Source organism: Sinohyriopsis cumingii, chromosome 18, assembly GCF_028554795.1.
Source record: "Sinohyriopsis cumingii isolate HCF-2022 chromosome 18, ASM2855479v2, whole genome shotgun sequence".
Taxonomy (NCBI): domain Eukaryota; kingdom Metazoa; phylum Mollusca; class Bivalvia; order Unionida; family Unionidae; genus Sinohyriopsis; species Sinohyriopsis cumingii.
Genome location: NC_142978.1, coordinates 48,141,445 through 48,285,623, shown reverse-complemented (window position 1 = coordinate 48,285,623; position 144,179 = coordinate 48,141,445). Strand labels below are relative to the sequence as shown.

At 35.4% G+C, this 144,179-nt stretch overlaps 2 protein-coding genes across 3 annotated transcripts; one reads left to right on the top strand and one right to left on the bottom strand.

Annotated features, from left to right (window-relative positions):
* Window positions 1-45,421: 45,421 nt before the first annotated feature.
* Window positions 45,422-81,864, bottom strand: LOC149776579 (sacsin-like). The gene is made up of 9 exons (XM_089941317.1): window positions 81,861-81,864; window positions 80,954-81,069; window positions 73,497-73,610; window positions 72,741-72,888; window positions 66,757-68,340; window positions 54,539-65,547; window positions 51,493-51,674; window positions 50,148-50,253; window positions 45,422-46,824 (listed from the first exon to the last, which is right to left on the bottom strand). Exons 1-8 carry the CDS (start codon window positions 81,862-81,864, stop codon window positions 50,151-50,153), a joined length of 13,260 nt encoding a protein of 4,419 aa, XP_089797443.1. The 3' UTR covers window positions 45,422-46,824; window positions 50,148-50,150.
* An 8,267-nt stretch (window positions 81,865-90,131) lies between these two features.
* LOC149776578 (rac GTPase-activating protein 1-like) lies at window positions 90,132-142,630 on the top strand. Of its 2 annotated transcripts, XM_089941059.1 has the most exons (21): window positions 90,132-90,236; window positions 95,177-95,259; window positions 98,492-98,633; window positions 98,964-99,024; window positions 99,836-99,969; window positions 101,634-101,817; window positions 103,190-103,343; window positions 104,584-104,668; window positions 105,214-105,313; window positions 106,167-106,212; window positions 107,180-107,277; window positions 108,920-108,973; window positions 111,935-111,999; window positions 115,337-115,400; window positions 116,742-116,853; window positions 119,495-119,600; window positions 121,968-122,100; window positions 123,428-123,536; window positions 126,768-126,861; window positions 132,503-132,612; window positions 136,650-142,630. In XM_089941059.1, exons 2-20 carry the CDS (start codon window positions 95,178-95,180, stop codon window positions 132,570-132,572), a joined length of 1,893 nt encoding a protein of 630 aa, XP_089797185.1. In that variant the 5' UTR covers window positions 90,132-90,236; window position 95,177; the 3' UTR covers window positions 132,573-132,612; window positions 136,650-142,630. The 2 variants fall into 2 exon arrangements, with proteins under 2 accessions (XP_089797185.1, XP_089797186.1); XM_089941060.1 differs by lacking the exon at window positions 132,503-132,612.
* Window positions 142,631-144,179: the final 1,549 nt, after the last annotated feature.

Genomic DNA, 144,179 nt, shown 5'->3' with positions numbered 1-144,179 from the left:
ATATCACCTCCGCTTTTTTTAAAATAAATCTAAATTTTTTTGTGCCGCATCGTTCACACTTACCCGTGAGCGCTTGTCGATTATTTTTTGTTGTAATTGTTGTCGTATCCGTAGTTGGGGTACGTGCTCGGCATTTCACACAATATAAATCCATATTATTTTATGATATATCTAATGGAAATCACTGACTTTTCCGCGACAAAGCGACGAGAGCCAATCAAGCATAACTCAGTGCTACCAAATTCTGTTCGAATGATTATCATAGGTCCATCTGGGTCGGGTAAAACACAGCTGTTGTTGAATTTGATAATGAAGTGGGATAAATTATATTTGATTGCCCCGTCTGTGGACGATCAGCGATGTTATCAAGTGCTAAAAGATTTTAACGAGAGTGCAAAAACAATCACTGGAAATGCAAGCATTTCTGAGACCGACGAAAACGTAGTTGAATTCATAACTGACATAAATGATGCACCCGGCATTGATGACATCGATGGATCAATTAATAATCTAGTAGTGTACGATGATGTCATGCTGGATAAACAAACAAACCCTGCGAGAATATTTTCCCGTGGGCGTCATAAAAACACTGATGTCATTTATGTGACTCAACGGTATACACAAATTCCAAAAGTAATCAGAGATAATTGTAACGTTCTTGCGGTGTTTAACGGAGTTGACGCACACACGCTGAGAAATATTCATCAGACTTGGTGCAGTGGTGACATGGACCTCAATAAATCTAAAAATTTCTTTAGTCATGCTCAACGAAAACCACACGGGTTTGTGACGATAAATTTACATGATCCTCGGACACGATACCGAGTTGGGTTAGATACATTTTTTAACTAAAAATCCTAAAATGATTAGCAGCAGAGGGACTACACCACCGACCGCAGTCGACGTCACCCCGCGAAGAAACTATTTTTTATAGCGGGGGTTATCGTTGTCGAAATAACCCTTCCGGCCAGAAAAGAGGATTTAGTCATCATAGTTTCTGGCTAGAAGGGTTTATTTTGCGAAATAAGACCTTCTATCGGAAAGGTTTTTGATAGATGGTCCTATTTGACTTTAAGGTTGGTGGGCTCAGTCCCTCTGCTGCTACAGTGTTCATTTTATAATGTTTTCTTGTGTGTACTTTGCTCACTGGACCTAAAGGTAAAGATGCTTTTCATGTAGGTAGGTCAGTCAGTAAGAAACGACATGTGCGAGTAACAGTAAACGTTAGCCACTACTCGATATTAGTAAATAAATGTGTTGAAATCAATGTTTCTCTCTATTATTGCGAAAGAATGATCTACAAATGCTACTTTCTGTACACTATGCTTGCAGTAAATGTTCAAAATAGACAACGAGTCAGGATGAAGGTCAATATAGTTCTTTGATGTTTGTATAGACGGCCAAAATGACACATTACATAAGACTGGAGCTCTAATCTCACGTTACACTTTATCAGCCTTGAATCATTGCCAGTTTTGTGTAGGTACGTCTCTTCCTTGTGGTTGTATATTATGTTTGTGTGATGGTATGGTAGTGTGTCCATAAATACTCCTACTCTGATATGATAGCATGTTGGTATGTAGGTAGGTATGGAGTGCATAAACACTACTACCCTTTTGATACTGCTCCGGTGGCCTAGTGGTTAAAGCGTCCGCCTTGGATGCGGGAGGTCGTGGGTTCGATCCCCGGTCGAGTCATACCAAAGACTTACAAAAATGGTACTAACAGCTGCATCGCTTGGCGCTCAGCATTAAGAGGTTAGTGTTAGAACTGGTCAGCCTGGTGTCAGGAAAATGTGACTGGGTGGGACATCATGCTACATGTCTGCGGCATGATGCCCCAGTGCTAGACATCACTATAAACTGTCACACTGCAGACATCGTAGCGATATGACTGAAAATTTTTTAAAGCTACATTAAAACTCCGTTTGAAGCTATACATTCATAGGCTTACAGATCTCTAGAAAAGAGAGATACAACTCTCAGTTGTAAAAACATTGTTTATGTGTGTGTGTTTGTTGGTCTATTATGCTGACAACTAAAACTTAGAAACCCTTTACCCCTTCCATTTTGACAGTGGATGTTTGTATATAAAGGTATATTAGCGTTTCTTTAAACATTCCCAACCCTTGTGTGTGACGATATGTGTGCATGTAAATGTGTCTATCTGTTTAATTCCCTTTTGCTACATTCTACCCATTTTATGTGATAATATGTTTGTATGAATATGTGTATATAAACGTTCCTACCCTTTTCGTTGGATGATAGGGATGTGAGCATAATAATCAAGAAGCGGGTGCTGGATTGTATAGGTAGTGTATTGGACTGTAATCAAAGAGCGGGTACGGGATACCACCATGCTGCGCGTCGGAAATTCTGCGCAAAGATACGTCATTTCTGTAAACATTGGACCACGTATTATTTTGGGTCAAAAATCCATTTTGTATCAAGAAAGAACGATCGTACTTTAATAAAGAAATGTGATATGTGAATTCATAAAGTCTACAAAAATTATCCCACATTTCGACTCGAAATGTATATGAAAATGTGATTTCTAAATGTCAACATGAAGACCCACTCTATGACCTTCTTAAACCTGTAACCCAGAAAATCATATTTACTATGTATCTTTAAGAATAGTACAAATAAATACATTATATAAAAGATGGAAATGTATACCTTCAAAAAATTCTGCATCTTAATCCAAGTTTCCGATTTTGCAAGAAGTTGCCCCATACCTACAAAATCGTCTGCTTCCCAACGTGTCAACTTGCCGCTAGAACGGGGTTCTCAAGAAATTCCCTGGCGTATAGTCTGTTTCTAAATTATTTAGTACTTTTTCCCCATAAACAAGGCGTTGTAAACACATTACATCCTATTCGTTGTTGTTTCTCTTTCACATTATAGCTTATTTTTGTATAAAATGTCGAACTTCACTACTTTTTTACAAGATCGGTTTAGTTTGTATAATATCTCTTGCCATTTATTGGCATTGTTACGTTGAATTTTGTAAAACTATCTATAAACCTGACCTAATTACTCGACTGAACTGCTGACAGAAACAGTCCAAAGTAATGTATTTCATTTCTATAGTCCGTTGGATAAACATTACATATTTTGAAGACCGTGCGCAGAATATGCCGACATATCGCGAGTCATGAAAACAATGGGGTGGTATCCCGTGTGTCCAAAATTAATAATATTTTGAACAGAATATCCTGGTGACAATTGCCTCATTGCTGTATTTTATTCTCATCAATCGGTCGAATTCGGTAAGCGTTTGTCTTTAATATTGGCGACGGAAAGCTTACGTGCACAGAAATACCCGTCAGTATATATATATATATATATATATATATATATATATATATATATATATATATATATATATATATATATATATATATATATATATATATATATACAGTGGAGCCTCGTTAATCCGGACACATTCGTTCCCAGCGAATATGTCCGGATTAACGAGTTTTCCGGATAATTGAATCATGCACATTTTTTATTTTACGATATCATCACACCGTATATATGTACATGTAGTTGTTGTTCTAGGGTTTAACGCCATTTTTCAGCACAAGATAGGCTATACATGGCGGCCAGTATAATTGGTGGAGGAAGAACCCTGGTAAACCCAGGGAAGAACCACCGACCTACGAGAAGCTACTGGCAGGCTTTCCCACGTACCCACGCTAGCCGAGCCTTGGACTCGAACCCACGCAGACAGAGGTGAGATGGCAGTGATCCGGAACGGCGAGCGCTTTAGACCACTCGGCCACTCGGGGCCCCTGTACATGTATATGCTAGCTTTAAATGTAATGTACTGTATATTCAATAATGGTTGAAATAAATTAATGAATACATCTATTAATTTGTGTTTATTTCACATTGTTATAACATGGCTTGTACGTACATATACAGTAAATAGAAGTTTAGACAATTAACACATCGAACACATCACACTATGTTCATGTACATGTATGTACTGTACATACATTTATTATGTCAATTTCCTGAAGAAGTCTGTATCCTTTGTTTGCCTGGATTCTTTGGCGGATCTATCTGCATTGATTACGGATAGTGGCCATAGATTGTCAAGGGCTTCGCTATTTAATTATTAACACCCCCGTCGGCGACTAGCTAAAACAGACATTGTTTATACAATCGCTGGTTACAATATGGTCACGCTACTTAGTTATTGATAGTGGCCATAGATTCTCAAGGGTTTCACTACTGTGTTTTATGTATTATTCTTCTGATTGTATTTTCACATACGATTTTTCGAATTTTCTTATTTTTGGACAGATTATTTCCGGATTATCGAGACAAGTTTTAATGTAATTTTACACTTTGGTCCCCGATTTTGATTTCCGGATCCGGAACGCGGATTTCTTGATTAACGGAGCAAATTAACGTTTAGGAATTCCGTTCCCGTTGAATTATGTCCGGATAGCGAGGTTTCCGGATAAACGGAGTCCGGATTAACGAGGCTCCACTGTATATATATATATATATATATATATATATATATATATATATATATATATATATATATATATATATATATATATATATATATATAAACCAAAAACTTTGTACTATAATTGCTATTCATCTTGACATTGCTTGATAGTTATTTGATGAAATTAACTGAATAACATCCAGCATTAATTTGTCATTACAAAAATATCTTACCTTTGAAGGAAATAGAATAGTGATTGATAGCACTGGACAACAAATTTTTACAAAAGTCATGTTACTGAAATAAAATTAGTCAATTCTTATCAATTTTTATGTGCTGAACACGAATATGACAGTCAAATTGCAAAATTGGCTCTAGTTTTTTTGTAATCTGCAAGAAATTAATGTTTACATAACGAAATGCATTCCAATAGTAAAAGGTCAACTGTAATAGCCTACCTATAAAAAATCAAGTCATTGACTACATCTTAGATTTCTTCGCCTGTCTCTTGTACAGCTGTTCGGGAGCATCTCTGAGGAGTGTCCAGCAGTAGTCAGCCAGCATTGTAGTGGACCATTTTCCCTGGTATCTTTGTTCCATTGTTGCGATATCTTGATGAAAACGTTCGCCGTGTTCATCACTAACAATACCACAGTTGCTAGGAAAGAAATCCAAATGGGAATGAAGGAAGTGAATCTTTAGAGACATATTGCAGCCAAGTTTCTTATACTTCATCAACATGTCTTCTACTAGTTCCTTATAGTTTTCTGCCCTAACATTTCCGAGGAAGTTTGTAGAAACTAGGCGAAAAGCATTCCATGCTTGTTTCGCGTCACCTTCCAGCAAGTTGTTGAACCGGTCATCTTTGAAAAGCTCTCGAATCTGAGGACCCACAAAAACTCCCTCTTTAATCTTTGCTTCGCTGAGTCGAGGGAATTTTTCATGCAGGTATCGGAATGCTGGCAAAGTCCGGTCAATGGCTTTCACGAAGTTCTTCATCAAACCTAGTTTGATGTGAAGGGGTGGTAGCAAGATTTTCTGAGCCTCAACCAGAGCTGGGTTTTGGATATTCTTCTCTCCAATGGCTACATTCTGCCTGTGAGTCCATTCCTTCCTCATGTAGTGCATTTCCCTTGCTCGGCTATCCCACTCGCATAAGAAACACATGTATTTTGTATATCCTTGCTGCAGTCCCATTAAAAGGGCAACTACCTTCAAATCACCACAGAGGTGCCAGCTGTACTTGTTATACTCAATGGAATTCAGTAGCTGCCTTAAGTTATCGTATGTCTCTTTCATGTGGACAGCATACGCTACTGGAATAGATGGAAGAATGTTTCCATTGTGCAAAAGCACAGCCTTGAGACTCAGTTTCGAAGAGTCCACAAATAGTCTCCATTCTTGTGGGTCATGAGTGATTTTTAAAGCATTCATGAGGCCCTCAATATCGGAACAGAATATCAGATTACTTTCCTTTCTGAAGAAAGGCTCCAATTGCTGGTGGCGCTTTCGATATGCAGTAATTGTGACATCTTCTTCTAGAAGATTCCATTGTTGGAGTCTTGATCCTAGCAATTCTGCCTTGTTCTTTGATAAGTCCAAATCACGAATCAGGTCATTTAGTTCTTCCTGTGTTATTCTGTGTGGGCTTGATGATGCACCACAGTGAAAATCTGGATCACTGCATGCTGATGGACCAGGAGAAGAACAGGTCGACTCACCTTTGTCTTCGTCAGATGAATCAAGAGAATATTCTGCTGGAGGTTCTGGAATAGGAAGTCCCTCACCATGTGGAACTGGTCTCAATGCAGACGGAATGTTTGGGTAGACTATTCTCGACTTCTTTCGCTTCGTTATTCCGCCGGAAAGAGGAGGAACCAAGCAGAAGTAACAGTCATTTAGGTGGTTGCTTGGCTCTCTCCACACCATTGGGACTGCAAACGGCATTGATGACCTTTTGCAATTCAACCACTGTGAAAGCTGTGTTGTACATGTAGCACAGCATATATGCGGAGCCCAAGGCTTGTCTTGGTCACCAACCTTGCATCCGAAGTAAAGATGATATGCCTTCTTCACTTGAGAATTGATACTTTTCTTCTGGTTGGCAAATGTCACTTCCCCACAAATATAGCAAAAATTGTCCGCGGTATTAACACACTTTCGAGGCATTACTGTTCTTTATTGTACGTAAATGGATAAAATAATAAGTTTTATGTAACAGTAGCTTGAACTGTCTCGCACAACGTCTAAAATATTTTAAATGCTGAACCTATCTGATTGGGCTTTATATAGTACACTGCTTACGTCAGCTTCAGCAGCCGCCTGGCATTAGTATAATAGGCCTACACATGTATAGTACACTGCTGACGTCAACTTACTTCAGCAGCCGCATGGCATTAGTATTGCATTGCATCAGAAAATGATGCAATCAACTGTGGATGATGTGAGCATGATGGTATTATGCAATGTTACATCATTATTCCGGATGTTGCTGCAGTCCTACTGGAGAAATTTACACAGTGAAACATAGAAAATGAGGTATATGAATATCTTCAAAACGAGAGCCAATACAAATTTTTCACGGTTATATTCGTGTTCGGCACACCAAAATACTACAGATTAGGGCCTTTTCAAGTCAGTAATGATTTCACTGTTGACCAGTGTAGCCACAGTCATATTTGTAGTAGTAGTGGTCGTTGTCATCGTCGTTATGACCATTATAGCAGTAGTAGCAGCAGTCGTTGTCATCGTCTTTATGACCGTTATAGCAGTAGTAGTAGCAGTCGTTGTCATCGTCGTTATGACCGTTATAACAGTAGTAGTAGCAGTCGTTGTCATCGTCGTTATGACCGTGACCGTTATAACAGTAGTAGTTGCAGTCGTTGTCATCGTCGTTATGACCGTTATAGTAGTAGTAGTAGCAGTCGATGTCATCGTCGCTATGACCGTTATAACAGTAGTAGCCGCAGCAGAGGATGCACCAACAATAGCAACGGCAGCCTCGTTCATTACCTTGACCGCAGTGTGAAAGTTTTCAGAAACTTTGTATTTGGTATTTTTTCTATGCCTTGTGCTCAACTTCAGGTAAGCAGTGTAGCTGATGAGGGAAACAGTTGCTATTACAAAAATCCTGTGGGGCACACAGCTGTCACATAATATTTTAAAGTTTCACGGCGGTTTAAATTCATAATTAAACAAGAGATCCAAATGGACTTGATGTCACTCAACTGTCTCACATAACGTAACAGTTGAATGTTTTACGAAGCAGACTAATGTAGTAATGCAATGCTGTCCAACCCACGGCCCGCGGGCTGATTTTAAAAGGCCCGCCAGAGCTCGAGCAGCTATACAGTCGTTGCTTTTCAGTTTTCTGCTGCGGCCCTCGGCTTCAAGAAAAGCATTTTTCAGTGGTCCGTGGTGTCAAAAAAGGTTGGACAGCACTGTAGTAATGTAAGTACACGTGCTCTGTAAACTGTCTCCAAAACTTGTTATCATGTTGATTTGATCTATTTTACTATATCATGATTAAAAAAAAATCATCTCAAAGGATAAAGGTATAATTGATATTGTTTATTCATAAATCCAACCGATCAATCATATGGCTTAAGAAGTAGAGCCAATTAGATGCAAGATAGCCTAATGAATAATGTACCGATCTCTCTCATTAGTAAAACACTTCAAGATACTAGTGATAAATGCACATATTCCAAGTCTAATCGAAATCAGATTATAAATAAGGCATCCAATGTAGTAAGTTCAGCCAATGGGATGCAAGCTCATTAATATGCGTGGATCTTATTCATTATCAAACTGAACCAAAGTTAAAGACCTAAGCCAATATTTCAAGGTGGATAACAATCGGAGTGTTGACGAGCTCAGCCAGTCAGGTGCAAGATCGACGCATTATTAAGTAGCATTTCATTCACAATCAAAATTGTACAAGATGTCGATGATACCAACATATATTCAAAAATTAATATGAATGGGTAACGCTCATTATTAAATCCACCCAAGATCTTGATGATATAAATCCATATTGCAAGTTGTGTCAAGAATTGGATCAGAAATATCATTTCCGGAAGGGTAACAAACTTATGCAATCAGGACCTTAGTATTTTGCATCGATCTAGCTCAATATCGCTATAGCACCTTATTAGTTTAATGGATCTAGCTCATTATCGATATATCACCTTATTAGTTTTAATGGATCTAGCTCATTATCCCTATATCACCTTATTAGTTTTAATGGATCTAGCTCAATATCGCTATATCACCTTATTAGTTGTAATCGATCTAGCTCATTATCGCTATATCACTTTGTTAGTTTGAATGGATCTACCTCATTATCGCTATATCACCTTAGTAGTTTTAATGGATCTAGCTCATTATCGCTATATCACCTTATTAGTTTTAATGGACCTGCCTCATTATCGCTATATCACTTTGTTAGTTTGAATGGATCTAGCTCATTATCGCTATATCACCTTATTAGTTTTAATGGACCTACCTCATTATCGCTATATCACCTTATTAGTTTTAATGGATCTAGCTCAATATCGCTATATCACCTTATTAGTTGTAATGGATCTAGCTCATTATCGCTATATCACTTTGTTAGTGTGAATGGATCTACCTCATTATCGCTATATCACCTTATTAGTTTTAATGGATCTAGCTCATTATCGCTATATCACCTTATTAGTTTTAATGGACCTGCCTCATTATCGCTATATCACTTTGTTAGTTTGAATGGATCTAGCTCATTATCGCTATATCACCTTATTAGTTTTAATGGACCTGCCTCATTATCGCTATATCACCTTATTAGTTTTAATGGACCTGCCTCATTATCGCTATATCACTTTGTTAGTTTGAATGGATCTAGCTCATTATCGCTATATCACCTTATTAGTTTTAATGGATCTACCTCATTAGGTAACTGTCTGACATTATATACATATCAGGTAACTGTCTAACTGACATTGTATACATACCACTAGGTAACTGTCTGTAACATTGTATACATATCATTAGGTAAGTGCCTAACTGACATTGTATACATATCATTAGGTAACTGTCTGTGACATTGTATACATAAGTAGTAACGTGGGATACCCTACGTACAATGGGAATTAGCATTAAAAACACCCCTGGGACACTCTACGTACAATGGAAATTTAACATGGCGAAAAATCGTGGGACACTCTACGTACAAGGGAAATTAACATGGGAATAAATCGTAGGTCAATATACGTACAAGGGGAATTTAACATGGGATTTTTTTTGTTAAATATGGGATTTTTTTTTTTTTAAATTTTTAAAAAAGGGGTAGGCAATTGAAAAGTCATTCTCTTTTCGAGAAATATGGGGGCCCTCAAAAGGGCCTTTGGGTTTTTCTTCTTCTTCTTCTTCTTCTGCTTCTAACTCCTTAACTTCTTCCACTATCCTCTTATTTTTTCCATCATTCCTTTCTTCTTCTTCCTTTCTGTTTCCGGCATCCAGTCCGGGTGACCCATGGCTCGGAACTTGTTTTGGATTTTCATCCAATTGTTGTTAAGCCGCTCAAACTCTTCTTTTTCTTTTTGTTTTCCACATCTTTTCTTTCTTCCCTTCATTTCTTTTTAATCTTCTCTACTTCTTCCTCCATTACTTTTCTCATCAGATCTTCCCCTTTCTTCACCTTGTCCAACCCCCATTTTACATTCCTCCACTCTGTCCAGTATAATATCTTTTCTAGGAAGCACCGGACTTGGATGACATTATCCAGTGATTCCTTCAAACTTCCCACTCTGAAGTAAGGTGGGTTAATGAAGCCTCTTGACTTATTGACTTCTTCTTCAATCATCCCTGCTATGATATCTCTTGCTGTCTTTAGGCCTTGAACTTGACTGGTTACAAAGTCTTTCATATCTCCATGCCTCCATTCCTCTTCTATTCTTCCTACAACATATTCTACATCCATTATCCAAAAATAGATGTCTCTCAATAGATTAAATAGAACTGATACTTGAGTCATTTTCTCTCAGTTATTCCTTAGAATGGTTCCAACATCAAACTTTGTGGGTTCTTATAGTGAAAGCGCGAACGTGAAGGAAAACATCCCCCTAAAACATAAAATTGATCTTACCTAGATCATGACCAAACAACGCGCGGACGTGAAGGAAAACATACCCCTACTTTCTCATTTCATATCATAAAACCCTAACTATACTCTCCACATACGCTAAGAAACAATAAAGAAACCCATAATCTACCATTCACACAAACTTACGCGAGCAGTTACAAACACAAACACACAAACACATACACTCTCACTATGAAAAAAGAGTTAGTCTTTATATTCACACTACTCTGCCTACACACATTGGCAAATTGATGGTTATTTCTTTTCTTGATTATTGGGTAGCCCTGAAAAGGGCTGTTTTTTTTAACTTCATCGACACCTGGTTAATGGTGGCACCTTCCAGGCCTGGCGCCACATACACATCTTGTTCCCCAGTTACTTTTTACTTTTTTGGGGGAGAGAGCAGAGGCAGGATATGTGGCTTCAGAATCCCAATTTTCGGTTTCTGGGATTCTGAAATTTCTTCTTCTCTCCTTTTCCTCCTCCTCTTCTTTGTTTCTTCTCTCCGCCTCTTCTTTGTATCTTCTCTCCTCCTCTTCTTTGTTTCTTCTTTCCTCCTCCTCTCTTATCCTTCCCTCTTCCACAATGGCTTCCGCGGCCAGTTCATTTAATATGCGCCTGGCATATTCCAGATGCACATGAAGTTCCAACAGTTTAGACAGTCTCGTGTTCATTTTTGGTGTTGATTAATCAACAAGGGTAGCTAGACTGCCGAACGAGTTTCAATTTATAGTGAAAGGGCGGACGTGAAGGAAAACATCCCCCTAAAAACATAAAATTGATCTTACCTAGATCATGACCAAAAACAACAACGCGCGGACCTAAAAGAAACACTCACTCACTTTTTTATGCTACCCATCACTATTTTAAAATTTTTTATAAATCACTTCAATAGACTATTTACATACGCAAATCAATCCAATCTTACCCAAAATCTACACCTCAAACACCAAAAATAACATTATTTTAATCTACTATCCATACCAACTTACTTGAGCACTTACAAACACACAAACGCATACCCTCACATTTTTTAAAAAAGAGTTAGTGTTTATATTCACACTACTCTACCTACTCACATTGGCAAATGGATGGTTATTTCTTTTCTAGAGCATTGGGTAGCCCTGAAAAGGGCTGGTTTTTTTTGTTTGCTATGGCAATCTTTTTTAGTTTCTAAGAATGCGATGTCCTCTGAGGATAGACTTTCTGGCGATAGGTCTGCTTCTTCGGAAAGAGAAGAAGAACTCTTTGGTGTCGATACGACAATCGACAAAGCCTCTGTCAGCTTCAGGTTGCTGCTGCTGCTGCTGCTGTTGCTGCTGTTGCTGCTGTCTCTGAAGTCTGTACTTCTCTGTCCATTCTTCTTTTTCCCTGTTCATTTCTTCTCTGAAGAGCTCTTCTATCAGGTCTTCAGTGACTTTTAACATTCTCACATTCTCTATTTCTTCTGGCTTCGGTATCAGACTGTGTCTGACCCTATGCAAATTCACGTAGGCTTCGTTGAGCTTAGCTAGTTTGGAGCACATCTTCTTAGGAGGATGAGTCGACAATGGATGGTTAGACTCGAAACAACCCCGGTTCTTAAAGTCAAAGCACGGACGTGAAGGAAAACATCCCCCACACGGTTTTCGAGCCGCAACGTTCAGTGAGTGTCATGAGAGGGATAGTAAGAAATGAAAGAGCATCAATCCAACATTCTTATGGCTAAACAAAAGACAAAGGCATTTTTTTCAAAACACAACATTTTTTATTCAATAATCACTTAACACTAAACAACAACTCTAACATTTTTAACAATAATCCAACATGATGACATCAAACAATTTTTTTTTTCAAATCACAAACATTTTTTTTTCTCAATTTACAGTCCACTTTAAACAGGGCTGGAAACGTTGTGAATGAAATTGTGATTTCCACTGTTGGAAATCATTAGGCCATTGATGGACACTACGTTTCCTAGCTTGAGAAAAAAGATAAGCATAATGGTCACAAAACCATCGATCTACTTTCACATCGTTTCTAGCAGAAGAACGAGGATCAAAATGAGTCACTAAATGTTCTAAGGAATAGCCCAGGCTGCGATGATGCAGAAAATACACACAGTACTGTCCACACACCAAGGAATCTGTGCCTTGTAATTTCACGTTATTGAATCGGGTAGTCTGAGCATTTCTTCTCATAAAGTCGATGATATCGTCTTCCAAAGGTGGCAATCCGTACGAATCGAAATATTCCACACATCCTTCTTGAGGAAAGTAGACGGCTACCCAGTGGGTTCCTGGGAGATGACTGTCGTCCGTGTTGATCACGTAAGCTTGATGGTCTTTAGGTTTGCGATGAGGGAGTTCATCTTTAGCACAGACGACAGGATTCCAAGAAGCTGTATACGAACTGTGGTTCAAAAGGTAATAAAGTTCCCAGGTATCCATGTTTTGTGAATACTTTTTTTCTTCTTCTTCACAGGTAATAATAAGTCGTCAATTCGATCCTGACTTTTTGCTTGAAAATGTCTGACGAATAAACGGTTATTCGTTCTGTTTCCTCACTCTGATTCAGGAGAGCTTCGATACGATGGATCTCTTGAGTGGTTAATGGTGGACAAGAATGTTCACGCAAGTCTTTATACCACTGATGCAACACGTCTTTGTTCGAGATGAGACTCAAAGCTTCGTCCAGATACTCGTCCAATTTTTCTTCTTGACTTAACATTAGGCATTTATCGTGTTGAATTTGACTGGGATGATCGTTTTGACATCCATAACAATTTTTCTTGATCAATTCCGTCATTTTGTCGACCAAGTGTTTGGCAAAACAGGAGACTAAATGGGCTTCTTGTTCTGGCCATCTCGATTTCATCATGATCACTTCTTCTTTTTCCACGGTCTCCTCACATTTCATGTCCAAAGTTTCTCCACTAGGTAAAGAGGGATAACAGTCTTCCATGGCTTCTAATAATCTAGAATGACTTCTCTCAAACTGTTGATTTCTGTGGTATTATCGAATTCGGCATACAGGATGACGTTCACTGTCGCTGGTAGTTCTTTTGCAAACTGAAGTTCCACACGAATCTGGCCAGATTTTATAGGGTGGAAATGTCCCTCGTCGCTGCCCTGGTCTGGAGTGAAATCGAAAGCCCACAAAGCATAGCCTCCTGCGTAATCGTCGTACGTAATTCCGTGACTGGTGTTGGTTCCTAACTGGCCGGTGGCTTCGTACAAGGACAAGTATGATCTCAAGTAATTCATCTTCTTATCACTAAAGTCAGGTTCGAAAGGTCGGGTACACAAGGTCTTGCCATCGCGACTGACTTCGATTTTCTTCACGTTGAAGTGTTGAAAGTTGAAAGGATTTTCAGCGGAGGCTCCGTTGAAGGCTGAATTCGAGACCATACCAAGGATTAAACGCTTGGGTAACTGTCCTTGAAACAGATGATCTTCGATCATAGAATGCTGTCCCTTGGGAATGGTGAACGTTTTCACTTCCACACGTCGGATGGGATACTTGGCGGTCGTTCTGCTCAACGTTTGACTGATTTCGTTTCCCACTTTGGGTAACACTTCCACGCGTCGTACGTAGAGTTTGGCCTCTTCGATTTTGCTTTTAGGAGCCTTAGCAGGATCAGCCAACAAATGGAAAGCGGTACTGCTGCGATTCAGTCTCAAGCGAACATTGACCCCGTTCAGCAAATATTTCTCTTGCAACCACATGTCCAAATGCAAACGATCCATCAGTTCTAAACTCTTCTTATCTACGATTTTGCTTTCTCTTTGCTGAAAGCCGGAATTGCTTCCATCCAATGCGTCAAACTTGGTCGCTTCGTCAGGTTCCCACAGCACACAGGCATTGAGATGAGTATCCTTGGCATCTATTCCGTACGTCAAGAGATTTTCCAGGTAGGCACGGTAAGGGTAAGTATCCATGCTGCTGCTGACTAGTTTGTTATTCAAGTACAAATCCACTGAGCTGAACAAGGAATGCATGAAATTGTTGACGGGAGCTATATTCTCACTGTCATCTACTTTATCATCATCCTTATCTAGAACTTGAACTTTCAAGTACAAGTAACTGCTATTCAGATCGATGTAATCTTCGGGCTGTCCTTTGATTTCAAACTCGATGGGAGCGGAATCGGTCAATGAGGAGACGGGGTGAAATTCCACCCACTGGGATTCTTGCATCGTCATCATGGTGGGGGGCATGGCAAACAGATCCAGTTCCGTCTTGGAACAAGCGCAAGACTCTCGGTGCATCATTTTGTTCTGTTCTTTCTAAATAATCGAAAACGTCTAAGTCTCGAACGGTTCTTCTTTTCTTGGCCTTTCTCGCTTGAAGTCTGGTGAAAGGGTGTTTTCTTCGTCGTCGTCTCTTTCTGCCTTGTCCTTGCTGAATGCCTGACTCGGTAGCGTGCAGGGCATTTATCGGTGTGTCTCGTCGGCTTAAAATGTCTTTACCCGTTTTCAGCAAGACATTTTTGCCTGCCCTCATGAAGGCTTCTTTAGGGTTTTGTTTGTCGATGATGACATTTTGGAGAAATTCTTTGCCTTGCGTCAGTGACGCATCTTTCAAGGCGTGCAATCCGCGTGTCAGCATCGGTTTCAACACCGGGGCCACCGAACAAAAGGCCGATTTTAACATGTCTCCTAAACCGTGTCCTCGCTGTCGAGCAACCCCTCGGTACACTGGATACATGACTTATGAGTCGTGAGAAAACCGTTTTCGAAAATGGAGTTTCACCGTGACTTTTCCTTTGGTGAATCGAATATTTTGTCCCAAATCTCCTTTTATAGTAATGTTGACCGTGTCCAAATACGACTTGCTGACACGCAAATAGTGAGGATGGACAAATTCGCGGTGGACGTGGTAAGTGTTTCCACCTTCCTCGTCAGCGTTCGTGGCAGAATCCACTTTGAAAGGAATGACACGCAGTAACGGCACGGAGGTGTGTCCCACCACGTTGTATTCCACCACATCGGAATACACAAATATCAAATTCAGTCCTTGGTTCAGTTCTACCGGGGTACGAAAAAACTTGGCAAAAGACTCGTTGTCGTAAATGATTACTTGCTCACCTTTTTGATCAAATTTCTTTCTCATCTCCATGTCTCCGCCCAACATGTCAAACAATTCAGGACAAAATGAAATGGACATGATTTTACTCCGGTCAAATTTCATCGAGAAGCGACGAGCTACTTTGTGGTACTCCATGGTGACACTTTTGTTGTTGACATGCTCAAAAGCTTTCCCAAACACGCCATTAAACCTGGAGGCTATGGTGCTGACCAAATGATGACCACTAAAATAATAGCCTGGGAGAATGGACAAGTGGTAAGTCCACGTTTTAGTTTTCTCATTATAGGTTTTAATGTCAGATATGGTTCTCTTATTCAATTCCTGTTGCAATTGCTCGTCATTAACTTCCACCTTAAAAAAATTTTGATTGGGAAGGACATTGAGGACTTGGGTCGGGTGAATCATTTCTACTAAAGCCACTTCCCAATGGGCTTCGTGATCTAAGGGGATGGCCTGAGGTAATTTGGCCGTGTAACAGCACAACGTGTTGTGGGGAAACACCTCCATGGAACTGTCACTGGGTAAGGTTAAGTAAAATTGGTTTTCGTGACTCATAATTCCAGAGTTCTGTGGCTGTCCGAGGGGTTATTACTGGACGTCAGAGGCGTGTCTCCGCCCAAAATGGGGTTCTGGTTGTTGTTGGAGTGGTGACTGGCACTGGCACTGGACACAAGGTTCCCGTTCGAGGAGAATTTCAGGGAGGGATTGGGAAGCAGGTAACCGATGCAACTGCTCAATAAAATGGTCCACAATTGTTTGTCTCCTTGTTGCAAACTCAAATTGGCGATGGCTGCCCCGATGACACAATACACCACGAAGATTTGGCAGAAAAAGACGATTTGCGTTTTAGGCACACGTTCTCCACACCACACCCACAAGGGTTGTTTTTGTAAATCTTGCACAGAAGAACCGGGTGAAGAAGGAGTGGTTGACGTAGCTGCGTCTGCTGTGTGAAAGGGCATGATGGTCACTTCTTTTTATAGTCGATGACTTGCGAAGCGTCGATCCAAGAATCAAAACTGGGTGGATATCCTTTCCAACGTACTTTGACTTCTTTGACACGTCGTTTACCCACTTTACGGGGTCTGCGTTCGAGAATGCTTTCGATGTCGTACACGTCGTCTTCTTTTTGGTGACACGTTGTAACTCGGGCAAATAAAACGTTCCTTTGAGCACTTCTCCGTTCATGTCTTCCAATTTATAGACGGCAGGATGACGACCATGCACTCGTCCAGTGACGCGAAACAATTCGGTTGTCCAGTTAGGTAAGTAACCTTTGTCGAAAGTGCGTTTGGTTTTGCCAATGCGCACCCAATCTCCTACAGCCAACTCTCCACTTTTCTTGAGGACAGCCCTCGTCGGGGACGTACCGAACAGACGCTCAAACACCAGCACTTCGTTCTCGGGAGTCAAGTCTTGCGGGGCACGTCCGATGCTTCGATGGTAAGATTGGTTGTACGCTTGCACCAGGTGCGGTAAGATGTCGATGTACTTCAGAGCGTGGTGATGCGTAAAATATTTCCACATGCGTTCTTTCAAAGTGCGTTGAAAACGTTCCACGATGCTGGCTTTGGTTTCGGGATTCTCGGTGGTAAAAAAAATGAATGTTACGTTTCTTTAATTCTTTTTGGAAAGCTTGGTTCAGAAATTCGGTGCCTTTGTCCGTTTGCCATCGAAGAGGGTGACGACCGCTTTGTTTCAACACTCGTTGCAGGGCTCGCACTAACTCGCTGCTCGATTTGGAAGTCAAGGGCACGACCCAGGCAAATTTGGAAAAGACGTCGATGACACAAAACAAATATTTGTAGCCACGATTGTAGCTGGCCAAATGAGAGACATCGGCTAAATCGGCTTGCCATTGATGATCGATGCCTTCCACTCGGGTGCGACTTCTGGCAAACTTGCGTCGAATGGGTTTGTGTAAAGTGTAGGTAGCTTGTTCTTGTAACCATCGTTGCACTTGAGGTAACGGAGACTTTTCAGTCGAGTTTTGGCAGCACGATACAATTTTTGAACTCCTGCGTAACCTGCAGGATGGGAGGGATCGTAGTAAATGCTGGCTAAGACTTTTTCCATTTTTTGTGTTTGTGTGTTAATAAGACACCCACTCTTGGAGGATGCTACTCTTTTTCTCTTGGGGTACTTTCTTAGATTGCAATGCTTTGCGTGTGCGACCGGCAATAGGTGTTGAAGAGGAGGATGTCTGAGCGGGGGATATCGGTTCTTGTTTCACTTCTGTCTTCACTTCTGTCTTCACTTTCTTTTTCTCTTGTGATGAAGAAGGGGTGGCCATCATCTTTTTAATCCATCCAATTCTGGAGGTAGGTGGTGTTGTTAACTTGCGTACTTTTTCTGGTGGAGTTTGAAACCCTTCTTCTTCTTCTCCTTTTTCTGTCTTGGTCACTGGTACTGGTACTGGTACTGGTACTGGTGCTGGACTTTTCATCAAGGTCTTAAAATCTTTCAGAGTGGGTAGAGCTGTTTCGTCTAAAGCTTTCTGGTGAAAGAGTTGCAGTCGTTGCAAGAGTTGACCGTACTTTTGCGATTTTTCTGTTTCGGACAAATCTTGGCGATCCATCAAGGACTGCAATTCGTGTTGTAACTGGGACATCTCGCTCAAATTGGGATTGGGAGGTAAATGCGGGGTGTGTTGTTCTTGCCACCGATGGTATTCCATCCATCGTTTGTAAGGCACTAAAGCTAGTTTTCGTCCTTCCATGGGGTTGTCAGGGGTGGATTCTGAGATCTTGGGACTTCCGAAGGCCTTTTTATCTTGCTCCCACCAGTCCTCCCAACATGGTTCCCAAGACTCCTTTCAGTATGGGACCTAACAAGAGAGGCAAAATGCCTCCACGTTGAACCAACATCTTCTTTTTTTGACGAATGGGAATTTTCTTTCGAACCATTTGGCGAAGAACGTGACGATGCTTGCTTAAGCATTGTTTCTGGTGTTTGGACAAAGGGATCGTGCCTTTCAAAACGTTCAAACAACATTCGCACACGGTATCGATGACCTCTTTGGAGGCCGTTTGAATGAGTTTTTTTCGTAGGGGTGGAGAAGCTTTAGACAGGACAGATAACATGTCCCCATGTTTGGCTAAACGTGGTGGCAGTTCTTTCCTTTTCTTTCCTTGGGGTTTTCTGGAGGGTGACATCTTTGAGTCTTCAGGAGTACCAAAAAAACACTGATACCCTACTTGGTCACAGGCCTTTTTTATACTGGAACGCGTCGCCACTGATTGTCTTTACGTCGTATCAGTTTTAGGACAGGCATGACACGTCGTGCAGGGGTACGCAACGGACTAAATCGAGCCAGTTCTTGCTTGGACAAATCCAGTAAACTTTGTAACATGCCCGATCTTTCTTGGACTTTGATTTTGGGAGAAGGTACTTTGTGAGCAGCAGCCACTGTCACTAAATTGGAGGGTCCTGCCACTGGGGAAGTTCTTTTGGGGGTCATCAACGGAGAAGTTCTTGGTGTGATCAATGTCTCCAAGTACTCTTCAGTTCTGGGTGTCATTAACGGAGAAGTGGATAAACGTGAGGCTGCCGGAGACGCATTCACTGCCGTGACAGGTCGTGGTTTGCGAGTGTAAGGTTGCGTCCTGGCCGAAGTGCCTCTCTTGCGACTAGTTTTCTTCTCTGGACTTTTCTTTTTCTGGGGACTTTTTCTCTGTTTCTTTTTCTGGGGGCTTCTTTTCTTTTTCCGGGGTGGTGGTGTCTGGTCAGAGGAGAGTCCTGCCACTGGAGAAGTTCTCCTTGGGGACCTGGTCTTTTTCTTCTTCTTGGGACTTCGTTGGACTTTTTTCTTGGGTATAACTTTGGGGGCATTAGGATCCCATCTTAAGAGTGAGCGAATGATGACCCCTCCTAGAGTACCGCTCCCTCCAGGTTTCAAAATTTGTTTTTTGGTTTGAGTGTCGATGCGGGGATCGGCCAGTTGGACCAAAGCGACTTTGTTTCGATCGAAAAAGCGTTTGGTTTGATGAGGAATCTGAATGATTCCTTGGAGTATTTGACGTGCCGTCACCGTGAACCATCGTAAGACTTCTTTGAGACTAGCTTCTAAGACACGAGCTCGTGTTTGTGGATCTTTTTCTCGACTGATGCTATACAAGGCACGAATCAATTTGACGGGAAGATGCGACTGAAGGGACGTCATGTTCACACTGTGTGAGACAGACGAAAAAGGGTCTGAGGTTTTTATAGATTTTTTTATGGGGAGTGAAATGAAGTCGAGGACGGAGACGTGTACAGGACAGGCCCTCCGTCTTGGCACCGGTGGTGAAACAAGTGGGTACGAAATCGCAAATCCTCGGGAGTCGTAGGTTTCAAATCGACGAGTAAATAGGCGTGTGGTGTTTGAGTGGCATCGTCGTACGCCTGAGTCAGCCAAGGCGTTCCTAACTGTTTGGCTAAGACTTGCACTTGCGATTTATCTCGAGGGCTTTTAAACAAGACCACGTAATGCGCATTGAGACTGATGGTGCGATGGGCTTTACTTTGTTGAAACAAATTTTGGGTGATGTAAACGACACTGGCATTACGGTGATGCCCTTTGCGCGTGAACCACAATTTAATTTCTTCTTCGTCTTCTCCTAACATGTCGTCGAAAATGACCAAATGGGTTTGACGGGAGTAATGTTCTAACCAGTTCTATAGTAGGGGGTAAGGTCACACAAGTGTCCTCCCGAAAGGGTCTTTCAGGCCTGTCCACGACAGTCCCGTCCTGGGTGACGGGCTCTTCTGGCACCGTCACTAACACGGGTTGAAAAGTAACTTTTTTCCTTGAACAACTCTCGTGCATACTGGGCCACTTCTTGGGTCCAAGCCTCAAAACCCCATTCTTTCCAGGCACGGACATCTGTGCAATGGGGATGTAAGCCACAAGCTACACACACATCGTCATACACGTCTTGGGTCGCTAAAAGTTGACGAATCTTTTTTTCCTGTTGAGGTCGAGAAGTATCCAGATGAAAACGCAAGGCTTTGAGCAAAAGGAGTTTTTCGTGACCATTTAAGGCCATTGAGGTGGTAAGTACTGATCGTAAAGAGTCCACAAAGAATCGGCTGGTAAACGAAATCCCAGAAAACAAGTCACTAAGACACACACCACTTGTCGTCCCAAATTGAATGGATACAGTTCTTGTAATAATCGATGGTAATGATCCACGGTTTGAATATGGTCATTGAGTTCCTTCCACGGAATCTGTTCAATAATATGTGACATAATCCGTGGCATGGCAACTTGATTTTATAGTGTCTTTGTTTCGGAAGCAATAAAGGTAATTTCTAACCAAACATGTTCGTTCTCCAGTAGGGAATTTAAATGTTACATACTGTAACTGAAACGTCAGAGTTTGTCTAGATGTTTCGTCTTTTTCTAAGCAGATTCCATGTAACAAATGTTGGTAATCCTTTAACTCGTCTTCCTCAATACGTTGCAGTAAGTGAATCTCGAAGTAACCAAAATTACGAACGTCTAGTCCATCATCATCCCCAAACTGACAGTGTTCAACAAGGTCTGACCACTGAAAAAATTTCTGACGAATCAGTCCTCTTATACCATTCAGGTACCAGTGGTTAAAGATCTGGTGACGTAACGGATGCAACTGTTCTTTACGTTTCACTTGTATTTTGACCAGCTCTCGGTAAATGCGTTCTCTCAACTCCACAGGCAAAGCACGAATGTTCTCTTGTAAAGTATCCATGAACAGATTATGGTAAGTTACTTCAATGTCTCGGTCCCACTAAGGGTAAGTAATGACAATTCGGTGACCATCGAGCATGTTCAACGTAGGCCGAATCTTGCGGTTCCCAGTGGTGAAGTGACACACCGCAACTGAAGCACTTGACTTTATCTCCTTCGCCCAAGTAGAAAAATCCGGCTCTGGCTAATTCTTCGGGGGTCGGTCCTCCCAGATACTTAGGCCATTTTCCTTTGAACGACTGAAGACGATTTTCAAAGTCGCAGTATTCCGACAAACGGACAGGGAACGAATATTCGTCTTTCACAGGTTCGTTTCGATGAGGGTTGGGTGACATGGGTAGGAGTTTGCTCAGGGCTGGATGACATCCGTAGGGGGGTAGACGTGAAGGTGAACATTCCCCTTTAAAACGAAACTCAGTAAATTGTCCAAGAGGACGAGCGGCATCACTTTCGCATCCCTCAGGTTTGACACGCACAGCATCCCTTTCCATGATAGGGGTAGTGACACTAAAGTTCCCATGATGCTTTACGGCATCGCTAAGGTCACAGCGTACAGCATCGTACCCATCGCAAGGCTCATAATCGCATTCCACTTCCGAAGGCTCACACTTGAATTGTGCCTTTCTAAACAAATTGTTCTGTGTTTCTCTGAAAGTATTCATCTTGTTCGCTCGGTCTTGGTAGTCACAATGAACTATCGATCTTGCCTAGGGTTCCTTTTTATATACAGACCAATACCGACGTGACCGTACGGCAACGTAAAGTGATTGGGAAGTCTCACTCGCTTCTGGTACACGATTTGATAGACTTTTTCCAAGGGTCGACTGACAATGTGGTGAGTGGGTAAACGTACAATCTTGTTCGGTTAATAGGTGGTCACTTTAAAGTGTCCATCCTCTCCCGATTGCAAGGCTTCTTTCAATACCCCAAAGTTGACCACACGACTGGTACGATAATTCAGAGTCAGTCCTTTTACTTTGCACATCGTGTGCACTTCTCCTTGTTTGTCCCGGTATTCGTAGCCGTAATTTTTGGGTCCGCCACTGACGAAACTTAGAATCTTGTCGTCGGGATGCTCGTCTGTCCAGGCTCCTAAACGGTCTCCTTCGATGTCAGGGTGATGTTGAATCGGGTGATGGATGTAAATGCAACTGTCCGTGTCAAAGTACAGGACGCGTTCCCCTAACAGTTCTAAAGCTTCGTACAATTTTAAGCGAGCATGAGCTGTCACGTAAGCCGCAATGATGACATTTCCAAAAGGGTCGTCTTGTACAAAGTCCAAATCTTCTTCGTAATTGACCAAGATCAAATTCTCTCGAACGACGTCCACGTATTTCATGTATTTGGTTTTGTCGTGAATCATCTGGAAGTAGCGGGAAGGTTGTGTCAAATATTCCGTCTTGGGTAAACACGGTCGTTGTGCCATTTTACCCCACAAGCAATTTAACATCACTTTGGCAAACGATCGCCTGCCTTCGTTTTTTTCGATGTGGTCTAAAGAGATGCCTTCTTGTTCATAGTATTTCTCTTTGAATTGTATTTGGTCTTCGGGAGTGTGACACCAGGAAGGATAGCCGCTAGCTTCTTGTTTCAGTTTCAAAAAGGCATCCACGTAGTCGGCGAAAATGCCTTTCTGACTGGGGTCACCCTTGTGGTATTGTTGTGTCTTAGGAAAGTGGCAAATTTCGTACACTTCTAACAGTTGGTATCCCATGTCCAGAGCTTTGAACAATTCTACGCTGACCCAGGTTCCCGTCAAGGCACGTTCTTCCTGGGTGTGCTGACAAGGATGGTCTTGGTTGCACGTTTCGGCACAAGTACGGCACAAGGGAAACATCAGTTTGCCTTGACAATGGTGAGGTAAGACGGGATGGTACAAGTCCTTGGGAGGCAAAACTTTGCACTTGATCAAGCCTTCGTATTGTCGAATGTTTTTCAGGTCGATGTGTTCCGTGAACAATTGCGGGTGCCCTACAGGAAAGCGACAATATTTGCACACGTAGGGATACAGCGATCACACGTCCAAGTATTTGATTTCTTCTCCTTTCTCTTCGTCGGCTTGGTACAGCAAACAGGTGGCATTGGTCCTTCCTCCGTACAAACTATCCCTCGGGTTCAACGGGTCCATGAACTGGTAACTTTCCACGAGGCGTTTAAACTCGGGATCGGTTTTCATTCGGTGATCGTACTCGTGTTCCCACATTTCCACCACTTGGTATCCTTGCTGTTCTAACTTTAGGTGCCGCTGACAAGTGTCCTGGTACAAGTCTTCCATGGTTCGTTGTAAAAACTGATTTTTAGTGCTACGGTCAGGGTAACAGACGGGACATCCGTGAAATAAGCAACCGTTAAACTCGTACACGATCTTTGGGTTTTCTAAGTCAAAGCCATCGACCGAATACGTTCCGATGGTCTTTTCGCCCCCTCCGTTGCGGGCATGCTGAATCCACTTGTCTTCCTTGTTGCACATGTAATGTAACCAACGTAGGGCTTTGACCGAGTATTGACGTTTGACAAAGTGGGTCGTTTGAGGACTGATGACAGCCACGGTGTTTTCAGGCATGAATCGTTGTCGATACACTAAGGAACACGCTTTGGCAATGGTGCAAGCTTCTTTCAAAGGATCGACCCCTCCGTGTTCCATGAACAGTTCTCGAAATTTTCCACAGCAACGCCGTAAAATGTCCACGTCGGAACGACAATACTTTAGCATTTCTTCCTGAAAGTCGAAAGGGTCCGAGGCGTGAGCCTGGTACCAAGCGTAGAAAGCTTCTCGTTGTTCGGTACGCATGTTGTCGGGGTCGTAATAGTGAGCCTCGGGTAAATGGGGTAGAACGGCGTGTTGATTGGCTTCCGTATTGAAAAAGTGTGGAAAGTACCCTTTAGCCATTTCTGTCATTCCAAACGTTTTAGGCATTCGACTCAAAGGCATGGCCAAATAGCTCATCAAATCTTTAAACTGTACTTGTCCCACTTGCATGAAAATGATTTTGGCTCCGTTCAAAGTAACTTTAGGACGCTCGGTGCCTTGTTCCGTATAGTATCTGAGAAGAAACTGTCCATCGTATCCGGAGAAATTGTGAGCCATCACTGTGGCATGACGATGACAATCTCCGTAACGTTCGATGTCCTCTTGGCTCCACGTCTTGTCGATGGGGTCTAAGACCCATCGAGCGAAATCGGCTAACGTGTTCGGTCCCCGAAAGATTTTTTCACGCCCTCCAGGAATCTTGCTGCAGTGAGGGCAATGACTGAAGATAGGTTCTTGAATGCACTTCTCGCACGCTCGATGAGCCACGCAGAAATTAGGAATGTGAATGCCGGTCTCTTGCATGCATTCGAAATCGAAAAAGATGAAATTGCCTTTTTTCTTGCGACCGTCCTCTTTCTATGGTGGGGGTTGGTATTTTTGCACGTAGCATTGGTGTTCCAAGTCCACGATGTGGTTACAAATGTGACATTTTTTCTTTCCTCGACATACGTGTGCCTTGGCATTATTGGTACGTAGGCCTTGTCCACAGGTAGGGCACAATCTCAGCAGTTGACAAGCACATTTCTGCTGTGAACCTTGCGTCTTCAAATGTTGTTGGTAACAGGTAGGGCTGACAAACGTGCGCAGACAAGTTGAACAAGGCACTGGTTCTTCGCTCAAACAGGGTGGAGAGGCCAAACATCCTGGACATTTCATTCCACAATACTTGTGTTGCTCTCGATTGTTATAACCATAATCACATTTCTCACAATAATAACCGTATCCCAGGAATGCAGTGATACTGGTAATGGTATCGAAATGGTCATCGTGATGATAAAGGTGAATGTATTTTCCGTCCTTAAAATCTTGGCCTCGAAACAACAGAGGCCCGCGCATTTCTTGAGGGTGCACTTTCAAGGTGTAGCGTGGAGCTAGGACATCTTGCAATTTTTGCATTTCAGGAATGCCACAGGGTGTGTCTTTGGACAGGCCAGCTTGTTGCAACAGGAGTTCTGCTTCGTTTCGTTGTTTGGCTCGATAGGAACGTTGAATAGTGTTCCAGATTCTTTTCCATTCTACCGTGTCGTTCTTGTTGGCATAGGTTCGTCCCACCACGATGGCACGGGCTAAACACATCTGGTCATGAGTGTTGTTAATTCGGACGAGACTCGTTTTGGTGCTGCGAAGATCGTCCACCAATAACATCCTTTTGCGTCCGGTCCCTTGAGGAGGAGAGACGTGGGTCATGTCCAATGTGGCTTTTCCATCGGTGATATCAAACTGGTCATTAGATTGTTGCACGTGTTGAATCTTGTCCATGACTTTGGAAGCGGTCAATTCTGCAGGGGTGCTAAACTCGATCCAAACAGGGGATTTCAAACCGTCGTGTTGTATGGAAAGTCTCAAGCGATCGTCTTCTTTGGGTTGACATTGTCGCTTGAGTGCAGTGAGCAGAGAATCCCACACCCCAGTGATAAACACTTCTGCTTTCTCTAACGGCACTTCAGCCTTGAAATCTTTAAACTTCACCGTGTATTTGTAGGCCGTGGTTCTAAATTTTCTAGAGGAGCGCTTTTCCGTCTCTCGAATGGAATAGTATTTTTCAGGGTTGACTAAGGGTGGCGAACTTGGTTTAGAGGTTTCAAATTCTGGTTCACTCATGTCCTCTTCAAAATCACTGGCATGAATTTGTGCCAAGATTTCAGCCCTGGTACGAGGCGATAGATCACGTTTCTGTCTCTTACTTTCTTCTTCTTCTTTCTTCTCAAATGAATAGGATCGTTTCATCTTGAGTGCAAAACGTCAAATGACTCAAGTTTAAACACCATAGACTAATTTATAGTCATGGCAGACCAGCGTATATAAAAAGGGTGTGTGTCTTGTCCTTTCACTATTCATTTCACTCTCAAGCAGAGCACAACGATGGAAGAGACTAACCAAATCGAACGTTTCGTCACAGCTTTGCGAGGGGTCATTAGAAAATTCTCTTCAGACCAGCCGACGGACTACTCTCCTTCCTTTCCAGATAAAAGTCAAGATACTTGCTATATCTGTCAGAAGAAAGGGCATTGGTCTTCAGAGTGTCCAGACCGTCAAAAAAGAAAAAAAACAGGGGCTAAAAAAGACAAAAGTAAAGATACCTGTTATTATTGTAAAGAAAAAGGACATTGGTCTCCAGATTGCCCAAAAAAGAAACAAGAGGAATCAGAAGAAAAGAGGAATTCTTCAGAAGAAGAGAGAGATTCTTCAGAGGAAGAGAGGGATTCTTCAGAGGAAGAGAGGGATTCTTCAGAGGAAGAAAGCAGACAGGTGAAGAAAAAAAAACAGGAGAAGAAAAGAAGAAGGGAAGAAAGTGAGGAGGAAGAAGAGGAAAAGAGTGTGACGGTGAAGAAATTCAAAAAACAGAGAGACTAAACAAGGAGACAGAAGAAGTCAATGAACTTTTAATTAAAGTTTTGTGTTGTGAATTGTGAATTGGATTGTAAAAATGGATAAAAGAATAAATTAATGATATAAGGTAAGTGTCTTTGAGTTTTGATTTTAAAATAAGAACGTACACTCATGCACTCATACAAAAAGACACGTACTATAAGGGTAAAATGGGTGGGTTATTTTTTTGAGTTATTGGCAAAATTGAAGGGCTATCTCTTTTCGAGAAATGTGGGTGGCCCTGAAAAGGGCCTTTTTATTTTGGTGTAGGGGTGAGTTTAAGCAATCAACTTTAACTGCCTTAAGCCTTTGCCACAGCCAAGGCCTACTTCTGGACTGCGTAATGATGATGATGATGATGATTGGGTTGAAATCACTAAGGGTGGTACAGTAGGCTTAGTCACAGGGTTAACGTGTTTAGCTCGGGAAGGTCGTATTCTCTTCGGTCGTAATAAAGAAGTCTGATACATTTGTTTAAGACTCCTTAACTCCGCTAAAATGTCCAACAGTACCGTGACCGTTTGATTTTCACCCTCTTGTTTCTTTGCTGCTACTTCTTCTTGCTGTTGTTTTTTTCTTACCTCTTCTTCTTGCTGCTGTTGCTGTAGGAGAAAAGCTTGTTCCGCTTCCTTTTGTCGTTGTATAAATTTCTCCAATTCTTCTTTCTGTCTCTGTCTAAAATTCTCCACTTGCGGTAATGAAGACGGTAACAAAGGTTCCAGAACAAATTCTTGCGAGGAGAGAAAATCCACAAAATCCCAATTCACCTCTTCTGAAAGTAAGTCCGGGTTCCCTTGGGCAGTCTCCCCTGTTGGTGCACCCCAATGGATCGTTTTCTGAGTTTCCGTCATGTTGAATCACTGTCGCATAGATTGACTGCACACAAGCGCTAGCGAATCTATATAGACTACGTGACGTCACAGACTGCTCTCTTCGGATTGGATGCGGGCTGACTGAATTTTGTAACGCGTGTTCGGATTGGTGAATGAACTCAATCCCTTTCAATCCTTCCTCTACCTATAAATAAGCGCAGTTCACTGCATTGATTCACCTGTTCTCGTCGCTTCAAGATGTGGACCGATGTGCAATCTTCTACGCTTGTGTCTTCCATGATGTTCAGGACGGACATGCTCATGTATGTCCGATCCAAGTGGACCGTTGTCCACAGGACAAACACCAGTCTGTGGATACGTAGGATCTACGTCGAAAGACAAGGATGCCTCAAAAGAGTGCTGATTTACAGGCCGACAGTGAGACGCAGCCTAAGGACAAGAAGAAGACCAATGCGGTGCCCTTTATGTTAATGGAAACATTAACATAAACCCAAAGGCCCTTTTCAGGGCCAGCCATATTTCTTGAAAAGAGAATGACTTTTCAATTGCCTACCCCTTTTTTAAAATTTTTTTAAAAAAAAATCTCATATTTAACAAAAAAAATCCCATGTTAAATTCCCCTTGTACGTATATTGACCCACGATTTATTCCCATGTTAATTTCCCTTGTACGTAGAGTGTCCCACGATTTTTCGCCATGTTAAATTTCCATTGTATGTAGAGTGTCCCAGGGGTGTTTTTAATGCTAATTCCCATTGTACGTAGGGTATCCCACGTTACTACTTACATATCATTTGGTAACTGTCTAACTGACATTGTATACATATCATTAGGTAACTGTCTAACTGACATTGTATACATATCATTAGGTAACTGTCTAACTGACGTATACATATCATTAGGTAACTGTTTAACTGACATTGTATGCATATCACTAGGTAACTGTCTGACTGACATTGTATACATATCATTTGGTAACTGTCTGACTGACGTTGTATACGTATCATTAGGTAACTGTCTGACTGAAAAAAAGCATTTTTAACAATGGCCACCATGGTATTAGTCTCTTAACCAGCTTCTGAAATATTCGAAAATAAAATTGTACAGAAGAAAATATACTAGTTCTAAGTGCTACCAGCAACTAGTTTAGGCTGTGCATAAAGTTTCAGGGTAAATCATAATGCTCAATCTATGGATAAGAGGACAGACTTGCATGTTCAGACAATAGAACAGAAAAACAAACAAGACCACTTCTTCACTGTCTCGGTGGATCTGCTCATTTTTTGAATCAGATTCTTCAAATTCATTTTCAGATTTACCCAACAGGATCTCTTAACTGATAAAAATAATATAGACACACTCAATACTGAATAGAAATATTCACTTGAACCTACCAGGATTGTGTGACACCAAAATCAAATATGGCTGACTATTCCTCTTCAGTCCCATGCTTTCTTAAAATCTAACATAATATGCAGAGTATTGCAATCACAGTTGACTCAAACAAAATTCCAACAATCAAGAAATTCTTGGATGAGAATCTGCACTTCCAGCAGGGACACTCAAATAATGGATTGATCTACAAATCCATTTATGTAGATTATGCCACAGTAAATCTCTATATAACAACTAGTAAACTGCATGTACATGGGACAGCCTATACAGAATGGGTAAATTATTTTATCAACACTTGTCAGCAAATGGTAGATAACATTAGTTTGAAATTCATTACCTCTCAGCCAAAGGCTTCAATACTCATCCCTGAAGCCCACATAACTCAAAATCCAGTCAACAGTAACACAGCTTTACATGTAGTAAGCCAGACTGCAAACAATGTGGAGCAAACCCCAGTACCCAAGTTTATGATAAGTGCAATAAATTATTTTTAGTTCCATGGAACCCATAACTAGACTTGCACCTCCATACAGTACACAGCAATTACATGTAGTCTCTAAACCCAAGTAGCAATGTTAGAACAGGTATTATGAGTCCTAAAATCAAAGACTCTATACAGTATTCAAATGGATAAAACATGTAAAAAATAGTGTGCCAGGAAACCTAGACAATACAATACACAAACATGTCAAAGGACCAAAACACAAGAACTTGTCAGGACACTTAGAACATACCAAAAAAAAACTGTTAGGAAAAAAAAAATCATTATACGCACAAACAGATGGACAGAGCCAAAATTCAGTTAAATCACACACTCTGAACACTGACAGTCATGTGTCCCACTCAATATCAAGTCCAGGCACAGAAGGAACTTCTCTAAAGACACAACCAACCTCGAATTACCCACATCATCAAGTTACATTAAATAAAGATATTAAATACAGTACTCGCAATACTTTCAGTCAGTCTATCATGGAAATGAAATGGTTGCAGTCCAAGCAATGCATCTGAATCCCCCACTTGTCAAAATCAGTAACATAAATGAAGACAGATCTCTTCTCATAGGATCATCAATAATCAAAGGAATAAGAACAAGAGGATTATATAAACCAATGAAACAACTCAAAGATGCGCAACTATTAATACTATTACAGAGAAAATATTAGAAATGGATATGTCTCCAAATCATACTGTAATTCTTCTCATTGGTGGCAATAATTACAGTAATGGCCAATCTCTAAAGGGCATTGAGAATGACAATGAAAGCTTGCTGTATGCCATCAGGTCAAATGCAAAGTATAAAATAATCATCTCAGGTCTACCACAGAAAAGGGATGTACGTATGACTCCACTAAATGATACCCTAAGTTGTGTGAAATTTCCACTTACTCTTTGTACAGCAATACAGGACTTTCTTCAAAGACAATCGGGTGCAGTGAACCTACAATTATACCAGCGAGACCAAATCCAATTGTCCAAGAGAGCCACTGCCTTGCTCCTTAAGAATACTGACCAGTACATAAGACTTATAAAAGGAGTTAGGCACGAGTCTGAAAATTGTTTGTATTGTGGAGAGCATGGTCATGTCACACAGCACTGTCTGCATGGAAAACATATTCTTTGCTATGTTTATACTGAACTTGGACATAAACAAAGTCATGCACACACCAGTAGGTAGAGGGCAATGATGTACAGGCCTATGCAACACATATCCAGCAACAAACTGAACTAGAATATGTGTATATTTTTCAATATAATTATTACAATTCATTAAACTGGTTTCCGGCAATATCTGATTTGTGTACAAAGTGCAACTTGTTAACATGTAGACAACTACGTGATACTGTTAGTTACTTTTCTCTCTGAGACTCCTCAAGTGTCTAATATGTCAATGCCTTCTTGTTCAAACGTAAATCGGTTACATTTCTGCAATCCTTCTTTAAAATGGTTTTGAAAATACCTAAACCAATGGTCTCAACAAGTAAGCATTGGCAATATTTGCTCACAAACTTGTACTATTCATGCAGATTTCCCTCAAGGCTGTTAAACGCCCTCTCCTCTTTCTTATCTCTGTAAACAATCTACCATTAAAAATGATTCCACAAATACAGATTTGTTTGCTGATGATGCAACCTTGTATACATATAGTTCTGATATTTAAGTTATCCAATTCAGACCATATTACATTTAAAAGTGGGGCACAACAAAATAGGAGGATAACTAATGAAGGTAAAACAAAATTTATGATTTTGGGGACATCACAAAAGCTACTCAGATTAGGGAACCCACAACTATCTCTTACAATAATCATCTGTTGGAAAATGTAAAACATGAAAAGCTTGTTGGTCTGTCTGAAGATAATAATTTACAATGAGATAACTATATTGACAATCTTTGTAAAACACTGTCATCCAAAAATTGCCCTGCTTAGCAGAATCAAGAAATATTTATGTATAGAAATTCGCAATCTATACTACAATTCATATATTAATCCAACAATGGAATACTGTTCGACTGTATCATGAAATTTTGCCAAATCTCAACAATCCAGCTTGACAGGATTTATAAACTTCAGAAAACGGGCAGCATGCATTTTGTTTATATGGCTCTATTGAGCATACATCAAAAGCTTTCTTTACAGAACTACAATAGTTCACAATATATGAAAGGATATATCTTCACAAGGCAGTACATAAATAATAATAATGAGGACTTTGTATAGCGCCTAATCTTTAGAAGCTCTAAGCGCTTTACAACATTTGACAATACCTATAAGATAAAAAACATATAATAATATAATAATGCATCTATATAAATGTCTCCATGGAGCTGCACCTGAGTAGCTTTAGAATTTATTCAAGCTTTTTCAACACAGTATCAGTTGATGTCAACATCACATGGAAACCTACAAGCACCAAAACCATGAACAGAGCAATTTTTAAAAAAATGATTCCTATGCTCTGGTATAGTTACGTGGAACAAGCTTCCACTGCATGTATAATCAGCTGAAAATATTACCATATTTAAGAAAAGATACCATAAGTATGTATGTGTTTCTAACAGATTATTATGGAATTCAGTATGTTAATACTAAACATGTTAAAATAAACAGTAATTACTCTTATCTTTCATATAATGATCAATGCTATAGTAACTCTTCTTAAGAGGTGGATCTAAAGAGAATTGTCCTTGACAAAATGAGTCACCTTCTAAAAATAAGATATTGTTATTATTTTATTATATCATAGGCTTATATGATGAGTAACAACTAAAACCCCAAATTAGATCTGGGTGGTCCAATATCTGCAACACCATGCGCCATATGGACCAAAAATATAAAGTTTGTGGGCCATTCATGAAATATATTATAGTAATTATACTATATTTATATAATTGACATTTGTATCAGTGCAGGCCACAAAAGATGACCTATGAGCCACATTTAGCCCATGGGCCTGTAAGTGGATCAATATGAATTAGATGGCACCATAGGTTCAATAAAAAATTATTTTCATAATATAAAATATTTTTATCCAAAAATATTAGGAAGAAGTTATGGAAACAGTGCTTCTTGCAATGAACAGTAATAATTATTCAAAGAGAAATCAGGTAGTTATTTTCAGATGTTACATATTTAATGACACAAACTCAAAGTTACTCTCAAAGGTATTTCATCACCATTATATTCAAAACTTTTACTATTGATAAAGTGGTTTGTTCTCAACCAAAGTTTTCTTTGTGAAGTCTAAAAAATAAATATTGCATCAACTGCCCCCTTAAATGGATTTAAATTAAAACAAAAGTGAAACATTTTGCATACCATTTTACAGATGACTGAAAAGAATAAGATGATGTCACGGACATTTCAGTGCCATATTCACGAGGGTTGTATGCACTCACTAATCGGTATTGATATTCATGCCGTACTACTTGTGTGGTCTTCACAAATTATGTCGTGTGTATTCAGCAAACACAACATATGTATACGGCGATATCATTTTTCAGTTGACTATGTCCTAATATGTATTCTAATAACAAATCATACTGGTCAAACATACTCAAATACTAATCGTCACAACAGAGGCTTAACTTTTCGCATTTAGTTAATGTATAATATTTTCATGAAGTGTTAATTATTTTCAATCTCATATATTTTGTAAATCATGATGCAAAGCAGACATTGTTGTGATCATTTGGAAACGGTAATTAGACCAATGACGGCAAAAGCTGGAAAAATATCAAGGCTGCAAAAATTTACCAGTGCACATTATTGTAACCCTACAGTCAGGAGGCAGTAGGGTCATTACTAAGGTACACCAGTTAACAATATTTTCTGTACCAGTAATATATCAGATGGAAAGCTAATGCATTGGACTAGTGCAGGAACTAACAGTATTAGAGAATTCAGTTCACTACTAAAAATGTTTACTCTGTGATATGTTAACTTTTTATGGAATTGTAACTGTACTGTATGTTGTTGGTCTAACAAGGTGGAGTTAAAAATATATTCTTTCCATTCTGTGTGTCATTTTCTTCCTGACATGTTGTCCAAAGGTATTTCGAATGAAAACAAAAATATATTGTGGGACAAGAAAAATCAGTGTGAACAGGCTTGTTTGGTTAGACTTGCCAAAATGCATATTAGTTCGCAATTCACCTTCCCAAGTTTTCATAACTGAAGTGGATAGACTTTGTTCACAACCACAACCAATCAGTGATCAAAGTAAAACATGTTCATGATCAACTTCACCAAAAACACGACCCAGGTCCAGGAATACCCCCAAGGAGAACCACCAATCTATGGGAAGCTACTGTCAAGCTTTCTGACATACCCACAGTGGTTGAGCTGTGACTCAAACCTACACAAGCAGGTGGGATGTCAATGTTCTATAAAGGCAAGGACCTCAGACAACTCAACACCTGGAACCCCTCTTCATACCTGTTTAACGAAATGCCTAAATTGATTCTCCTGAGAAGGATTAATTTCTGAAAAATAAACTTAAAATGTTGCTAAATTCATCAATTTCCTCAACAATTTATAACAGACTTTCCTTCAAGAGCTTTACATTTGATTCTACTCATGCTACAGATATAAAGAGTAAAAACGATACAAAGATACAATAGGGACACTTTTATTTAAATAAAAATTAATACAAAAAGGAAGTAATATTTAAATGTTGTACATTAACCTCAAAAAATTGTTTTACAAATGTCAGTGGGCTGAGATGCCTTTAATAAATGTTATGCTAACAGATTAAACAGATACAATTTCTGCAAATCATAATATACAAGGCAAAAGGATGGAAACAAGTTTTACAACTTACTAGTCCCTCTCCATTATACAATTACAGACCTAGCATGCTGGACTGATGTATATAAAATAAATTTAAACTATTTAATATCATGAAAATTTGCATGGTTAGAATGGGAAACAAACTATGATTAACTGCATAAATGGCTTTATAGTTGATTTTTGTCAGTTTTAATGACACTGTTAGCACATTAATGGCTTTATAGTTGATTTTTGTCAGTTTTAATGGCACTGTTGGCACATTAATGGCTTTATCATGCTGACAAAATAAAGCTAAGCATCTTTCCCGAGGACACACCAAGGCAGCCCACCAGAGTTGGCCTGGTCCAATGCTGAACCTGTGACCCATGGATTACAAATATGATGCTGAACCATTTTAGCTAATTCCACTATCCACAAAAAAGGCAAAAAAAAAGCTGTTAGATCCCAAATAGTTATAAATTTATAAATTTGTTTGTTTTCATTAAATGTTCTTGCATTTTCTTTTATAATGATATATTTTGTTCTGCAGTACATAAGCAATTTCTGAACAGGAGATCATTCAAGACTGTATCGACATTTATGAATGAAATGTCCAGAAAAGTTAATCTCTCATATTTTGTTGTGGTGTGAATTTCTTAATAATTTACCCTTGTATATGAATCTTAAGTAATCCCTCTCATATCGATAATCTGTCTTCATTATTTTCCTATTCATGACATGGTCTTAATACTACCATCTCCCCAATTCATATTTTTCCTTCCAAGTCTATTGAAATAGTTCATTTTCTGTTTAGTTGATACAATATCTTAAACTCATATTTGATTGTTTTATATGCTGGTGAGGAATTTAAAAGTTGTAATAATCTTACTTTCCCTCTTTTTATGCAAAAATAATCTAAAGCAATAAAACATACTTAAAAACCTAAATAAAAGATCAAACACTGTAATACTATTAATATCATTCAAAATATATTAATACCATTGAATATTTATTAAGCATCCAAAAATATTGCTGAATTTTGAATGTTTTAAAAAAAGATTTTGCAAATTTATCAGATTGTTTGACATTTTATATTCATAAAACACATTCACATCATTAGTTTTTATGCCTTTATTCATAACATCTGCATATTCACCAATAACAAGAATAAATAACATTGTCTTAACTAATCTTGAATGACAATTTCCAAATACTGTATTTGCTTTACCAATGTCCTGTCACTTGCAGATATTATAGTGCAAAATGAATCTCCTTGTCTTTAATAAATACAGCATAATATTAATATTCATTGGTACCAATGTATTTTGTGACCTTTCAATCCTAAATATGGAACAAATAATACAAAAGAATTACAAAAAAAACCAAAAAAATCTGTATGACTTAGCCAAATACAGCTTGCAAAAGATAAAGCTGCAATGAACAAAATATCTTTCAAAATTTACAGTAAATCTGACATATCCTAAACAATATGTCTGATACTGAATTAAATGGAAGTATGTTCATTTTTAACAAACCAGTGTAATGAATTTCTGATTTGTTAGCTATCAAAACTATAGGCAAAAGCATCTCAAGTCTTACATGTACAATAATTAATAAGTTCTGACTTATTTGTTACTAAAATAAAAACAATACATTGTCTCTCTATGATATGTTTACATTAATATTTACATAAACATGTTACAGATATGCCTCAGTCGACCTATATATGTAGTATTCCATTAAAGTGATTTGTTTTTTATTTCTTCACATGAAGTTCACTAGTTAGTACTGTATAGCAAGACACCAACAAATATTGCTTGATATTTTTTTCCCCCAAGTACAATCATCAATCTTCAATACATTCAACAAGGTTTTAACAATATTTTATATTGATTTTCATATTTACAATTAACTGTAACCTTACAACTGATGGGTAGACTATATTGAACCAAATTATTACTTACCCAAAGCTCTTGACAGCCACTGAAATTTATAAGACATTATGAAATCTCTTATAAACATTTCAAATTGTTTTCAATATAGTTTATTAAACATATCAAACATGTTTATGTTATCTGCAAAGTTAACTCCAAAAGCTAAACAAAATCTATATAAGATGTATTAGAAAGCATAAACCATAACACCTGCATATTCTATTTTTAGATTTTATACAAGTTGATTTAGATTGTTCTGTAAAATATCTTTAAGATATATAATTTACAGCATGTTTTAAAAACATTTTGATGATATCTTATATAAATATATCATGTCATATAAAGAATTCCAATACATATGCATCCATGTAGGAATATGTATGTAGCAATCACATACAAATGCATCCATGTAGGAAAATTTATGTAGCATTCACATACATATGCATCCATGTAGGAATGTGTATGCAGCATTCACATGTAGAGTTTTAAGAAATATAATTTACAGCAAGTGTTAAAAACATTCTGATGATATCCTATATAAATATATCATGTCATAAATAGCATTCCAATACATATGCATCCATATAGAAATATGTATGTAGCATTAACATATGTATGCATCCATGTAGGAATATGTAGCATTCACATACATATGCATCCATGTAGGAATGTGTATTTAGCAATCACATACATATGCATCCACATAGGAATTTGTATTTAGCATTTGCATACATATGCATCCACATAGGAATGTGTATTAAACATTCAAATACATATGCATCCACATAGGAATGTGTATTTATCATTCGCATACATATGCATCCATGTAGGAATGTGTATTTAGCATTCACATACATATGCATCCATGTAGGAATGTGTATTTAGCATTCACATACATATGCATCCATGTAGGAATGTGTATTTATCATTCACATACATATGCATCCATGTAGGAATGTGTATTTAGCATTCACATACATATGCATCCATGTAGGAATGTGTATTTAGCATTCACATACATATGCATCCATGTAGGAATTTGTATTTAGCATTCACATACATATGCATCTATGTAGAATAGGTATGTAGCATTCACATACATATGCATCCATGTGGGAATTTGTATTTAGCATTCACATACATATGCGTCCATGTAGGTATGTTATTTAGCATTCACATACATATGCATCCATGTAGGAATGTGTTTGTAGCATTCACATACAAATGCATCCATGTAGGAATATGTATGTAGCATTCACATACAAATGCATCCATGTAGGAATATGTATGTAGCATTCACATACATATGCATCCATGTAGGAATGTGTATTTAGCATTCACATACATATGCATCCATGCAGGAATGTTTGTAGCATTCACATACAAATGCATCCATGTAGGAATATGTATGTAGCATTCACATACAAATGCATCCATGTAGGAATATGTATGCAGCATTCACATACATATGCATCCATGTAGGAATGTGTATTTAGCATTCACATACATATGCATCCATGTAGGAATGTGTATTTTGCAATCACATACATATGCATCTATGTAGGAATGTTTATGTAGCATTCACATACTTTTGCATCCATTAAGGAATATATATATATATATATATATATATATATATATATATATATATATATATATATATATATATATTCTTAAATACTTAGTTTTTACAGTAAGCATTGTTACAGAGATGCTAAAAGGAAAATCCATCTTGCTTTCTTAAGAATGGGGCTTGTTTAATATTTACAATGTAGTGCAAAAGCTTTTCAAAATATATTTATATAAAAAAATACATTCTCTAATAAAAGATATATCTTTAGTCACACAAAAAAATCATACATGTAAACAATAACAAAGTAAATAGTCAAAGGGAATTAAAATGTAACAATCACTGCAAAGTAATTGCTTTTTAAATCCATATTGAAAAAGTTTAATATATAAGTTCTATCCTGAATTATTATCTCTATTCATTTAAATATAAACCAGTTTTAGGTCATCTTGCATCTGATTAGAACTTTTGTGGATCCATATGAAATAGTGTTTATATACTTTAGCTAAAAATCCATTAAGGTTTGGTTTTTGTTTTGGTTGGTTCTGTCATCACTTTTTTGCACACTAATGGGAGTTAAGTGCCTTTTCCATGGACATACCACAGCAGCCAACCTGGACCGGTCTTAGTGCGTATCTAACCATGGATCACAAGTCCATTTCTTTTAGAGAAAATAGTATACATTCATATTTTCAAATGCAAAACTATGTTACAACAAGAAAAAGTATAAATAGGGATTCATGGTTTTCTGTGAAACATACAGATAGCAAACTGTGAGGCATGTTTTCCAAATGACTGTGGTATGTCATGTGACCTTGGTTTGCACTAATTGTATTGTGCATTAGACCTTTAACTTGCTAAAAATTTTAAACAATTACAATGCAGATGGAAAATCAACAATTTTTAACATAATAGAAAATGAATAACCTACCTGATATATCCACCTTATACCTGATTCCAAATTTGGAAATTAGAATAAATATAAAAAAATTGATTGCAAGAATAGCAAGTGCTCCGATATTTGTAAAACAAGCATTTCTAACTTACTGATAGAATGTTCACTTAGATACAAAATGCATCATTAAATAAACCACAAAAACTCACATACTGGATTGTAGAAAAAATACCAAATAATTTACAAATAATATATTAAAAGAAAGTGTTTAAAAAACAAATGTATTAACAGGAAGTTTTGAAAAAATAAATGTGTTTAATGAAAAACTCTTGGAAAACTAAAAAACTGAAGAAATACTGAATGCTCTCATGTTATTAGTTTTAAATAAAGTATGCATCTGTAACATTTTTCAACACTGGTTAATCTTAACCATGGAGAAAATTCATGAGGCGAGTTAGACATATTCTGGGCAAATAGGTTCAAGTACGTTTGTTCAAGACCATATATAAATATACGTCTCTCTCACTTATTGATCCTATTCTATAAATCGCAATATGATGGTATAGGTGATGTAATAAAGAAACAGGTAATGTACTGTATGTCACAAGATATTAATGTCATTAAATCTTCACTAGTTTTATGCATTGTGGCAGATTACCTGCAAAATAATTTTGTGAATATATTGTACCAACATACTGTATAAAAAATGCAATATTTTCTCCAAAAGTAAGAGGTCATTGCTAAATTTGAAAAATGTTTGCAAAACTTTGGCTTACAGTATTTAAAAAGCATCAGAAAAATGTTTTTTTCGAGATTGTGAATACATAATGATTGGGTTCACAACTGATTTATTATAATTTATTATAATTCCATAAATCAACTTGAAACACATCAAGTATTGACTTTTGCAACTTAGAACTATAAGACCCATATCAATATGAACATTAGAACATTCTATCATGAAAACAAACTAGTCTATATTTTTACTGATATTTATAAACCAATCTCTCATATAAACTCAGCTAGGAAGATATTTTCCCTTCCATCTTCCTGTATCTTCTCTATATTTACTTCCAGCTAGTGTGAATCATTTAGTATAAAAACTTGCTCAAGAGGAAGATAATTTCTGGTCACATATTAAGTTATAAATTCCACAGATAATACAAAAGGAAAGAGCAAGAATCTAACTGAAAAATAATCTCTTTATCTCAGTACACGTTTTTCAATGGGATGAAGAAAACCCCACTCTTGCAATCATTTTAAAGTACATAACTAATCTGTAGAAAATGCAAAAGTCTCATCACAAAGAATATCATATAATGTCCAGGTATACTATTAAAGTAACTTTATTTACATGACCATATGCAGCGGATAACACTTAAATGTACACAAAAGTTTTTGTTGGTGTCATGTATATTTGATTTAATTTATATTTGATTTAATTTAATTGTTTGTTTTTTAGTTTTAATTTTTTTATTATTTCATTTCATGCTATTGTAATGTAACTTTATTTACTGGATTTGACATTTTCCAGAAATTAGTCTGACCTGACTTGTTTTGTAAACACTTAATAATAGGAACTTTGTATCAAATGCTGAACTAGTTCCTGACCTTGATTTAGAATCGGTAAGAGTTGAAGTAAACAACCTCTTTTTGTTATTTTTTTAATTCTTTCTCAGAGTAAAAATCATTGGTTTTAGTTGATGCCATATTGGGAGTACGTGATGTTAGGCATGTATAGCTTCTATTTTGTTCTAGAAACATGATCTTGTGACCCTCATACAGAAATCTGTTTTGTGTCTTAAATTAGTGTATAACCTTTCTCTGTAAAGAATTTGGTCAGTTGGGCTGTAAACCATTGACACTTAAAGGTGTTTTTTTGTGACCAGTATGAGTTGAAATTCTATTTTATGGAATTATTCATTCTTTTTCCTGAAAATATTTAAGTACTCATACAGAATTCTTAAACAAAGACATTTATTGAAAAATAATTGGGAATTCAAAACTGTAATATTTTTTTCTGTGGTTCAACAAGGAACTGTTGACACATCAGGACAACACTGCCCACAGCATACGTCATCGTCCTCCATCTTGGATTTTTTTTATCTTGACTCAGATTTATTTAGGGACTTTTTATTTCTAGGACTTCTACTTTTTAATTCTTAAATTATTTTTGGATTCAATTAGTGGAATTAAGTTCTTTTTCTCATTTTTTTACCTTGTTTTTCTAGGGAAATAAATTATTTGTTAAATTTTTCAAAGCTTGTTGTCTTCATGCTTTTCTTGTTACTGTTTTAAAGAGCCTAAAACATAACACTGGTCTTAAATCATTGAATTTAAATTAAAGTCCTACATTTTTAAATTAAACTCAACAGTTCTACTGCATGTTCCATATCACAAAGTGATTTTGTGACAAATACATTATTTAGCTGACTAAAGTCACTACATTTGTATTTTTGATTTTAAAAATATTTGTGTTGTTTTGGGAATTTAGGACTGCTTTCATAATAATAATTAACAGAACCTCATTTATATATGTTACATATAATGGTAACATACTGTGTGTGTGTGATTTGGATTTTTAACGTAGCTTTAACAATTTTTCAGTCATATCGCTACGATGTCTGCAGTGTGATAGTTTACAGTGATGTCTAGCACTGGGGCATCATGCTGCAGACATGTAGCATGATGTCCCACCCAGTCACATTATCCTGACACCTGGCAGACCAGTTCTAACACTAACCTCTTAATGCTGAGCGCCAAGCGAGGCAGCTGTTAGTACCATCTTTGTAAGTCTTTGGTATGACTCAGCCGGGGATCGAACCCATGACCTCCCGCATCCTAGGCAGGCGCTCTAACCACTAGACTACCGGAGCAGTCAGTAACATACTAATTTGTTATGAATTTGATAATGTGATATCTACATGAAACATTCAGCACAAAACAACTGTACAGTGTTTACATCCATACAAAGTGTTTATAGTCATACAATACAATATATAAAAGTGTGTTTATATACATACAACACTGTATTTATATCCATACAATAGTGTTTCTACTCATACAATACAGTTGTGCATATATATATATATATATATATATATATATATATATACACACACACACACACACACACAATACAGTATTTATATACATACAATAGTGTTTATAACAGAGTATTTACATCCATACAATACAGTTTACATGTATATACATACAATACAGTGTTTATATTCATACAATATAGTGTTTAAATACATACAATACAGTTTTATATCTATGCAATAGTGTTTATATCCATACAATACAGTATTTATATACATATAATACCAATAGTTTATACACGGACAATAGTGCTTATATCCATACATTGTTTATATCCATACAACACAGTATTTATATCCATACAACACAGTATTTATATCCATACAATACAGTATTTATATCCATACAACACAGTATTTATATCCATACAATACAGTATTTATATCCATACAACACAGTATTTATATCCATACAACACAGTATTTATATCCATACAACACAGTATTTATATCCATACAACACAGTATTTATATCCATACAATACAGTATTTATATCCATAAAACACAGTATTTATATCCATACAATACAGTATTTATATCCATACAACACAGTATTTATATCCATACAATACAGTATTTATATCCATACAACACAGTATTTATATCCATACAACACAGTATTTATATCCATACAATACAGTATTTATATCCATACAATACAACACAGTATTTATATCCATACAACACAGTATTTATATCCATACAACACAGTATTTATATCCATACAATACAGTATTTATATCCATACAACACAGTACTTATATCCATACAACACAGTATTTATATCCATACAATACAGTATTTATATACATACAATACAGTCTTTATATACATATAATCAAGTGCTTATATACATACAATACAGTATTTATATCCATACAATAGTGTTTACATCAATACAATAGTGTTCATACCCATATAATACCAATAGTTTATACACATACAATAGTGCTTATATCCATACATTATTTATATACATACAACACAGTATTTATATCCATATAATTCAATTTTTATATCCATACAATACTATTTTTATATCCATACAATACAGTGTTTATATCGATACAACACAGTATTTATATCATTACAATCCAATGTTTATATCAATAACTTGCTTTGCATTTTCATCTCCAAAACTGTTGACTAAACATCAGTGTGCTTAAAAGAATGAAATGAATGAATGAGTTGTTAGGGATTCTTCTACTCAACACAATTTAAATTTTGTATCTATATTACTGTATACTGTAGTCAATACTAATAATTGCCATAAAAATAAAATACTTTTTTATTTAATCCATGTTGAGTATTTCCTTTTATGTTATGCACGTCATGCTGATATTAGCTTTACAACTGTCATAGAATTTGTAATTGTTTTATACATGTATTCTTATGCGGCAGCAAGCCTAATGACCATACAGAGTTCTTCATTTAAATATTTTGTCAAAGATGAAACTAATAGATGAAAAATCAACTCAATAAATCCAAAGCATTCTTAACTGCCATGTTGACAGAAAGTGTCCTTGCATTAAATTCTCTTGAGAAAGAAGCAGCAATAAATATTAATCATTATGAGAGATATGATAAAAAATGTTTGTATAAAAGTCAGACTGGATCCTTACTGATGTAAAAACCTGATATATAATCAATTTTAATACTAGTAAAATCCACTTTACCCACAGAAAGTTGTCCTATTCACATCATTAATAAATATGCATACAAACAAGATGGAAAGATCTTTGTGAATAAAAATGTAATCATGTTTTTATTTCAGGTATATTTTATACATGAATTTAGAAAAGAGAATATGAATTATGATATTATCTGCTGACAAAATAGGAATGAAGATTCCAGGCTTTACATACAAACATTTATAACAACAGATCTAAAGTAAAATGAAAGTGCAATTTCCCTGACAAATTTTACAGCTTTAAAAGTATGTGAGAAAACATTTTTTTCAGACTAATAAGTTAGGAATGTGATATATGCAAGAAATGTTCAGTACCAAAATACAATTACAATGTAGATATTGATAACCTGAACTGCATTTTCAGCTCAAAAAGTACTGGTGTAACAAACTGTGACGAAATATGTACATAATAAAAAATAGTTACAAAGGCTTTTTCTACTTTACAATATTCAAGTATTCTCCACATGCAAACCTGAAATAAGTGTGCTTATAAACTAAGATTTATAAACAAGTGTTACAAGAATGTTATATCCATTACAAAATATAAACAACTGAATGTTACATCAGTGTATAAATTTAGCTGGCAGAAAAGCTGATAAATAACTCCCAAGTATTCTATACACTCATAGTTTGCTCTTAATTTATCATGATGTGAAAAATCAATCAGCTATGAGTCAGTTTTAAGTACACTGGATCTTAATATTAATTTATAATGATAGCAAGTACCAAATTATTTCAGTATACAGTCAAACCTGTGTATACCAAGCATTTTGGAAGTTTTCTTAAAGTGATATGTGGCAATGTGTCTTAGTCTACATATATATATGTATTATTAATCGAAAGTTACCTATAATTAGTACCAAGTGGCAAGACTATGCAAGTGGTCACTATAGCAACTTTGGATGTACATGAAATATCATCAATGAGCACTAAAATAAGAGCTGAAATGAGATCATGTGTACAGAAAAACACAAAAATGTACTGTATTTACAACAAAGCTAGATACTCTTAGATTTTTCAAACATTTTCTACCTACACTTTTTGAGCAATCATTAAACCTTATTGTATTTAAGTCATGTGACATGACATTTAGTGAATTTGTGTTTGCCTTAATACACCCTGTCTCACCTTATTGTTTTTAGCATGCAAAACATTTTCTGCAAGTGACAATTATAGCCATAGCCAGCAACATTTAATGCTTGCAAACTGTATCAGGCACATGTCCCCATTATAAAAGAATGTCACATGACCCCATTTTAAAAGACTGTGTCACATGTCCCCATTTTAAATGACTGTGTCACATGTCCTCATTTTAAAAGAGTGTCACATGTCCCCATTTTAAAAGAATGTGTCACGATAGGGCAATGAACTGCATCATATTACCTGAGCATGGCTTCTCTCAACAAATCTAGTATGAATGACAATTACTTGCAATGTCTAGAACCATGGCAAACATGACAACCTGCAGAAATATTCTACTTTTAAAACAAACCAAACTCTCTTTCCCTACAGAAAGATACGTCTATAAGTGTGATCAGAAGCACTGAATGTAAAATATGCCAGAGATTTGATTTCAGCAACATTTTCACCATGTCATTAAAATGTAAAAATGTTATGAGTTAATATGCAACGAGTAATGATTTTATCAGCATGAATATTTCTGACTATACTACATTGATATTTACAAGTTTTCTGAAATATATATAAATACCATTACAAGATATCTGAAATATATATGAATACTATTACAAGATATCTGAAATATATATGAATACTATCACAAGATATCTGAAATACATGCAAAAACTATTACAAGATATCTGAAATACATATGAATACTATTACAAGATGTCTGAAATACATGTAAATACTATTACAAGATATCCAAAATACATGTAAATATTATTATAAGATATTTGAAATACATGTAAATACTATTATACGGTGAACTTCCCTGTCAATTGATAAAGCTAGTGTTTAGGTTAGACAAAATGCTTTCAGAAAAATTGGTTATGAATGTAATGTCTGCAATAAATTTCAACACAAAAGTACAATGTACATATTGATAATCTGAATACATTTACATACATCTGTATGTACACCTTTGTGTTGAAATAAACATACTGACATATTAAAATGATTCACATGGAATTTATCTAATAAACAAAATTTTTAAGCATCATTAAACTGCATACTTGAAACAGACATTTATAAAAGCCAAACGTTTGCAGTAATTTAGCCTAGAAATATGAACAGCTTTATGAAATGTAAGGTAACAGTAATATATACAGAAACATTAAATGAAACTGTACAGTACATCAGATTTCATTGCACATTAAATAGCAATAAAATAAAGTTTGACTGTACACTGGAAAGCAATAACATCAGGTTTGACTGTACAATGAATAACAATAAAATCTGATTGACTGTACATTGAATGATAATTGCAAAGCCTAACAATGTCACTCAAAATATCAGGATGTGAACAGTACAACCCCAAGTAAATAGTTATTTACAAGGAAGCAAAACACTCCAAAGTTTATTGACCACTTTCCATGTATGCTTTGAGAAAAGAATAACATATATATATGAAGTTTACACAATGTTTAGAAATGTACTGATTGTGTTCAGGAGTGGAAAAAATAGGATATGTCTTCTTCCCATTGCAAGAAAGAAAAAAAGAAGAGTTTTGATTATTTTTTTTATTGTAATCATTAGAAACCAAAATTAATTGAAAGGAGTCAATAAGCTGTAAAAATAGCATGTTCATAACATAATCCTGAATATCTGAAAGACTGAGGCCAATACAGACATAATTAACATTTTACTAACATTGTCACTGCTCAACAACGTAGGTGTAAACAGATTGTTAACTGTGGCAAGTACACAGTCAAATATAATGAGATAACTATTTTCCAATAGCCAATCTGCCAATAGCAATTTGAAGTTATCTCTTATAATTACATCCATGTAAGGGTATGTTTAAGTGATTATATTTGCAATCCAAAATGATACATTTGTGATGAAATGGATACAAAGTAGTGACTCTTGAATATTTTCTATACAGAGATTGCAAAAACATATTATCACAAAAAAGAAAGACTGAAATTGTATAATAAAATGAGACCAGAATGTTTATAGAACAAGACAAAATATCTACAATTGTATAACTTGTATACATATAGTATGTAAATCTGAAGCACATGAAAAGCCACAAATATACAGCAAATATACACCAGAAAATTGTCAATGGTATCACCTTGACTTTTACTGAATGGAATGCATGGTTGTTCACATTTTCTTCCAGGTAAGAAAATTGCAACACTTTAAACACCACTAGGCCCAGAGAAATCCTGAAATAAACAAGATGAAAATTACTCATTTTTAAACAATCATAAGGAAGTTTGTCATAATTTCCTTATGTTAGGAAGAGCTGAGGGACATAGAATAAAAAACATTTCATGAATATTTGGTGAGATCTTTGACTTTTTGACAAATAAAGGTCCAGCGGTAATGTGGCAGCCCATAAACAATGGGGACCATACACACACTCTATCACAGAACACACAAAAGATCATCATCTGCATTAAGATGGATGGATCTTGCAAACTGCTGAAATCAGAAGACCATCCTCAAGGAAAGTATTTAGACACTCTCCATCTCTTCAATTTTGTTTGCTTTTATACCAAAATATGTAAGAGGGGCAGGAATATTTTGTAAAAGGCTAAAAAAGGACTCTTGGAAATACCAAACACATGCACACAAACAAACACAATGATGACTTCTCTGGTGGCCTAGTGGTTAGAGCATCCACCTTGGATGCAGGAGGTAGCGGGTTCGAACCCAGGCCGAGTCATACCAAAGACTTTTAAAACTTGTAGTAACAGCTGCCTCACTAGGCACTCAGCATTAAGAGGTCAGTGTTAGGGTTGGTCAGCCTGGTGTCAGGATAATGTGACTAGGTGAGACATCATGCTACATGTCTGTGGCATGATGCCCCAGTCCTAGACATCACATGACTATAAACTGCCACACTGCCACACTGATATGACTGAAAAAATTGTTAAAACTATGTTAAAAATCCAAAGCACACATACACACAATCACACATCAAGTAGTACGGTATTTAAATTGGCATACGAGTATAGTTATTTATGCATTTGTGTGCTTTTTTCTTGAACAATTGAAATGAGTTTCTAGTATACACACACACACACACACATAAGACCAAACAAAAATGAAAAACCACAAAAATTCTTTGAAAATCAAAAATTTCTTCTAAAGCTGCCATATCAATTACACACATCGGTGTATCATTAGGTTCTCAAATATACTATTAATTTAGCCTATTTCTATGTACTGAAAGTAAGAATGTTTGTTTTTCTTTTAAAACTTTTTTCATGATTTATTAATGTTACTGGTTTTTAAAACTCATATAATTGAAGTATGTGGCTTGATTCTATAAATAATATGTACTACATTTGAAGATTTATCATTTAATTATTGGTTGTTGTTGTTGTGGGGTTTAACGCCATTTTTCAGCACATGATAGGCTATACATGGCGGCCAGTATTAATGGTGGAGGAAGAACCCAGAAAAGCCCCGGAAAGAACCACCGACCCACGAGAAGCTACTGGCAAGCTTTCTCACATACCCACATTGGCTGAATCCGAGACTCAATCCCATGCAGACAGAGGTGAGATGGCAGTGATCCATAATGGAGAGCACTTTAGAACACTCGGCCATCAGGGCCCCTTAGTTATTTGTAAAATCAGGATATACAGATCATTAAATAATATATTTGGAGGCTGAAATGTCAGAAAGAATTTGCAATGATCTGAAAATGAAGGCCTCAAAGCTAAGAGAAACTAGGACCATCTATTACGATGTCAGAATCACAATAAGGATGAAATGAAAACTGCACAATGCAAAAATTATTGTGAATGTTTTGTATGAAATATTGACACAGTAAACTTATGAGCTGAGAGAACTACATTGGTACCTACTCAGTTTTAAAGAAAAAAAGAATATTTATTTCTTAATCCCCAAAAACAATGGTAAAGTGGTGCACTCTTAGTGTGTGTCATTCTATACTTAAAGGGGCTAATCATTGGGTATTCTCTCCCTTGAAGAGTGAGAGTATTCTAGAAACTTATCATATCAGAACAAAATGAAGAATAATGTTGTGCCAATCATGATGGTCTCTCACTAATAGTATTGTATATTTTTTTGCAACTTTCTGAAATTTTGTAATTTCTTGTATCTACTTTCATGACTTTTAAATATTTATCTATTTTAAGCTAATTCCCTGTTCTCACAATAGAGTCATTGCAACTTCTAGTTGTACAGTTCTAAATGAGTTAACCTTAACATTAGGATATACCACAGTTGTACAGCTTTGTTTGGGTGATTATTGGTGATGTTTTCTTATTAATCTGAGTGTGCTCAATGAAGGAGTCAATTATCTCTTCACATATCATGATTTTACTTGACTAAATTGTGTTGTCACGGGACAAGACTATTTCTTTTTCTGTATGATACTTAGTCTTTTCTATATGTGATCACTGAATGTTCATATTTCTCTTCACATATCACACTTTACAGTCACAAACAAGTAATAAAATCATCTCCTGTCCAAGATTATCAATCGTACAAATAAAGAAAATCCTTTCAATTATCCCCACCCCCTTTATTCACATACTTATATTAAGGAAAAATTACCCACACAGATATAGAAATTTAGTGATATTTTCCCCTTCACATTAGTGACTGCACTTAAAAATACAAAAACTTACCAAACAAGAAAAATACACAAATATCACATACAAAATAAAAGTTTTCATCTCCCCACCATGAAGAATTGGCCTGAATCAAGACAGTTGTTGATAATCTGATTTATCAATATAAATTTTATTTTCATTTTGCATTTTATCCAGTTTATTGCAATCAGGTTATAAAGAATAAAGGTGCCGGTATTGTCGGGTGCTGATGTATCAGAAGGTGTCAGAAAAATGAAGTACCATATGGTCTAAACCTTTACACACATACACACACTCAGACATATATAAATATATCCATGCTTGTTGCATTGGAGAAAAGTTTAACTTATTTTATTAACCAAGTAAAATGTATTGCCTTCCAAGTATGTAATTACTTGGAATTGCATTTTGGGACTGAATTATGGACTTGAAGTTGTGTATTGTTTGGACTTCTTACAGTTTACCCACTACAACCTAACTCTTCTCTGTTTAATAGACAGGTTCACATTATAGTTTACAAACCAGCATCAGAATTGACTTAGGATTATTCTCTATTAAATTTGAAATAAGATGCTGAGATTATGTTATTATGACTGTACACTTTTAGTCCATGAACAATTACATCCTATACATGAATAAAAGATGTCATTATAAAAACTTTAATGATCTCAGGTGACCACACAAAGTCTTGTCTGCACTAGAATTATACTAAAAGGATGATTGTAATGAAGTTCTAAACCCAAGTCAATACAGAACATAATAAGTTTAGAATATGTAAAATATACTACCAAAAACTCTCTTCTGTGATATTATAGTTGAGGGGTGTGGGGCTGATATTAACCATGAAAGATTACAAAAATTACATTATGAGATTAAGTGAAATGAAAACATTTTTAAAAGTCTTAAAGAAATATTACCTTTTAATTCATATATTGATCATTCACCAAATCAAGAACCTTCCTGGCTAAGCGCAGCATCTCTGCAGCATGTTCTTCTGTGTACAATTCTGATGGGATTCTTCGACTATTGTAAAGAAAGATTGAAAGTTACAAAACTTGTGATTAAATATTTTGAAACATTAGACAGTTTTAAAGTTTTAAAAGACAGAAATGTGCAAGCAAGTCTGTCATATGGGGTACCTGAGATGCCAAGCCTGGTGGGGGCACCATTTTACTGAGTGGGGATGCCAAAAGTGACCCTCACTCAGGACACCATTTCATCCAGCACAAAAAATGTGATGGTCTTGTTTGCAAAGGCACACTGACTGAGACAGAGAGAAATGTAGATGGGACTTTCTGCCATGCATAATCATAATGGGAAGCCTCTGAAATCATGTAAAATTCAACTGCAAGTTTCCATAAAATTACCTATTACATTCAAACCTGTGCATAACAAACACACAGATGACCACCTAAAAGTTTCATTTATGAGCAGGTCATCCTAATATTGAGGAAAACATAAATATATGCATAAATGGGACCAATGAACATGGTCTTTACATACAGATGGTCCTTAAAGACAGTGGAATGCTTAAGCAGGTTTGGATGTACTATTTTATTTCATTTAATGTTACATGTACAGTAAAACCTGTCTTGAAAGACTACTATGTTAGGCCACCTGCCTTGAGACCACATTCTTAGTGCACAAATTTATTGATTATATAGGATTGTGACCTATTATAAGAGACCACCTGTCTTGAGAGGCCATACTTTTTTGGCAAAAGAGGTGGTCTTTCAAGACAGGTTCTACTGTACATGCATTGTAATGAAGACATCTCCAAAGGTAAACATTTAAATAAAGCAAGCAGTCAGTCATGTAAGAGACTTTTAAATGTTTCATAAATTTGAACTTGTGTCTGTTGGAATAAAATATTTGTTTAGTTCAAGCATTTTCAATTTACCATTTCATATTAAATATATATGACTTTAAACTTAATTATGACATCACAATTTTTCAAGGTAGAACAAAGAGTCACATACATAAGTTCACTGATTATAAAATAACAGCAAATAAAACAGAGAACTCTTTATTGTAAAGAATTTATGAAACTCTTAAGCTTTATCATTGAAATTTTTGAAGTAATCCTTTCCCCTTAAAGTTAAATTAGATCTCATTTTACAATACTGATTAGTTACAATTTTCAAAATAAAATTTCATTTCGAGTAAAGCCTAAGATACAGTTGTCTTTTAGTAGTGTCATTTGATTGCAAAATTTTAAAAAGAGTCTTTTTTTAATTAATGATCACATTTTCACCTACTTACTTTAAAATGGAGTCGGGATACCTCATCCGTGTATGCTCCCCAACATAGTTCTGTATCTCCTGAGCAAGTTCCCTGAGATTATTACTCAATCCTGCAGCAATTTGGGTAAGTTGATGACTATGCCTTGGCACTCTGTTACCATCTACAGCAAATCCTCCTGCTTTAAGAGCCTTCTCTGTTGCCTACAGGTATGAAAACATAAGAAATACTTGTGGTATATATTTAACTCATGATTTTTAGTAGTAAGCTTTATGTGATAAATAAATGTATATGAAAACTCTCTCTCTCTCTCTCTCTCTCTCTCTCTCTATATATATATATATATATATATATAAGAAACTTGTTGTTTTGATACTAAGGAAATACCTAGTGTGAACCCTGTAACACATATGAATGTGAACCCTACATATTACAAACTTGGAAGGATAAAACAGTGGATAATAATATACATTTCCTGCACTTCAGATTAACATATCATCTGTAGCAGGTTATCATTTGCTAGCATAATATTTCATCATAAGAAATGTGTTTCAAATATTAACTTATGTCCTATAACATGCTAAATTCTGCAAAAATAATATATTCCCATAAAAAATTCGGCTTTTGACTTTGACAAGTTATATTTAAGCAATTCCAGATATGATGTTTAATTTAGCAGAAACAACCTGTAGTAATTCCTTCATATACCTGTGAAAACAAATACAATTTTAGCATAAATATAATTACTCTCAACAACACCAAACTATATAGTACAGACAAGAATGACATATACATGTACCTTCGAATGAAGAAACAATCAAGAAGGACAACTCATGCAATCAGTTTATGTCATCTAGCTGATATGGCTCTCATCACCATTAAAAAATATTTCAACAGTGTTCAATACACAAAAAGCTGCTGGATGGAATTAGAAATAAAAATTGTCACTACCTAAAACTGAGTACTGCAGGTTAACAACAGAACTTCCAAACATCACTCTAATTTTGCATAGTAACGAATTATTTGATTACTAATGGAGTGACCATGACCTGATTGTAAGCAGTTGGTCTCATTTTACATATTGTGGGCAGCATGTAGGAAATGTTCCCGGAATATATACTAAATTAAGGGATAAATATATTGTATATATGTATCTCAGCAACATTATACTGTCTTAGGATTACTAAAGCTCTGAACTTGCCTTTCATTAAGTTCAAGTCAAGTGTCATATTTTGGATGCATTAATTTTCTTATATCATGAATGTAGGTGAGGCTTGTATCAAAATTCCATTATTAGTCTAGTGGAGTTGCATGAACAGTCCCTCATAATGTACACAAATATGGATATTTTTTTTATTCAAGACATGTATGACTGCGAATAATTCCGCTTTTATATGATGTCATATCATCTCATTTATGAATCACCATATTGTCTGCATTTTGTGAATTTGGAGTAAGATTAGTAAGAATGTGCAAATAACAATAGTAAATTGTTAGCTGGTTTATAATGCAAAAATATTTTCATCTTTTAAGATGAACACTAATTATCTGTCCAAACAATTGAAAGAAGAAAACAATTTTATCTTTGGAATGATTGTATATAAAATCTTGGCATGTTAAATTGTTATGAAATAATAGGAAAAATGCAGTGTTACATTTCTCTTGAGGTCCCATGATTAAATGTAAAACGTTGTCTCCTTTCGATGGACCTGAAGTGGTCAACATGTAACCTACTGTTATGTTGACATGTGCCAATATTTTTAATTTGCCATTAACTGTAATTCAACTTATCAAAATTTTCATGAAATGGAAAAGGACTCATGCAGGAAATTTGCTACTTTTGTTGGACCAATATTTATAAACATGGTCACTGTACAAGTCTGAACTGATACACTACTCATTCTCAATATAAAGTTTTACATTAGATTCGTGTCTAATATATTTAATAAATTTTATAAATTGTAAATAATTGTATCTAATCTTCCTTTAATAAATTTTATAAATTTACTATAGATTTATTTATGTGATCCCAATCAGAACACTAAACTGCCAAAAAATATTTCCACTCCTAAACTAAAGAACATGGTTACAGTATATATATATATATATATATATATATATATATATATATATATATATAACAGACATCAAGGAATTAAGTTTTGTACTGTTCAGAGACAAACTTAGGCTCAGTGACTATTCTGAAGAATGTTCAACTAAAATTCTGCGACACAAACCAAGATATGATAGATGTATTTGTGATTCATGTTACTGATGACAACAAAAATATTTATATAAATTTTCTTCTGGATTTAATGAGCCAGGCAAATTTTAGCATCCCATATATAAGCCTCATTTACATTTGTAGTCATTAGTTACCCAAGTAATCAGACTACCCCGATTCAATTCTACACATAATTCAAAATGGAGTAACCATATGTATGAACGTAATCAACTGCTGCATCAAATGAAAGTCAACAGTTTCGACTCAAGAATGACAGTTGCAACTGTTATACAAATTGTAGAAAAGTAAAATGTGCTGTTGTTTGTTCTCTGAATTATAACTATATCTCTTGTCAGTGCCATATCTTTATATCCATAATCTTCTGAAAAAAGACAAACATTTCTTCCTTATCCCTACAGGATAGAATTTGTATTAATAAAACTTTAATGTGTTTGCTTTGTTAACTATTTTCATACATATAAAAAAAGAAGTAATTATAGCATGTGAAAATTCAACAAGATTGTACCCACCCTCCACCCCCCCAAAGAGAGACACTAATGTTACTGGTCCATACTGTAAATAGTAATATCATTTTGTGATTGTATTATGTAAAGAAAATTTTATGTAGTCAATATTAAGTCACACCTGTGATGAAAAAAACAAACAAAAAATTCAATGGGTGAAAATTTTGAGACTTGATTGTTATAGGGTTTTTGATGTCCTTCATGATACATGTAATACATTTTTATTTGTATGTCCTGGTTGTAAAACATATCTTTGTCTAATCTTCCTTTTCTTACTACATGCAAGCTGGTATATGTGAAGACAAGTGGTTATATTTACCTGGTGGCAAGTGTAACAGATCCAGTTAAATGCTGCAACAGACTTGGCTGAGGGAAGGAAGGCCTCTGCTGCTAAAAAATCTCTCTTTGCTTGTTCCATCCATCGCTTTGCTTCACCGGGTAAGGGCACAGAAAAGGAAGCTGCTCCTCCATGGAAAGAATATGAACTTCCCTGATGGCTGCCATGTGTTTGAGCAAAATATTCATAGTATTGGTCATATTCTCTGCTGTACTGACTTCCTCTTTGTCTCATTCGATTGCTCATTGTTTCATATCGTGTGCCTGTAAAAGTTTCCCTCTCAGTGAATCCAGAATTATAGCCATTATAACTGTCAAGTGATTGTCCTCTTTCAAGCTTGAGTATTGTAGCATTGATATAATTAAAAACATTCTGACAGTAATCCTCTTGACCTTTGTTTTTGTCTGGATGCCATTTCAGCCACAGTCGTTTTATGACCGATCGTCTTTCTCTCTCAGGGAGTGTCCAAGCATCACGTAAAATTGAATGAATGTTTCTGCAAGTTTCATCCAATGGAAAAGATCCAACAGACACTGCATCAGCAGGTATTACATCTCGAATTTTATTTTCCTTTCTCCTCTTGAACTTGTAAAGCTGGAAACCATAGACAACACTATTTCCTTGTTCCCCAATATCAATGAGATACCTTGACTTTATTACTGACAAGTTAGCTTCCTTCAACCCTACTGGCTCAATGATGTGAACATATATGAACACGGGATCATTTATCTGCAGATGCTGTTCATCATCCATCTCAACATCTGGATCCTCTACTTCAAGAGCAAGATATTGATACTCATGTTCCTGGAAAAAGGAAAATCCCTGTTCCAAAAATGGATGGAACTCTTTGGGAACATATGTGCCTGGAACTGGAAAAACTGATTTATGTGAAAGCTGCGTTAAGTTATACTGGTCAATTTTCCTTTCATCCAACTTGACTTGTATCTGTTGAGGTGAACTGAAGCATCGAAGAATTGCATATATTAATTTGAATGTAGTCCCATCATGTAGAATTCCTCCTGTACAGGCATGAATAAAATCCAAAATATCTCCATCATCTTCTAGTAGATCATCTATACTGTTTTCGGGTTGTCCAGTATTTTGAAAATAAATGGTGTATTGTGCATTATTTTCAATTTCAACCTTGGCCATGAAGCATTTTTTCTTTGCCTTTGACACTTCTATTCGCCTGCCTTTGAATTTTAGATATGTATTTAATCCCGTTACTTCTTTAATTTGTACATTCTGCAGATCATAAATCAACTTTTTTTCCATCTGTTCGGAGAACTTGTCTTTGATCGCATGTTTAGCTAATCTCAAAACACCATGGATAAAGTCTGAAGATTTGAGAAACATTCCAATTTTTCTTGCTTTTGAACTCTGTATTTCATTCATTTCTGATGTGTCAATCTCTTCTTCTACCACTTCTGTCAATAAAGATGGACGAAGTCTTTTTGGAAGACATAAAATGGTTTGTTTTACATCTTTCACATCTATTCCAAGATTTTCAAATCCCATAAAATAGTCAATGTCACTTTCTCTTGACAACCTGTTCTCAAAATAACTGTTGTCAGAAACAATCAATAATTTTGCATTGCAAAGCTTGTGCCCTCTGTTTGGAAAATAGAGAATGTCAATGTCCAATTCTACCTCTGTACCTTTGGTGCATGGCAGTCTTTTAATCATGTTTGACATTGCTTGACGAATGCAATCAAACTCTTTTGCATAAAGGGTTTCATCTCTGACCTCATTTTTTATCATAGTAAGTATCCTTGCATAGTGTATAATTTGTACCTCTCTTGATGCTCCAAGAAATACAAATAAATCATTGAATTGTCCATAGAAACTGGGCGCTTTGTACAAGTATGGCTCAATTGTATCTGCTTCTGTTACATCTATAATCACTTGCATAGATTTAACAAGTATCTTCTTCTCATCAATGAAAATAATTGGTGTGTTCTGTAGCTTTTGACACATTTTTGGATCTTCGTCCTTGTTTTCAGAGAGAAAAGCATAAATCTTTTGCATTATAATTTTAAAGTGTGAGGCTTCTAAACTGAGCTGTCTATAATCAGTAGATTTTGCACTTTGAGCATCACAGATATTTTGAGAGTGTTGAATCACTTTCTCCACTGGTGGCACTGCATAAACACCAAGTTCCTTTGCTACTTCATGAATATGATGACCAGAACAGGGTAAAAATTTGATTGGTATTAGATCCAAAGTGCTCCAACATACAACTTCAAACTCTGATGAAACTGAACCCGAGAAGCATATTAGCCTATTGCAGTCATTAGGCTGTTTGAAAATTTCTATCTTCTCTGGAGACATCCTATGTGGTGGTATAAATCTAATTTGGGAAAGTTTCTTCAAGGTTTCTCTGCTCCAGTTTCTTTTAGCTTTCCAAAAGTATTTCAAAAGGCATTCTGCTTTGCTGACTGTATCTCTCACAGTTATTTCTTCCTCATGTGCAATTTCTCTGGCAAAATTTAAAAGATGTCCATCTGACAACTCTGTAATCAACCCCAGTAATACAAAAAATTCTCTCCAGTCTTGCATCATGTAATTTTTGGGAGGAAATTCAGCCTCCTCACACAGGACAAGGAAGACCTTATTGAAGGGGTCATAAAGGTCTTTGGCTCGTTTATATCTTCCATCTATACACCTAAATAAGGGTACTTCCTTCAAGAACCTAAGGAGAATAATCTGCTTATTGTTGAATCTTTCTTCACTGTCGTATGAACCATGCAAGTGAAATAAATTGTCCCTTATAAATTCTAAGTGCCTCATATGACTAATCTCTGGCAATTTCAAGAATGAAGTTGCAATCTTATTGCAATAAATGTCTATTGTCTCTTCATATGTGAATCCAAGAAATGCATGCAACTTCTGTAAATTATCATTCTGAATCAACAAAATGTGATTTGTAGCTGTTACCCACTCTGCAATGCCATCCTGTGGCATTTCAACTGGCAGAACAAGAACACTGTCTGTTTGAGAAAAGCTTAAATGTTTACCATCATAAGTCACATGTATTGGAAGGGACCTTATGGTATTCTGAAGCCAGGTACTTTCCGATTCTTTTCTGAGTATCTTCAGTTTTTCAGACAGATAAATGAGGAGGGCATTACATTCATCAGATGAAAGGTTGCATTTCTTCATTTCATCTATATGGCACTCCAAGCACATGAGGAAATGAAGAGGTTTTTCTACAGTGGATACTAATTTTTTCATTGCAGAAGACACATCATTATATTTTGGGAAGATGCCTGTGTCTATACATGGAAACTGGATTTTCTCAATCGCTCTTTCAAAATCAGTATGAACAGAGTGATAATAATTCAACACCAAAATACGTTTACTGATAGGCATCAAGAATCGTTTTATTTTGTTGTTATTTTCAGTCTTGTTTTTTCTGCATGGCAGAAGACTCCAGTTATCAAACACTTTAACATTTTCTTCAAAGCATGCTTGGTCAACTTTACCACTTTTTTCCTTGACCATTGAATTTTCATGCAGCATTGTCCAAAACATTTCCATCCACACTGCATTTGGAACTTCTGTCGACTGCAAACTCCATTCTATCTCTTCTCCTGAAGTAAATTTATGAGGATCAATTGAATTTGGCAAGCAGTCTGAGAAGTCTTGAATATGCAGATCTTTAAATAACCCACTTTTTCGAAAGCTGACAGTGTCAAATGTATTCACAAGATCTTTGTGAACAAACAAATCTCTTGATCCTTGTAGCAGTTCACAATATTTTGACAAAAACACCGGGTTCTCATGGTCAAAGCATCTAAGAAATTCATCGTTTGTGACAAGCAATGGTAGGCCTTGTAGATTTTTATATAGTTCCTGATCAGCATTTAGATAATTTATCAAGTCATAGACATTCCTTGTGCTCTTCATATTAGTTCTTGATATGTAAAGATTAAATTCAATTTTACAACTGTCTTCATGGCTCTCTCGATATGACAGGAGAAATGAAAGAACTTTGCTTGGGCATATTTCATTTAATTGAAGTATAGCTGATGATAGTGCAGCTTGAACATCACGTGGAGATTTGATTATTTTCATGCCCATGGCCTGCAATGGTGCAATCAAATTCTTGTCTTCTTTGGATAAATTATCAAAGAATGATGGAAAATGGTCTGAAGATCTTTTCAAGGGAAACCATTTCAATTCTACATGATGCTCTTCTTGCTCCTTAATCGAAGGAAATATATCGATCTCCCGATCTGATATGAATTGATACACGTATTTCAGAAGAGATTTCCAATAATCATCACTGATGTTTTTCAGAGTTGGAAAATATGAGTTGAAAAGATCCAGCTTTGCCATAGTAAGACTCTGTTCATCACAAACTTCTTTGAAGATGTGGGTTTTCATGAAGGATAAGCATGAGACATAGGCATGCGATACAGTATCCCCAAGTAAAGCGTGATTCCAGTCATAGCTATAGCCTTTGTCTGCTTTCCACAATGACCGTCTTGACTCATGGTCAAGCATGAAATGACCATTTACATGAACTGGAAGTCCAGTTTTTAGTGGCAGGGGCAAGAAACAAAACGCACGCCCATTCTTCTTTAATAAATTCTCTTGTAAAAGTCCAAAAATAGTTTCAGGGGTTCGTTTTTTCCATGCTTCAAGTGTAAGACTTTCATCACTAGGTAAAGAAGCTGCAATTCCAGCTAGTGGTAGATGTCCAATAAAATGTCCCTTCGTTGCATTTGATATGCTACTAGGTATTTTAGAAACATCATCAAACCCAATTCTTTGCACAACATAAAATATCTTCATAGTTTTATCACTATCTTTGACCATCATGGTATATCCAACTTCCTGTGGGGGAATCTGAAGGAAACTCAAATTTTCATTAGTTTGATTTTTTACATATTCTTCCACATACTGAAAAAATTCATCTCTCCTTCGTTTATCATTCTCAGATATTATCACTTCTACAGCATATTCTTCCTTCAATGTACCAGATGTGATATCTGATATCTTTATTTTCGACACATGCCTAAGAAACAATAAGGATTCACAGATCTCTGTTTTACTCTCATTGAGGATTTCATTCAGTCTATTCACTGATATTTCTTCCTTACTGACAAGGGAAACTTCTGACATTTCTTTGTTTCGAAGAGGAAATCGAAACATTGTTCCACAATTGGATTTAAAAAAAGTATCATCTCTTTCATGATACCCCCTAAGCATATCTGTATCATACCGTCGCAGTGCTTGCATGTTGCATTTTATACCAGGGTTATCCTCATTTGCCATGGGGACAAATTTACACATTGGGTCAAATATGCAGAGTGTTTCTCCATTCTTAAGATCAGGTCCCTTTGTAAGAAATGAAGGAACATCAGTCAGATGGTATACAGCATTAAACCCAACACCATATTTACCTGTTTTTGATGGGTCACTGGATTTGCTTCCCATTCCTAAACTCTGGATACCTTGCAGATCTTTTTCTGTGAATGGTTTGTCATTGTACACACAAAGTGCAGGACCCTGAAGAGGTCTGCAATCATCCGAAAGGATTTTATCACACTCATGTGTTCTTAAGTCCTTTATGAAATGAATCTCATTTGCTCCAGCATCATCTGCATTCTGCACCAATTCCTTTAAAATACTCTCATCACATGGATAGGAACCAAGCAAACTTCTTATTCGTGTAACTAGTTTTTCTTTCTGTCCCCAAGGTATTCCAACTAAATTTTCTTCTAAATGTTTCAAACGTTTTGTTTTGATTCCAAGACTCGCTGCAAGTTCATTGGATATCTTGCCATGTACAAGTTTCATCTTTGAACTAGTACTGACGTCTTTATCGTCCATACAGAGGTCTTGTGTACGTTGTAGGATACATTCTGTATCTGGTGCATATATTTCGAGTGCCATTTCATTGCATTGCCTATCAGCTTGTTTCAAAGAATGTTCCAAAGCAAGGAGCAAATTACAGACTAGATCAGTATCCTTCTCTGACAGTGGCTCATTATTCTGTACTTGCTTCTTTTTGGTCAGAATTTGTGCAATTTCACCTGGAGAAAAAAACTCTTTTATTCCAATGGCTTTGAAAAATGCTTCATATTTTCTCCATTCTGAATATGAGAGCTGGAACAATTCAGGAGAACAATTGTAGTTGAGATCACGGGCAACTTGTGCAGGCACAACCATCAGGTTATCTATCATAATAATTTGTTGATATTTAAATGACTCAAGATAATTTAGAAGTTCAGCAGTTTCCACATTTTTAGAACTCTTCAAGCATTCATTAAAATACTTATATATTTCCTCAAGAGTTGGCTTGCAAATCTGTTGCTGTATTTTTTCATCACTGTTATACTCTTCTAATATCCTGAGCAGCTGATTGCCTACAGTTTCATAGGGAATGTCAGTCATATAGAATCCCTTCACACCAAGCATTCTTAGCACTGGTCTTGATATTGATGACAAACATTCTAATCTGGTCTCATCAATAACAAGCTCAGAACAACATACCAGTTTCTCCCTAAAGCCAAAATATAGCATTGTGGGTCTTGCCAGTTGAATAAGACCTTTTTCATGATTTTCTGAACATATGTTAGATGAAACTATGTTTGGTTTGTTTTCTTCAGCTTTCCAACTAAAATGCCAATTGGCTGGTTTTTGTAAAACTGGAAGAAACTCAATTTGCTGAAGAGAATTTAAGGTTGGCTGATCTTGTTCTAATTCATTCCTGACTGAATTATTTGACAAATATTCAACAATCCTTGTACATCTATTCAATGCACAATTGCCACAAACAGAAGTGAGTTGCTGGACTGAATGACATCTTTCCAACAATAAGTTATGCGGCAAGGTACGATGGAGCATTCCCAATTTTCTGAGTAAATCTAGAGTCTTGTCACTTCTGAAATTTTCTTTCCTTAGTGGAAATACCTCATCATTGTCATCATATAGAATACTAAGATCGCTTGAAGGATCAATTAGTTCTGATGGACATTTCAAAGTGCCACGTGGTTCAGTTGGGATGCATTCCACATTTGTAAGGGCCTCAGAAACATTTTCTATTGGTAGCATCAAAGCAAACTGTACCAACGTGTTTCTTTTGGATGCATTTTCACTCCAAAAAGGATCTTTCAAGTTTGGAAGAAATATGTGTACAAAAAATTGTTCCGTAGTAATCAGTCCTTCATTCAATACTTCCTGGGATACACTTTCAATGCACTGCTTGACTTTATCTGGCAGATCAATCACCAAATTTCCAGGTCTTTTGTTGAACTTCAAGAGAACTTCAAAGGCAATGTTCCCTATTTCAATGTCTTTTCGCAGTTCAGGGTCAAGGAATATACATTCATGGAAGCATTTCCAGATTCCATTCCTATGGAATACTTTAGCATTAGTTGAAACTATTCTCTTAAAGAACTCATTCTGAAGAGGTATTGTTGTCATTGAACAATCAAGAGGCCACAAAGTATGATACTCATATTCAAGAGGTACACCGCTGTCCCTTAGTCCCTCAAGAAGATATATGTATGCATTTACTAAGGCATCCTTCATCAGGGCTTGATTCCACTGACTACTTGTGGTACATTTGTCATCTTCAGTTGTTGTCAGCAAATGTCGTCTGTCTGATGTAATAGCAAAACATCCATTTATGTGCACTGGTAAACTGGTTGGAATAGGCAGAGGCAAAAAACAGAACACATGGCCAACATTATAGAAACCAAGAGGCAATTCATGTAGGGGTATTGGCCATAAGTGCTCCCCTTTTTCTTTGTAAGGTACTGCAACACCACAAAGAGGCAGTGCCAAATTTGCATTGACAAATTCATGCTGAAGTGATGTGTCTGTTCCTGTAGCCCAGGAAAGAATCCAGGAACAGTTCAGTTTTGTGCCAGAATGTTCCCTAAGCAGTGGAAAAAGCCATGGTGCATCTTCTATTGCCTCTAAGTTAATCGATATCTTCTGCAAAATCCTCATTGGGTTAAACCGTAAATCTCCAATCTCCTTGAGATTTGCTGCTAATGTGAGTACATTTGTGGTACAAATTGTAGACGAGTCTTGCTGTTCCCAGCATTCTTTGCTCAAAGAAAATAATGATGTCCGCTCTTGAGGATCTGTACAGTCTGATCTCAAATGGAAAATTGTTACTTTCCTGATATTTTGGGTAAACAAAAGCAAGTTTCCTGCAGCTTTGAATGTTAGCTCTAAAAGCTTCACACATTCTTCCTTAGAGTAAACCTTGTTGCTGATTTCACTTCGTTGAGCCTGAGAAAGAGTGCGAAGTGGGAACCTGAAAAGGGTACCATTGAATTGAATCCTGTCTTTGGATGGGGATAAATCACAGCCAAATATGTTTTGAAAAGGTCTGAACTGATTTTCAAAATAAGTCAATATTTTCAAGTTTTCCTTTCTTCTAAGATCTATTCTGATTCCAGGTTTCCCAAGATAAGATATATGTGGATCAAGCATGACAAAATTGCTACCACTAATGAAACTGGGTACATCTGTTACATTGTACACAGAACAAAATCCTAAACCAAACTTTCCTATCTTTTCCAAATCATCTTCTTTTGTTGCTCCATTCAGTTTTAGGATGTTCAGGAAGTCCTTTTCTTGGAACTCTGCATCATTGTAAGCCCAAAGTGCTGGTCCCTGGCATTCTGCAAGGCCTTCATGTAAAAGATTATTCCTAGCATCCTCATTTTCTCTTTCATCATACAGAAAATATACTACATTTGCCTTGGCATCATCAGCATTCTGAACTATCTCTTTTATTACAGAAAAGCCATCTAGGTATCCATCAGTGACAAGGTTATGAAGCCTCCTTGTTAGAGGTTCATTTTGACCCACAACTTCCATTTCAAATTCATCAGTTTTTGAAAGTAGCCTTCGTGTAACAGACATTATACCCAAGTCTTCAGCAATCTTGCCAGATACCTCTTCGTGGATATAATAAATTTCTTCCTCAGAGTCATCATAATTTCTGTCTTGCAATGAACGAGATTCACAGTATGTACATTCAGTTCCTGGTTTTAGCAAAAGCACTGAGGCACCTGCTTTTGTGCAAATAGGAAAAAGGATATTATGTTGCTGTCCTACTAATTGGGTCTTTTCTTGGCTAAGCCTTTTCAGAATACTAATTATTATATCCAGGTCTTTCTTTGATTCCTCTGCTGAATATTGGTTAGAATTATATTTGTCTCTGATCTTATTCTGTATCTCTAGAAGTGTGTCTATGTTCTGTTCTTTTTTGCACCCAAGAGCATAAAAGAAAGAATTCAGGTACAAGAGTTCGCTTGGAATTTTCCACAGATAAGGACTGAGATCTATGTCATTTGGTCTAGAATGAAGAAAAACTTCACTGGAAAGAGAAAATCCATCTCCATTCCAAACAAAAGCTTTGTGTGTGAGACTTTTAAACTTTTCATTAGCAAGTAGTTTGATATTTTCATATGTTGACAACTTGTGATAAATTTCATTGATTAGAGGTAAGAGATCTGCTTTGAGGTGACTTTCATAGACATCATTAATATTTTCAAGCTGCTGCACAATTTTATCTATGGGAGGGTCTTCATTCCATCTGAAGACAGATGCAAGTTTGCTGTCTCTGGATTCAATCAACGGCATCGTTGATCCAACCAATCTCGAAAATTTTGACAGGCGCAAATCAGATGGTTTGCTCAGAGCTTGTTGTGGTTGAAACCAGGACAAGGCACTAGAAAAGCCTTCACATTTTGTATGCATATGGATGATGCACCTCATGTCTTGCAGCTTTTTTCCTAAAGAAATTCCTTGTATTTTTTTATCAAGAAGGGAAGATTTGTCTTCCAACACCTCTAAGAACCATTTTGCTTTCAAATGCATTTGTTCTTCCTTCCCATTTTCACACCATCCATCAAGGACCCTGGCTGTTTCAAATAAATCCTCAGCGGTCACATCAGTATACGTTTTTAGTCCAAGTCTCTTCAGTGTTATGATATCTGACTCTGTGCAGAAATAATGCATCTCGGGAAACTTGTTTTCCTTTTCAAAAAGAGACTGCAATCGATGATCCAATGGATCAAAAAGATCACTTGGCTGAGAGATTTCAAGGGTTAAATTCGATCTTAAGAATTGTACACACTTGGCTGCATTCATGATCTTTATATGGCCCTCAAAATTTCTAATGTTTTGCATGAAGTAATACATGAATGTTTGTCTCTCAGTAAAATTGTAAAGCTCATTCTCCCTGTTTTGCATCATTTGTAAAGTCTCGAGCACTAAATTATTTTGATCTAATTCTCTGGCTCCAAGGATACGTGCAAGACGACATTCATCATAGCCTCCAAGAATGTATGGGTGGGGGAATTTTACTGGAAACTCATCTACTCTGACAATGGTCGAAATCTCTTGAAGCGATACTCTCTTTTGCGACCCACTTTCTGAGAATAATTTGAGGCATTTTACAAAGTTTTTGCTCTTCTCAGTCCAGGCTGTAAAAGCAGCCAAAAGTTTAACAAAATCTTTTCTGTCCTGATAAGCACAGAGATTATTAAAAGTTACAATCGCCTTTTCCCTTTCATATGTGCTGTAAAGCATGTCCATGAGGTTTATCACTCCCTTCTCTGTTGAAAACTGAACATACTGAAAAATCTCTAACCTCTGAAGCCATACAGGAAGAGAGGGAAGAACTTTGATAGATAAGAGCTCCAAACATTTGTACACAGATTCATTCCAGCTTGGCATATTTGGCATTTCTTTCACTATCAAGAAGTCGCTCAGATGGTACAATTCAATCTCCTGAACATGTGACCAAGAAGGAACCAATGGAATATGTTCAAACAAACTTACATTGTAGCCATGAGAGAAAATATTTTCCCATACTTTTTCAATCCAGTCTCCCATCAGAGCTGAAAAAGGACCAACCCTTTGTGGACAGGTTTGACCTAGATGATTTGTTATGGTTTCTTCCAGAAGGGATCTGAATGAAACAGCATCCAAATAGTGCACTTGGAACTGACCTGTAATAGAATCAAAGCAGGGCATGAATTCTTTAATTATAGCTCTATTACATGCTTTTTCAGCATATAATTAAGTGTACTCAGTTTTGATGTAACTGCTAAGGATTTCATCAAGACGTACTCATTACAAATATTTAAATCACACAAAGAATACTCTAAATTCAGGAAATTTTAGGAAACCAAACAAGGGTGACAAACATATTAGATACATAGCTATGAAGAATTAGATGAAGCTTAGGCCCATTTAACAGTGTGTGAGTAAAATACTGTATGTTATTATGTATATTTAACTTGCATTGTTTGTTTGATGGTTTTATTTTATTTCATTACATGCTATTGTAAAGTAACTGCATGTTGGACTTGACCTTGTCCAAAATTGAGTTAATTTCTGCTTGACCCAAATTGATTTTTTTAAAACTTTTATTTATCAACAACTAAAACATAGCAAAATTATTCTCTATGTGTATGGGTTTAAAATCAGTATTATTAGTATTAACAGAAGAAGTAAATATGTTGATCGGGGTCTAAGTTTTGGAATTTCCTGAGTGTAATCCAGGTTATGGCTATTGTTTTGTAAAGATCGGGATCATTCTAGAAGGTTATTTTCATTGGTAATGTTTTTTTGAGAAAATGCTAATTGTGACCTGAGGTCAAGTAGAGAACTATATATAGTGTAACTGAGAGGATTTTATCATTCGTGCTTTAACATCTAGCACTTTCAAATTGTATTATATGTTGTGGCCAGTAATTTTGGGCTGGAATCTATTTTCTTAAAATTACTGAATTCAAGTGATTAATTTCTCTGGAAATACAAAAGTGCTTTGGTAATATTCTTGGATAGAGACATTCACTGGAATTTAAAGTTTATTCAAACCTGGAATTATATTTCTGTGATTCAGCAAAAGACTGTTGGCACCTGAACACACTAGGAGCTATAACAGATGCGTCATCACCTTCATTTTTTGGATTTATTCTAGACTTTTACTGGATTTTATTCAGGACTTTAAATTACTAGGACTTGTGTCTGTAATTCTTTAATTATTTTGGGATTTAATTCGCAATACCAAAAGTTATTTTTTCTCATTTTCACTTTGTATTCTAGGGAAATAAATTATTTGTTAAATTTGACAAAGCATGCTGTCATTCAATCTTTTCTACTGTAACTTATTTTAAAACCACTGATTCATATCAATACAAAAATTTCCCTACCTCTGTTTGCAATGGCTTGCATATGTCCTAGAAACCTTTGTTTTCGCCAATCTAGATGTACAAATATGTTGTCAAGTCCAGGAAAAAGTTCCATTTCTTCCTTGCTGCATAACAGTATTTGACCATGTGGTCTGTGGCTGGATACAAAGGCAATGAAGGATTCATCATTTAGAGGAAGAAGTTCCAGACCATCCAGGATCTCGTATTGACCGTCTACTGTTAAGAACTCAAGGAGATCAAACTTTTCTTCCCTAGTCAGTGACCTGTATCTTGAGTTGTCTTTCAATATAATGGAAAGACTTCTTGGCGTTAATTCTGTACCACTGTTACTGAACTGGGTGAAAAACTGAACTACATGCAGAGGTACTTCCACATATTTCTTGTCATAAATCCTCAAGACTTTTGCGACTGTATTCTTTACGGAAGGGGTCAACTTTGGATATTGACTGAATGTGGTGAAATAAGCTTCTGCATAATCAATCCAACTTTTCTCTCCAAATTTATTGACAGTCAATAGAGTGGGCTTTGCGATGATTTTCCGAGAAATTTGAGGCAGTACTATTTTCCATATATCAACTACCTGATCAGCTTTTGGAATGGCTGCATAAATGCATTCAATAAAGCTATCTTGGTTTCCATTCTGAACTGAGTGACAAATCATCTCCTGTATAAGAATCTCATATACATCTGGCAGTACCTCTGTGAGAAGCTTTTCATTCCATGTCAACACTTTGTCCCTATGCAGATGCATTTCAACTTGATCAGCCGATGGCCATTTTATGTGGCGTCTATTTTGACTTAGTGCAAAATATCCATTGACGTGTACTGGCAAACCTGTCATACTTGTTATCTCCTGTGGCAGTGGTAGAAAACAAAATACATGGCCCTTGAATTGTTTAAAGTTTTGTCCAATAGGAGCAGCTAAACCAGCAAATGGGCTGTATCCCAGAGACTCGTCCTGAATAAGTAATTTCAGTTCATTGGACATATTTCCTCCCTTATAGTAGTTAATCACCATCCAGTCAGTGGTACTTTCCTTCACAGTATCGTCTCTTTCATAGGATTTTGTGCAGATGGATAAAAGGTATTTACAACTAATAGAGCACTGTGGAACTGTTTTATTTAAATTTTTGATCTTCGTCAAGAAGGCTATCCTTGCCTGTTGCACTTCATCCACATTTTTCACAAGCTCTACATTGAACTGCATGTGGATCTCATTAGAAATGGCCTCCCTTGTAAACAGGAATACTTTTGTTATCTGCTTCAAAAAGATCAATATATTTGAGGCTTCAGCCTGGAAGGCAGTGAAAAGATCAATCACCTTGCCTTTATCATATAACGTGTCTGATAGGCTTGAGGCCTGCAATCGCAAAGGAAACCAGAACAGTGTTCCATTGTACCACCCGGTCTGTAGAATTGCTTCGGTAACACCAAATGTTCCTTGAAGAGCTGTGAGGAGGTCCTCAATGTTTAACTTCTTCCATTTCTTTAATTTGGACAGTCTAATTGTCAAACATACATGATCGGAACTTCTATGGGGATCCATAAAAAGAATCCTGTCACCACTCAACACAACAGGATTGTCTGAAATTGTGTTTAAATATCAGTGAGACATCAAATGCATCCCATTAAAATCTTTGTATCTATCTTTTATTACATACCTGACTACCTATATATCTACCAATAGATAGATAGGTAGGTAGGTAGATATGGCTGGAAAGATGGATGAATGAATGTTTCTAACCTTCTATCCATCCATCCAACTACTGACCCACCCACCTGCCTGCCTAATTTGCTATCCAGCTACATATCTACAATTGGCAATAACAAAAATTAATCTTTTGTGTGTAATTAATACTTGTGATTTTGAAAATTAAACTGAAATAGTTGAGATTTCAATTTACTCTATAATAGTCTGACTGTATTGTACCTGACCTGATTTAAAATAAGGCAAAACTGATAAATTACATGTATATAAAAGATATGAAACTTCAATTTTATTGGAGCCTGTTTCATTAAATGATTACAATGAAAATGATTTTATTATATATTCATTTTTGTCTCTGTTAACTTTACATCATCAAAGCCATACAGTATTTTGTGATACTGAATACCTTGATATTGCATGCATGTGCACAAAACATGTGCCTAAAAATAGTATAGTGTATTAGGAACTACTTTATAAACAAACCATGTACACTCATGTAGTAGATGCTTTAGGTTTTAGTTGATTAAATTTGTTTCATCCATTTGAAATGTTAACAATGTGGAAGAGTTCATTGAGTCAGAAATGAAACTTTCAAAAAGCGCATGAATGAATGTGATATTCACAATGTCAATAACAAACATGCGAGACAGTAATTGAAAATACCGTTCTGATCATTTGAAAGTTATTTAGGGGAAATATTTGTAACGTTTCACAAACAGAATGGTTCATATTATGACTAGTGCTCTCTAGGGTCTACAAATATAGCATAGAAAAGTATACTGAGGCCAAGGGCTATCACATATCTATCAAAGATATACCATTTTACAAGTCTGTCAAAATACTAGATTCGAGAGAAAAATGCAACTGAAGGTTTTGGTAGGAAACTAAAAGCCTCAGAACCAATAAGCCAGGATGAAGAAACATTGCTATGGTCCCTCAAACAGTGAGATTCAAGTGACTGGGCATAAACATTCGTCTTCTTTAGCTGGTAATAAGAATGGTAACAAAAATATACTTATTTTTATGCATCTTGACTTTCCTCAAAATGTACTTTCATAGTTCTACAAATCCGAATGATATGTCCTGCAAAACTTAATACACACTGAAACTGCACTGAAACTTTGAGTACATCTCCAACTAAGTTCACATTCTACTTACTATGCTGAATTGACCCAATAATCCAGCCCATCATAATCAGAAAAGCAGAGTTGAGTTGGATCAACATAAAACTAAATTCCATCCATTTCAGACCAAATAGAAATGTTGTTGCAATGTGCATTTATTCCCATTATGACTATAAATTTCAATTTCAAATGGACCAAACAACAATTCTTTATGAAACTACTGTCATGTGTGCAATAAAGTTCGAAGGTCTCTGGGCAGTGTTATTTGCACATTAATATTGTTATTGTGTATTGATGAATCCACGGTTGTGTATTTATTTTTTAATACAGCATAAATTCAATTAGCTTGTCTTGTGTAGTGTTTTTTTTTTTTTTTATAATATAATTAAGCCTTAGGTAGAATAACAAAATGAGAACATAATAACAAGGTTACTGCATTTGTATGGGAAAATATGAACTTCTTTTCTCAGAATAATACTTCACTCCCAAAGGTCATGCAGTATTATTCAGAAAAAACTCATTCATATTTTCCCACACAAATGCAGTAACCTATGACTATTTCATACTCATTTTTGACTCCGTTAACTTTACATTGTCAGAATCATGCAGTATTTTACAATACTGAACACCTTGATACTGCACGACACCTATGTCTAAAACTAGTAAAGGGTATTAAGAACTACTTTGTAAATAAAATATGTATATTCATGTAGTAGATGCTTTAGGTTTTAGTTTAGCGGTATTAGGTTTGTTTGTGGATAAACCAAAGAAGCTATTTCGTCTGTTATAGAGTAGAGAGAATGAAGTGAACAATGTGGATGAGCTTACTGAGTCACAAATGAAACTCTGAAAGAAGAAATGAATGAGCATTGGTATTCACAATGTCCACATCAAACCTGATCACTGAGACAGTTATCTAGGAGAAATGTTTGTAACTTTATGTAAATGGAATGGTTCAGGCTATGAACAGTACTCTAAAAATAGCATAGAAAAGCATATTAAGGCCAAGGACTATTGCATATTTATCAGAAATGTACCATTTTATAAGTCACAGTACTAAATTCAAGAAAATAAATGCAACTTTAGGTTTTGGTAAAAAAGGTAAGGATCTCAGAGCCAATAAGCCAAGCTGATGAAGAATTCTTATTTCCACTGGCTAAATGGATTGTCACACACCTGCTGCTTATGTTATTTTTTCATACAATGTTTCAGATTTAGTCTAAAGAGAGATGCCACACATGTCATAACATAGCTGGGGTCCCTACAAAGAGCATGTAAATTACAAGGCATAAACATGTCTTCTTTACCAAGTTTTAAGAATGGCATACCCGGTAATATATACTTAAATTTTTCCATCTTGAATTTCCTCAAAATGCACTTTCTTAGTTCTACAAATCTGACTTACATGAGCTATGTCCTGAATTCTAAAACTTGATTGCAAACTGCAAAATTGTTCTGTAATTTTGACTACTTTTCAACTGCAATAACATTCTCCTTACTGCACTCAAACTGAAATGAACATGATATTCCATAGCATCTTTTTTGATAAATTCATATTTTCCCTACATCATGATTACAAAATTTCAATGACAGAACAGAAACACACATGCAGTTGAGTCAAGATGCATCCTTCCTTGCTCAAATCATATGTACTTCATGTGGAATTGACACAGCTAATAAACCGAGTCCATAACTGAGATTGAGTAAAATCAACAAGAAAAACGCCAAAATCCATCTATTCCAAACCAACTCAAAAATTGTTGTAAGTAGACCAAAACCACATTTCTTTTTTAAACTAATGTCAAGTACTCAATGAAGTTCAAAGGTTAATGGGCTATGCTATGTGTACATGTGAATGTGAATTGCTGAATCTATGGTTGTGTATTTATTTTGGAATACAGCATAAATGCAATTACTTTATGTAGTGTATTTTTTTAATAATAACTCTTAAGTAGACTAACAAAATGAGCATAACAATAAAAAGATTACTGCATTTGTATGGGAAAATGTGAACTCATTTTCTCCGAATAATACTGCACTCCCAAAGATCGTGCAGTATTATTCCTAAAATAAATTTTCATCTTTTCCCATACAAATGAAGTAATCTATAATTGCTAAAGTATACAACACAACCTAATGATCCAGTGCAACACCATTTTTAATATAAAACCTGAAATTGCCCACGTAGTCTGAGATGAATTTTGTCAGTCCAGCTTTAGAATAAGGGAAACTATCAGTGAACCACTTAGCTTTGAAACCCAGTTTAAATCTAATCAAACACATCCTCCATGTTGTATCATAGCTCAGTTTCCATCCCTAAAGTTCAACCTTTTGAAACCAAATAACAAATCAGAAACATTTCTTTTACACCTAGAAATGAATCCCAATGATGTCCAAGAATGAAAAATTTCAATCGAAAATGTATAGACGGGTGTATTTAATGACAGGTAGGCAAAAGCTATTGGACACATGCATACATTAATAGTTCTTTATCCATCCATGCATTTATTCAAGACATCCTTTTGTAAGCACTAGGGTAGGTGTTAAATGTGATCAATGGAATTCTATAAATTTGGGGTGAAATGAGTTTAAGCTTAAGCTTAAACCAGTTAACACAAAGAAACTCAATGTCTTTACAAGCTAGACCCGTATCTATGTATGTGCCATAACAAAGTATCAAACCTCAATTAACAATGCACCTGCATTAAATATACCCATGACAAGTGGTCTAAAGCACTCTCCATTACGGATCACTGCCATCTCACCTCTGTCTGCATGGGTTCGAGTCTAGGATTCGGCCTATGTGGGTATGTGAGAAAGCTTGCCAGTAGCTTCTCAAGGGTTGGTGGTTCTTTCCAGGGATTTCCCGGGTTCTTCCTCCACCATTAATACTGGCCGCCATGTATAGCCTATCATGTGCTGAAAAAAGGCGTTAAACCCTACAAGAACAAGAACAAGAACAACAACCTATACCCATAATTAATAAAACTGAGATTTTTTAAAAACTGAGTTTACACTCCTAGAAAGAGCTTTTCACCACTAGCATCCTCTGTGAGTGGCTGACATAACAGTTTGATCTCAAAGGCTCAAGCTTGGTAGTTTTGAGAATTCTAAAAATCACAAGAACAAACGTTTTCAACACTTAGCCATACCTGTAATATGGAAGACAGATTTGAAGCCCAGTCCAAATCGCCCAACTTTTAATGGGTCTTCCTCTTTTATACTGCTGTAAATCATCCTGATACCCTTCCAGTCTAGCTCCGTAAAAGTGGCATTGTTGTGGAAGCAAAGTGCTGGACCCTGAAAATGACATATTTATCTACAGCACTGACACAGCTGTGTTAAGCAAAACTCAACAGATTTAGGTATGCATAAAGTTCTAGCAAATGCAAGCAATGTGGAAACAACTATGATGGCAACAAAGAAAGTTTTCACATCATCATGTGTTTCAGGAATCAACTAAAAATCCACGAGCAACAGATTTTCCAGGAAACATCATTTTGCAGCTGTATAGAGTATTTTATTTGGATCTGTAACATATACTTGAAAATAATTTTTTTTTGAAAAAGCATGTTTGCCAGATTTGAGCGAGATTTGCTGACACCATCTCAGCAAAAGAATAAAAGTACACAGGTAATATTTAGAAAATGCCGCAACTTGAATGTATTTTGGGTATGAAGTATCTGCCATCAATTTCCAGCTAGTGTTTTTCAATTACCTCCACCCATTCATTTGCATCTAGTAAGCAAAATTCATATTTAGTATCACATTTTGAAGTGTCTTTGAGGGATAAAATTCAGCCAATTTTCCTGTCCAAGTTTACTTCATATCAGTATATTTAGCATCATCGAATCATGTTTCGAGATCATTTAATTAGTTGTTTCTTTGACTCAACAGCAATGACTGACCTGCAAGAACTTTCTATATCGGCTCTTCTTGTCCATTTGTGTATTAATTGATCTGTCATCGTAAAGTATCCTGACCTCACTTGCTCCTGCATCCTCTGCATTTTGAATAAGTTCCTGAAAAACAAAATCTTGTATACAGCCCATATCCTCATGAATGTGACAGCTAACAAAGATTTTCTGCATTCATAGCCGTTTGGACACTCAAAGAGAAATGGTCGGGTTATGGATTCATTTATGAAGCATTTAATCTGCATAAATTAATTCCATCCATTAAACAAACAGCTCAGATAGTTCTCACCCCCTCCTCATAACTGCTTCACAGTTTTAGAAGGAAATGATCAGAAATTAGCCAATCATAAACAAAACCATACATGTTTGTGCACTAGTAGTGCACGTCAAGTTGAAAACTAATCTGACAGCATGTAATTCTCTACCTTGCACAAGAAACTACAGTGTAGTAAATGAACAGAGTCAATTATAATGAATAAAGTAGTGCACTATTATGTGGATGGGATAAACTCATTTAATTTCAATTACAGTTGTGAGGGACATGTTTAATACTTTCATTCCCAAACTTACATATATTTTCATTTAAAATGAAAGTAGAAAGAATGAAGTTAAGGTGCCCTGTATAAAAGTAGTAGTTGATGTTGCTGTTGTTTTTGTTACTGGATTTGGTTTTCTTTTTCTTCTAAAAATCCCAATTATTTTAAAAAGTGTTGGGATATTGTGCTACAATTAGTTTTTCCGTCTATTCATTACTAACATCCTCTTAAACTGCTAAACTGGAGTTATTTTGACCATGTGGTATCCATGTATCAATGGGACATCATCTCTGACTCCTTCCTCTGGGTCCATGGGAGAGGTCAACTTAGTGGTGTACTGATAGTGATGGATGGTCTCACATCATCAAAAATCATGCATTTGATTCATACAAATATGTCCACAATATATAAATGTAAATTTCAGACACTTACCAGCCATTTCTCATGACTCTCAATGTATGGTCAGTTTAAGGGACCCTTTGACAATATGTACAGATTATTTCTGGAATTTGAATGCTCCAGTGGCTTAGTGGTTAGAGCATCCGCCTCAGATGTGGGAGGTTGTGGATTCGATCCCCGGATGAGTCATACCAAAGACTTATAAAAATGGTACTAACAGCTGCCTCACTTGGCGTTCAGCAGTAAGAGGTTAGTGTTAGGACTGGTCGGCCTGGTGTCAGGATAATGTGACTGGGTGGGACACCATGCTACATGTCTGCGGCATGATGCCCCAGTGCTAGACGTCACTGTAAACTGCCACACTGCAGACATTTTAGTGATATGACTGAAATATTGTTAAAGAGACATTAAAAATCCAAATCACATCACACATATTTATGGATTTTAAAAAATCCAACAACTATTATGATGTGAATTTCACTTATTCGCACATGTAAAAATTTTGGTTGTTTAGGTCATGTGACTTGACTCAAGAGTTTATCGGGTTGTCTTGTGCGCTTTGGAGGGAAGCATCTGTGTATAGCGTAAAAAGTATTTAAAATTACCCATTACAGTGGAATTCTAATTCAGTTCATTTAACACATAATCAGACAAAAACGTAAAAATATATACCGCCACACAACAGATTATTTAGAGCTGTGTTACACAATGCTGAACAATCAAAAAACAAAAGCAATTCACATTCAATAGACTTTCAATTAAACTTTTTGCTTGTGAAATTTGAGGTCTTTGAAAATCCTCATTTGATTACAAAAATGTACAAAATGAATTCCCCAGAATATAACCAAACTCAAATAGACAGAGTGTAAATTAGACTACAGTCATAATTGATTATGAATTCAAAATCAATCAATGTTCACATTAAATCTCACATGACTGGATTATGGATCTCAATTAACTTAAAGAAGAATGTTTAAAAAATCCAATATGAGTCTTAATTAGAAATGGATTAATGCATCAAAATTATTTTGATCTTGGGCGGAAAAATTGATCTCATTTATCAACATTCTATAAATAGCACCTTCAGCTACATAACTAGATATAATCAAACCTTGTAAATTCAAGAATGGAATGTAGAAGTAGCTACTTCATCCAAAGGTAAGAATTGTTTTCTTTTTAAATAGGATCTTAATTTGTAAGCAACCATTTATTTATTTTCAAATTAAGAACCAGAAATCACAAAATTCCAAGAGATACAGGTCTTAGGGAAATCATAAAACACCATGACAGAATTTGTAAGCTTTGCTGAGAAAAACATTAATGATGATTTCAAATATATTTGTTCATCTGTTCATTCTTTTGAAGTGAAAGAGATCTCTTTCGAAAACTTTTCTGAGTTGACCAAGTATCATGAAATTTCAAACACTGTTTCAATGTGAAATATGTTTCCACTAGTAAAATTACTTTGTAACACTAAAATAATCATGAAATTTCAAACAGTTTCAATGTGAAATATGTTTCCACTAGTAAAATTACTTTGTAACACTAAAATAATCATGAAATTTCAAACACTGTTTCAATGTGAAATATGTTTCCACTAGTAAAATTACTTTGTAACACTAAAATAATCATGAAATTTCAAACACTGTTTCAATGTGAAATATGTTTCCACTAGTAAAATTATTTTGTTACTAAAATAATCATGAAAATGTTAATGAAAAAGTTTTTTAAACTGACCCTTTAGAAACAGAGATATTTAATGAGTTTATATACACTAGGGGGTTTGTGTTTTTTTATACATACATGTCATTTATTTTTCTTAAATCTCTTTGGTCACACAAATACTCCGTATGATATGCAATTACCAATATCTGACTGTGTGTGTATTTAAACATTTCAACGCAAAGTTTAGTATTGCTTATGTGCATGCATACAGAACTGTTGTTCTTTTTTATAAACCAATTATATAATGCATAAGCACTAGACTGAATGACCCATTCTGTTCCTGCGCATCTGACCCAACACCAGTCTGTCTATACAGGCTCCATATCTTCTTGACTTGTCCATTTAGTTCAATGATGATGCAAGTTGTGCAGCCCACAGTGACTATGCGTATGTCTCCAGAGTCCAAAGCTGGATGGACACAGGATGTAACAAGGTGGGCATGGGAAGTCTGTAGACATGATGGCCTGGGATGCTATGATGTGCTGTTTTCTCTCGTGGCTGTGAGGTGTTGGTAGCGGTAATCCTCCACTAGTTCAACAGCCTTTGCAATGAGCATGCGCCAGGTAGAGCAGTCCATGGCCGTGGCTTCCAGCTCACTGGGTTGGATTCTGCACCATTTCAGGTTATACTTAAGGTTGTCTCTCAACCTTTTCCTTGGGCACCCTCTTTTCCACTCTCCCTGCTTCAGCTCACCATAGAAGAGCTGTCTGAACAATGTGACAAGACCATTTGAGAATGGTTTTTAGCAGCAGTGTCTCAATGCTGGGAACACTGGCCCTGTTGAGGACTTCTAAGTTGGACACCCTGTCTTGCCATTGGATGTGCATGACTGACCATAGTGAGCACATGTGGAATTGCTAGAGCTGCTTCATGTACCTATGTATATGGTCCAGTGTTTAACAGCCATAGAGCAGGGAGGTGAGAATAACGGCTTTATATACCTTGATCTTGGTGGGCATCCAAATGTCTTTTTGACACAGGACTCTGACACAAAGTCTTCCTAAGGCTTGGCTTGCTTTCTGGACCCTGCAGTGACTTCATTGCCCAGCAACCCATCTGAAAACATTGATTCCCAGATATGAAAATTCTCCAAGTTCCTCAGTTGTCTCCCCTCAATCTTTATGGTGGGTTGTGGTGGGTTTGTGTATGGAGCTGGCTGAAGGAGTAACTCTGTTAATGTGCAGGTTTATTGTCAAACCAAACTGCCTGGATGCCTCAGATAACTTAATCACAAATGGTCTGTAGATGGTTTTGCTTGTGTGCCATAAGTGCACAGTCATCTGCAAACAGAGCTTCAAGAAGTAGTCTTTCCAATGTCTCTGTTCTTGCAGACAGCTGATGCAAGTCAAACAGGGATTCACCAAGGTGATACTTGATGTAGACCCCAATGTCTAGGTCTTTCATTGCATGGAGAAGGACTTGGGTGAAGTAGAGGTTGAATAGCACAGGTGTAAGCACACAGCCCTGCTTCACTCCAGTCAAGATGCCAGAGTGCTCTGAGTACTCCCCATAGACCAAGACCTCTATGGCATGTCATCATGTTGCAATAGGATAAGGGTGGTGAACTTTCTGGGGCAGCCAAGTTTTCCAAGACAAGCCATAGGGCTTCTCTATTTACAGATTCTAAAGCCTTGGTAAGGTCAATGAACACTGTATATAAATCCATATGCTGTTCCATGCATTTCTCCTGTATTGGTCTCACAGTGAAGATCATGTTGACTGTGCTGCGGCCTGGACAGAATCCACACTGTGATTCAGGTAGTGGTGTGGGCAATAATCTTCCCGTCAATTGAGAGCAGAGAAATTCCTCTATAGCTGTTCCAGTCAGTGATTATCTAGTGCCTTTATTCTTGTACAATTTCATAGATCTGCAGCCACCTCCTCCTTGTCCTAGATGCTGGTGAGGATGCCATGGAAAGCTGCAAATGTTTCTGTGACAAAAGCCTTGAATACTTCTGCAGGGATTCCTGTCTTTGCCTAGTGCTCTGCCACAGTTCATCTCACCTTCCACTTCTCCTCCTCAGATGGGGGCACATCCAGCTGTTTGCAGACTAGTCTTTGATGGATTTGCAGTGTTGGTCTATCAACACTGGATGGGCAACTAAGGAGCTGGCTAAAGAGTTCCTTCTATCTTATCTTGTTGTTATCCCTTCTTTGATGGTTGTAGTGCATCTTCTGAGTGTAGACGGGTGGATCCTCATCTGGGAGGGCCATAAACAGCTTTAATTGCACTAAAGAACATTTAGGAGTTCTTCATATCAGCATTTTGTTAGATTTCCTCAGCCATGTTTTCCCACCATCAATCCTGCTTTTTGCAGAGTTCCGGTTAAGCCATTGCCTGCAGTTACTTAAACTTATCTTTCATGGAGATGAAGTTTTTTTCTGCAAGTCAGTGTATGCCTTGTTCTTTTCTTCAATTAGGATCTTGATGTCCTCATCATACTCATCAAACCAGTCCTCATGGACCCTTGTCTTATGACCCAGGACTGATTTAGTTGTTTCCATCACTGCCTTTTTTAACTGGGTCCATTCTTCAGTTGGGTCTCCAGTCAGTGGTTCTTTGGCAGACAGCTTGTTGTTGAGTTTGTGCTGGAACTCCTGCTTGTGCTCCGGGTTCTTTAACTTGCTTGTGCTGAAGACAGGTCTCACCATTTGGGGTTGCTTGTGGTGTGAGGGATGACATGTAGGTAAGCTTGGTTCTGGCAAGTATGTGGTCAGTCCAGCACTCTGATCCGTGTATGGCTCAAGTGATGAGCACATCTTTTGATGTCCCTCTGCTTAGTGATGACATAGTCTATGATGTGTCAATGCTTAGACCTTGGGTGCTTCCACATTGTCCTATAATAGTCCACTGGTCTAAATATGGTGTTGGAGTTCACAAGGCTGTATTCAGTTGCTCAGGAGAAGCAAACCATTGCTGTTCATTTTGCCAACCCTATTTCCTGATCACACCACTCCACTAAGCTTGGTCCATGCCAACTCTGGCATTGAAATCACCCAGCAAGATAAGCTTGTCATTTGCCGGAACAGAGGTATGGATAAAGTTTAATATGGCATAAAACTGAATCTTCATTTCATCTGAGTATGTCATGGTTGGGACATAGGAACTTATGAATGTCAGGAAACCATTGTTGATGGACATCAGCTCTGATTTTATATTACCAATAACAACTGGTTGGCTTATATCAGACAGGTGTGTGTGTCTGTGTGTGTGATTTGGATTTTTAATGTAGCTTTAACAATTGTTCAGTCATTTTGCTAAGATGTCTGCTGTGTGACAGTCTATAGTGATGTCTAGCACTGGGGCATCATGCTGCAGACATGTAGCAAGATGTCCTACCCAGTCACATTGTCCTGATACAAGTCAGACCAGTCCTAACACTAACCTCTTAATGCTGAGTGCCAAGCAAGGCAGCTGTTAGTACCATTTTTATAAGTCTTTGGTATGACTCGGCCAGGGATCAAACCCACCACCTCTCGCATCCGAGGCAGATGCTCTAACCACTAGACCACCAGAGCAGTCTGTCAGATAGATACAATTAGAATCATGCATGATGAATGAGAACATTTGTATTTTTCAATTTTCCATGCAAATATATTATGGTCAACTAAGTCAAAGGCCTTCTTAAAGTCAAGGTATAGTTCCAACCAATTCTCCACTGTCCACTGCAAGCAACCATTCATCAACAAGTTTTGTTTGAGAAAACTGTCAGGATCTGTTTCATATAAATCTGGAATGGGATGATTGAATTAAATGGTACTCAGACAGGTAACCATAGAGATGTCTTGAAACATGTCTTTCAGAGAGTTTGGGTATGGTTGGCAGAATAGATATTGGTTTATAATTATCTGGATTGGATCTTGAACCCTTTTTATAAACAGGTATGACCTCAGCATCCTTCAGTTGACATAGAAAGATTCCCTTTGTATTGATGTGATTAATTCTATCGGCAAGAGATGTAACAATAATAGCAGCACATTTGTTCAAGATGAATGGACCTATTTGGTCCAATCCAGCTAATTTCTTAGAATTTAACATTTTCAGTTCACTTACTACATCTGCAAATGACAAATGGAATAGTAAATTGTAAATTTTCAAGAATTTTTTCCTTCATAAAATCTTGTCTTGTTATTGTTTACATTAGTATCTGAGATATTGGAATATAGATTTGTCATATTAATGAAGTACTCATTCGAAGTACTCATTAAACCTGTAAACATCATGCATATCATCAGTTATTAGTTGATTTGTGGGATCTTACTGTTTCTGTCTAAACTAAAATCATTCAGAATTTTCCACTTTTCATTTGGATTCTGTCTTTTCAACATATATTTTACACAAAATTCTTTTAGTTGACTGAATCTTGGCATTACAGCTGTTACACTAGAGTTTGTAGTTGTACCAATCCTTGATTTTATGAAAATAGTCTCTATTCTGTCTGGCTTTATTGATCTCTGTTCTGAGTCACATAGGTTTCTGAATGTGTTTCACTCATTATGATTTTAAATAGTATTTTAATCTAAAAGAGAGTTCATAATAGTGCACAGGTTTAAAGTGCTTCTTTGGGGTCTTCAACCTGACATAGTATTTAACCACCTTTCTCACTAACAATTAACAAAAGAGGAAAAGTCAAATAAAAAGACTAACAACAGAAAGATGTATAATTACACTGTCAGCAGAAAGAAGAATGAAATTTATAAATGTTAAAAAGTATTAAAAAAACAGACCCGCATACAGCTGAATGGACAGAGAGAGGGAGAGATTGACAGACTGTTTTTGCTAAATACCTTAATGATCTGCCCATCATCTGGATACTCTGCCAAAATGGTTTTCAATTGTTTTATCAAAGGAGGTTGTTCCATAGAGGAAAACTCCTCGATATCTGAGTCAGAATCATCCTCTGCTGTAAATAAATAGATTCTTGACTTAAGACTAGAAATCTGAGTTCATTTTTTTCTCATTCTATCTCATAATAATTCTTCATGTTCTTATCAACCAACCAATCATGTGATCAAATACTAATGAAATTTTCCCAATTTTCATCCAACTTCATTCAAATAAATCAATTTTATTTCAAAATTTAATAACACAGTGGACCCTCAGGATACCATTGTTCAGGGCAACCGTACAAGTATGTTGCCCTATAAATGACTTTGTCTTATAGTGAGGTAATGATGATGATGATGATGTCGATGATGATGATGATGATAAAAATAATATTAATAATAATTACTATTAATATTATTTGAAGTAATACTTTTATAAGAATAACAGTAGCAGTATCAGTAGCGATGGATAAAATCTGACTGAATTCATTTAATGAAGGAATTAAAACATTTATGATTACTGTCTCTTTTGCTGAAGAAAAACAAAATAAATGTGGTTTAAGTATAGGATAAATATATTATCATATTGTTGTATTCATATCATAACTAGTTCCAGTCCATAATTCATATCAACCTGCAGACCAATTTTGGGAATCACACATTTTTATAAAGTGACATGCAAGCAGTCACATGGTAACATACAGCACAAATTTTCTCATTACATATAATAGTGTGTACCTTGTACTCCAGGAGAATATATTGCTCACTTCATCTGATTCCTATCCAATGTATCTACGTTTCAATGAGGATTTAGAGGTGTGTGTGTGTGTGTGTGTGTGTGTGTGTGTGTGAGAGAGAGACAACATACCCATATTTAATGCCAGTTCATGTATTTAAATTACAGATGTCTGTCATGTTATGCCACCCATCAAATACAAGGTGGTAACTGGAAAGAAAACAAAAGTTCATTACTTCAAACTTATGGATATAACTCAATGTCAAGATCACATCAACCTATTGTTGTTTTATACATTAAAAGATAACTGAAGTAAAATGTTCACTCATGCTATTACACATAAGCATACAACTGATGATTCTGTTCAAATATATCAGACACTGTATTTTTTGGAATTTGTTTCTAACAATGTCTATATAATACGTTTACTGCAGTTAATTCTGGAGCAAAATGAGGTACATGTACCATACCCTGATGCTTTTTATTCGTACAGGTATGAGCCAATTTTGGCACATTGATAAAGCTTTATATTTTGTAGATTTGGACAAAAAGTAAGTTTTCTCAAACAAACTTTATAAAATACAATTAAAGTAATTGTTTCACATTTTTTTAGTTTTGATCAGAGGAGTTTAAGACAATGAAACAGTTAATTTTGCTCCATAATGATTTTTTTTACAAATCCAGTTTATTACTCCAGGCAAGAGATGTGATGCAAAGGTTGTGGGTCCTTGGAGATGTGATTGCAAGGTTAGGGATAACTGGAGATGTGATGGCAAGGTTGGGGATCCTTGGAGATGTGATGGCAAGGTTGTGGATCCTTAAAGATGTGACGCCAAGGTTGAGGATCCTTGGAGATGTGATGCCAAGGTTGAGGATCCATGGAGATGTGATGCCAAGGTTGAGTATCCTTGGAGATGTGATGGCAAGGTTGGGGATAACTGGAGATGTGAGGCAATATTGGGGATCCTTGGGATTACTGCGTTACAGATATATGTAGCAAAGCTTTACAATGAAGAAGTATAGCAGAATACAAGAGAGAGAGAGAGAGAGACGGTGGCAATGTGAGTGGAATCTTTTGATCCACTAGCTTCTGCATTGCATTTTCATGTTCCTCTAAATAATATATATAATCTCACCAGGCTTGGGATACCACACCAATATCATAAGTGGATGAGACATTAAAATCATTTCATATGAAAAATGCACTACATGTTGATTACTGATGCAGTAGAATAAAAACTGACAAGTATCATATAACTTTTTGGGGTATCATTTGTAGGTAATAATGCAATAATACTAAAATAAAAAAAAATATATTTGTCATTGAGGTGCTCAGAACCGACAATTTCAGTAATGGGTGTCATGTTTTAAAATTTGATTACACATGTGATGGCATCATCATTGTTCATTTTATTTTGATCCTCCATACATCAAAGGTCATTATTTACACCCCAAAAAATAATATAGCAAAGTTAATGGTAAATTATTTGGCAAGGTCATCATGAAGGTGATCCAGTACAAAAAAGATTGAATGTCACGTTTTGATTCCACAATGAAAGCAGCATGTCTCATATACAAATTCACACTACCCTGCTATTTCTTTATGATACTAATGATATCCTCTTTTCTTGACCCAGTTTATTACCTGTAAAGTTGTAAAAGTCAATGGTGGTCAATAATTTTCGTCTGGAAGGAATTTGATGACATTTAAGGTGCAGAACATTCAACGATCACGATTCAATGTTCTTTGGTTAAACTATTAGAGTATTCAATTTTAAAACAACAATTAATGTTTCATTTGAGTAAATCAGTCCACACTGACAAACTGGCATACGCTTAAGGAAAGACCGGTCTACCTCCGGTTCGCATGACTATCAATACTAAAAAAAAAGCAAGAACATAATGTTTATCAAAACAGTTTAAACATGGTTTTCCTCCCTCTTGACACCGTGCACTTTCTAAAAGAAATCCAATACTTTAATAAAACATGTTGTTTTTTTTTATAACGTAATTTGATTGACGGCAGCAATTTGTCTTGTTCAATCGTTCGTTGCACTGAACTGTTATAATAAAACTATTTTACCAACATTACAAGCAAAACAATAAAAGATTGATATAATTTTCGAAGAAAATGCATTAATATAATCATTGAAAAATATCCAGTCACAATGATGTAACTTTTGAATTTCATAAACAGAAAATTTCAAAATTCAACTTACACCTGAAGTACTGTAACAAAAACGAAAGTTGTGTGCTCTCGGAAGTGGGGGTACCCGAAACCGCTAAATCAATGTATCAAACAAAGCTATTGGTCAATTCCTAACCTCTGACGAATGCAATGACGGTTTACAAAACCGTAGAAAGCGCAGGTTACTATTTTTATATAAGTGATTCGGATTAGCTCAGATTTTTGTGACGACAGATTTGCTGCCTTAGCAACCTAGTTATCGGCGAATTGGTACCTAACAACCAAATGAACTAAAATCATAAATATTTGTCCTACACCGCCTCGTCATTTGTTTCTCAGTACTGAACTTTCCATTGTGTCCAGATCCTAATAAATCGTCTTAATCTAAATTAAGTTTGTTAGCATCTATTGCACTTTCTGTGATATATACACCCTTTGAACCACGATTTGGTAAAAAAAAAAAAACAACATGTAGGGAAAAAAAGCTCTTTTTACTTCCGTCAGTTTGCTTTTTATATTTCCATAATTCTTGTGCCGTTGTATATGGATGTCGAGAAGATTGTATCCAGTCTTGATGAGATAACTTTCATCTTCAATTTTTCCTCAATTTTTTGGACTGTAACCTCTAAAGGCATTTCTAATGGAATGTCCGACAGGTGTAGCTCTCCAGTTTGCTTTTTTAATTTACGCAGAACTGGTGTGGGTTCTTTAATCAAAGCTTTTTCTCCAACGATCTGAATTTCTCCATAAGGTAGTACTGGTTTTTGTCACTTTTGGGCGTACTATAAATCCTTGATATCCCTTCGGGTTAATCGAGTAGATTTTTTTCTCAAGCTGTCTAGGTGTTGAACTTTAATCGCTATAATAACTGAGGCTACTCCCTTCGCTCTATCTCTCGATAATCCTAACATGTCTGTCTCTTGGGCTTCTTTTGTGTATCTACATTCCAAAAAAGATCCATGATTTGATTCTATCCGTCTAGTGTTGAAGTATTTTTTTAATTCCCTTATCTCTTTGTTTGCTCGGTGTGACTCAACGTGTTCTCGTGCGCCTCGTGCTTGTGAAGTTATTTCCATTGTATATGTACAACTTGTTTCTTCTCAATTTGTGATTATTTTTTTTCCATCTGTATGTTTCTCAATTCTTCTGTTTAAACACCTGTGCAGTGATTTGTAAGTATCTGATTCATAGCATAGTTTGCTTTGTACATGCTGTTGCCGACGATATAACAAGTAGTTTCAAGTTGATATAGAGCGCACCTAAAGTACATCTGCTCTCCTCGATGTACAGCTAGCAAAAGGTTTATCCGGCGTTTCTATGGAGGCTGAACTGTAAATAAAGCAACGTGCATTATTTCATGCATTTTACTTTCTAGTCAGCTTTTTGCACAGAATGCGACCTGGATATAACAAAAACCCTGTTTTGAAGTTAGTTCTCGTTTTCTGTACAATCACAGTCAACGATACATAACATCTTTATAAGGAATTTTAAATTATCAATGTATAATTTAAGAGACATGGAAAATGAACTGTAGAGAAGTGCAACATTAAAGTGTATATCTCTCATTATTCACGTCAAGCCAATAATAAAACATTATAAAAAAAAATGTTTGTAAGCATACATTAGAAAATTGTCCCGAATTCATTAACTCTATATACAGGCACTACTCTGTTTTGATCACTGTACTTCACTCCATGGGGCCCCGAGTGTCCGAGTGGTCTAAAGCGCTATCCGTTACGGACCACTGTCATCTCACCTCTGCGTAGGTTCGAGTCTCGGATTTGGCCAATGTGGGTATGTGAGAAAGCTTGCCAGTAGCTTCTCGAGGATCGGTGGTTCTTTCCGTGGTTTTCCCGGGTTCTTCCTCCACCATTAATACTGGCCGCCATGTATAGCCTATCGTGTGCTGAAAAATGGCGTTAAACCCTACAACAACAACAACTTCACTCCAGGAATTACAGAACTTCAAGTCCATTGCATTAGCTATCAAATGTGTAGCTATATTTACGCATTAGCTATCAAATGTGTAGCTATATTTAGGGATTTCAGATCGGCTAAATGATTTATTTGTTTTTGTTGTTTTTATTTGTATTTTACTTAATAATGTTTTATCATCTTAGTCTGACCGCTCCGGTGGCCTAGTGGTTACAGCGTCCGCCTCGGATACGGGAGGTCGTCGGTTCGATCCTTGACCGAGTCATACCAAAGACTTACAAAAATGGTTCTAACAGCTGTCTCGCTTGGCGCTCAGCATTAAGAGGCTAGCGTTAGGACTGGTTGGCCTGGTGTCAGGAAAATGTGATTGGGTGGGACATCATGCTACATGTCTGCGGCATGATACCCCAGTGCTAGATATCACTATAAACTGCCACACTGGAGACTTTGTATAATAATGGCTGCAAAAATTGTTTAAGCCACGTTAAAAATCGCAAACACACACAAACACACACACACACACATTTTACCGAAAGCAGGCAAAAACCTGTACAAGCACGTGGAATGCATACACTATCGTAGCGATATGACTGAACAGTTGTTAAAGCTATGTTTAAAAAATCCAAATCTAAATGATATTAGTCATCATTGTGTTGATATTCATATAAAACACTGTATTCAGCAAAAGCCGTGATACACAAAATAGTAAACGAGAGAGAGAGAGAGAGAGAGAGAGAGAGAGAGAATTCATGCATGTATTGTATAATAAAGACATTACTCTTTCTTAGCAATATAATTTAATCGTTGATGATTATGCCATTTTTCCTGACATAAACGCTCAGATTGATCTAAATTGTAAGATGCTATTCCAAAACATAATCTACACTGAATTTGACTTGCAAGAAAATCGGTTAATCAGTTAATCATATGAATCAATCGCAGCAGCAAATATTCTTAAAATGACGTCATCATATAATACAAGTATGTTCTATGAAGCAGCTTTATATAATGCCATATCTAAGTTCGTTTGACAAATTACGAATATCGTACAGATGTTGTCTTCAGCTTACATCAAGCATCTGTATGTAATGAAGGAGAAACACTTCAGTTTTCTGCATCTTTTTATGATATAGTAGCGGATTGGTTTTCGACTGTTTAAAAGATATAAGCTTTGAAATTCCATTCCTATAACTTTTTCGTTTTTCAAAGTTATCATGGGTATGGTACATTCCAGATATGTATGCGTAATATTGGTGTTATTTTCGTTTCAGATCATGTCAATTACTTTACAGTGGGTATAGCATAGTTGGTGCCTCTGTGAAAAGAAGGTGCAAATCGACCAATTGTTTAAAATACAACGACATCAAGGACATCCATGAAATACTATGACATTCCTAATTGTACAAGTAGATGCGCTGTTAATATTCATTGCATGCACACCGATATTTGTTAACACACCATTTAATCCACTCAAGGCCATACCATTAATATGAAGAATTTCGAAAGATAACGGGTAGATATGCTTTTAAAGGGTTGATTATCAAATAAATATATTCTTCTGTACCCTTCAAAGGTATATATATATATATATATATATATATATATATATATATATATATATATATATATATATATATATATATAGTGGTATGTGTTGGTGCTTACAATCAAGCAAGATAATGGGTGCCGTAGAGAATGAATTAAAATTTTCTGCGAGAGAGCTCCCCATACAGGATCAGTTGGTGTAATTACAGATGATAATCAATCTTTGCCATCACACAAGCTATAAGTTCACTTACATTACAAGGAGGCCGTGTTTTATTTGGATTGTGTTTCAGTCTTACATGATAGCTTATCAAATAAGGCCAATTACTTTAACCGTACGAACAGACATTCAGAAGGTATTGAAATACCTGTACACTTATTTTACTTATTTTATCAAGGGAATATTTAAGTTGCATTAACACGAAACATGGACCGCAGTAGTTGAAGTAAATCTTCTTTGCTTAACTATTTATGTTTCGTGAAACCGTACCGCTGGCATGTAAGAAATGATTTTGTTGAGTATATTTCATTATTTAGCTGAAATAATTTTAGGATCCACGTGATATTGCCTCGTACCATAACATACATTATAAGACCACGTGACTGACTAACACTAATCTGATTTCGTACGAAAAGTTTAATTTTTAAGAGAAGGGTCCACGTATATGCTGTTTGAGACACTAGCAAAGAGTCGCTTAATTTTGAACAATTCTTGTAACACAAATGCAATAAAAGTATGACCTAATTTTATAAGCTCTGTACAGTGAATTATATGTTTTCATAGGTTTCTAGTAAAACCGAGGGAAAAATATGAAGATACTGGTTGTGAATTTTTGTATCGTTTTTTTTTTTTTGAAGCTGAAATTTCATTTTATGTCAACTCATCTTAATGTAACCCTTGGTCCGCCACTGACGTTATGATACAATTTAAAACAAAAATATAATTAAATGTTTGTAATGTCTTTATCAGAGTCTTTCCCATTTTGTCCCTCTGAAATTCTAGCATATATAGATTTTGTTGTCCAGCAAATCAAAGAATTCTACTTGCTTCGGGTTGCATTGTATCTATTTACTTTTTTTTTATCAGAGAGAACGCAGTTATCCCAGATAATATTCCCATGTTCGAAATAATTACAATTATTTTAAACGAGCTTTGTTCTTTTTGTATGTGATACGCGAGACAATACGTTATACTTTCGGGGACAGTCACATAAATAAGATTTTTCTGATGATATTTTACAGATGATAATAACGTCAGTCCAATTGTGTATAAGGTTTAAAGGATTGTTACTTCAACGTAAAAAATAAAGAAACAGTAAATGGGAATGGTTTGACAATAGATAGCTGTACAAACAGTTAATTGATTCATAGAATAATTACTCGTTAATCAAGACCGTTGAATGTCCCAGTATTTTTGCTACAATTTTCACATTAGCAAGCAAAGATATGTTATCTAATGCAGAATACCAGTTATTTAAGACTCAATACATAGTTGTAGGGTTTCAGCACAAGATAGGCTATTCATGACGGCCAAAATAAATGGTCGAGGAAGAACCCAGGAAAGAACCACCGACCCACGAGAAGCTACTGGCAAGCTTTCTCACGTACCTTCAGTGACCGAGCCCGAGACTCGAACCCACGCAGACAGAGGTGAGGTTGCAGTGATCCTTAACGGTGAGCGCTTTAAACCATTCTGTCACTCGGGGCCCTAAAACTGAATATGAAAGACTAACTTTGACACTATCATTACGTAACTGTCTGACTGTGATATAGTTTACATATAATTAGGTATAGTGGGGTACTGTTAGAAAAAGAAGTGAGAGAACGCAATACAAAATTGAGGGAACGCGTGTCTGACCCAGGGGCCAATGTTGCAATACTATAAATGTGCTTTTTGGCTTTCATATCTGGCTGATTTATCTATTTTGTAAGGTGGGAATTGTTATAATTTCCAGGTTTTGAGGTAAGGGCAAGTTGAGGCAAAGGGCTCGCATCGTTGCTTACATAGTACATGTATGATTTATAGATAAATTGTAAACAATGAACCCTTTTGGTTGAAGCAAGATAATAGACATGACCAGATTAGGTCAAGTATGGGTGTGGGTGGGTCCACATTTAAAAAAAATGGTTCGACTTTTCTCAAAAGGGCACTTAAGCAAACGTCTTTGTGTCTATTTAAACACAGTACACGTAATATCAAATAACTATGCAAGAATAAAAACGATGATTTCAAGTCAGTTTGTGTGTGTGTGTGTTGACGTCTTTTTTTTGGGGGGGGGGGGGGGGCATCTCGATTCGGCCCTGGCAGAAAGAAAATTTTCTATACAGCTATCACACTCATATCAATTAGCTTAAGTACTAAAATATGCTTGTTTAAAAATTTAAACAAAAATCTTAATTTTTGTCACAATGAAGAAAATTAAATAAGGTTTATATAGTGATCAGAGGTTTTAGCCTATGGTTTTAATTCCGTCTCTGTGTGTTGTTTGTTGATCCACTTTTTAAAAAAATCATCCTGCAAAAAGTTTCATCTCCAGTTAAAATACTTGAAGAAACGTATTGTACAAAAATTGTCGTCCGCACAATTTTCTTACGAGGTACAATCTGTTCGAAGAGCTTCGTTAGTCATCCGGATAGACTGTTGTAGCGTGTATAAGTGCATGATCGGAAAAAAGGTTTAAGATGTGCCTTCTATACTTGTCTTTGATTGGTCAATTCAGTTCGTGTTCAAAATATTAGCCGGGAGGAATGGTAGCCTGAGACACAAAGCTGCAATAACTGAAGAGGACATTTTGGAAAATTTGATACAAACTATCGTGTACCGGAGCCATATAAGCCAGGTTGAGTGAAAAGTAATTTATGTATCCTTTGAATATGGGGAAGAAAAATGAAATAGCAATGGTTTGAAATTAGACCGTTTTGAATTTGGTGGTAGTGCGGTGGTCGTTTTTTTTTTCTCTCTCCTCAATCGGAATGTGAGCATCTCAGCAATGTTGCGGACATTGACAAAATTCGCATTTGTTGATAATTTTAACGTGAAATTGGTCAGAAGAGCTTATTTTATTTACGTTGCATGTGATTTCGTAGAGTTAAATAGGGTAAAGAACATTCGCAGTGATTTGGCCAGGATACTAGTCCTACAACGTAAGTGTATCACATGTTATTTTTTTTTTGGTGCAACGTCTTACTGCCAAAATAACGGCCTTGTGTGGTGTGATCTCAAGTCGACTGGCAGGAAAACGAGTGATAACATTTTCAGGAATATCACAAACATGGCAGCCCATACCGACACTCTTGCACAAATTTAAATCGAATTATATTTTGCTGTCTCTATCTAGTCCTACAATGTAAGACATAGCACGTTATTTTTGTTGTAGTGCTATGTCTTAATACCCAAATAACGGGTTTGTATATCGTGTTCCCGATGTTGGTTGATATTGGAATGAGTAATCAGTTTCAGGAATATCTCACACATTTGGCAGCCCATATCGACATTCTTCCACAAATTTATAATTAATATACTTACTGTGCTGTTTTTATCCTGGTGCAATCAAAATCTGACACTAGCAAATGGATGCATTTTCATGTTCTGCCTAAGTAGGTTCATGTGGGGGATACATTTCTTGAACGAAATGAAACGTTGCTTACAGTTCCAATAGGCATAATATATTTTTTATTTGTTTCGTTAAAGAATAATGTTTGAACGAAACTTGATTTTGTTATTCATCGCTTTCCAGCCAACTGAAATTGAAGCCAACGAATTTTGAAAACAGGTCCATTTCTCCTGTGAGAATTTGAATATATTAGAAAAGACAGAGTAAATAAAGTATGACTAAAACATTATGACTTTACTTTGTAGAAAAGTGTTATTATTTTAGTTGCCACTTGTGTGAGATATTCCTGAAAATTTGACTTTCGTTATGTTTGTTGACTTCAAGAGATGCTACACGGTGCCATTAGTTAGGCAGTAAGACCCTGATGCCCAAAACATAAATAATAGCGTTTAGGTCTTACATGTAGGATTATGTCTCTATCCTGATGGGATCAAAATCTGACAGTAGCAAATGGATGCATATTCCTGTTCCGTAAAGCTGGTTCAAATGCAATGGAAGCAGGGAATGCCGAAATTGGATTAAGCTGAAGACTGTTTCTTTAAGGTCACTGGCCACCTATATTGTACAAACGTGTGATATTATTATAGCTATAAACAAAATGCATTGGTTATGTATGCACACCTTAAAAATGTTTAATTAGACTTAAAACTCTGCTTTATAAAATGAAAAAATTATTCAGTAATCTCCGTAAACAATCAGTAGTTTCTGCATGCAAAAACTGGATATGACATACATTTATCCCTTCTATTCAACCTAGCCATTCAAGTGCTTAATTTCCCCACGTAAATGTCTGTGATATAGCGTATGATCATGCTTTTGTACAGCAAATATGTTGCATACGGATGTAAACAAAAGAGTGATGATGGGGAAAAAGCGTTCTTTTTCAGAAAAACCATGTTTACCAGGAAAAAAAAGTATTTGATCTGTGGGATTGAATAGGGGAGCAATGGGAAAGTTGTATCATTTCTGCTGGATTATAATGATTTTGGCCCAAAGACAATTCGGCCGAACTTAACAATAGGTTGTACATTCTCTTTCTTCAGCAAAAAAGTAGATGCTATGTAAGATATGCTTTAGGCAAAAAAACTAAATTTAACCTGTCTATTTTGTTATTCTTTGAAAAAAAAATAGTCATACTTCGTAACGTACATAAACACAAACTGACATATCTTGCTTTTTCTAATTAAAATATTTACATAAATTTTTTATGCTAACAAATATTTGCATCTGCACAATGACATTCTCAATTTAAGTCTTCCAGTCAAATTATCATTAATCATTTATAAAACAAAAATACGTAACAGATAATATTCTACATAATACGTATACATTTTGCTAAGGTTAGTGTACATGAGATATTATAACAAATATACTTAATTTTAGGCTTCACATTGTAACACAGCTGCATACAATACATACTAGATTACACATGAGAGAGAGAGAATAATGTTGAGCATTTTGTCAGTATTTAGTTGCTGCAAAATGAAGCTCTTACCAGTTTTAATTTTATTGTTTGTTTTTATTTTTCAAGTTGTCTTAGTGTTTGTGCACGTACATTGAAAGCTTGTCACTGGTCAGTATCATCAATCATGCTTGTTCCATTCCGTACAAATTAGAAAGGAAATAATTTTGTGTTTACTTTGTGCCCCTCCCTACACTTATGATACAAAATCAATTGATAAACATACACTTGTTTGAAAATAAAATGAAAGAAATTAACCTTGCATTGTTAACACATTCCTTCTGTTTTCATCATGCGATAATTATTTTTAAAAAAATATATATCCACGAACTCCGTATATGTAGCGGATGCTGGCTTGTGTATGCATCTTTATTGTAGTGTATATAGCTTATGTTAATAACAAAATCACAAATGAGACGAAAGTATCACCCAATTGCTTGAAGGCATCTGCCATTTACGCATGATAAGTTACTTATTGCAAACTGACCTAGATTGTATTGTATCCAGGTTAACTATAAGTCGGTATCTAGCAAATATTTTTTAAAAATTATTTTAAAATACATTCAATGTGAGTGCAAATGATAATCTTTTTGCTAGCATGAGTTACAAAAGTATTATTAAAGCAAGTTATTGTTGTGTATACTATTTGCCCTGCAAACATCAATTATGATTACATATGGCAAACAAATAAAAGCCTGAGTGATAAACACAACTGGCAGGGAGCAATAAACTCATTGTTTAAACTTATCGATATGATATCAGATAAATAGGTTATTTTATTACAATTCAAACCAACTCGGGAAACTTGACTTTGATATCTTTTTAGTGTGCCGATTTTTTCTTCTGAAGTCGGCCGTCAAAAGGAAGTCAAGTTTGGGTCCTTTGGATTCTTTAAGTGTTCCAATTTCTTTCATCTTTTTTTTTTATTATAAAGTCTGCAGACACACGGAAGCCAGCATTGATTCTTTTTACTTGTATTAACGGGAATTTTCAAAATAAATTGAAACAATGGAACAGTTTTGAAAGCGACACATTCTAGTTTGTCGTGCACGCATACCGATACAAGGCTGAACATTAAATTAGTTTTCATTAGTTTCATCTAAATGTTCCCTATCCATAGCTTATAGTGTTTTAATTTTAGACAACAAGGAACATTTACTTCGTCTTGTAGAGATAAATGTACGTCATTTCTGGTTGCATCCTCTATAGTTGGGAAATTGTAACTAACGGGAAGTAACAGCATTGTATACTTCTATTTCGAGTTATTAAATTAATATTTCTTCATCACCAAAATCAGTTTAACAGTGATCTTGTTTGTTGTGTTGCCTTTCTTTATTTGGGTGGGGGTTTGCTTGGTACATTCTTTCCCCTGTGTAATGACTATACGTTTTTGAGGCACTTGAGCTTCATTGAATTTCACTGGAGTTTAAATGTACAAACCTGCATAATGAGAGGGATTAGTGTGGAACTTGGACCAACAAGCTGTTCTTTACCTTTTTATTCTGATATTACTGGTGCGTCAGAAATTTAAATTGCTGATGTATATGTGGAAGGCAGCATCATCCATAGTAAAAGGTATCATGTAGAAACTGTATAGATAGTGAGTACTGTATCACTAGGAATTGAATTGACTAGTGCTAGGGGCAGAGCTGATGTTATTCTCACCTTGTGGTAATGCTGCATTCCATGCATGCATCAGTCATTTTTATTTTATGTAAGTTACCACCCCCCACCCCCCGTGATGCATGTTCTGTACTGTCATTGATTAATGGTAAAAACTGGGAGCATTCTGAAGGATTTCATCCCATGACTCAAATGAAGATGGATTTTACTCACCATACACATACAAAGGTCAGTCAAAATTAGTAATCAAGTCCTTCTTGACAACAAAGAAATCAGGAAGATTGTAGAGAAAAATGTGTAATTTAGATTAAAAATGGGGTTATTGTAGTTTTTGTAATGATATATACTTATATTTGATTTGTTGGTTTGTAATTTTGCTGCAATAAGAGAAAGACAGTTAAAAGTTTTAAGTGCAACTTAAAACTAAGATGAGCCTTTAAACTCTTTGACTTCTTGAAAAATTTGCTCTAGGAAGAAGTACAATTAAACTAATGAACATAATTTATTTTTTAATTCATTCATTAGACTTTAAAGCCAGTCTCTGACAGCCATCTGCAGAACATGACCATATAAATGGCCACCTCATATAAACACAACTAACTTTGATGTAATCCTATGTAAACTTGACTTCATAGGAGGGTCTACAGGCAAAACATAGACAAAACACAACTTAATTCTATTTAATCCTTTGCAACCATGATAGACTAAAAAGTAAAGAACTGTTCTAATCACAAAATAAAGTGAGGCTGGCTACTGGCTTCCTAAATCTTGCAGGTCAATTCACATTTACCTGTTATTACTGACCCTTAATTTTGGAGTTGCTTTCTGTGTTTGTTGGAATGAATGCTTGAACACAGCAGGGGTATAAAACACCATCCTGCCACATTTCTTCCCATGCCATTCCTTTAATATTTCGAGCTCGTCCACATTCCATGATTAATCCCTCTAGTTAGTTCCAAATCCCTGTATGGTTAAGTACTCTGTTTTCATTCAAGATGTAACTTTTAAAGCCTAATACGTTGGTTATACCAAATGGGACAAAATTAAGTAGTGTTCAGCTGATTTTTATTTTCTTTTCCAGAATGGACCCAAAGTTGTCTTTGGTTGCAGCATTTGATGATCTTTTTCGAAATGCCAAAGTTCTTACAGTTGGCATTGAACCAGGTAATGTTGAAATTAACTTATGATTGTTTGGTCTCCAATTATCTGGCTTAATTTATCATTGATCTAGTGAAGTAGTAGTAAGAAAATATTACATAATTATCCCCCCCCCCCACTACATTTAAAACAAATGATGCAATGTGATGAGTGCATATTTAGCTATCCTTATTGTGCCCTCTGTGTGTAGATATGTTTATGTATATGTGTATGTGTATATATATATATATATATATATATATATATATATATATATATATATATATATATATATTGTGTTTCATGTATTTTTCGTACCCTTTAATTTTTTTTACATGATTCAGTTATCAAAATAATATTTAAAATGTATCATAATTTTTTGTACATATCACTTTGTATTTTCCGAAAAATCCATCACATTATCATATATAAAATTTCTACTGCCTTTCCAAAAAAGATCAAAACTATGGTATTGACATTTTGTTTTTACAAAAATTAATAATTGCTGGCAGGAAAAACAATGATTGATGCATAAGCTCCCTTATTTTCATTACAGTATCTACTGGTATTTATTAACAAATGGACAAAGGACTTCACAGACCATACCTTTAAATATTATTGTTAATTGGTTATCCTTATTAAGTCTTTCACCATAACAAAATACCATGTGCATTGCAAGATGAGTTCAGAAGCTCTTTGATGTTTTCTTATCCAACAAAAATTATATCTCAGTACATGCTAAGTGAAGACCATAGACCACTGGTCAGCTAGTCTTATTGTTTCATTATAGGCATAAAAACATAAATTTAAAAGATAAACACTCTGTTAAATTGATTCTTATGTATACATATACTATCTTCTAAGTGCTTGTACTGTTTTGACTTGGATATAATTAACATTTTATTGCAAATCCATTCTACAATATACCCATCTATTATCTTTATTGGTGAGTTCAAGTAACAAGTAATGTGTATGATCTCTTGTCCTTACAGCATCTGCTGTATGGACAAATGCCATCAATAGCACATTGACAGATTTCATTTCCCTAAAGAGAGCCTCATTTCTCTACTGGCAGCCTCGCTGATTTGACCTCTTCTGTCTATTCTTGCCTTCAATCTGGTTTCAACTGGAAAAACCAAAGCGCTCAGCATGTTTAATTACCTTGTAAATAACACTGCATGGCCATGTGGTTGTTGTGACAATGTTTATCGTAATTAAAACAAGAATGAATTGTTGATTTAGCAGTGTTAATTGATAATGGAATATATTAGGGTCGAAATACGTGAGGATTATCACAATTGTCAGGTAACTGAAAATAGTCTCTTTGCAAAGGCTACAAATATAAACCACCCTTAATAAATACGGTCTTGTACACTGACAAAATTTTGTTTCATCTTTCTCTCTCACACACACACACACACACACACACACATGTACACCCACCCACACTTGCATGCATTAACAAAAATGTAATTTCAAGTTCTTTATTTTTTTTATTGCAATTTGATAATGAGATTATTGTTGCTGTAAAATTATTTGTTGCACTTAATTTCTTGACAATGTAGACTCGTATCGTTGCTTACCATTTACCAATAAATAATACCCATAATTAATACATGTTCAAACCATCTTAATCATTTTGCCAACATTACACAATGTAACAGCTACATATGCTCAAAATGCATGAGCTTGCAAACTGAGGCATAATCCTCTCTCTTGTTCACTAATAACAACAAAAAACTTTTTGAGTACTTTTATTTTTTATTTTAATTAGATTCTTGAGTTGGGAGTAGAATGAGACAGAAAATATATGTTTACTCATTGAACTTGCTCGGGTACGTATGGAATCCTGTTAGTGCCAGTTGCTCCATCACACTATTGTATAGTGTTGGACTGATCGGTTGAAGCGATGCAATGGATCAATGGTAATTTTATTTCTTCATCGCCTGGTCAAAATAACACACAATGGAGTGATTGTCCCTAACAAGATTCCATAGGTATGGTCCCTCCCCGTACGAAAAATTACATGAAATAAAGTGTGTGTGTGTGTGTATATATATATATATATATATATATATATATATATATATATATATATATATATATATGCACACATTGAGGGTTCGTGATAGATTTGAAGAGTCAGTTGACCAATGACTCTAAAATCTCAGGAGTAAGTTCTTTTGAACAGTCATGGGCCCATAGCTGTGATTCATCGTTATTGTGGAAACAAATGATGTTTAAGATTTCTTGTCTTGTGCTGAATGATGAGAAATACTTCTACAGTATTTTGTAAGAAACCTACAATCTGAATTTTATGAATGTGTTTCTTTTTTTAATTTTGTGTTACTGTGTGTATATTTTGTGTATGAAACAGGATTGTTTTATACTTTATTATGTTTTCAACTTCTCAACGTAATCTATTATGATCTGATCAAATTATTTTATATGCAAACATATACCCAAACAACTACGATGGTTATATATTATTCAGTTATCAAGTATGTACATCACAGAATTGTCATTTAACTTTTTCACTTGCTTTTAAATTATCTAACAAATTTCGTGTAGATTGGCTCTCCTCCTTCTCCGCAGAGCTGACATTAAATTTCTGTTTTTTTTTTTTGGAGTCTGAGAGTCAGAAAATTCATCATAGGCAGGTCATCAAGTTCTGACCAGTTGATTATAATTTGATGTCCAAACATACCAATTCTGATATGTGATCAAAGGGCAGTCCATTTGTGGTCATAATTGTTTTCTCTTTCTCTATCATAAACTTCAATTGTAATCTCAAAATAATTCAACTGAATTCAGTTGCACCTCATTGTTAGCTCAGCCCAGTTCATATATATCTTCTGTTGGTGCGACATTATTGGCTGTCACAGTGTAAACTGTTGTTGAGCAGATGTCAATCAGTGCTGCCGACAGTAAATTTGTTATGGACAGCGTACGCTTAGTATGAAACTAAGGCAGAGGCTAATCAAGGGTAATTAAGATTGATGATTCAGCCCAAATTTATATGCATAAAAAAAACACTCAAGTCAAAATTTCCTCATGTTAAAAATGGATTTTATTTATGTTCGTGTCAAAACCCGGGGGAATGGGTCTGTTTAAATCCCTGTATGTATGTGTGTGTGTATGTATATATGTATATATATATATATATATATATATATATATATATATATATATATATATTATAAAAACTGAAACTGGCTCTATTTAAAAGAAGTTAACATAAGAATGTTTCTCTTTATAGAATTTAAACAATTTGTTCAGAACCAGCAAGCATGTCGCCGTCAGTGGTGCTCTGTTCAGGAGGAAATGAGGTCTTTTCAAGAACGAACTGGTCGCCTGGAAGCTGATAACACTGCTCTGCAAGCTCGACTTAAACAAACCAGGTGACTTAAATTGTACATAGAGCTATCACTAGTATAAAAAAATCACTAGTTCCTTTATTCTGGATTCAATTGATCAGAAATGTGTTAATGTCCTTGTTTTCAGGCGTGTGAGTCTGGAGTTTCCTTTTGAACATTGCGCAGCAAACTTGTTTAAAATCTTCAAGATAACAAAATTGATCTATAAGGACAAATGTTAACTTAGAGCTAATACAGACTTCTGATTGTGTTCGATGTGTTATAGAATAAAGACTTTATTTTTTATACCTTCATGAATGGATAAATTAATACAAATTATGATGTCTTTGATAATTTGAAAATATCTCATTTCAGAACTCTTATCGAGCAAGAAGAGAAAAGACGATGTGCAATTGAACAAGAAAGAGATCAACTGGTGAGGTTTTCAAAGGGTTAACGAAAGAAAATCTTATCTGTAATTATGATAATGGCAAGACTAATTTTGTGTGAAATTTATTAAATGTCAAGTGAAGGCATGAAATTGGTAATAAGATCTTTTTAAAGCATTGATGAAGTGCAAAAAATGGCCTTTTGGCCAAGATAAGTCCAGCATCTGATCAAATGGAGCAGCCTTAAATAGCCATAAACTTTGAAATAAAGTCACTGACAACTAACACGTAGTCTGTTTAGAATTATTTTTTTACCAGTGACAGGTCTTGTGAAGATAAAAAGAATGTCAAGTTAATATGTGTATTCTGAATTGTATTGTTTCACTCCTAGATTAAGATCTATTCATTTTCCGAATTGAATGCAAATGCACATAATTTACAAATCTGTACAAGTGAAATCATTTTTGGTGCTTAAACACTATCATAATCAGTTATAAAGTTCCTAAGTTTTGTGTTGGAGGTTAATTTGTTCATAAATCAAGGTTCAAACTTGTGTACTTTCGTGCATTGCTACTTCACTGTGCTATTGAGTAAAGCTCTCCAAAAGCATATAATATAAATTTAGAGTTTTTGAAGGATCTTTCTTTGTTACTGTAGAAAATATGCTGTTGACTGTTGTAACATATTTTGATGTTAGAAAACTATTGGACTCTTCACTCATCCACAAAAATAAATATGTTGTATATTATACATTTAATTTGATGCAGTATTTTTGGTTGATAAATGCAAGATAGCCTCCCATCCATACTGTTTGTAAGTAAATACCCATCATAACATGTTTTTTTATATTATATTCAGGCCAATCAAATTACACTTATTAGAGAGCTTTTGATAGATAGCAAGACGGGTACCACAAAATTGGATATTCAAGATCGTGAGCGCCTGGCTTTCCTAAGCACAACTGCAATGTATGATGGTTCTCCCTCCAGAAGGTATTGTAGAAAATTTTGTCCTTATTTTTAATGTTTTTATTTTGCTGCCCATGATATGAATATAGTTATGTCAATTTAAACAGTCAGTTAATGTCTGCTCAATTACTTTTAAAGGACTTCATGGATTGAATTAAATTTCCTATCTGGCTTTACCTTTAATAGACCTGTGTCAGGATTGTTAGTCACCATTTTTTGAGATTATGACACTGTTTAGTTTTGTGGACATGTATCTAGTTAACTTGCAGAATCAGATATTTGTATGATCTGTCTGGAGTTGCATGTTGACAACTGAATATGCATTATTTTAAGTTAAGCTGTAATCATTATTTACAGTGCATTCTGAACTTGTAAAAACTGTTTCAGTCATACATATGTTTGGTTCAAGGATGCCACTGGATATTCTATTTGATGATCCAATCATAAAAGGATGGATTTGCAAACTCATGCATAGCATGGTTCTTAAACATCAAATTTAGTAAATGTAAGGGTGTGAGACGGTGTGGGGAACTCAGATTTAGTTAACACTATCGGGGCAGGGGGTGCTGCATTTCTGGTCACTTTTGTTAATACATGAGAATTATATTGTCCTTTGTCTACGGAAGTTCTTTGTATAATGGATTTGAATAATGATTATCAGATTGAAGAGGTCTCAAAATTGATGACAGACTTGTATTTTAAATCAAGTTGACATGAAACACTTACAAACTTGTGGATCACTAAAGCTTCATAGCTGAACTTGCACTGTAAAACTGCCAGAGCCAAGCCCATCAAGTTTCATTGGTTATTTCTTTAATATAATGATGTTCGATGTCAGCATAGATTTCATCAATAACACATGGCAATGACTGGGTACAACTTAATATTATAAACTGGTAAAATAGCAGTTTGCACATTTCAGTTGTGCAGTCTTAAGCAGTACATTTGAGTGAAAAATTGAACTGAAAAGCAAGAGAAAAGACATTTTTGGGGGGTCTTGAATATTCTTCTGGATTGGATCATAAATTTTGAAAAACAATCCACGTACAGTGAAACCCACAAGTTAGTGACCACTGCAGTGAAAGAGCACCTGACTTGAGAAACCACATTGCTGAAACACAGATTTATTGATAATATAGTGTTATAACCTGACATGGGAGACTATTAAGTTTTGGCAGAAAGGTGGTCATTCAAGAGAGGTTTTACCGAACTGGCCAAAAGCAAAAACTTGGAAATTGGTTTTGGTGTTTGATTTCAACAAATCAGACTGACCATACAGCCTAGTGATACTCTCATGTTTATACCTTTCCATCAGCTGAAACAATTATCTGTTTCTTACCTTGTATCACAGGCGTCGAGCTGGACTAAAATTGTTTGAAGAAGTGGCAGCTGCTTTTTGGACAGAACAGGGATAAGTGACACATGAATTGGCAGAAGTGGAAGAAAACAGCAAATGCTGTATACTGTGGTTTCACCAGTTTTCATGAATTTCATTGTTGCCCTGAATAATAGATTCAAAGACTAAGCCAAAAATTTGCAACAATCAAAAATTCTCCCAGCCCCCTCCCATTAATAAGCGAATTAATGTTAATATTATATTTAGTAGTGCCATGAAAGCAATAAACTGTTAAAGAAAAAAATGTTATTAAAAGATTATTTGTTTACAGATTAATATGTTCTTTTACAAGGTTGAATACTATCAATGAGTCAGGCCACTCTATTTTGACGGATGATGACATCGACTATGACAAAACAGAGGATGATCTTGATACCCCTGGACAGAAAAATAGGAGGAGCTACAGAAAAAAACGCCCATCAGCTCCACCCATGGAGGAAGACAGTAACATGCCTCAGAAGAAAAGAAAGAGTGATGTATGGAATATTTTGAGATTTTTATCTAAAAATTCATATGTTTTATATAATAAGTTATCAGTTATTAAAATGCCAGCAGGTACTCAATTACCTCACTGTTAGTAATAACCAGCGTAATAAAATGAACAGCTGGGGAACCCGTTAATTTTTTTTCATCCCATGTTCAGATCAAGACACATAGTAACGGTTACAATTTGAGGCTCATATGTGTGCATTAATTCATCATTACAGGGGCTCGTATGGTTGCTTAATATTTACTTGTCATACATGTACTACATAATAATACAAGGGAGGACACTTCTCTCATTTCTCGTGCATGAGTCAGCGCTGATATTTAAAGCTACACCTTCCTAACTTTGTGCCTGTCCATGGTATGTGTGTCATTTTTTCTCGTGACTTACACATGTTTGTTTTGAGATCCTGATGACATTAAATAGATCAGTACCTTTTGTCGGCAACAATAGTAAGTACTGATTAAGAAATATTTGACGAAATAAAATTTAAATAGTACTACAATTCCAATGAAAAAGCCTATATAAATGTCCAGTTTTGCCTCAATTTTGTGGGGCTGTAGCGGGTATCAGCTGTCCAAGTCATGGCTGCTGTTCACAGGTTTGTTTATTGTACTATTGTTTTTATTAGCAGGAAACCCAACATATTTATGTCATGGGAAAGGCAGCACAGAAACTTGGTTACCATAACATGCACTTCTTATACCATGTTAGGAAAAAATGAAAACTGACAACTGTACAGAATGAAATATTTAACTGAAATATTTAAATATAAAGGAAATCTTTGTTATTTATTAACACTGAAAAAAAACCTAATAAAAATTTACCATGTTGGTTAATGTGGTAAATTTTGCATTTTACCGCCCCGGTGGCCTAGTGGTTAGAGCATACGCCTCGGATGCAGGAGGTTGCGGGTTTGATCCATGGCAGAGTCACATCAAAGACTTATAAAAATGGTACTAACAGCTGCCTCGCTTGGTGCTCAGATATTATGCTTTTTGCCACTTATATTAGTAAAAAATTATGCTTATACCTCTCTTGTGGGGTTGGGATGTGTGAACCTACAACAGTGCAGTCAATGTTCACATTTAATACGCTTTCCGTTTGATTGGGTACATGGGTAAACTGATTGTTAATATTGACAGGTACCCGGTATAATTATTTTGACAAATGTAATCAGGTAGCTTAAATTTAAATGACCTTTAAAATTTTTAGATTGCAGTAAAAAGGGGAAGTTATGAAATCATGGAGTGTCATGACTTTCAAGTGATTTGCATGCAGAAAAGTTGTAAAATTCTTAATATCCCTTGTAACTATACAAGTCCATGACTTAAAATACTTTAAGCATGTGCATTTTGCAGGAAAACTCTGTCATTACAACAACCACCATCACAGTTGCTGCTGATGGCAGACCTCTTGCTGCAACTACAGAAGTCACAATACCAGGCGGTGGAACAAAGACCCTAAACAAAAGCTTTAGTGAACCATGCCTGGACAAGCATATGACGGCAGCAGGTACAGCAAGACATAGTTAATATCATCCTATGGTTGGATTTAAAAACATGTCCACTTGGCAGTGTCAGGTAGTTATGTCATGGGACAAGTTGGTTTTTAGTAATTAAAATCTGGATTTATAAAAAGCAATAGAGCTAGGTGACTTGTTTATCTAAAATGGTTAAAGGGTAGAAAACAGTAGAACTTAAAATCTGTCTGTATTTGTATCAAGACAAGCTTTCTCTCGCGTACAAATACACTTTGTTAGATTATTGTTTAATTTTAGAATATGGTGTTGGTATATTTACATGTTGAGGCCGACAGATAGTTCCCAAAAAGCTAATTCTTCATTGGTCAAGTACAATCAAATATAGAAATGTTACCCTGTCTGTTTCATTCATGCAGCAGAGGAAACATTGTTCTTGAAAAACATTCTAACAACGAATTTAGCAATAAATAATTACATCATGTGATATGTATTGATTTTATATATATATATATATATATATATATATATATATATATATATATATATATATATATATATATATATATATAAGAATCTGATTTGTTCCTACTGTTTTCTTCCATATTAATGAATTGAAACCCCATCAAGAAATATTTGAAAGAATTAGAGTAAATGTTGCAGTACATATGCTTTGAATGTTGACATCAGTTGTATATTAGGATTTTGGCACACATGTGACTTCATGTCATTACCAGCCTTAAATCTGAAGTATTTGTCATCGAACAAAGTTTTTCTGTACAGGTGACATTTTTTTATACCATATTATTTATAGCAGTGGTGTTGTTCTGTAAGCCACTGGGTGGTATGGGGACACATTATGAAGTGGCAAAAAATAAGTCAATTTACAACAGGTCTTTGATTATTTTCAAAATGCAGGTCCATAATTATTTATAAAACTCTCTTGTCGTCATTAATAGTTCATTCTGTGACACACTCTAGCATGATTTGCATTGGAGTGGGAGTCCATGTTATTCTTCTTGAAAATTTGTTATGGTCCTCGTTGAAGATTTTGATGGTTATATTTTTTAAAGACCTTAGTGGATTTTCTTTTTTATATGAATCATAATGAAGCAAAGATTGCTTACTTAACCTTTTTCCAATGGTATCAAATTCATGTTTTACAGCAATGTTTAGATTATGTGCTCAACATGCTGGCCCAGGCTATTTGTTATACCTGTTGGATGCAATTACTCTGTCTTCAGGTCCGTGGATTATTTTTCCTTCTAATTACAGAGGTGGATTCAGACCAGGATTGGGGCACACCTGGTACCCGGAGGAAACAGTCCAGTGATGATACTGTCAAGAATACACCTCTAAAGTAAGATGCTGCTGCACACTTTTAATCCATTGCTTTAGGTGTGAAAAACAACTTTGCCCAGCAGCCCAGGAGACTAGAATTTTAGTGTCAGACACATATATGTCTTAAAAAAATGTTAGGTCCAGTGAGGCCACTAGATTTTGAAGGCTATACTTTATAACAGGGCAATTACTATGATGCATGGGATGCCTTGATATTTGCTGACTATTATTTTGGCCAGGCTTTCATAAGAACAAAAGATGTACCTTTTTGGCAAGGTAAACCTTGTGTAATTATCCCAAATTCAGCTCATTGAGGCAATATTTGACAAATTATGTTGATGTGATGGAGGTATTTAAAATATAAACAACCTTGAAACAATTGATTGCATAACATGCAATTACTAGAATTAGTGGAAATTTCAACAGGGAGTGTCCTACTGACCCAGAATTGGTCCAAGAACATTTTATTGGTCAATTAAGCAGCCAGGTGAGCTGTCTCATTAAATAAATAATATTAACTTTGTGTTTACTCTTGATTGAAATAACTCTTCTTTGATTTTTCAGCACCCCCACCATGCGGAAAGCAAGTTCTGCAAGCCGAGGTCTAAACAGAATTCATGTTTTTGCTTCAGAAACTGTCTTGAGACCACGCACGTGTAATCCTGTGAGTACTAAAATGCATATAATAATACATTCTGTATGTTCTTGCTTATAAAGATAGTTCAGCTGCAGAACTGCATAGACTTGGATCTGCTATTGTATAATGCACTGGCAGGTCTTGGTCTATGCAGTTGTTAAGAGTGATCAGTAGAACCAGCTACAATGTAAGATGCCTCCCCTGATATATTTGTGTTATTTAGGTTGCTGTCTTACTGCCTAAATAATGGAGTTCTGAGGTCAGATAAAATTGAAACGAAAATTAAAAGTTTCAGAATATCTCAAACACTTTGCAGCCCATATCAATGCTTTTCTATAAATTGAAGTCATATTGCTTTATTCAGACTTTACTTTGATGTCTTTTTAAATAAAAAAATTGAAATCCTGACAGAAGCACACAAAAAAACGCGTTTTCAGGTTCCTTTGACTTAAATTAAGTTGGCTGGAATATAGAGCATGCAGGGAATGCCAAAATCGGTTAAATGGACAATAAGTATCATGTACAGAATGAAGCTGTCTAAACATTTTATTCAGTATTATTATATTTTTATTTGTTTGGTTAAAAACATACTTCAACTCAATCTGATTTCAGCATTCCCGGCTTCCATCACATTCCATCCAACTGAATTTGTTGGTTGACTGAAATAAATAAGTAAGCAACAGAGATAGCACAGTATCACAGAATGTATATTGATGAATTGTATTTTCCTTTTTTTACCCAAAGCCAATAAGCTATTTTTTTATATCGTTAAAAACAACAGAATCGCAGTAAGGAAGGAAATATTTAAAGCAAAACTTTGCTTGAATTGCTCACTTTTGATTGCTTGTTTAAAATATTATGTTCTCTTTGTTTTTTGTAGTGTGGGAAAAGAATTGGCTTTGGAAAGCTGGCTGTAAAATGCAAAGGTAAGTAAATACCAACTATTTTTGTTTTTTAAGTTACAGCTGTCCAGGTTGCAACTCAAATGGTCATTTGCAGTTAAAAAGTCAGAATTCATGAGTGTAAACTGTAAAATGGTTGCCTTCTGCTGACATGTAGCCTAAAAGTCATCAGTTTAGTACTAGTCCTAAAATGTAAGACTTCACTGATATTTATGACAGAGAAGGGTCAGTGTCCTATTGCTGTGGCACATATTCTGGAGTAAATTAACAGGGGAACTAGAGACCAAAGTTTCATGCTTCTGTCACATAATTGGCAGCCCATACAGACACCATTGCACAGATCAAAGTCTAATTGTTTTAGTCCTATCATATTTATGGTAGTGCCTATATCCAAGTACAATCAAGTGGTTGAGATTTTCAGTTTGATTGATACCATTTTCTTCAGTTGAAGAATGTTGATAACAGATTGGTTCTGAAGTCTGTTAACTTATCGCATATTCTATTTAATGAAACGTGTACGTCTGAGAACATTTAGCCATAATCGTTTCATTAGAGAAAAGTCCCCCTGTTGATTGTTGGGTTAATTAGAAGTTGCTTGGTTTTATACCAATTTCACCAAGACAAATTAAATCCAAGTCAACAACAGGAATAATTTACATCAGATGCTGCCTGTTGTGGCCCACAAACTTGACTGTTTTGAAATTTGTGGCCAATTCTCTCAGATGTCTCCCATCTTGGTGTTAGTGTTAAAATTAAGTGATATCCCAAACCTGAGGATTAGTTCTACTGATCATGTTTTTAAATTCACTAATCTTTACCTCCATCTTACCAGGAAAAATTTCATCATGTTTTTAAAGAAATATTCAAAACAAGTCATTTTTTTATTCTTAGTATGCAAATAAGTTTTTGAAATCTTACTTATTGTTCAAAGCATAGAAGGCAGATTTTTTCTTTCAGAAATTTAGTTTATTAAATTTCACTTTGTTTACAGAATGTCGGTCAATTTGTCACAATGAATGCAGAGATCTGCTACCTCTACCCTGTTTTACCACCACTGTTGGAACACCAGGAACAGGAAAGTTATCAGGGGTATGAAGTTCTCATTTTGTTCATGCAGCATGACAGTAAATACATTGGCTTACACACAATTCCATCAAGACCAGAATATTTTTGGAGTCCCATTTTTTTCTTCCATTGATATCATCATTTTGTTTCCAGTAAACTAAAACCCTCAACTCTGAATAGCAAAATAAATTTCAGTTTTGCACTTTAAAATACACCATAAAACCGAAACTTGCTTAAACTTGGAAATGTACTGGCTAAATTCTTTACACAGTCCTGGAACGGATTAGGTAAGGCTAGCAAGTACTTTAGTAGGCTTATCAGTGAGACAATTCCTTGGACAATGTTCAAAGGGTATGTGAGGTTAAAACAACACTTGTGCTGAGACAGGTTAGAGTTGATGATAGGCTAATCTGAAGTCTTTGCAGCCAGATTGTAAGGTTTACTTGAATGCTTGTAGGCAAGGCAATTAGGAAAGATCATGTCTAACAGCTTATTATCTAATTGGGTTTGCTACTGATATGCATGAATGGTCAATTGAAGTTTTATTTTGTAATTAAATATTGGGGTTTTATTTACCATGCATGTGGTCTTACTTCTGATGTTTTGCTGATAGAGACTGACAAAACAGTATTCTAAAAATCAGATTCATTCCTTGGATTTTCAGTGAGAAAAATAATTACTTAGCACGACTCATTTATCTTCACTTATATATCAAGATGTCAGAACAACAAGCTGAGCATCGTATGATTGAACCGTCCTTATGATATAAATTAGCTTGATCAGTGAGTATGAATCTGTGCTAAAACTTATATTAAATAGTCATGGGGAAAATTTGGCATCGGATCATCTACTGTTTCAGATATTCTAAAGAATATGGAATTCTACAAGAAAGAATTTGAAAACAAGTGATACAAATAGACATCATTTCAGTGATGCCAGACAGAATGTGTGGCACTATTTTACTTAAGTGAAGAATAAATTATGTCCTATAATCAAAGAAAAGGCAAGTGATTTTGCCAAAGAAATGGCAGATGTGGACTCCAAAGAATGTAACAGATGGTTAGCAAACTATGAAATACACAATTCTGTAAAACCTTCAAGTCAGGTGCTTGAACTGTGATATATGGAGAATTTAAACATCATGAATTATTATTCATAATTCTAATGGACTTGTAGTAAAGTTATAAATGTATCTTGTTCATCTAATGTTTGTTGTGACAAAGACTGTATTTCTTTGTGGAAAAACTGTATTCATGTGACCAGTAGGAATATATGTTGATCAGCCTATTTGTCATCAAATATTTTTTTTTTAAAAACCCACAGCTTTCTTAATTTTATGCACACACAGATACTGATATACTTTCATTATTACAGTCTATCTCTCAAAACACATGCTTAGAAAAAGAAAATTTTGCACATCTGTGAAACCCTCAAAACTGATACAGTGGGTTGCAATGGATTTTTGGTTTATGGGGTTTCACTCTTTCTCTCTCTCTCTCTCTCTCTCTCTCTATATATATATATATATATATATATATATATATATATATATATATATATATATATATATATATATATATATATATGTATATATATATATATATATGTATATATACACATACATGCCAAGAGTGAGATTTGAGTGCTAGTTTATTTATATTTGCAGGGTCTGATTGCAGACTTTGTTCAAGATGAAGTACCAATGATCCCTGGAATTGTGGTATGGTTTTAAATTAATCCCATAATTTGTTATTTTATTATTCAAATTTATAAAAGAAAGACATGTACATGTGAGTAATGGAATTGGGTATGGATCTCTGAGTTATGCTTAGGAGAGGGATGTTAATAGAATTTGTGTTGGGGTTTGCACCAAAGTGTACATTTTTTGTCTCCTTTTAAGCAGGGAGACATGTTAACCTCTTGTTTGACATTTCCATATCTTGGTACTAATCCCAGCATAGGTTACTCTTCTTAACCTGTTTCTTCATTTTTACCCTTAAGTTTTGCAATATAATTTAACTATTAAATGCATGCATTACTCATCAGGTACTATTTTTTCCACACCTTTTTCTAATCGGTATCAGCTAATCTTGCAAAAAGAACATGATAAATTAGCACTTGTAATTTTAAACATTTGTATTGAGCCATGAGCATCCTGAATCCAGTACGTTTATTTTGTAAACAGTTCAATAATGCAAATGTTATTATTGGCATTGGCATGGCTGGTTAATCCAAAGTACACAAGTGAGAAATTGATAACAAAAACTTGGATGGTATTGGATCTAATTATGACATTTAATTAACGCATGTCATATGAAACAAAAAAAATTTTGTTTATAAACTTTTAACGCTTGACAGTATAGTATGCACAGAGATATGTTTTGTCAGATCTGCAGTGAGTCACTGTTATGTAATTTTTGTAGTGATTTGGATATTCACTTTGAAAGGATTGTTTAATAATAATCAGCATGGCATTAGAGTTTAGTTTTAATACATTAGTTTATGTTTGAAAGTTGAAGATGCCTCCCCTCCTATTATCAAAAAATTTCATCTGATACACTTCATGCATAAGTTTTGAATTTTTTATTGGACTTCATATTTTACAAAATTCATAAAGCTTCTTAATTGATTATACACTAATGAACACTGATAGCTAGACAAAGGCAATTGATGCATAGTGTGTAATTGATTATACACTGAATAAACACTGATAGCTAGACAAAGGCAGTTGGTGCATAGATTGTAATTGATTATACACTGAATAAACACTGATAGCTAGACAAAGGCAGTTGGTGCATAGTGTGTAATTGATTATACATTGAATAAACACTGATAGACAAAGGCAGTTGGTGCATAGTGTGTAATTGATTACACACTGAATAAACACTGATAGCTAGACAAAGGCAGTTGATGCATGGTGTGTAATTGATTATACACTGAATAAACACTGATAGCTAGACAAATGCAATTGATGCATAGTGTGTAATTGATTATACACTGAATAAACACTGATAGCTAGACAAAGGCAATTGGTGCATAGATTGTAATTGATTATACACTGAATAAACACTGATAGCTAGACAAAGGCAGTTGGTGCATAGTGTGTAATTGATTATACACTGAATGAACACTGATAGCTAGACAAAGGCAGTTGATGCATAGTGTGTAATTGATTATAAACTGAATAAACACTGATAGCTAGACAAAGGCAATTGATGCATAGTGTGTAATTGATTATACACTGATAGCTAGACAAAGGCAGTTGGTGCATAGTGTGTAATTGATTATACACTGAATGAACACTGATAGCTAGACAAAGGCAGTTGGTGCATAGTGTGTAATTGATTATACACTGAATAAACACTGATAGCTAGACAAAGGCAATTGATGCATAGTGTGTAATTGATTATACACTGATAGCTAGACAAAGGCAGTTGGTGCATAGTGTGTAATTGATTATACACTGAATGAACACTGATAGCTAGACAAAGGCAATTGGTGCATAGATTGTAATTGATTATACACTGAATAAACACTGATAGCTAGACAAAGGCAGTTGGTGCATAGTGTGTAATTGATTATACACTGAATGAACACTGATAGCTAGACAAAGGCAGTTGATGCATAGTGTGTAATTGATTATAAACTGAATAAACACTGATAGCTAGACAAAGGCAATTGATGCATAGTGTGTAATTGATTATACACTGATAGCTAGACAAAGGCAGTTGGTGCATAGTGTGTAATTGATTATACACTGAATGAACACTGATAGCTAGACAAAGGCAGTTGGTGCATAGTGTGTAATTGATTATACACTGAATAAACACTGATAGCTAGACAAAGGCAATTGATGCATAGTGTGTAATTGATTATACACTGATAGCTAGACAAAGGCAGTTGGTGCATAGTGTGTAATTGATTATACACTGAATGAACACTGATAGCTAGACAAAGGCAATTGATGCATAGTGTGTAATTGATTATACACTGATGAACACTGATAGCTAGACAAAGGCAGTTGGTGCATAGTGTGTAATTGATTATACACTGATGAACACTGATAGCTAGACAAAGGCAATTGATGCATAGTGTGTAATTGATTATACACTGATAGCTAGACAAAGGCAGTTGGTGCATAGTGTGTAATTGATTATACACTGAATGAACACTGATAGCTAGACAAAGGCAATTGATGCATAGTGTGTAATTAATTATACACTGATGAACACTGATAGCTAGACAAAGGCAGTTGGTGCATAGTGTGTAATTGATTATACACTGAATGAACACTGATAGCTAGACAAAGGCAATTGATGCATAGTGTGTAAATGATTTGAAGATTTATGACTTGATGAATCCAGTAATTACAGATAGTTATAAAAATAATAACAAATCTAAAAATAATTCAATGACAGAACTATATTTTAACCACTGATTACAAAAATAGTCCAAGCACACAATAATGGTACATGAATAAAGTAATTCATTTCTGGCATTATGAACTAATAACTGTTAGTTTTCTACATCACATGATGTGATTTTAACCAATCCAAGTCCTTTACTAATGCATGATAAACATGTGGAATAATTCCTGTTTAGCTATTCATAATTCTGTATACCAAGTGCTATTTTGAATACACTTGTATTACTTTTGCTTCTTACAATATGTGTGTTTCAGATTCATTGTGTAAATGAAGTGGTATCACGAGGCTTGAATGAAGTGGGCTTATACAGAGTGTCAGGGTAAGAAAATAAAGAGAAACCTGTGGATGTCAAGGCCTTTTTAACATAAGTGATATAGAGTGTAGACCAGGGGTGGGCAAACTACTAAGGTTTTCATGCAGCCTAGGAACAAGTCATCATTCGCACTGACTGTTTATGTTACTCTGTTTATCAAATAAATGTGCTTCTTTTGAAGTTTAAGTTTTCAAATATTAACAACATATTAACAACTGAAAATTAATTATGATATTTAGAAAAACCTTTTGGTTTTGCTATTTCAAATATTAATTATTTTACTTAATGAACTATGTGGTCCATGACAAGGTGTAAATTTGTGTATGCAGCACTTGCACTGGAAAGTTTGCCCAGCTCTGGTGTAGACTGTCCCAAGTTAGTAGCTGTGGTGCTTAATAACTAAGACTTCAGACTCTTGACTAGAAATGATGTGGATTCAGATCAAGTCCGGACCAGGCTGGGGTAGACGCTGTAGTTTTTCTCTGAAACAAAACACTTTACTGATGTTGCCTCTGCATGGTGTAGCCTTTTAAGTGTTGATGTGCCAATAAACACATTCACTCAATACTGATTTGGTAACATAATGAAAAAATTTCATTGTTCAATATTGCATAGTGACAAGCCATGAAACACCACATCCTAGTCCAATGAGAACCAGGTGAGGGATACAATAGTTTTTAATTCAACTTATATTTTTACACGTTTTTACAAATTAATAATAGTTGACTTGAGTTCTTTAAATTATACATTTCTTTATAAATGAGAAGATACTCTTCCTCATTAAAATGTAATAGTTGAGGATCCATCTCTACTGAACTGGCATTATGTACCGAGTTCTTAATAGAAAATGGACTACCCCTAGTGGTAAAAGACTACATTGGTCCTTTGTTCAAACGGATGTTTCCTGATACCAAAACTGCAGAAAAATTATGCATGTGCAAGAACAAAATCATCTAATATTGTAAGGTGTTTAACAGATGATACTTCACTTAAAATTACAGAAGCCATGAAAATTGGGCCGTTTAGTATTGCAGCAGATTTTTTTTCATCTCATTTCCCAGCTAAGAGACCCAATAACTGGAAGATATTAAAAATTTCCTCTTTTTTTGTGGTCAGGTTATGAAAGGAATATTAGTTCTTTACCATTCTAATGCTGACTGTGAGAGATTGTTCAATATTGTTAACAAAAGTAAAACAGAATTCAGATCCAGGCTCTGTAACTCAACACTTAGTGCTCTGCTGGTGTGCAAAACATTCATAGTCTCAGCTGGTACAAAGTGTTTTGAAATGCATGATGAGCATCGGTTGCTTTTTAAATCTCAAAGTATTATATACGAAAACTTGCAGCAGTAATTGGTGTTAAAAGTCTAAAGGGATAAATAAATCATTTTGTACATATGCGCATTGAATTTTTATCATGTTACATGTGGATTACTCTTTTTCTGCTTGGATTACTCTTCTTGTCTGCTTAGATTACACTTTTTCCTTGCCAGGGGTTGGCATGTATGCATTAGACTATCTGTTACTGTCTGCAGGTTAAATAATGTAGTGGCAGATGCATTAGGCCAGAGTGATTCAACATCTTCAGGGCCATGGGCCATATGAACCACAAATGTAAAGTTCTTGGGCCATACATAACGTATATTATAGTAATTATGCCTTAATTATAGAACAGACTTTTTAATGTGCATGGGCCACATGAAAAGATGCCTTTGGGCCTGTTGTCGGGCCACTCTGCATTAGGCTATCTCTTGTCTAAAAATTTGATAGTATAGTATGTTATGCATTAGATCATCACTTACTGTCAGAAGATTGGATAATATAGTATGGGCTGCATTGAACCATGATTTATTGTCCAGATATTAGATAGTGTAATGTGGGATGCATTAAACATTAGACAATGTAGTGTGGGATGCATTAAACATTAGACAATGTAGTGTGGGATGCATTAAACATTAGACAGTATAGAGTGGGATACATTAAACTGTCTCTTCTGGAGATTAGACAGTGTAGCGTGGACTTTATTAGAAACTTCAGTCACCAGAAATGTGTGACATATATAACAATAAATATTGTTTATTGACACATGATCAATCACAGGATGGATGAGGAACTGTTTGTCTTCATGATCTTTTAGGTGTAATCACAAAGTGTAAGTGACTGACCTGTAAAACACAATAGTATGTACATAGAAAGAATAAGTAAATTAATCTGTAATTAGCCTAGAGATACAGATAATTTGTCAGGACTAATGTTATTGTTTTTGGCTAAAAAATAATAGTAATTCAAGGTTCTTGAATTGGAGAAATAGATTCACCCTTTACTTTCAGCAGACTTTTATTGTTTTTGACTGTCCATGTATGTAGTGGCTCAGAAGAAGATGCATTATGATTGAATGTCTTTTTTTAACCTTTCTTGAGTGTGTTATATGTTCCAGACAGGCTGCCTTGATTGTGCTAAACTGACATTAGAATTCTTGATAAGTATGCTTATAGGTTCATTTACAGGACTGTTTCATCTTAGGCATGGATAAATTTGTGTGCGTCTGTTTCAGAGTACAATAACTAACACTGACTGAATACAGTAGTGTTGAATTAGAAACAAAGACATTGTACAAAGATAATCTTTTTTGTACAAAGATAATCTTGTGATATCCAGTTTAAGTACAATGGTTTTTATGTAAAAATTTTAGCTTGTTGATGTTGAAAATTTTTATGTTTAGTTTTAATTTTTATAAGTTTTGTTCACATGATTTGTAGCATTGTCACAGCATATAAGGAATTATGTTGTAATGATGGAGAACTGTTCAGAATTTTACATGGGTCAATACATACCTGGACAAGGCGGATCCATTATTATTGTTTTGGCCAGATGTGCATAATTTTCACATGAGATATCCCTAACTTTACTAGTCCCAGAAAACTGAAAAATAATTGTCAGGTAAGTGAAATTTCATGTGAATAGCTCAGTTTTAACACAAAAGAAGAACAAATTGTAAATTGGATGACAGTAGTTGCCTAACTTGAAACACAAAAGAATGAAAATGTGAATTTAGTGACCATTTTCCTTGCATTATTCATGCCAGGCTATGGGTTCAAAATTGAAATTATCTATCTCCCTCAAAATTTTCCAATTAGTTATCAGTTATTGTGGTTAGTGCATACAAGAACTGCTTTACAATAAGTTATGAAATCAAAAACTTAATGAACAGTGTAAATCTTGTGTTGAGATTCAAAAGTTTCCTCCCCTAGATAAGCAGAATTATATGGCTAAATATATCTTTTTATCCTTATTAGCAGTGTAGGGTTCCATATGGATAATAGTCTGTTTAATTATCATTTAGGTCAGGTCGTCAAGTCAAGGAACTGAGGGAGAAATTTTCCAAAGGAAAAGGCCTACCAAATCTTGTAAGTAACTATATTTTCAAAACTGTTTTATGGCCCATCAGGAATGTGGAAGGGGGATTATCTGTTACCCTCCTTATGTCCAGTAATATTTTGTGTTTGGTTGTAAAGGGAGAATATTTCTTGAACACATTTATAGTCTTTTCTTTTTTTGTTGTAAAGTTTTTAATAAAATTTAGGATTTTATTTTATTCATAAGAAAAGAAATTTTACACTCTAAGGTTTGTTACTATCCGTATATGGCTCTGATTGTATGTAATGGATATGGTCATAAATTACCTCATGGCTGGCCATATTGTTCAATTAAGAAATAAATCATACCCATCAAGGGACTGTTGTCCCAGTCAAATACTGGTTTTATGAGGTGGGGTGGGAATATTTGAGTCTTGGGGGCTATCTAGGGGTTCAGTAACCTGTTAATATCACAAAATCATTTATCAGGCCTTTTGATACCCGATGGGTAAGATGTATGTAGATCATAATTTTCTTTTCTTGCAAATTAGGACAACTCGGTGAGTTTTTATGTAGTAATAACTGCAACCAGTTATATATTTTTTTCTCCAAAGAAATTCTGTAACTTCCAGATATTCCAAATTCACCAAATTAGAGTATGCAATATTGTGTCAATTTAATATCACAATAGTCATTGTGTTGCTATCTGACACTTGTCTCTAAAGTGGGCATATAATGAAAATATACCCCAAAGCTTGTGGATTTATAGGAATATTTTTTAATTCCAGACCAGTTCTAATGATAGAATGTCAGATATCTGACTACATTGACAGTGTGCTATATTGTAAAGACATCCAGTTGAACACACAGTAGCCGATCAGATCTCATATAATTCTGACCATTTAGACACTTGACCATGACTTTTTGTGTGCAAATTGAAGAAGCCATATAATAAAATACACCATGAACGATTCTTGATCTCTAAACCATTTGACACGTGCAGAAAGGCTTGTATAACATCTTAATGAAGGTTCAATCATAAGGTGCAAGTTTTGGGTTTTCCAGTCTTCACAAAATATGCCATGAAATAAAAACATTTGCAATCCAGAAGTAAGGTATCACTGAGTAAATTCCCATTTGGAACTCTGTTGATATAAACTAACGTTATATTACTACTCTGTGTGGTAGTCGGCCATTTATTCCGTGATTCCTGTGATATAAAATGGGAATGAAGTAACCTAATCCCAGCTGGAAGTATATCTGTTAGTTTTCTAATGATTTATGGAAATCATTTTCTTATAAATTGTAATAATGCCATAAAAGTTAACATAGAGCTTTTACTTGTACATTGATATTCATTTTAATTAAATTTGCTGATTTCTTGCCTTTCAGTCCAACATTGACGATATCCATGTCATTACTGGCTGTCTGAAGGATTTCTTGAGGACACTAAAGGAACCTCTTGTAACATATAACTTGTGGAAGGATTTTGTCCAGGCTGCAGGTATGAATAACCCATTCTCAGATTTCTCACTGAAGGTTTTATTTTGATTTCCCATGCTATAAAGTGGTTTGGCATATAGTGGTAACCCATTCATATGTTCATCTGTCTGGTCAGTTTTGCCATCCCTGTTTCATTTTCACATTCTTTTGTAACCCCCACCCCATGTGAGTGGGTCATGCAACAATAATGATTGTCTATAGACAAGGTAGTTTCCACAACATAACCATTGTTTGCTCTCTTTCCTTCAAACCTTAGTTTGCTTTACCCATGATAAAGGCAGAAGTCTACTGATTTGTGGGCTGTTGACTCCAGGGTCATTGGAGCTGAAACTGTTATTTTTGTTTTTCGGCATAATAATATAGAGTATCCAGGGTCTAATTTTCAGTAAACTTAAGAGATTTACTACACTTAGGCAGGGGCAGCTCCACTATTGATTCTGAGGCAGAGACTTGAAGGGTTAAAGTCAGTAGAACTGACATTTAATTTATTTTGGTTTCTGCTCAATAAGTTTTCTGGAGCAAAGTTACTGGAAACCTCGTACTGTCACGGTCACATGAGCTGGAATTGTCTTTTGGGGTTCCACATGGAAAATCTACTTTCCTCGAGTTTCCAGTACCCAGTTATTATTAACTTCATAGTTGTATTACATTAGAGGTAGGGTAGTTCCCTATTGAGTTCACAATGACTAGAACAAAACTTGTAGATTGCTGCACATGAAAAAAATGCTGTGGGGAAGCAGACTTGTCAACCATATTTCTTATTGCTTCCCCCATGCCACGACCGATTGGATATAGATTTGAAGAAAATTTGATCTTTGCCATAAATTTGTACATTGAAGACCTTTGACATTTATACAAATGATGCTGGTCCATCATGAAGTATAGCTTTTCTAACTAAAAATTGAAAACTGTTTTTAAAATCTGTCTCAAAACCACTTGGTAGAATGTGACCAATTGTGGTAGAAAGTATCCAGGCAAAAAGGTCTTTTAGTACTAGACAGATTATGTTGATGTGCCATCAAATATAGATGAAGGTTCTACAGGTTGATTAGCCTTGTAAATGTTATCTTTATAATGTACAATCAGCACCATTGAAAGAAAGGTCCACCGAAGCATCCTACTGTTTCAGATTAACTACCACACATGCATCTGGGCCGTGGTCTCAGTGATCTCAGGCTGGAATGGGCCTCTTATGTACAAGCTCATAAGAATAAGATAGAATATATAATCAGTTCACCAATGATTGTGCCCTATGCAGTATGTGAATGAGAGGGTTAAGGTAGTTATTCCAGGAGTGACAAAAGTCTGGTGACCCTGTTTCTTTAACTTTGATGTCCTTACCTAGGTTCATAAAAAGTTTGAGTATGATTCCACTTAAATCTGTAATTGCTTAAGGAATTCATTCAGTTTTGTGTAATGCTTTAGGCTTATAATATTTCCTTCTCTGCGTATCAACAGCAACAACGAATTCAATACTAGCAATACATTACCTGCTTTTATTGCACTGCTGTATCATTTTCTGGCACTCGTCCCCAGCCAGGAACATTATTGCCTACTCTAATTTGTAATTGAAAGTCTAGAATAAAATGCAGCATTATCCCAGTCTGATACTTTAGTCCACTTTCCGGCGTGTACATACATGGACCACATGGGCACTCATTACTTCATCAGCTATCTTTTGGCATTTAAACTGTCAATAGAATAATATTTAATGAGATGCATGTACAAATGGTGTATTATTTGTTCATAAATGATTTTTTAAGGCCTGGCCCCTCTATCATAAAACTGGATATTTCAGTTTCTGAATGTTTCTCCTTACAAATGTATTAATACAAATGTACAACTGCTGCATCTTAAATTGGATAACATATTTTCCAGTAGAATTTAGAGTGAAATGAGTGAAGACCTGGCTCTGGCTATATAAACTTATTCAACTTGAAACCCTAATAAATTCTGACCACTTTGTATGCAATTTTTAAGGAATAGTTCTAGATCTGAAGTAATGTTATTTTGAAGTGTTGAATGAAGTTTTGTGATGAAGGGACCAGATCTTACTGTTATGCATGGGTACTTTAACCACGTTACAAATTTGTTAACAGAATGTGTAAATATAATGATTCGAACTGTTGTTGGAGATTTTAAACTTGTTAACGATTTTGCTGCTTCCCTTTGAGATTAGATTACTTATGTAAGTGAACATTTCATTACCAATGCGGATATCATAATTTTCTTAAATTTGAAATTTCACAAATTATTTTTGAGGGTTAAATAAAGGCAACAAGATTTAAACGTTTGTTCATAGACAAAGGCCAATTCATAATATTTTATGGGGTTGTGGGAGAGGCTTACTTTCATTGGGGAATGTTCAGATGAAGAAAATGATCTCAAGGTAGATTATGAATAAAGTGGTTTCATATGTTAATACAGCAAGCTCTTCAGCATTGCATCCAACCCCATCCTTCAAAGAAAATGAAGTTTAGAATGAAGAGTTTTACTGAAGAGGGTTGAGCTATTGCTACAGCCACCTATTACTCTTTAAAGTCCCCTCACACCCCCCCCATGATAAATCAGCAACTGATATGTGAAGCATATTCGTATTTATTTCTGATTTTCTTATTAATTCTGGTAAACTTTTGTTGCAGAGAACCCTAACAAGAAGATGAGAGAGGAGGGCTTGTACCAAGCTATCAGTCGACTCCCACAAGCCAACAGGGACACAATGGCTTTCCTTATCAGACATTTGCAAAAGTATGAAAATTTCATGCATATTTCCAGTGTAACACTTAATTGTCGCCATTACAGTGAGGAATATGCAGTCATGGAGTATTGCATGTTCTTGAAGTTGTAATGGATATTGTATAATTATTAAATTAGGAATCTTGAGTTAAATTTGTATGGTGTGATACACTGCTTTTCTTACTAAGGACAGTGTCTGGCTAGGCTTTCATAACCTGAGAATGTACTCAACTGAAAATTTGTCTCTGTAAAATGTGTACAAGTCACATTTGAAGTCAGTATTTGAATGTAAAGTCTCGAATTAATGTCTGTTCAGTCAGTTATGCGTTTATGCTAATTTGGTCAACACATACTCTGCATGCAAAATTTGAGCAAAGTTTTCAATCTCTGGTTATTCAAACGTGATCAGTTGCAAAATAAATATATAAATATATTATAAAAATATTTCCCTTAAAGACTTTTTTATATAAAATGCAAAATTTTTGCAGAATATCAGACCCCTGTTGGTTCAGATGTCATCATTCCACATGTAAAAAAAACGTCACCAGCTGCCTCTTGCTCAGTGCAGTTAGCATGCAGTGTCGGCATTTGATGTGTTCATTGATTATTTAAGTCAATGTGTATGATCTCATCTGTGAAATATTGTCCTTAATGTTGCACCATCAATTAGTTTATGATAACCAAGGTGTTAACAATGATTTAAGAGTGGTAAATGTAACTTATAGATCCCTGTCAGTTTGGATGTCATCATTCCACCTGTGAGATAAACACATGACCAAATGCCCCTTGCTCAATGCAATTAGCAAGCAGTATCAACATTTGATGTTTTAAAAGCCCATTATAATGCAAAGATGCTAAATTGAAAAACAATTATTCCTTGTGTCTGAGTCTGCCTCATGTATGTACCAACTTCAACCACTAACCTTTACTTAAAACTTTAACTCCAAAAATTAAAACGTAATCAATCACGCCAATGCATGTTGAATGTATAATTGTTGCTTGCACAAGAATGTGATAGATCAGACCTAATTATCCATGACTTTGAAAATGCCAGACTTGTTTAATTCCCTGACACACATTTGTGTGTACCAGCAGAGTTTGATTGGCATGTTGATTCAGTGGTTTTGTCCCAAAATCAGTGAAGCATGAGCTTCATTACTCTGCAGTAATTAGTATATATACAAAGTGCATAATTAGTAATTGTGCTTTATGCAATATTTATAGAATTCTATGCCATGTTGTTCATTTGGATTTAGCATGCATGGATATTTTGACATGTGCATGATATATTGACATTATGATATTTAAAAATGCAAGTTATTAGTATGTCTTGGTTGCTCTATTGTGGTTTATTTTTTTATTTTTTTAAAAAAAAAACAATCAAAATTACTAGAGCTTGAAATGTTGATAAATGATCTCCTTTTTGCCTGAATCCACCAATCAAAATCCAATTCAGTACATGCAGCAGTTCAGAAAAAAGTGAGATAAATGTGATCTCAATGTTGATGTCTACTTCAGCATTGTCATTTGAAAAGCGTGAGACAAGAATGTCTGTACTCAATCAATATATGTAATTCTAATGTTTGAGTACAGTAGGTATGACAAAATTGTATACTTCATACCACCAGGAGCAGTCCTGATGTTTGTAGTAAAGCAGGCATGACAGATACCATGCTGGACACTACCAGGAACAAACCTAAACTTTGATAATTTAGCAGTCATGACAAAATTCCATGCTTTATGCCACCATGAAAGACATGATGTTTTTGATTATAGCAGTCATGACAAACTCTGTGTTTGACACCTACAAAAAAAGACCTACTGTTTGAATACAGGAGCATGACAATCCCATACTTACAACTACCAGAACAGGCCTGCTGTTTAAGTACAGCAAGCATGAAAATCCCATACTTAACACTACCATAACAGGCCTGCTGTTTGAGTACAGCAAGCATGAAAATCCCATACTTAACACTACCAGAACAGACCTGCTGTTTGACTACAAGAGCATGACAATCCCATACTTAACACTACCAGAACAGGCCTGCTGTTTAAGTACAGCAAGCATGAAAATCCCATACTTAACACTACCAGAACAGGCCTGCTGTTTGAGTACAGCAAGCATGAAAAAACACCATGCTTTACACAACCAGGAATAGATTTGATAATAATAAAAATACATTAGCTGCTATAAACTCTGGGCTACATACAGAATACAGATGGCCATCTAGTACAAATGAAGGAGTTAATGTGATGGAAAGACACTTTTTTTTCTTGCAGGAAGGGTTGGATTGAGATTAATTTTCTAATGTTAGTGTAATTGGACAAGTTTTTTGGAGAAACCTAATTTGCTAAAACATTTTCTTCCTTTGTATTTAGTGTTGCACAATCTAGAGATTGTAAGATGCCGATCAGCAATTTAGCCAAAGTGTTTGGTCCCACAATCGTTGGAAACTCTGTGCCTGAACCAGACACTGCTCAGATGTTCAGTGAGACAAAGGATCAGAGCATTGTAAGTACACATATCCTGTAGTTGGATAGCAAAAGGCTTTGAGAACTAGGAGATTGACTCTGAAATATTGTTTAGAACGGATGTTACTCTTGCGTTCTCTGTCCAATATACACTTTTCCCTCGATAACTCATGCACAGTGGGGTCCAAAACCATAGACCTCACTTTAAGTGAGGGACATGAGTTACCGAGAGATCTTCAAAAATATAAGAAGTGATGCCATCCATGCTGTGCAATGAGGAAACTGCAAGGGGGGGACACTGGGCTTTTTATTGGGCAGATACTCGTTTTATATTGTGTTGGGAATAATTGTCAATAAAGTGCTTTTTTTAGCGAAGTTGTTCATTTAACTCTATAAATTGCCTTTATTTTCAAGAAGCCCAACCTGTGAAAAAACGTTAATATTATTGTTCCAACTGGTTTCAACAATCTTCACCTGTATGTAAAAACATTTTTTACCTTAAATGAGGTGACCTGACAGATGGCTGGGGCTGCTAGTTCTTAGGCAGAGAGGATTTGTGTGCCTTTTAACATTTCTTTTATTCCAGCCCATTTATTTGATACCAAAGATGTAATTAACATGATAATACAAAGGAGGTCTGCTTTTAATTAATTGCAACAATACAACAAATACTTTCACAAGTCAGATATCAAATCATGGTCAGCACTTAGATTCTCACAGAAATGTATGTGGGCATAGCTGTTATGGTAGATTGATATAGTTTATGTTTGAATACAAGAAAGTACATTGCATTTATGATTACACATTGGTCAGACTAGAAGATAAAACTAAAACACACATTTCAATTAATAAAGTACTTATTTAATTGTTATTTATTTATTTATTAAACTGCTGCTTCAGTAGGCAGTAGTGACATTTTCATGGATCAAAATTTTGTTGATTTATATTATTTACTGTGTAATGAAAACTTTGGAAAGAAAATGTAACAAAATATATTATTAAATTTGATAATTTCATGATGCTGATTCACATTTTTCCTGATCTTATCTGCTATCTTTGACGATAAAATGAGTGATCTCAAGGATTCAGTTACCAATTTTGGTAGTGTTTTTATTCATGTTCAACAAATAGGGGTACGTTTTTATTTTCTAGTTTAATAACAATGGGATTCACATTATAAGCAGGTTTGTGAGTTATCAAGGCATGAGTTATTGAAGGAGTGGTGTACTAAGATGATGGAAAGCTTTAAAATAATTGTTGTCCTGTTTTTTTCTTATTTGGAGAATCTTTGCTAGAACGAAATATGTCCCATGTTAGAGCTGCTGTACACTTTTCAATTTGATTTGATCATTTCCAATTTTGTTTAGGTGATGGAAAGACTGTTGGAAATTTCTGCAGATTACTGGGAAGTCTTCTTAAATGTTGAAGATGAGAACATGTACCCTAATGCCTACAACACCCCCAAAACTCCAAATGGTGAGTGTATTTTATATTTATCAACTTTATTGTGCCCAAGGTGTGCAGTCTTTATTAATTTGTGCTTTTGTTGTAGGGTTCATTTGAACAATGTTTAATCTTAAATTACTTTGAATTACAGGTATTTTTATTACTTGTGGTATACCAATTTTCGTGCATTTTGTGCTTTATATGAAACATAAATTGAAAGACCAACAATCAGTGATCCTTGTTTAGAAAAAGTAGGTAACCCACCCCAAATCCAAATACCACATTCTAAAAAATTCATTTTTAGCAAAACCATAAAGAGTGACATCCACAAAATATTTAATTGCCCTTATGCTGTATGGTACCCAAAATGTGTGTTGTATATATTATATTTCTGATGTTTGGGAATTTATGCAAGTTAAGTCTTCAGTGGCATAAAAGCATGTAAAGTAATTAAACAGCTCATCATCAGTGTGGTATTTTATATAATAATTGTAAATCATACTTTTCCATTAGCACATGTTTGTTATTGCTGCTCCTCTGAAGTTACTTGGAAGATTGCAATAAAACTATACAGACACATTCATATCAGGGTCTAGTTGGTTTTGACTTAAAATGGTGTTGCTCAGACATCCAGTATGGCTTGTACAGTGGCCATCTTGAAATGCTTGTTGTTACTCCTGACCCGATGGTTATACTTAATTAAGAAAATAGTGTCCATTTAACCAATAAAATGGCCAGAAGACCAGCCATCTTGAAAATGTTGGTATTGCTGCTCCTCCTGAATCATGGTCTTGTCTACATGGAGATTTCAAGGTGGGGGGGGGCACAAATCCTTTTAAACCTTTCAAGATAAGGACATCATACCTTGGATTATGATTGTGAATGGTCAGCAGATGCCTGCAGTGCTTTTACCCTTTTTTGAAACAGCCCTGCATGTGGGGTTTGGGGTTCAGGTTTGTTTGACTTAAATTCAAAAAAACTATATTATACTAATATGTACGAGAATTGGCATGTATATAACTATAGACCAAAGTGCCAACATTAAAGGATTTGGTGTGTATATGATTATAGACCAAGGTGCCGACATTAAAAGAATTGGCATGTATATCATTATAGACCACTGTGCCAACATTAAAAGAATTGGCGTGTATATGATAATAGACCAAGGCGTCAACAGTTAAAGAATTGGCATGTATATAATTATAGACTATAGTGCCAACATTAAAAGAATTGGCATGTATATGATAATAGACCAAGGCATCAGCATTAGAAGAATTGGCATGTATATGATTATAGACCATAGTGCCAGCATTTAAAGAATTGGCATGTATCTGATTATAGACCATAGTGCCATTATTAAAAGAATTGGCATGTATATAATAATAGACCAAGGCATCAACATTAGAAGAATTGGCATGTATGTGGTTATAGACCATAGTGCCAACATTAAAAGAATTGGCATGTATATGATTATAGACCATAGTGCCAGCATTAAAAGAATTGGCTTGTATCTGATTATAGACCATAGTGCCAGCATTTAAAGAATTTGGCATGTATCTGATTATAGACCATAGTGCCAACATTAAAAGAATTTGGCATGTATATGATAATAGACCAAGGCATCAACATTAGAAGAATTGGCATGTATATGATAATAGACCAAGGCATCAACATTAGAAGAATTGGCATGTATATGATTATAGACCAAGGCATCAACATTAGAAGAATTGGCATGTATATGATTATAGACCAAAGTGCCAACATTAAAAGAATTTGGCATGTATATGATAATAGACCAAGGCATCAACATTAAAAGAATTGGCATGTATCTGATAATAGACCATAGTGCCAGCATTTAAAGAATTGGCATGTCTCTGATAATAGACCAAGGCATCAACATTAGAAGAATTGGCATGTATCTGATTATAGACCAAAGTGCCAACATTAAAAGAATTTGGCATGTATATGATAATAGACCAAGGCATCAACATTAGAAGAATTGGCATGTATATGATTATAGACCATAGTGCCAACATTTAAAGAATTGGCATGTCTCTGATAATAGACCAAGGCATCAACATTAGAAGAATTGGCATGTATCTGATTATAGACCATAGTGCCAACATTTAAAGAATTGGCATGTCTCTGATAATAGACCAAGGCATCAACATTAGAAGAATTGGCATGTATCTGATTATAGACCATAGTGCCAACATTAAAAGAATTTGGCACCAAAGTTCCAACATTTAAAGAATTGGCATGTCTCTGATTATAGACCAAGGCATCAACATTAGAAGAATTGGCATGTATATGATTATAGACCATAGTGCCAGCATTTAAAGAATTGGCATGTATCTGATTATAGACCATAGTGCCAACATTAAAAGAATTGGTGTGTATATAGTAATAGACCAAGGCATCAACATTAGAAGAATTGGCATGTATGTGGTTATAGACCATAGTGCCAACATTTAAAGAATTGGCATGTATATGATTATAGACCATAGTGCCAGCATTAAAAGAATTGGCGTGTATCTGATTATAGACCATAGTGCCAGCATTAAAAGAATTGGCGTGTATCTGATTATAGACCATAGTGCCAACATTAAAAGAATTTGGCATGTATATGATTATAGACCAAAGTTCCAACATTAAAAGAATTGGCGTGTATCTGATTATAGACCATAGTGCCAACATTAAAAGAATTGGCATGTATATAGTAATAGACCAAGGCATCAACATTAGAAGAATTGGCATGTATGTGGTTATAGACCATAGTGCCAACATTTAAAGAATTGGCATGTATATGATTATAGACCATAGTGCCAGCATTAAAAGAATTGGCGTGTATCTGATTATAGACCATAGCGCCAACATTAAAAGAATTTGGCATGTATATGATTATAGACCAAAGTGCCAACATTAAAAGAATTTGGCATGTATATGATTATAGACCAAAGTGCCAACATTAAAAGAATTTGGCATGTATATGATAATAGACCAAGGCATCAACATTAGAAGAATTGGCATGTATATGATTATAGACCATAGTGCCAGCATTAAAAGAATTGGTGTGTATATGATAATAGACTGAAGTGCCATCATAAAATAATGTGAATGGTGCATGGGTGTGGTCTCACCTGTATGCTGGAATTTGTAATTTATTGTGCATATACTTGTAGATCTATGTCATGTGACCACATTGAACAATCAAAAGAGTAAATATACCAGTCTATAACATATTTTTATACCTTTTGTCAGTGCCCCAGAGCATGTTGGGTCCAGTCCATACACCTGGATCATATGATCGAACCAAGACAGGTACCTGGACAAGTCGCAATGCTTACACACCTAGGTAAGATCACTTTTTGTCATTGGCTGTTGAGAATTATTACAAAAGAAAAAAGAAAACCATTTGTATTTGGCATGTTTCATGCTAGTAAACCTATAGACCAAAGACTAACTTTCAATGGAAATATTAAATATCAGTTATGCTAATAAATAATTAGCTAAATGTTTTTTCTTTTAATTTGCTTTTTATATTATAAGGAACAATAAATTAGTTTGATTGTAGAAGACACAACGCATAATTTTCCTTTAAATACCACTTGTAAATGTAATAATAATGCTTCCATTATTAGCATTTGTTAATTATTAAGTATTGATAGATATTATTATGCACAACGTATTATGCACTATTAGATCTTTCATGATATAAATGTGCAGAAAGTTAAAACTTTCTTGTGAGATATTTATCCGCATAATTGAAAAGAAAATTATCCAAAGTAGCAGGCAGTACTTTCAAAGAAAAGTTTTCTGAGGTTAGCAGATTTTTTACCCTTAAGACATGTAGCACTAGGGTTGTATGTTTGTGAGTGGGAGTGTTTTACCCGTAAGACATGTAGCATTAGGGTTGTATGTTTGTGAGGGGGAGTGTTTTACCCCTAAGACATGTAACATTAGGGTTGTGTGTTTGTGTATCATTAGAGAGCTTGGTTCAAGTTTTTTTCAGCACGTCTCTCTCAGTAACCTTTAACCCAAGTCAGTTTTTATTTGAGATTGAATATAGTACCACACATTTGTTCTTTAGGGAAAATGGCAATGATTTGATGCTTGATGATAATTTGTTTCATTCAGAATCCATGTATATATTTGGTTGCTATTTTTTAAAAATTTTGCTTTGATATAACTGTTCATCCAAAGAATGGAAGAGATTGTAAAATGGATGCATTTCAATACTGTAATGATCAACCTTGTTTGAATATAAAGTTCAGCAATGATGAAGATTACATCTGGTGTTTATTATTGAATTATTGAGAGAATTGATTACTACTACAGAATCAGAGTATACTAAGAGTGGTTTGGAATGTACATGATTATACCACTAAACTATATAATGGTCAGTTTGTTCATTGAACACCCTTCAATATGTCCATAAATTGTCATGGTAGCATGAGCTCCATAGATAACTTCTCATATTCTGATTAATTCACAAGAATGAGTAGACTGCTCTGCTGGCCTAGATGGTTACAGCATCTTCTCGGCTGTGGGAGGTCACAGGTTCAAACCCTGGCTGAGTCATACCAGTGTCTTTAATAATGGTACTAGCAGTTGCCTTGCTTGGCACTCACCATTAAGAGGTTAATGTTAGGACTGGTCCACCTGGTGTCTGGATAATGTGACTTGGTGGGACATGCTGCATGTCAGTAGCATGATGCCCCAGTGCTAGACATCACTATAAACTGCCATGCTACAGACATCATAGAGATATGACTGAAAATGTTTTAAAGTGACATTAAAATGCAGAATGAATAATATAGAAAATATCTCAATGCTTGATCAGTTTTGATGCTGATTATCAATCATTAAATTTTAACATTCTGACACCATTATAATGCTTTCCAACCACTGATCCATAATTTGTTTTAAGGAGCTTTGTGATATTTCCAGCCGAAAATATATTTTTGACAAAGGAGTGTAAAGTTTACAAAATTGGTTGAACTAATCGCACACAAAGTAACATAATTTTCTTTTGTCATCCGCAGGAAATTCACATTGAATTAGTTATATTAAACTTTCCAGGGGCACCATGTAGTTAGGATATGTAAGCATTTGGATGTGTTAGTATTATTAACCAAATCTAAAAACATTAGGTGCCATGGGTTTGTTTAAATAAGATGGCAGTCTAGGTGTTTGAGGTTGAGATGAATGGGCTGGTATTATATTATTGTTTTCATTATTATTAACTTTTTTTGGGACAAATTTCAAAGTAAATAACCAAAATTTTGTATCGGTTAGATGATAGTGTATTTCATGCTCTGATTATTAACCGATTTATTTGAATTTCATGAAGTATTCAATACAATGTGTAGGTGTTGTATGTATCCATGTATCCAAGTATTTTGTATTTACACCATGTGCATATATTTGATGGGAGATTTCATCCTTTGTATATACAGCAGATGGTGTTCAGCTTGTATACTCTTCAGTGGTGGCTGATGCATATTGACAAGTATCCAGTAATGTTTGAACATCATTGTTCAAGTCACTTGCCAATTGCAATACAATGTTACAGTGCACACTCCATATAGAGGACATGTGCTCATAAAGAACAACGTTGTTGACCTTTTTTCTTCAAATTATCTATTCTAGTGTTTTAGAACAGCCACTGTCTTGCAAATCAAGCCATTTCAAGTGACTATTCCTAGTGTTTTAGAACAGCCACTGTCTTGCAAATCAAGCCATTTCAAGTGACTAATCCTAGTGTTTTAGAACAGCCACTGTCTTGCAAATCAAGCCATTTCAAGTGACTATTCCTAGTGTTTTAGAACAGCCACTGTCTTGTAAATCAAGCCAAATAAGATCTTAATCACAATATTTGGCTTGTTTTAAAAGTGCTAATACATCATCAGCTTACTAAATGAAAGTCAGACTGGAGTGACCTCCCTTTGAATTGATGAACTGGTACTAAATACTGTCATTCGACTGTTATTTCTTTTCCTCCTGCCTAGTCATCAATTGCTTAAAAGGGACCTTATAAATACCTTGCATTTATTATCCTGTCTTAGTGTACAGGAGGCTAAAACTTTTGTGATGTCCTTGAGGGTTGACTTGTGATGGAATTTTTTTCCAATGATGTGGCATACTGCCAGCCTTAATCTCCTTGCTGTTAGACCAGAAAGTATGTTCTTTTTATAATCTTTTTCTAACTTAAAACAGCCTTGTTGCTTTAGCACTTTCTCATGACACTTAGATTACCCGAGTCATTCAATAGATGACACAACTTGAGTGAGACTAATATCAATCACTTTGTTCAAGTGGGAAAAGTCCTCGATGAATGTCCTTCAGGTAGGAGAAGTCATGGATAAATGTGTTCTCCTGAATTGAGAAGATGCTCTGGAAAAAATACTTCCATCTCCATGCCTGCTGAAACAACCACACATGCAGATTTTCCACTGTAACCCAAAAATATTGAATCTGCATGACTGGTTCATATCAGACAAGTGCTCAACAAAAAAGAATCTGCACCAGTGGTGGACAGAATTGCTCGAGAAAGAAGGCCTTTGAGAGGAAATGCAGAGTGTTTTTACAGTAGTACAAGCAGTGAAACTTCTACCATGTAAAATCCTCAATTCTTTGTGGAGCTAACATTCCTCCTTTGGCTTTTGATGAAAAGGTTAATCCCAATCACAACCTGGGGCTACCAGTTCATGATTCCAGAGACCTTGCTGACCTTCTAGTGAAGCTTGATTTGTCTCAACTGAAGGCCTTGGCCCTTTGTTTTGTTCAAAACTGATTGTGCCATTGGTCTTGACACTGGTCGGAAGCCTCCCAGACTTATCTTATTTAAGACCTTTTTTCCTAGTTACTCTGGCTTTAATGCGATAATTCAGTTTAAATGATCAGGTGAACTATCTTAAGTGAAAATATTGGTGTAATTGGCAGCTGACTGAAAATGGTTTAGAATTAGTACCCAAGTATACACTATGATTTCTGAATTGCTACATTAACAAAATACACATTAGCTGCTCCATATATGTAACCCAGAGCTTGACCCTTTTACTAGACCATATATTGTACCTATATATATTACTAAAAATTAGTGACCAGAGACAGAGACAAAAGGAAGAACGGTTTTGCTGCTTAAAATGCTTTTTTAACCATGCTTTTTGATCCAGGCTTCTAACATTTTACTTGTTTTTTTAAGTAAATAAATATTTCTCTGTATTACTGCTGTAAAGACGTAGTGTTTCCAGTAGTTTACATTGTTTAGGGCAAACTGATTTTTGTAAAATTCAACTTGTTAAATGATGTATCAAGTGAAATTATTAACTCTGTTGCAAAGTTTTTCATTGAGCCTCACTGAAAAAAAGATTAATATGATGGATGTATTCATCCAGGTTCTGCACGATATTGGATTGAAATGTGTAATCCTACAAATTGTTCATTGTGACATGTATGATTCCTGCCTAGACCAAGGCAGTAGTGGAGTGTTACTGTGTAAGATGCCTATTCCAAATTTAATACTGCTGCACTGTAGAGCCTTTCATGTGTTTATTTGCCGTTAAACACTAATCAGTGTTTTCCACAAAATACATCGTGTGCTGTTGGAGATAAATTGACAAAACTTGTTTCATTTTTGTATCACTACTAAAGTTTGTGTTGTTACCACATTTGGGACCCATTCTTCAAGATAAAGATCTTAAATGTCTGTAATTTTTAATTTTAGTCTTTTAACTTAACAATTGTTTAAGATGGAAGGATAAAACTTCGTAGTCATTTATATATTAAATGTCAGGGCACAAATAAAATTAATGACATTTAATGCTTCCTCAACATGTCAGCATGATATAAATTCAGTGAATTTGCATGTTAATTTTCCGTAACTTGCATATAATTAAGATCTGTTTAAACGCATAACACCATGCATGTATTTGACTTGATTTATATCTGCTGAGCATGACATTTGATTACCAGTCCATAGTAAGAAATAAGGAGCATAATGAGAGAGCAAGAAAATTGAGATTACTTAAACTTGACAGATGCCCTTCATTTTTTTAATTAGTCTTTAATTTTTTAATCACTACGTTAATAAAACATTATCTGCTCCATTATCTACTATGGTAGTTTTAATGCTACGTTAATAAAACACACATTATCTGCTCCATTATCTACTATGGTAGTTTTAATGCTACATTAATAAAACACATTATCTGCTCCATTATCTACTATGGTAGTTTTAATGCTCAGTCATACATGCTGTTAATGTAACAGAGGATGACAATTCCCTAGCGCATCTCACTTAGGCAACTAAAAATCATTTTTGGGCAAGTGAAATTTCATTTTAGGGTCCTGCCCCATTAGTGCCACATTTTAAAAATCTGGTAATCCTGGAAATTGATTTTGCTCCGAGTTACAGCTGTATGTAGTAGTTTTTAAAAAATGTTTTCTGATGATTTAAAACACTATTTACGTGCAATTTTTGTCATCTAGAATAAGTTAAGAACTGTCACTTAGAAATGAAATTTAATTTGTCTTCTGCCCAGTTCTCAACATGTTTTGAGCATGAAACTCTGGTAAAAGTCAGAAAATTTGGTCAGCATGTGTACTTAAATTAGAGTCGAGCTAGTATTATAGAACTTTAAAAATCATGATGACTTGGGACCTTCTATTCTCATTTTCAATGATGCCAATTCAATTCAAATATCAAAATACTGTATGATTTTAAAAGTTTGAGCTAGAGTTTTATGCTCAACAGGTTTTAAGAGCACACAGACCACAAGATTGCTGAATTAATCATAGCTATTTTGGAGCATGCCTGTAAGTGCAAAATGCTAACTGTATATTCACTTAAAATGCAGTGGAAATTGTGCATAATATAACAGTATATAGCTGCTAATGCATAATGCTGGTGCACAGCTCTTCAGGGAGATAACAATGTCCAGTCTTTGTCTCTGGTCTTCAAGCAGAACATACAATATAAATGTCTCTAACAGAAAGCAATCACGACTTATGCCACCACTGCAAGAGCAGCTTCGACGATCCATGAGTGAGTCTTCTGTGTAAACTGGCTCCCATCATATAGTTCCATACAAGATATTGCAAGGTAATGCTGTGTACAGGGATGTCTGTTTTGTCATCTTTGCAAAGAATGTAAAAAAAGATGCAACATATTAATATCACGCTGTCTTGTTCAGTCTTGCATTTTTTTTTATGTTGCATATTGGATATCCATCTTTGTTTATCATTCTTTTTTTCCTTCATTTTTTCCAGGGACAGTATCTTCAGTGTATATTTCTTAATTGTTAACTGTGAGAAACCTTGGTCTCAATTTTTGTTTTAAAAATACTTTCCTGATCACATTACAATTAGTCCATGCAAATCAAGCTTCCTGTTACAGGTTTTGCTTGAGCTTAGAAGTGATAATGGCTGTTCTGTTTAAACATACATGGTACCCAGGGAAGGCAGTTTAAAAAAAAGATATTTGCTTCGTTGGGTGAATACCCCATATCAAAAGTGCCTTTCCTGGGTCCCCAGGTATGTTTTACTGGAAAAGCCCTAAGTGTCTGGGATATGGGTGGCCAGCTGGCAAGAACAAGGGGAGTTCATCTGTAAGAGTTACTTGTATGCTATATAGACTGAGGGACATGTACTCGTCTTTCACGGAGGGCTGGAGTCAGAGGTGGCAGAGTGTAATATGATCAGGTTAGTATTTTCAGAGTGAAATAATTTGCTACAAAATTTCCTTTTTCCTCAAACCAAATAAATTGATACACATGAAAGTAAATAGTACAGTAATTAACCTAAATTAACTAGTTATCATTTTTTTCAAACTTTGTAATAATTTTAAATTGTATGAATTTTCTTTTTAAAAATCCAACAAAAAGAGTTGGAATTTCAAGTAAGGGATGTTTGACCTTTATCCAAAAGCTAGTTATGGAAAAGTCAAAACTAAAACCGGGAAACTGCTTTCATTGCCCCAAATTATCACAAGAATGTTTAGAAGGTATTGTCCAAAGGCAGCTAAAATAACGGCTGATATGCTACACGACTTGTGATTAAAAAGTCCATAAACTAAGCCAGTTACAAACTTTATAAAATTAATAGTAAAGGAAACTGTATTTGCTAAATCACTTTCTTTGATAACTCTAAAATTGATGGTCATCATCTTTACATTAAGCTGTGATTGCATTTATTTTTTTTGCTGCTGAAGAACATACAAAGCAAGACAAACTATCCATTGAATATCTTTGTTGTGATAGATACCCTCCTTCCCCTTCGTATCTTGATTGTATTATGACTCTGTGGTCTTAAACTAAGTAACAGGAAAAGCAAAATCAACAAGTTTAGTAAAAATTCAACAAATTTATTTCCCTGGAATGCAAAGTGAAATTTAAAAGAAACTTACAGTATTGTGAATTAAATCCCAAATAATCCTAGAAGGACTATCACAAGTTCAAAAGTGTAGAGTGTTGTGAATAAATTCCAGTACTGAATATGCTGATGTGCCAATAGTCTTGAATGTGCTGATGTACCAACATCGCAAGGATATAATCCAGAATGTCCTTTAATGAAATAGTGATTTAGTCCAGATGTGAACACTTTGTAATTCCAACGAATAAGTTTTAAATAATGATTTCACTCAATGATATCTCAACACAACTGAACTTAAGGTAGTTAATAATTTTGTTTACTTGAGAACCTTGTATAAAAAACCTAAGACACAATGAAATGACCAGGATGTGGGTCAGATGTTTGCTTCTAGAACTTTCTAAATTTTGTAAATAAGGCTGGACCTTGAACTCAAATCCAAATAAACATGTTTACAAAAGATCATTATCTTAAACTAACATCTACAGTCATGGACAAGTTTGCTATGTAATGTTATTTACCAATGAACCTTACAATCTACAGTCATGGACAAAAGTTAAATACACAGTATAGATATACATAACAATTGAAAAAATAATTTCAAGTACATTAATGTCACTCATATTATTAGTCCATTATAAGGAAACTAAAGTTTTTCTTGCTGCCTCCCACAAGATAAATCTGTTCTGTCACCAGCAGCTTTTTTTTAAGAGCCTCCCAAACTAAGACAAAGACATGAACCATCTCAGTGAAGAAAACTGAAAGTGATGGTGTCAAGCCTGTAAATCCAGAAATTGCCACTTATGACTATACAAGCAACATATGTGACATGGAAGAATCACCTGAAGAATGTTACACAAATTTTGGGAAAACACAAAAAATAGAAAGAATCAGAAGTGTGACGTTTTGAATCAGCTGATGTTGGCTTGCACTAGACCAATAGCCACAGGTACCCTGAGTGGCCAAGTCGTCTAAAGTGCTCTCCATTACGGATCACTGTGATTTCACCTCTGTCTGTGTGGGTTCAAGTCTTGGGTTCGGCTAATGTGGGTATGTGAGAAAGCTTGCCAGTAGCTTTTCGTGGGTTGGTGGTTCTTTCGGGGGTTTTTTCGGGTTCTTCCTCCACCATTAATACTGGCCACCATGTATAGCCTATTGTGTGCTGAGAAATGGCGTTAAACCCTACAACAACAGCCAGTAGCCACAATATTTCTAAAAGCACCCTCCTTGACTGGACATATTTTTTTTTCTATTCAGCAAACTTGTAAAGAATCTTTGCTTTGACAAATACAACAGCCAGCAAATCTTCTTTACTAATTATCATCTGTTATGAAGCTGAAATATCTGCAAGGTGTGATTGGTCAATTGCAGAAGACTGGATGAATGAAGACCTGAATCTATACATAATGAAATATGGAAGATGGACATTGAAAGAATTCATTATCTGCTTGTGTTAAACTATTTTCTTGTCCATCATATTGGCTGGGATTTCGAGAGGCTGCACAAGCAAACTGCATCCTCTTAATTTGTATCTCAGTAAGCCAATCAGATTTCCTGTGAGATGAGATGCAAGAGCTCATTGATAATTAAAAAAATGGTGAGTGGTGAGGACACACATCAGTGGATCTCTAGTCCGTCCAAGCAGGAAATGGCAGATTAGATTGTGTATGCTTGGCACAGAAATGCACTTACGTGATAAGATTAGCGTGTGTGGTATCTGCAGTGCTCAGCGTGGAAGTATCGTTTGTGCAGAAAGGATGATATTTTAGGATATCTGTAATGCAGACATCAGTGATAAAGAAGTGTTTAAAGGTTTTTAACCTGAGGACTTGATATAGACAATTCCTAATCTCATTATAGTGGATTACTTTTTGGGTGTTTACACCTGTAATAGCAGTACAGATAATGGTATTTGATAATTAAGGTCTGAAACTAATCAGAATGATTTGGGTACTTATGACAACTGTCACCATATTTAGATTTGCTATGTCAGTTGCTTCAGGCATGTTTAAAGAAATATATGAATTATATTTCAGGTTTTCTTTGGTAAAATAATGTGAGAATATGTGTATTATTTCAGTGATTTATACTGTTGTCAAAAACAATCTTTATCTTATGAAATCATATTGGTGTTTGAACTAAGTGGTGTTCATAGACAGATTTTCTTGAGACTTACCAGTACACATATCACCCAAGGCTGTATGATTACATGATGAACAGAAAAACAAACACCAGAAATTCAACCAGAATTCTTCATTTGTAAAATAAAACAATTAAATATTATCAAGGATACAATGCAACCTAGTCTACCTACCTTGAGGACTCTAACTAGCGTTGTTCTTGCAGAGCACATTGATACACAGCCATGAGAAGAAAGATATTAATTTTCCTTATAAAATTGACCATTTTTATTAGTACATGAATTATTCAGAGAATGATAAAAATAATTATATTTTTGGGTCCAGATGTTTCGTTCCACAACAGTAGCTGCACCCACACCCCATCCCAAGTTGATGAGATTCTTTTAATAGGACATGGGTGGTAAAAAGGGCAGGTATGATTGAAATTCAAAATAACATAGGTCCTGATTGGTTGGTGCAGTATATGATGACAAGTGTGGGTTTATGTTAGGAAAGATGCTAAGCACAGGTAGATATGGTACTATTCTGCATAAAAAGTAATCACATCATTTTTTATTATTATCTGAATTGGCTGTTGCATAATCTAATATTGTTTAGAATCTAATCTTAATTCTGTTTATTTTATTTACAGGTTGTCAACAAGATCTGCTGTTAATAAGAAACCAAGTCATTTCTTTGGAGCCCTTGATCATGAATGATGCTGATTTTATTACCTTGGATAATGGCAAATTTTGTCACAGAATTTCTTTTTCCACGCCATGAGGATGAATCAGAATACAGACCTGGTTAATCTTGTGAGGGCAGCTTTTATTTATAACATACTGCATCAAGATGGCTTGCTGATGTGGAAAAAAGAAAACATTTACATTTTGTACACAAGACTTTCAATTTATTGATACATAGCTACTTACTGCATAGATAAAGATTCTATGAACAGTTTTATATGTCACTAGACCATTAAGAGATCTTGAATTTAGAGAATTAAGCCTGTTTTCATACTGTAGATTATAATATTTTCGTTGCTTGAAGTTTTCAGAACATTTTTAATGTTGACATATTTTTTGCAATATTATGTTTCTGATGCCACATGTAATGTTTTTGTTTTATCAAAATTGTAAGACTGAAAGATTTATGATGGAGTAATTTCAGGGTCAGTTTAAGTTTATAAGTTTGTAACTAATCCTTTTCAAAATTTCAAATTCATGTAGAGTAACAGAACTAACACTAACTTGTTTTAAGTAGATTTTTGATGTCATGAACTTTCTCCAAGGTAAATTATAAATTTATGATATGGTCTTTATTGGATTATTTTCTCTATCACAGTGGCATTGGGAATTGTAGAATTTTGGTGGTATTTGTTTTGGTTAATAAAGTAGATATCGGATCACTTTTCAGATTGCATGAATAGGAAAATCTGTGTATTTGATGATGTGAGTCATTCGTGGGGAATTGCCTCTTATCTCACTCAGAAACCACATTGAATCAGATGTTACGGTGAATATGTGTTTACATTGAAACCCTTCAAAACTTAAAACGCTTGGCACCAAATTAATTTTCAGTTTTAATAGTTTGATAAGGGTTTGCAGATGTGAACAAATGGATTTGTTTAAGAACTTATTTGGAGAGAGGGAGAGAGAGAATGTGATTATGAGAGAATATCTGTGTATGTGTGTAAGAGTGCACAAATTAAGAATGCTGTTTTTCTGTTGTTTTACATTAAATGCAATATTAACTGAGCTGAACAATGTATGCTCCTTCTGAAAAGCTCCTCTGGTTACATTATTATGGTTATTTTCCCTCTAAATACAGTCCTGGTCTCAAGAAAAATTTAAGAAACAACATTCTTGTATAACTTTGCTACAAGTCTATTAGAACCATGAATGATGATCCATAATTTTTAATCACTCCATATTGTTCATAATTTTCCCATGCCAGATTCTTCTCTATTCTTCAGTGTAGGTTTTTGCACAGATTGATACTATCTGACCAGACTCATTTTATCCTGTAAGGATGGTTCAGTCATACGATGCTTGGCTGGTCACTGTGACATGTTCACATGTGAGTGAAGACAAATGATGGCCATGGCTATCTTTTTCTAAAAGAATATACAATTCTGGTCAAGTTAAAATGCATAACTTGCATATCAACAAATTGAATTTGGTTTACTCTTAATGCATTTAATGGTAATACCATTCTAATTAGGGTACTTTCAGATTTTGAGCCATCCATGTAGATTTTAGAGTTTATAAGTAAGGGTTTCACTGAGACCATCAACACTAAAAAAAAAGCCACTTTCCTTCTTTAACCCACCTTTAAAAATAATAAATTGAAAATATATTCAGGTGTGTATATTTCCCTAGGTTCTAACAGGAAAGTATTCCCCACTCATATGTAGATACATTAATTTCAACATGTTTTTATGTTGAATTGTATATACTTAATTCATATCAAATATAATTTTGGAGACATTAAAGACATAACTTCATATGGATTGGATGTAAATATGTAAATATGTGCTTAATAATGTATGTAAATTAACCTTTGGGTGAGGATTAAACCTAGAATTCATAAATTGTTTTTGAGTTAAAAGGCTGAGATTTTTATTCAAAACTTGACCTTAGAATTTTATTCAAAACTTGACCTTAGAACTCATGTTACTCAAGCAAAAATCTTTCAAAACTTTTTTATTTTTATAAGACAAGAGTAGCCAGATCTGAAAGCTTCATGCAGATAGCATGAGGGACATCTATATTGATGTACTAATTAAGTCTGACTGCACACTGCATTGACCTGGATCTGCTACCATCACATGATGCACTGGCAGACCTGGGTCTGTGACGTTTGTTAGGCTTAATCAATAGAACAAACAATATAGACCCTGTCTGACATGACATAATGTGCAGTTGGACCCACGATAAATTTTTTGTTTGTTTTGTTATGCCTAATCCATAGGACAAACAAATAGACCCTGATCTGCCATTGTAAGATGTGCAGTTGGACTCCAGATGTGAATTTTTTTGCAGTGTGTTAGGACTGTTAAGTAGAACAAACAGCATTGACCTTGATCTGCCAGCACAGTGAAGAAAGATCATGGTTTATATTTTATGACAGTTTAATTGGAGTTATTTAATTTCTTGGTTTTTGTCTTGAACTATTTATGAATTCATGGCCAGGTATGAACAGAAAGTTAGCAAAGAATGTAATGTAGCATACAACCAGTATTCTTATCTATCCTTGTCAATAGCAACCGTATTCAAAAAATGTTTTATTCATTTAAAAACATTATTATTATAGATATTAATGAACGATTGCTTAAATATTAAATTATTACCTAGTGTTATTACATTGCCAAGGAAAGGGCAAATTGTAGAAAAAGTAAATTATATCGCTGATATTTGAGAAAAAAATTAGCAACAATATTCAGCACAATGATAGATAATAGTTTATTGATATATATGCAGTTTGTGGATATTACAGATGGCTGGTTCAATTACCTGCAAGATTTGTATTGCAAGGCAGATGGAGTACATGCCTGCCAGTTCCAATTGATGAAAAACTTAAAGATTTTTAAATGGTGTATCAGAAGTAAGATAATTTTTGTATCTGTGTACATACTTCCAATTTATTTTATCTTTTCCAATGTGAGACTAGTGAGTGATGGGAGATGGAACTGGTTCTTTTCTGTGATTTTAGGTTTATTATGCAGATATATAATAATGTATAGTTAAACCCACATAATCCAGTCCCTGTGTATCCTGTATCTATATTTGTAAGGGTTATAAAAAAAAATTGATCTTAGCCTACCATTTTTATGACCTCACTACCAGTAAGCAAAAGTGGGCATAATTATTATTCTGCTGCCTTGCTCTGTGTTCGCACATCCATCCCAAAACCATTTTAATACAGTAGCACAATTATTATTCAGCTTTGTATCATGAAATTTTATTGACTAAGTTGTGATGACAAGTAGATGACCTGGTTAGATTTTCAGGCCATTACAGCCCCCCCCCCCTTTTTTTTTTTTAAACATGATTTGGAACTTTTTTTGTACTTTGAACTCTTTGACCACAAATCTTGTTAGATTATATTTTTGTGTTGGCAAAAGTGTTATCACGATTAAGCAAGCACTGATTGAGGTAGATGAAGGAAATTTAGTATGCATGTTTGTATGCATCTTTAATGATTTGGTTCAGTTTTTATGCCATTATAGAAATGTTTCAATCTGTATGATTTTTAAAAAAAATCACCTTATCTAGCTCACCTGGCTGTCAGCCATTGTTGATATGTTAATATGTACTAACTTCATATCTTTAAAACCCACTGGTCCAATTTCATCCAAACTTGGCAGAGTATACTGGTATTAGTGCTTCCATTTTGCAAATAATTCCAATCTGCCATAAAATGACCACTATTGCTTGAAATAGGAAACTTTTTTAAATGACTTTGCAAGAACTGCTTAACAGAATTTAACCAAATTTGAGCAAAAGCGGTCTGGCATGAAGAAAGATAAGAGTCATCCCTAATTTTAGTGTCAAATTGTAAATAAAGAAATTTATCCTTTTTCTACTAAACTTTGAAGTTCATCATTCATAAATGCCATGTATGTTTGGTCATATTTGCTTCAGTATTATTTGAGAATAAGTCATTTTAAGGTTTGACATTTGTATGTAAAATTCCAGTTTGACATTATTGGTATAAATTTGAAAGCCCATTTGTATCAAGGGCTGTAACACTATGTTAGATATCTCTTTAATATTCCTACATATATTAAACTAATGTAGATGTGACTTGCTATTTGCAATTCATTAGTTCAGTATTTTTGTTGTTTTCATCTCTTTGTTCATCCATCCATCTGGGATAATTTTGTTTCTGGAGCAGAACTCTAAAGCCTTTCAAGATATCTCTATCAAACTTGATATATATATATATTAGACTTATGGCCTGCAAATGTGTTTTGCAGTTATTTAGTTTCAATATTTTTTAAAGTAATTTTGCCCATTGGTCTGTCCATACATCCATTCACAATTGTTTCAGAGGGACAACACTATAAAAATGTTCAAGATGCATATGAAATTTGGTACATAGACATGTGGTGTAGATAGTACTTATGCTGTTCATAATTCTTCAGTTTCATATTTCTTAATGTATTCACCCATTAATCCATCAGTCATGCTTTTGTTTCTGGAGCAGAACTCTAATACCATTAAAGATATTTCTGTGAAACTTAGTACATCTATTAGACTATTAGTCCAGGTGTGTCATTTGCAATTAAATAGTTCTTCACTTTAACTATTTTTTACTGATTTTGTCCTCTTGTCATTCCATCTATTATCCAAACTTTCAGCTCTGTTGCCAAACTCTAAAACTGTTGAAGATATCTCTGAAATTTCATACATTTATTAGACTAGTTCAACTTTTAAATGAATTCTCAAAAATCACTCAACAGAGTTTGACTAAATTGGACAAAAAAACTTCCTGGCATAAAGAATTTTTTACTTTGTTATTACTTAAGTTTTTACTAGTTATGTCAATCAGCCACCAAGTATGGCTGTGATTACTAAAAACAGAAACACATTTGATAATTTATTAAATAAATGTTATACAGATTTGACAGAAAACTTGTAGCTTAAAAGATTTGTACAAATGTTACACAGATATGACAGAAGACTTGTAGCTTAAAAGATTTGTACAAATGTTACATAGATTTAACAGAAAACTTGTAGCTTAAAAGACTTGTACAAATGCTCATCAGATATGGCTACCAGTACTGAAAATTGAAAAACATTTATAAACCTTTCTAAGCAAAATTAGACAAGCATTGATAGAAAGCATCCTGGCATACAGGCCTTTCAATATTGGACAAATGGTGATCAAGTATGGATGAAGCTACAAAGACTAAAGAAACCTTGAAACAGTTGTTTTTTGTAACATTGAGTCAACAGAATTGGAAGAAATTTAATGAGAAAGCAGCACAATAATACTGACTTCTTGGCCAACTGTTCAATTTAGGCTTGAGATCTCAAACCCTCATGTTTTTGTTTTTGTACATTGATTTGTCCATCCATCCATCAAGTTTTACTAAAACATTGCCATCAGTCAACCACAGTTAGTATAGGTATCAAGAACTATCATCAGCTAATAAATGTAGGATTGGGAGAGCATTATTGTGTTATTACCAAGCTATCACTGTCTGTAAATATGTATGTTTCTGGAGCACAACTCTCAAACCGTCCGCAGTCTTTCAACCAAGCTTGGTACACAACTCAAGTAGCAGAGGAGCTGTTTGATAAATTTCCAAATTCAGTACTTTTTTTTATGTTACTATAGAAACGAAGTGAAGCATAGGTAATATATAAATTGAGTTTGACCATAGCGTATTTTCAGTAGGATTCTTGACATAACTTTATATAATTGGGGGAGGGGGTTGGAGTTGTCATCTCTAGATGACTTGTGTTGCAGTTGTTATAGAATGAAATGGCTTGGTAATGATTTTCCTTTCATTTCCTGTCTTTTCTGATCTTACCTTTATTCTTTCTATTTATATTATTTTATTGACAAAACATGTTTATTACTGTATATTTGGCATTTTTACAAATAAATTTTTTAAAGGTATGATTTTAAGTTTCTCGTACTTTTTTGTATCTCATGACAAAGGATGGCACTTTATCTCGAAAAGTGTTTGTGAAAATATGCATCTTTCTATGAAACATTGGTCTTAGTAGCATACAACTGTCAACTCTAGTCAAACTAGTCAGGAACTTAATAATGTTTTGTAACATACAGTAGAAGGGTTGACCAGAACTATTTACCTGTCTGGTAGAGGCTCATTGGTCATACCAAGTCATAACCATGACAACTTGTATTTAGATTTCACTGCCTAAAAATTGTATGGACTCAAGAACTGTTGGCAATTTTTTTTATCTGTCTGGCTTTTTATTGTACACTTTTAAGAGTTATAACTTATCGTAAAAGTTATACCTCTTATGAACTCCTATTCAGTAGCAATGCCATTTTGTACACACACCTTTTATTGCTCTTTATGCCCCAGCACAACTGTTTTAGGGCACAGTGTTATTTTTGTTTGTTGTTCCCTCTGTTTATCCATCATAATTTAGTTATGTTTGAATTTAGGTCAGTTTTAAGGCATGCAAGTCGTGTATACGTGTTCCACATTTCTAGTTTTTCGAATACTTTACTGGTCTCTTAAATACAACACATACATACAATGTCATAAATCCGTGGATCTTAATGCCTCCAGAGTTTGATACAGCAGCCTGACATCAGTAATTTTCAGAGCAGACCAAAACCTTGTGAATGATTCTTCTTTTCTTAGCTCACCTCTACTAAGAAGAAGCGAGTTATGATATTACTATTAGTGTCAGCATCTACACAGATAAAGACATAATTAAATGTATGCTGTACTAAATCTCCACTATTCTTTTTCCATGAGCACTAGCACCAAGCCTATGGGAAGGGGGCTGAGGCTGAGTACATACATGTGGATAACTTGTACATTTTTGGTCCAGGATTTGCATTTAACTTTTTATTTATTCCTGTATTCATACTGTTATACCTGGAATTGTGAAACTTGGCAAGGAGATTAATTTTGACGAGTACTGCACCCTCATAAAAAATAGGTCACTGTCAGATATTGTAACTTGAGTGAAATTGCATTTTTAATCATATACTTCTATCTTTTTACCATACCCATGCAAGAAAAGGCCACTGTTAATACCCTTCACATACAAGAAAAGAAGCTAATTCTGATCTATATTTCATCTTTACTAAGTTTTTGTGTTTAGCACGTGACCACAAGTTTTTGGTATGCCATTTTCATACTATCCTACACAGAATCATGAAACTTGCTGAGTATTTTTCATCCTGATTACCAAAAGAGGTGTCTGTGACCAATATTTCATGCATCAGTGACTGTGTTTCAGGGTCATTTGTTAGGTGCTGTTTATGTTCAAAGCATGAAACTTGATATGATACATGCCTGTCAGTTCTACACCACTAGATCCAAAGTAGGCCTCTATGACATACATTGTATGATTTACTAACAGGAGTTAAGTATTTTCTTTAATAACCACATTGGATAACTATGTATCTACATAATGTATAGTCATTATCCATGTTAAAATCTACACATTGTGATTGGTCA

Bases quoted from the DNA above. Each gene is read 5' to 3' on its own strand.
- LOC149776578 (XM_089941059.1), top strand. From the start codon at position 95,178: ATGGACCCAAAGTTGTCTTTGGTTGCAGCATTTGATGATCTTTTTCGA. The intron at 105,314-106,166 runs GTGAGTACTAAA...TGTTTTTTGTAG, and splicing joins GACCACGCACGTGTAATCCT to TGTGGGAAAAGAATTGGCTT. The intron at 116,854-119,494 runs GTATGAATAACC...CTTTTGTTGCAG, and splicing joins GGATTTTGTCCAGGCTGCAG to AGAACCCTAACAAGAAGATG.
- LOC149776579 (XM_089941317.1), bottom strand. The intron at 72,889-73,496 runs GTCAGTCATTGC...TGTCATTTTCAG, and splicing joins GATATAGAAAGTTCTTGCAG to GGTCCAGCACTTTGCTTCCA. The intron at 50,254-51,492 runs GTAAGTAGGTGA...TCTTTACAATAG, and splicing joins TATCCCGACTCCATTTTAAA to TCGAAGAATCCCATCAGAAT.